The 121,896-nt window shown below is 38.3% G+C and overlaps 1 protein-coding gene, 1 long non-coding RNA gene, 1 other non-coding gene and 2 pseudogenes across 5 annotated transcripts; 3 read left to right on the top strand and 2 right to left on the bottom strand.

Annotated features, from left to right (window-relative positions):
• The first annotated feature begins 3,433 nt into the window (after positions 1–3,433).
• LOC109698754 (plexin-A4 pseudogene) lies at positions 3,434–19,768 on the top strand (annotated as a pseudogene).
• Positions 6,796–27,864, bottom strand: LOC141425908 (uncharacterized). The gene is made up of 7 exons (XM_074084847.1): positions 27,684–27,864; positions 27,136–27,450; positions 25,525–25,689; positions 20,588–20,649; positions 17,787–18,168; positions 13,838–13,947; positions 6,796–7,809 (listed from the first exon to the last, which is right to left on the bottom strand). The coding sequence occupies exons 1-3, from the start codon at positions 27,862–27,864 to the stop codon at positions 25,538–25,540; spliced, it is 648 nt and encodes a 215-aa protein (XP_073940948.1). The 3' UTR covers positions 6,796–7,809; positions 13,838–13,947; positions 17,787–18,168; positions 20,588–20,649; positions 25,525–25,537.
• On the top strand, positions 13,815–13,943 carry LOC141410559 (U8 small nucleolar RNA). The gene has a single exon (XR_012435404.1). It is a non-coding gene; the product is annotated as a U8 small nucleolar RNA (small nucleolar RNA).
• A 110-nt stretch (positions 27,865–27,974) lies between the features above and the next one.
• LOC141425726 (uncharacterized) lies at positions 27,975–67,184 on the top strand. 3 transcript variants are annotated; one of them, XR_012450798.1, is made up of 5 exons: positions 27,975–28,539; positions 28,626–28,768; positions 30,266–34,167; positions 34,545–34,636; positions 60,979–67,184. It is a non-coding gene; the product is annotated as an uncharacterized lncRNA (long non-coding RNA). The 3 variants fall into 3 exon arrangements; XR_012450797.1 differs by having other exon boundaries at positions 30,266–34,636; XR_012450796.1 differs by lacking the exon at positions 60,979–67,184 and having other exon boundaries at positions 30,266–56,030.
• Positions 67,185–94,688: 27,504 nt separating this feature from the next.
• Positions 94,689–95,115, bottom strand: LOC141425492 (ubiquitin-conjugating enzyme E2 H pseudogene; annotated as a pseudogene).
• Between the last annotated feature and the right edge of the window lie 26,781 nt (positions 95,116–121,896).

Here is a 121,896-nt window from a genome sequence, read left to right as displayed (position 1 = left end):
TCTCCCACCTGTCAATACCTACTTCTGCCAGAGGCAGCGACCTGAGAGTGGAGATTTTGTGTGGCTGACAGTGTTCCAGTACCACTTAGTGGGAGCGACCTGAAAAAACACCTAATTGTTAATCCTTCAAGCGTGTGTCCTGTCTCTCGGCTCTGTTCCCCCTCCCTCTCCTAAAATGTCAGGTCGCCCCTTCTGTCCCTGCCAGAAGCAGCAGACATACTTTTACTCACACATTCCCTCTCTGGTCCTGTCAGCTTGTCCTTCATCTCTGTCTGTCTTCCCCTCCCTGTGCTTACTAGGACCCTGGCCTCCCATGGGAAACTCATGCCATAGTACCTTATGACTTTCTTGTGTTACTCCCATGCCCAGTTTATCATGCCCCTTGGTCACACCAGTTTTAAATCGGCTGCTGGGCACCAGTGGAGGAAAAGGCACCTCATGAAACTGTGGCCCTAGGCAGGAGTGAGGATTGACACACAAGCCTCCAAGCCACAAATGTGCCCAACCCCCCCACCCAAACACACCCCCACCACAGCTAAGACAATCTATGCTAGGTCCCAGCTGGCATCCAGAACCGTCACCACCGCTGCTGCCAGCTGTGTGGCAGCAACCTGCGACCAGCAGCCACTCTCCAAAAAGAGCTGAGAAGGGAGATAAAGGTGCATGTGCACAGAAGGAAGAGCACCAGGCCACAGGGGCGGACCCAGTGAGGTTGAGGAGTGAAACCACCCCCAAAGGAGAGGAGGGAAAAGCATGCATGTGCACAGGGACACCAGCCTGTCCTACTGGACTCCCCAGGCATAATGATGACACCCACCATAGCTAAGACAATCCATTAAAAGGGCCCAGCATGCATCCAAAGCCACCAGTCATGCACTGCTGCAACTCCCCCAAAAAAGGGATAGGAGGAAAAATAAATGCTCGCAGGCACATGTACATGGGAGGAGGGCAACAGGCCACAGGGGCAGGCCTTGGCAGGCAGGGTCACTCATCTCAGGTGTGGGGGAGGGCAGGGGCGCCTTGCCCAAGCCCTGTGACAGCCCTACCTCATGCCTGAGACTGACTGACCAGCCCTTGGAGCCAATTCTTATTTCAAAGTTATGGACCCCAAGAAGCACTGATGTAACCTTCCCAGAACAGCCAACCCCCCCCAAAAAAAAACAAAGGGCATTGCTATGGTCTCTAGACTTCTCATTTAAAACTTCTCACATTTGGCCAAGGCATAAAAAAATTTTCCTCCAAATATTGACACTAGTCGTCCCTTTGTGGCACTGTGACTGCCCTGGGACTCCCTCTGAGTTCCCGTCTCTAACTCAACAGGCACTTCTCCAGGTGATGCATTCCTTTGTTAAAGAGGATGCCTGCTTTTGGAAATATAAGGTTAAAAGGCAGGGTCCTAGAGTTTTATCATTGCATCAGTACAGTGGCTCAGCCCAACCAGCCAGTTCATTTCCTTCAATCCTTGCCACAGATGGCAGAAGGAAATCATGAGACAGGGACGTCTGCTCTCATCAGGTTAATTCCCAGTCAGGATGCTGACAAGAGGAGAACTGACCAAGTTTTGTTGTTATTGTTTTTCTACATGGGACCTGCCCTCTCCACTCATCCGGCCTCAGTACCCTAGCAATCTCTGCTGGCCTGCCTACTGAAACGTTGAAAGGACTTTGACCCTATTAATCTTAAGAAAAAAACCCCTCATCTTTCTTTGTTCTGAGGCCTGGCCTCAGTATCCCTTGGGTGACCAAGAGAAGTGGCCTTCAGAGGGCTCTTTAAATTATAATACCATACTCCAATTAGACCTTTTCTGTAAAAGGGAGGACAAGTGGACTGAGGTCCCCTACATACAACTTTTCCTTTATCTCCAGGACCACCCAGAATGGCTCCATAATTGCTATCTAGATACTCAAACACTGGCCATTCCTTTTAAGCCACAGGATAAACATGGGGAAGGAGGACCAGAAAAGGCCCTTATCAGTGACAAGGCCCCTGTCCTACTGCTCCTTCTACTGCTCACCCTCTGCCCCACCTTCTAAGCCACCCCAATATTCAGAACCTCCTAATGAATGTTTTCCCCTTCAATAGGCAGTGATAGGAAGAGGGTAAGTATATCTCCCCTTCCATTTATCAGAACCAAAAGAGATTAAAAAGGATCTGGGTAACTGTACTGATGCCCCAGACCAATATATCCAGGCCTTTATTTCTGTGATCTGAACCTTTGAGTTGGCCTGGAAGGAGTCCTAGATCAGACTCTTTCCTCATTAGAAAAGCAACAGGTCCTAACCCAGGCCACTCAAGTTGGAGACGATTTCCATTGACAACAAGCCCCAATACCTGTGGCACCTGGAAATGAGAGAATAAATATGCCTATGCCCACAGGGGGACAGGCAGTCCCCTTGGCAGATCCACATTGGGATCAAAATGATGAGGGGGATGAATGGCATCAGCACAACTTCATCTATCTTATAGTGGAAGGGCTAAAAAGGGCCAAAGTTAAACGTCTAAACTATTCCCAGGTGACCATAGTACAACAAGGCCCTGATGAAAACCCCCTGACCTTTCTACAGCATCTTAAGGACTCTATCCAAAAGCATACCACAGTGGACCCAGAGTCACAGGTGGGAGAGGTTCTCCTCAAAGATAAATTTCTATCCCAGTCAGCCCCAGATACCCATAGAAAACCCCAAAAGTCTGTGGCTAAAGAGGAAAAGTCATTGGACCAACTAATGCAACTAGCCATGTCTGTATACTATAATTAGGACCTTGCTAAAAATAGAAAAAAGGATTAAAAAAGAGGTTATAAAAATGAAAGTTGAAATATTGGCTGACATCTCACAGGAGGGTCATGTAAACGTACAATGGAGACTCCCACTTCCCACTCCTCCTCCCAGAAAAAGAATAAAACTCCCACAACCTCAGCCACCCATGGATCTATATCCCCAGCTGTACAGATTACTCAAATCTGCCCACTATCTTTTAAACTCTACAAAACCCACTTTGGCTGAGGATTGCTGGATTGTCTCGCTCCAAGCCTCCCACAGGTATTGGCAATTCCTGTGGATTCACTTGAGACCTCACCAGGTAATAAACCCTCCCCTAACAAGACCTAATATTACCAATATAGAAACTAACCCATCCTGCTCTTCAGTCCTCAAAGTTTACAGGGGTCAATTCCACTGGGGGAAATTTCCAAAAACCTTTGCATAAATATCACACAGTCAACAAATGGCACTCAGTGTTTGTTTTCTCCTGGAATTTATTTTGTTTGCAGATCTGCCGCCTACACATGCCTACCTCCCAGCTGGAAGGGAACCTGTAATAAGGTCTCCTAACCCCGCAAATTGATGTTGTTTCTGGTAACCAGTCCCTTCCTATTCCTCTAGTGGCCTACACTTGATCAAAGAGAGCTATCGAAATCATTCCCCCATTGATAGCCATGGGGATCAAGGCTGGAGTAGATACTGGCATTGGGGGCAGCTCCTCGTCAGCCCTTATCTATCAAAGGCTGTCAGCAGAGTTTACTAATTATACAGAACGGGTCTCACGGGCCTTAGAGGCTTTACAAGATGAGGTAGATCACTCATGTCAATAGTGCTTCAAAATAAACGTGCACTGGAGCTATTAGCTGCTGAAAAGGGAGGAATGTGCCTTTTCCTAAACAAGGAATGTTTCTTCTATACTAACAAATTTGGGGTGGTCAGAGACATGGCCCAACAGTTACAAGAGCGCATTACAAAAAGGAGACAAAGAGCTAGTCAATTCGTGGTCCTTCTGGAGCAGCATATGGAGCTGGGCTCCTTGGGCACTACTTCTTGCTGGCCCCCTTTTTATGCTCCTTCTAATACTCCTATTTGAGCCCTGTATAATGCTCTCTGCAGATTCATATCTCAACAGGTCCAACAGATCAAATTCCAGTTCTTAAAGATATTCACCTCTGCCTACGCATGAGCCCTGCATCCAGTTCTATTGGGGGCCTTTGGAGACTACATGGGCCAACCTCTGAGACAAGTGCCACCACCCCTACCCCCTGTTGCCCCATTGCAAGCACAAAGCAGCTAGTCGAGTCATTGCCTTTCTCTCCAACAGCAGTTGGGTACTTGCCTCAGAGAGGGCACTTGTTGGGTCTGGGAACCTAAAGGACAGATGTGTGAGTGTCCCATCCCCCATGGAGAGCACTATAAGCCCTGCACCCTGAGAAGGAGTTATAAATCTGCACCCCTGCACCCTAAGGAGGAGATACAGGGTCTCATAGATCTGCCACAGGGCTGATAAACGGAATGCTCTCAAGGTTGTTTCCCCTCAATAAGGGGCAAACAGACCCGCTCATTGAAGAAAGTGCATGCCTTGTGAGTCCACCATCCATGGAAAGAAACCACCTAACCCTTACCCTAACCCAGAGTTAACGTGTCCATAAAAAGCCCCAGCCTCACCTCAGTGGGGAGCCATGGGTTTCTGGGCTCTGCCGCATGGCTCTAGCTGTAGCCTTTCCTTTCTCTCTAATAAATCCTACTTTGTGTACCCGCCTTGTCTCACAAGCCAATCAGCTACCTCATGAGCCAGTTGTCTGGCCTGTGAAGGCAAGGACCTCGACACCAGTTCACAACACTTCACACCAGCATGTAACACCAGGACACTTTCTGCTTTGAACGAATTGGGCTTGTGTGTGCCAGGGCTTTGGCCCAGCAATAGCAAGTGCTGTTGTAATGGGGAAACAGTAATCTTTTGAGATGATAGCTAACATTTTTAAATGCAATAGAATAAAATAGAGCCTGAGAAGGGTAACTATTCAAAATCATGAAATCCCTGAGGGTCTGGCTTTATTTTACTATTTTCTCAGTTTTTGTATGCTAACTCCTTTTCCCCTGACTTTACACAAGCCCAAACTGCTTTGTCTTTAAAGTGGAAGAAAAAAGCTTAACTACACACACAAACATCTCTCTCTCTGAAAGCATGCCAATTTCCATTTCCTTTCTGACTTTGTTTTACCTGTTACCTTGTTTCATTCCTCACCCTTCTGTCAAAATTATGCTTCTGAGGCCCTTTCTGTTTCCTAATCATTTGTACCTCATTGCTTTGGCTTTTCTGTTGTCCTTCGATACTGCTGACCATCCTTTTCTTGAAATTCTTCTCCCATGACTCCCTGGACCCCAGGCCCCCTGGCATTTTACCCCACTCCCTGCTTCCCATTTTTACTTCTTTTGCTGGTTCTCTTCTTGCTGTTAACTGGTGGCTGGTGTTTCCACATTCTTTAGTCCTTGGGTTTCTGTTGTGTTTTCTTTTCACTGCTTCCCAGCCTTCCACACACACAAGGAGATTGTCCTCAGTCTTCACACTACAGTGATGGACTTCAGTGTTTCAATGGAGGCTTTTGCCTGGACAGCTCACATCATCTCTAACTGAATATGTCTGAGCCAAAATCATTCTGCCTCCTTGTCTCAGCCAGTGGCATTATCACCCCATCACCCATCCTGGAATCTATGGCAAGAATGATTTTTGCCTTCTCTTGTAGTGGGGAGGAGGGGAAGACATGGCAGAAAACTGAAACTTAAGGAAACTGAACCTGAGAAGGTCATGTACCACTGAGGATGGAGTAGCCAATGAAGCTGGAAGTAACCATATATGGGTTAAACTTTGCTTCTTGCTTCTGTAACCTGCTTGCAGGGGTATATAAGCAAGGCTCCTTTGTTCTCAGGGCTCAGCCTTTAGATGGGAATCTGCTGAGCCACTGCCAGCATGCTAATAAACACTGCTTCCCTAAAAGCCTTGGTGTCCTGTTTTCCTGCTTGACTATCCCACATTCTCTCTTCATTTATTTCATTTCAAAGGTAACTAAGGGCTGGGGATGCAGCTCAGTGGTAGAGTACTTGCCTAGTATGCTCAAAGCCCTGGGTTCAGTTCCCAGAATCTCACACACAAAGTAATTAATCCTTCTTTCTGGTGTTCTGGTAATTACCCTTTTCATGACAACTACCATCACCTTGTGTAGATCAAGTGCTTTCTTGACTAGATTTTCGACTGTATCCCACATATGTTCCTAGACTAAGGGCATCAGAATTCTCCAATTGTGTTTTGTTAAATGCCTCATTAATTCCACATTCCTTTGTTGCTATTGTTGCTGAGACAGGCCAGCCTTAAGCTCAAAATCCTCCTGCCTCAGCCTTACGGTGCTGGGATTGAAGGGGTAAGACACTGCACCTGGCCTGATTCTCTCCTTCTGGCAGTCATTCCAAAACTCTATCCATAGACTTCTGGAAGGCCAGCCCCACCCTCTCTCTGCCATATTTCCATTGTAACTTCAAATGTGTCCTTATTGTAGCCAGACCAGCTTTTCACTTTCCTGTGGTATGATACACAACTCCTTACCTTGTTGCCTCTTCCAAGAAGCCTCCCCTGAATAAGCTGGTTTCCTTCAGTCTCCCTTTCTTACAGTCTTTGGACTGAGGCTGCATCACACATTTTTGTGTTTAGTTATATATTCTATATGGATTGTCTTAACTCATTACATCAACTAGGTTATAGGAAACATGAGGGCAGAGGTGTAGCTATTGAGCCCAGCCTGGAATTTTAGATAGTCAATGAATACAAATCAATAAAGAAATTTATCTCCTTTGTATTTTGATGGCAAACCCTATTCTTTTGTACATTGGCAAAGGATTCTTAAAGATGCATTTTTGTAGAATAAAATGCACTGGTTATCTTGACTAGTGAGAGGCTGATATGTCTGTTGTGGGGTACAGGGGGCCCACTCCAGGGGTTCTTGTCTTTGGTGGGCTTAGGAATAAGCTCACGAGACATGGATAGTGCACACACAGGTAGATTTATTAGAAAAAGAAAAGGCTGCAGCTAGAGCAATGTGGCAGAGCCCAGAAACCTGTGGCTCCCTGCTGAAGGCTGGGGCTTTTTATGGATACTTCAACTCAGGTTTAGGGTGAGGGTTAGGTGGGTTCTTTCCATTGGTTTTGGATTTGCTTGTGTAGGCTCTCTTCAATGAGCTGCTCTGTTTGCCCCTTATGGTGGGGGAGCAACCTTGACAGCATCCTGTCTATCAGCCCCGGGGCAGACTTATGAGACGATGTATCTCCTTCTCAGGATGCAGGACTCAGTGCTTTCCATGGGGGATGGGACACTCACTCATCTGTCCTTTAGGTCTCCAGGCCCAACATGTCCACGGTGTGTTTCTTGGTCCTTGACTTCCATCTTTGTAGAATCATTGTATACATTGTCCATAGACCATTAGCCAGCTTTCCTCCATCCCTCCCTCCCTCCCTTCCTTCTTTACCTTTGGGTCTTGCTCTATATCATAGGCTGGCCTAAAACTCAAGATCCTCCAACCTCTGCTTCCTTAGTACTGGGATTACAGATGGCACCCTCAGCCACCACAGTGGAAATGCCTATTTAGCTTTTGTTGAGAGTTCCTGAAATATGGTACTTTAAGTTCTTGTTCATTTGCCCATAATTTATCATCTGGAATGAACTTGTCATTTCTGACTGTGCCAAACTAAAGGGAATTTCCTTTCAGTTTTCTTTCCTGGATGTACAAACCGTCTCTAGACAGAGATCACTGGAAAATAGTGATGTAGAGCCTATCCATGGCCATTACCAGCCAGTTTCTAGACTATATGTCTCTTCTAGAGTATTTCCAGCATCCTTCAAAAGTCTTGAAATGCAGAATCATTACATCTTTTATGTTGTACAGAATGGCACCAGTTCCAGGCTCTAATATGCAGCTCTCCAACGTGGGACAGTGGATATGGAGGCAGTTGACATTGTCATGAATCAGATCATGGAAGAAGACAGCCAGGTTACAGGAAACTGAAAAGGAAACAGACAAAGCACACTTTCAGAGGATCTTGATTTCCACCAGTGTTTGCTTATTTGTTTGAGTCAGTCTTGTTATATGTCCCAGGCTGGCCTCACCATCCTCCTACTTCAGCCTCCAGAGTGTGGGGTGCAAGAGTGGGCCACCATGCCCAGCTCCACTCCCAGTTTGATAAGTTTTGAGTGATTTACATTTCTTTCAGGAACACTGGATTAAAACTATATTGTAGGGCTATATTTAGCCATTTTATAGAACATTATGATATTGTAATGCCTTTTTTTTATAATCACACATCTAATGATTTTCTCTAAGTATTCCTTTATATATTCCTTCCCACAAAAATACCTATAACCATTATATTTTAGTTTCAGCATTTTATGTTCATGAAAAATTCAATTTGCTACAAAATCTTCTGGAGGGTTATACAATAAGTTTGCCTTATTTGTGGGTTTATCACAAGTATTTTCAACGAACTACATTCAAAACATAAAAATTTTAATCAAAATTTCAAAAACATTTTAAGTTCCCATGCACATTCTGCAGTCACCGGATGGGGAGAAGCTCTGTGGATGATAACCATCAGTTGTGTTTAAATCATTGTGGGATCTGCTGATCAATCTGTCCTTGATTTTGTAAAAATACAGTATTGCTTCCCAGGAAGCAAATGCTGCCCAAAAAGCAAGATAAAAGTAAATGTGCTTAATAGAAGTGAAAATCTGGGATTTGCTAAAAGAGTATGGATTTAGCAGAAGTGGGGTGGTTTGATGGGAAAAATGAATCCAGCATCCACAGGACAGCCCTGAACTCTATCCACCCTGAATGTACAAGGGTTTCTTCCACATGGGCTCCTTGGAATCATGTCCCTGTAGATACCAGTTAACAAACTGGTATCAGATCATGGTTTTAAAATGTGTGAAACAAACAAGGGAATTACTTAATTTTTTTGGCAGTACTGGGGTTTTAAACTCAGGGCCTCACACTTGCTAGGCAGGCACTCTACCACTTGATTCACTCCACCAGCCCAGGAATTACTTTAAAGCATTTATTGTTTCTGTTGTTTCTTTCCAAATACCTTTAAAATCACAAGGAAAGTGAAAAGTAAATGGAAGAAATCTGTAGGCAATTGCAACCTGAAATTCTGCAAGAATGAACTGTTTTCCTAATTAAAGGCCTTATCATATTATATAGATAGTGTTTGCACCCAGATTCCATACTGCAGAGAAATAGTCTTTTATGGAAATGTGAGACTATGATTTAATTTTTTTGCTATTTGATATACATATCCCTATGTTTCAAACATGATTCACAGCCTTCCTGGCCAACGCATCCCGTGTTTTGTCAACCCAAGCAAACACAGTTCAAAAAGTAGTATGATACAATACTAATATCAACAAAAAGTACTTTAAAAAAACAAAATACTGCAAACATTTTTGAAATCATCTCTGCCATACCTGGGGTTATAAAAATGTTGTTAGTTAACCCTGGAGGAAATATTTTTGCTTCAACACTTCTTTGAAGAAAATAAGATTCTGGTTTCTGGAGGTCATGTGGCATTCTAAGACATTATTACATTTGTAAATACAGCATGCTAAAGTCAGTCTCAATCTCTCCCCCTCTCCCCTCCCCCTCTCTCTCCTTTATCCCAGTGCATCTTTTCTGGACCTTTTCACCTCTTCCCTTTCCTCCTTACCTAGGCCTTTGGTCTTGGCCGTCCCCCTTACTTTTGCTAAGGTATGTCATTAATACTTGCTGTCCTTCCTAAGACAGCAGCTCCTGCTGCACTTCTGGCCAGTGCTCTCAGAGTAATACTTCAAGAACTGGGCTCCCAGCTTCTGAGATTCCTGCAGCTCAATAAGCAGACCCAGAAATCGGTGGATCCAGCAGTCTCTGTAGAAAATGGCGGGTGAGCAGAGAGGGTCTGACACCCTGCCATGCTTATACATAAGCATTGCTCTGGTATGAAGGCAGACTCAGAGACAGTGTGACTTCCAGACTGATGCTGAAGGTGACCATTAGGGTTTTGGGTTTAGGACAGTCTCAAGATCTTTGGGCTAAGAGTGAGCTTCCTTGGAAGGCTTCTGGAGAGTCAGCCTGAGGAAAAAGGAGACCATTCTTTGCATACTTATTTTTCTTTTGTTTCTTCCCAGAAGAGTCCCTAAAATATTTTTTTTCTTAAATTTTACCACTTTTTATTTATTTTTTTATTGGGTGCTGAGTAGGGTACTTTGTAGCATTTACAGAAGTTCTTACAATATAACAAATATATCACACTGGAGTTCACCCCCTCCATCATTCTTCTTTATTCCCCCATTCCTGGAATAATTTCAACAGGTCTCATTTTTCCATTTGCATGCATGTGTAGACGGTATTTGCACCATATTAACCCTCCACATCCTTTCCCCACTTCCTCCTCACTCCCACTGGTACCAACCCCCCAAAAGGACCTCTTCTGCCCTCCTGTTCTCTGATTTTGTAAAAGAAAAAAAATGACACTTTTACTTGTTTGAGATAGCTGCACAGGAAATTTCCTTGTGGCACATCCATGTATATATGTATTATAGCCTGAATTGGCTCATCTCCTCTATTTTTCTTTCTACCTTAGTCACTTTCTTATGGTGATTTCAACAGGTTTAAAAATTCTATATTCATTCTGTATAGAGAGTACATCAACCATATTCACCTTCTTAACTTCTTTTGCTCTCCCTCTCTTGTATGTGACCTCCCCTTAGTGTGACCTGTTTTTCACAATATTGCTGTATTTGTATTAGGTCTATATTCCACATATGAGAGAAAACATGGCCTTCTGAACTTGGCTAACTTCACTTAAAATGATGTTCTCCACTTCCATACACTTACCTGCAAATGACAAAATTTCATTCTTCTTTGTGCTGGAATAAAATTCCACTCATCAGTAGTGGGGCATCTTGGCTGTTCCCATAGCTTTGCTATTGTGAATAATGCTGTAATAAACATGAGTGTGCAGGTGCCTTTGTTGTAACCTGACTTACATTCCTTTGGGTATAGCCCTAGCAATGGAATTGCTGGATAATATGGTAGTTCTATTTTTAGTATTTTGAGGAGCCTCTATACTGTCTTCCATAATAGTTACTCTAATTTACATTCCCACCAGCAGTGTATGAGGATTCCTTTTTCCCCACATCCTCACCAACATTGGTTGTCATTTGTATTCTCCATTCTAACAGGAGTGAGGTAGAATCTTAATATGGTTTTGACTGCATTTCCTTTATGGCCAGGGATGTTGAACATTTCTTCATGTGTTTTTCTAGCCATTTGGACTTCTTCCTTTGAGAAAGCTATGTTCATTTAATTTCTCCATTTCTCCATTGGGTCATTGACTTATTGGGAATTTAGTTTTTGAACTCCCTGAACATTCTGGTTATTCGTCCTTTGTCAGATGGATAGCTGAGAAAGGTTTTTCCCATTCTGTGGGCTGCCTCTTTAGTTTCGAGACCAAGTCTTTTGCTGTGCAGAAGCTTTTTAATTTCATGTAGTCCCATTTGTCAATCTTTCCTCTGAGTTGCTAAGCCATTTGAGTTCTATTTAGGAAATCATCACTTATGCCTATTAATTCCAATGTATCCCTCCTGTTTCCTATAATAGCTTCAGAGTTTCAGGTCTTATATTAGGGATGTTAATCTACTTTGAGTTGATGCTTGTACAGGGTGAAAGACATGGATCTAGTGTCAGTTTTCTGCAGGTAGATATCCACTTTTCCCAGCAACATTTCTTGAAGAAGCCATCTTTTCTCCTTAATATGTTTATGCCTGTGTCAAAAACCAGATGGGTGTAGTTGTATGGACTCATATCTGGATCTTCTATTCTCTTCCACTGGTCTTCATATCTGTTTTTGTGCCAGTACCATGCTATTTTTATTGCAATGGCTCTGTAGTATAATTTGAAGTCAGGTATTGTAATACCTACAGCATTGCTCTTTTTGTTCAGTATTGCCTTAGCTAGTCTCAGTCTTTTGTGCTTCCAGGTGAACTTTAGGGTTGATTTTTCAATCTCTGTGATGAATGTCACTGGAATTTTAATGGGAATTGCACTTAATATGTAGATTGCCATTAGTAATATAGCCATTTTCACTATGTTGATTCTACCAATCCATGAGCATGGGAGATCTTTCCATTTTCTGTAGTCTTCTTTGATCTCTTTCTTCAATGGTTTATAGTTTTCCTTGTGGAGGTCTTTCACATCCTTTAAGTTTATTCCTAGGTATTTTATTTTTTTGAGGTAATTGCAAATGGACTTATTTTCCTATATTCTTTCTCAGTCTGTTCATTGTTGGTGTATAGAAAGTTTACTGATCTTTGTAAATTGATTTTGTATCCTGCTACTTTGCTGAAGCTGTTTAAGGTTCTAAGAGCTTTGGAGTTGGGTTTTCTGGGTCTTTTAGTTATAAGATCATGTCATCTGCAAATAGGGATAGTTTGACTACTTCCTTTCCAATTTGCATTCTTTTTATTTCTTCTTCCTGTCTTAGTGCTCTGGCTAGGAATTCCAAGACTATGTTGAATAAGTGGAGAGCGTGGACACCCTTGTCTCCTTCCTTAGAGGAAATGGTTTCACTTTTTTCCCATTGGCTCTAGGTTTGTCATATATAGCCTTTATTATGTTGAGGTACAGTCCTTATAGTTCTAGTTTCACCAGCTTTTATCATGAAGGGATGTTGAATTTTATTGAAGGCTTTATCTGCATCTATTGAGATGATCATGTGGTTTTTGTCTTTCCTTTTCTTAATAAGCTGTACTACACTTAATGATTTGCAATATGTTGAACAATCCTGCATCCCTGGGATGAAACCAACTTCATCATGGTGTATGATTTTTTGGTTTGCCAATATTTTACTGAGGATTTTTGCATCAATGTTCATTAAAGAGATTGGTCTGTATTTCTTTTTTTGTTGTGCTCCTGTCCAGTTTTGGGATGAGTCTATTACTGGCTTCATAGAATGAGTTTGGCAGTGTTCTTTCCCTTGCTATTTCATGGAAAAAATTGAAGAATGTTGGTATTAGTTCTTTAAAGGTGTGGTAGAATTCAGTGGTGAATTTGTCAGGTCCTGGACTTTTCATTTTTGGGAGACTCTTTATCGCTACTTCAATTTCATTACATGCTATAGATCTGTTTAAGTGATTAAAATCCTGACATTCTCTTCGATTTAGAACCACTGGCCCCTGGAGGGATGAGAATTCTTCAAGTCAAAACTTTAATGTGACTATCACTATGTCAGACTGCTCTTTCAAAACTCCTGTATAGAGGATGCAAAAGGAAATAAACATTGGCAATATTATTATTTTTACAAAGTTCCCGAGCTTCACAGCCCAGTCTGTGAACCACTGCTATTTCCTCTGGTCTTCTACAGAGTCCATTGTTCACAGTGCAAGTACTCTACATGTGTCAGGAAAAGAGATCATTGTGTAAAAACAGGAGCCAAGAGCCAAAGGAGAATTTGTATGCTCTGGATGCTTCTGTACTGATTAGAAAGAAAGTACTAAGTAAAAGGAAAAGGTCATGCCCCAGACCTTGGCCAAAATATGCAGAGTAAGAAGGCTTCAGTGAAAATTATGACTATAGATAAATGAATGAATTCAGCTGTTATACATATAACAAATACTTATTGCAAATATGTCTGGATTATCTTCAATGACTTTAGATAGCATTACTAGTAATGTATGATTGAGGATAATGGGTAGACAAATGCAGGGATGACATGCTGAAGCAGACCTTTATGTCTTAACTGCTAACAACATTGATTGCCATAATTTTCAAACAACCCATACATGTAGCACATATTTTACGTCATTCACTTTTACTCACTGATAAAATATTAGAGACATAAACAATTAAGTAGATGTAACTTAGTTGAGGTGAATGACAAGAAGAGAGATCAGTATAACACAGGGTGGAAATAAGGCTATGAAAGAGCTTACAGATTGCCGTCAAAACACCAGAAATGACATATAACTCAAAAACTGAATCATCAGGTGGGATAATCCTTACCTGTTCCTCCTTTTGGAGAGAAGATAGAACATGATGATTGGAGTTTGCCTAATATGTGATTAACATCTCTGCATAATCAGGACTTACAACACTGGTTACTTCTGATTCTCCTGGCGAGCAAAGAAAAAAAAAAAAAAAACTGAGGCCAGGAAAGCATGTTAGAGCCAGTAATACTTGGTGATTTATATTTTAGCACTATATGTGTATGTGTATATGTATGTGTGTGTGTTTGTACATCTATGTATATATACACAATTTACTGTTGTTCTTCTCTAATTATATAAAATATATATTGATTAGTATATATAGTACAACCAAGTACTATACTAAATTACAGAATGAGAAAGGAAACCCCACAAATTATAGAATCTGCTTTCGGGTAATTTATAATTTAATTGTAGAACATATGGAGTGGCTGGATGGATACATGGATTTGGTGGATATGTCTATGGCCAGGTAGGCAGGCATAAAAGATACTTTGCAACATAAGCAGATAACATCAAGTGGATTACTTACAAATGAAAACAGGGTTTCCTCAAGGAGTAGTACACACACACAGACACACAGACACACACACACGCTTTATACTTTTCAAGCTTTTCTTGAAGAATGAATTGTAATTAGATAAAAAGAGATGGTAGAATCCAAGAAGAAGAAAATGATTTGAATAAAAGCTCAGAAATGAGAATGAAGCAGTCAAGCAAAGGGGACACTAATACATGGGCTGTCTTGGGAAACATATTTTGCAAAGGAGTTGGGAAATATAAACCTAAAAAAGGCCAGTTCATGTATGTCCTCAAGAGACCTATTTTGCTCTGAGGAAGACATAAAAATATCTGAAGCCAGAGTTATAAATTATTTATTCTTTGGAATAAATTTTCTTTTGTCATATTATTTTTGAAATGGGTGCATTGTGACATTTACAAAAGTTCTCACATCATAGTTGAATTCACCCCCTCCATTATTCTTCTTTATCCTTCCCTACCCCCATTCCTGGAATAGTTTCAGCAGCTCTTATTTTTCCACTTTCATACATAAATACATATTTCCACCATATTCACCCTCCTACATGCTTTAGCTAAGCATTGGAAACAGCCAAGATGCCCTACAACTAACTGGTGAATAAATTAAGAAAATGTGGTATTTACATACAATGGAATTTCATTAAGCCATAAAGAATGAAATTTTGTCATTTGCAGTAAATTGATGGAACTGGAGAACATCATCTTAAGTGAAGTTAGCTAGGTTCTGAAGGGTATGTTTTCTCACATATGTGGACTATAGACCCAATACAAATACAACCAGTATTATGCAAAATGGGTCATGCCAAAGGGAGGTCACTAACAGGAGAGGGAGGGTTAATGAAGAAAGTTAAGAAGGTAGAAAAAAGGACAAAGTTATAGAGTTTAAAGGACAGTTTCAAGATAATGAATTTGTCAGACGTATACATAATGGATGAAAATAGGGCATTCCTGGAAAGAGGCCACTTACTAGAAGATTAAAATAGACAAAACATGGTTAATAATAGTAAGGATAATGACAGTGGTTTCAAATAAAAGGGATGGGAGAGAGAACAGGACAGAGATACTAGTAGGCCTTGGTGACAAGGAAATATAGCCACGAACTACTCAAGGAAGAAGGAAGACTCAGAATTGGACTCAGGGAATTACCTTAGGAAAGTTAATGGAAAGGAAGTAAATAGAAAAAGTCATGAACCTCTATGGCATGATATATTATATTCCCTACAATATGCTTTCTTTTCTGATGCCTTAGAGAGATACATTGAGAAGAAGACTCTGCAGCACAATAGAGGGACCCTTTCATATGACAGCATCACAAAGGAAAAGAGCACACACTTAAAGTCTCCACTAACTTAAGTTGTATGTAAAGGTTAAAGGAGGAGAGTGTCTCGTTTTCACTCTAGGCTGATTCTCTAACAACACTGATAACAATAACTACTTCAATTATATACTATTTTATTCTAGTTTTTGGAGTGCATTTAACCACCACAAACTTTATAAAGAACTATACTATCTCCATTTTACAAATGAGGCAACTAAGGCACAGAGAAGTAACTTAGATACCCACGTGCATATACACACTATGGTGAAGGTAGGATTTGAAGCCAGGCAGGCTCATTCCAGAGCCTGTGCTCCATATTTCAGCAGTAGCCACTGCTGTTAAATCATTTGAACTACCCAAATGAGGATTCAGGTGAACTACCCAAGTGAATGCCCTCTGTTCACCTAGCCGAAGGCTAGGATGTAGAGGGTTAGAAGACAACAATTCCAGATTCAAAAGTTCTTTCCAGCATGAATGACACCATATAAAATCAGTGAGCAGGTCACACTTTGTGTACTCTCCCCAAGGTAGAATGCTTTCATGGAGAATATAAAGTTTAATAGGGACCTACAAAATTGTTATTGATGTAAGTCCTTTTATTTATAAAATATGTAGTCTTTATTTGTTTTGCTTGCAAAAAGGGGGTAATAATCTTTAATCCTGTAATATTTGCACTAGTCACTTGTGACATTTCCCTTTTTTCAGTCACTCAGATGGAAAACCTCTGAGTCACATTTAACTTCTCCCTTCATTGCACTCCTCACATGCAGTCAGCCATTATGTCCTGTCAGGTCTAATTCCAAAGTGTCATTCCCATCTGTCCTACCAGTGACATTCTCTGGTTCCAGGCTTTATTTCTTTTTACATGGAACTGGAAACCTAATTGCCATTTGTCTCCTATTCTTTTGCCAGTATACATCATCTCATCCAGTTTTGGTTGAAGTAGCTACACTCTCTGAGGCCTGCAAGCCTGATAGTCTGTACATAAATTCCAAACCCTGTGCTGTCCAGTGCCTGGCTATCTTATCTCCCATAATGCCTCTACCAGTAATTGATTGTACAAAACCACATTTTTCTGTACTCATTGGTAAAGCCCTCCTCTCCCTTTGTCACCTTGAGGTTTTCCTCCTACTTGTTTCAGTGTCTAATTCTCTTACCAGACTCCGCCTTGTCTACCAGCTTCAATCCTACCTGTGGTTCAAGACTAGGCTCAAGCACAATTTCTTCCAAAACTCACCCAGTCAATATGAAACCACTTGCTCTCTCACACTCACACTTTTTCAAACTTTAGCTCATGTAATATTAAATGTAAATATTCAGGTCTACAAGGGAAGGCCCAACGAATATTGTGTTATAAAAACCAAGGAATTTCTATTGTTAGTGAAATACACTTGAATTTTTTTCTTTTTTTTTCTACATTGACATAGAAATTGTCATCCTTTTGCTTGTGAGAAAATTTCAAATTGTAAAGCTAGTTTAGTAATTTCTTAATGAAAAGTAAATTATTTAATGTATTTACCAGAAGACTGGTGTTGCAGTCTCACAGGTTTTTGCATGCTTTCAGTAATACAGCAAAACCCACAAAATATATTAATTTTACCTTTTGTTTGACTACAAATTGCTATAGTTTATTTCAAAAGCTGTAACCAATATATTGGAGACAAGGAGACTGTGTTTTAAGTTTAATATTGGTTTTCTGTGATATGTTTATAACTTAACTTGGAAACAAGTTAAAAGGGCTTGTGAAATGTGTGACGATTCTGAAATGCTAAATAATTCTTGGATAAAATAGAGAGACACCCAGAATAGGAGATGGGTGGTAAAGGTTGTGTGGAAATATCTAGAGGGAACCAAAGCCAATGTTAAAAAAGATAATCTTTACAGGAATAGGAAAGGAAAAGAAGAAAAACTACTGCTGGACTTATAAAAATAAAAAATACTGGTCTATCTCTATCATGTACAGAAGCAGCAAATATAGAGGTGTTGACTTTTAGGCCTGTAGGCCATTGTCTATTTGCACAAGAATAAGAAAAATGACTCTTGGGAGACCACTATGACTGAAGATTCCAGAATGAGCTTTTGGGTCAAATATGAGCATTTGACCCACCCACTTCCATGAGTCTTAAGCATCATCCTTTCCTATGCAGACTGAATCCCAGCTGGGGATCCATATTTGAGGACACCCAATTGATCATCCTAGGCCCCAACCAGGCAACAGTCTTGTGGTGATGTTTGAGATGCAGCCCTTTCTCTTCCACAGGTGATTTCCATCCTACTCCCTCTGCAACACCACATCCTTAGATGAGGTGCTAGAGATGAAGGCGATAATGCAGGTGGACAGGCACAGGATCTGTCAGGGCCTGGTCTTCCAGTGTGTGGAAGACTCCAGCACAGTGCCATTGAGGCAGAGTGGAGTATTGTCAGTGGGAAAATGCTCTTCTCCATCTGGGTGTTCACCTGGACCTCATGCAGAATCCCCAGATTGTGCCCTGCATGAAAGGAAGGAAAACATCAACATCTGTGAGGGTTTGAATATTACTGTCATGACCTGCTAGGTTCCAGCCCTTGCCTGGTACCCACCCATCAGTCAAACCTCATCAAGAGGCCTGAAGAGTTTGGCTTTATCCTCGACAATGTCCAATCCCTGCTAATCTTCAACAAGACCAACTTTACCTACTATCTCAGCCCTGTGTTTGAGGCTTTCAGTCTCAGGAATCCTGTTGTGAAGCCCAGCACCCCCATTATCCCAATGGGCAAGAATGTGATCTCACCCATGACTGGGGACAATGTGAAGCTGAACTACACTGTGCTCTACACTGTGCTGCTTTGGGAGAACCCATGTACCATGACTGTGTCAAATGTGCAACTGTTCTGTGAGATACCCCCAACGTCACTAGCAGGCACAAAGTGATGGCTCATATTGGTGGCCTAGTGTACTCCCCAGGTGTAGGATCCACTGCCTCAGACAGCTCACTCAGCCTGCCTACCATCATCAATATCATACTGCTGGTAGCCCCATCAACATCTTCGTTGCAGCTGTACTCATGGCCTACATATGCAAGTCCCACAAAAACAACCTCATGCTGAAGCAGCTGCAGGTGCATGGAAGGCAAGGAAGCATTCACCAAGTTGCAGAAGGAAATCCATGAATTGACTGGTGAGGTGGATGGAGCAGAGATTCCCTTCCTGGACTGTAGAATCTGCAACATAGAGGTGCCGTTCCCCAGAACTGGAGACCACTCTGTGTCTGAGTGTTCAAAGTCCTGAGCTACTCATAGGCATGTGTGAAGAAAGGCCTGAAGCTCTTCAACACCAATGTGTTCCTGCTGTCCTTCTCCCAATGCTCAAATACCAGGAGAGTTTCAAACTTCTCCATGTGCAACTATGGCCACATGGCTTCACTCATGACAGTGCTACAGTGCAAGCTGGAGTATACCAATGACGTGCTCAAGCAGTTCCTGGCCAACCTCATCAATAAGAACCACCTCCAGCTGCTGCACAGGCCAGTCAGTGGCTGAGAAGATACTGACCCATTGGTTCACTTTCTTCCTCTACAACTTCCTCAAGGAAGAAGTACCCTTTCTCCCTGTTGTGTCATGAAACAGCAGATGGAAAGGGCACTATCAACACCATCTAATCCCCGAGCAAGGATAAGTTACCTAGCAGCAGATAGAGTACAAGATCTGGCCCTGAGCTGTGTCAGCACAAGACAATGCCAATATCTCTAAGATCCCAGTGAAGATCTGTGACTTCTCCTTCAGTTAAGAGAGAAGATTGTAGATGCTACTTTTAGAATGTGCCCTGGCTCCTACAATCCCAAGGATATAGCCATGCATCTGAAATGATGACTAGGAAGTGGGGCACGGATGACCCTGTAAGATTGAAGACATAACCACTGAGAATGAGAATGACTGGAAGAGACTCAACACCCTGGCCCCTGCCAGGTGCCACATGGCAGTGGAGCAGCTTTTGCATCAAGTAGATAATGGCCTATAACACAGTGAGAAACCACACCATCTGTAGGTCCTCAGAAAGTAAATTTGAAACCTAATTCTGTACACAGGTAGCCTCAACAACTTTCACTTCTAAACACCCATGATCACCTACTGCCTGGGCAGTCAAATCATTGAGTGGATATACTCAAGTAGTGTGAAACAGTTGCTAGTATGAGAATTTATGAGAACCAGCAAAGAAATTAATACATGAAGATACTACAAATATTAAACACAGACACAAAGACAGACAAATACACACAAAGATAAACAGACAGGTAGACACACAGACACACACACAAACACACACATACCCAGGAGCCCTGCCTGTATTCAAGGCATGTCGAATGTTATCGGCAATGGCTGAAATCCTCGCATTACCCTACCGAGTGCACACTTTCAGCACTTGAGAAAGGATCAAACATAGAAAAACACGTGAAGTGACATCAGCTCCACGAATGTCCTTAGAAGGAAGACATACTACCACCATTATACCAAAAGCAACTAAAGCCTAATCCAGAGTCAGAGCCTGAAGTCAACACTTGAAATCACTTCTACCAGGGTAACGATGCACGTACATACATGCATCATGATAGCCTGACATAACCTGGCCATATTCAAGGATCACTGAATCTTTCCTCCTCAGAGAATTGATTACAGTTGACCTAGGGAATAGCAAAGTGGAGAAAACCCCGAAATTACTGCCTTCCAGGAAGCATTCCTGAATGGCATTCAAGGAACAGAGCACCTAAGTGACACTGATCCAGGGAATATTTTAAACCACACATGTGCCCCCACATATAAAAACACCCACAGAGTGGCTGTGATCCATGAATATTAACTATTTTGTTGTAAGTGAAATTCTGGCCTTTATTCTAAGATAAGAACATTTCAGGAGAACCCATATTATGAGTACCTGGAAACACTGGGGAATGAGGTGAATGTCTTCAAACCTTCACTGCCTGTGATTTAATGCACCTGCAGATCAGAGAAGAAATTATGTGAGATCAACAGGTGCTTGTGCTGTGCTTCTATGTAACCATTTCCTCGCTTGCCAGTCCATTAGAATGATACGCTCAGATCACGTGGTCAAGATTGGAAGCAGAAACCAAGGCTGCCTGTACACCAGAGTGACATCCAGGAGGCCTGTTCTGCTTGGTGAGTTCCCTGCACAAATGACACAGAGGCCTCTGTACACTAAAAGCTGTGTACACAGACAGGTAGACACAAACACACACACACACACACACACACACAGGAACCCGGCCTGTATTTCAAAGCGTGTCGAATATTATCTGCAAAGGCTGAAATCCTGGCGGGAACCTACTCAGGGGACACTTTCAGCACTTAAGAATGGACAAAACTTAGAAAAACACGTGAGGTGAGATCGGTTCCACCAGTGTCCTTGGAAGGAAGACATATTACCACCATTTTGCCAACGAACAACTAAACCCAGGCTGCCTGTACACCACAGAGACATCCAGGCAGAATGTTCTGCTTGGTGAGTTCCCTGCCCAAATGACACAGAGGCCTGTGGACACTAAAACCTTGTGGCATGGTAGCTTCCGCTAGCTGGAAGGATGGAATGTCCCGATCCTGATGTGCTCAGTTGAATGTGTGCTCCTGCCATGCGTGCCCTGTATCCCTAGGACCCAATTAAAGGACAAGTCTTCCACACTAGACTGGAGCTCCTACCTCCTGCTTCCTCCTGCATAGCCAGCTGCACTGCCATGGCAACAGGCCATGCAGGAGCTGCCTCAGGACTCTCCAGGATCCTGGGGCTGTGATCCCACTGTGACATCACAGCCAAGTCTTTCCTGATTGGTCAGACCACATAAGCACTGCCTCTACATCCCCTCCCCCTCCAGTCTCCAGCCACTTGTGTGGCAGCTTCCTGGCAAGATCTTCTGATCTGGGGATTGGTTTCCTCCTCCATGTTGCCTCCTCAGATCATTCAAGGTTCAACTGGCATGACATTTCTGTCATGTTCCAAACTACTCCTAATCTGGAACCCACACTTTGGAGGACAGGAAGGCTTTCATGTGGTGAGTACAAAAACACCTCAATCCCTTTGAAGATAAATCAGCCAGGAAAACTCCCTGAACCTTGGATGAGGCAACTTCCTTCTCAGAACTACATCTCCCATCATCTGGGAGGATATTCCCTTACGTAGACCCAAACTATCACACAGTGAGAACCTGGGGCTGTTTTCCAGTCTTCTGTGTTCCTAACTTAAACAGAACATGGAAACGTACACACTGGCTGGCAAGAGCTTCAAGGTGACCACATGAATTCACTTCTTCTCAACACAGAGATTACTTCATTTGGATCTGACAGATACACAGGCACACACACGCTATAGCCAAGGAATGCTTAGGTTTCTCAACTCAGTAAAATTATTACCACCTCTCAGGAGAATGGCAGGTTTCAGGAACACCACAACATATGGAATAAGCATGAAGCTCTCAGGCAGGACCTTCAAGTCTGCAAAGGTTCTCTGAGGGACATCACAGTACACCTTTCATTCATTGAACTGACGACATAAAGTCAGAGACACACAAGGCTGTTCCTCATGTGATGTGGGGAAGGAACCTAATTTCTACAAATCAGTGGTGGTAAACTGAACAACAAATATCCCCCACATAGTCACACACAAAAAATTAGTGATAGACTAATAGTTATCTTGTATGTGAATTTCTTACATTCTATGGAGTTAATTACAACGGTGAGCAAGACCAGAAGTCATGGAACATCACACAGAGTTGTTCATTCCATCTATTTCCACAGTGTTAAAGATTACTATTCAAGGAGACTTCTGCATGCCTTTGCAGCAGATACACTCAACGAGTGTGAAACACTTGCTAGTATGAGAATATATGAGAAACAGCAAAGAAATGAATACATGAAGATACTACAAATATTAAGCACAGACACAAAGATAGACACATACACACAAAGATAAACAGAAAGGTAGAAACACACACACTAGCGACCACTAATTTTCTTCCTCAATATTCAAATATGAAGCCCACACATTCATGCTTCACAATATAATTTTAGAGCTCATAAAATGGTTAAGAACAACCCTCACTAGGACAGTGCTGAGAAGTCATGAAAAAATTAGTTAATAACAGAGGCTGGGCAGAGTGATTCATGCTTGTAGCAATACCAGCTACTTGGTATGCAGAAATAAGGAGGATCATGGTTGTAATCCAGGGAAGGCAAAAAGTTAGTGAAACCTGGGCTGGTGATATGGCTCAAATGGTATACTGCCTGCCCAGCAATTACAAAGCCCTGAGATCAAACCCCAATACTACAAAATAAAATCCCCAAAGTTAGTAAGACCCCATCTCAAACAGTAAGCTGAACATGTTATTGTGTGCCTGTATTCTTATCTGTGTCCCAAGTCCCACCACCCCCAAAATAATCCAATCTGTGTGATGTGGCATAGGGAGGAGGATCAAGGTCTGAGGGCCCACCCTGAGTAAAAACTCAAAAGACCATATCTGAAAAGTAACTAAATGAAAAATGGGCTAGTGGTGTGGCTCAAGTGGTAGAGCACCTACCAAGCAAGTAAGAGACCCTGACTTCAAACACCATTATTATCAAAAATTTTTAAAAAGAACAGAATCTGAGAATGCATTACTTGCCTAGCATAGTCAAGGAACTGGGTTCAATCCCCAGCACTGGAAAAAAACCCAAAAGTTAAATGAATTTCAAACTCATTATTTTGTAAGCCAACTCATTAGGAAACAAAACTGAGGATACTCAAAACAATGATCATGTGCACTAAAGGAAATTCCAAAAGAATTCTAACAATATTTGCAGAAATGAAAATATAACCGCATCAAAGGACACATTCCTCAAATACTACTATTTGATTGACTGGCTTCTAATGTATTCATTAATAATCCAGAGGAACTGTAACAGCACAATTATGTCAATTGAAAGAGATGACTTCAAATTATTGACTTTCCAACAGCGCTGGACCCAGTGACTCAGGCAGATACAGTATGAATTTGTTGATTAAGTAAACATGTGATGACATCAAATTCAGATCAAGCTTTTTGTCTGTCAATTTGCTCAGTATGTCAAAAAGCTGTCAAAAGTAGAATTATAAATACCATTTTGAACAATGCTGTATCACTTGGCCTCAGGAACAGTCACGTTTACCTGCCAATCTTTTTTTATATTTTGCAACAAAGCATAACCCAGGTGAATATAATCTTCAATGTCAGGGCTCTCAGGCATTGTTATGCTTCTGACGCTCATCAGCTGTTCTGCTTTTTGTGATATCTAAGTATTTTTAAAGTGCAGGCTTTTGTTGTGTGAAAAAAGAAAAGAAAATCTGAAAACCAGTGATACAAAAAATTGTATAATCACATTGTTTATTCACATCTAGATTCCACTTGCATACCTGCATCAGACTGCATTCTTTTACTGCTCAAAATGCTTCTCTTCCAGTACCATTCTTCTTGCCAAATTATAGCACTAATCATTCTCACAATTATTTTGATTGATGGCTTTAAAATATTACTTCTTGGGTCAGAGATGTAGCTCAGTTGTAGAACACTTGCCCAGTATGTGCAAAGGTCCTGGGTTTAATCCTCAGCACAGAGGGGAAAAAAGTATGTGAGTGTGTATATATATTCTTTACTATAATTTTTATTCTTTTCCAAGTTTGCTAAAATAAGCACATACTACTCATAGAGAAGAAAAGTATTTCATCTCTTGAAATATCTTTGTCTGAAATCTCCTTTCTAGCTACAGGAGTTTTTTTAAGACCCTGAACTTTTACATCTGGCTAGCCTTACTCTATTTCTTTTTGCAGTGGTAATGAAATTTGAACTCAGGGCCTCATGCATGGCAGTCAGGCACTCTTAACTGCTTGAGCCACTCTGTCTATACTCTCTGTACATTCAGCACCCATCTCTTTCTTTCAAGTAATTAAGGTCTCTAAATTCACTCCATCTCTATAAATAATTCAAAATACCCCTGCAGTGAGCTGCCTCTCCCTCTCCTAAGTTATTTCAGTAGAAAAATCAGAAACCACTTCCAAAAATGATTTCTGCTCAAAGATTGTAATTTTTGTCCAACCAAAGTTCCTAACATCTAGTTATCCAGTTGCAAGGTTAAATTAGCTTCCTCTTATCTGTCAGAGCATCATAGACATTTGGCAATAAAACTTACTCTTTAAGATCAGATATCTTCCTTCTGGAAAAAGCTTCAGTGGCTAAACATTTATTGACTATAGGCAATGATAGTGCATTACAGTGAGACAGCTTTCATGTGAGTGAGCAACAAATTGTAAGATTAATTAAAATCTGGGTTTAATGGTACATACCTATAATGTCAGCAATTGGGCAGCTGAGGTAGGAGGCCAGCCTGGGCTACACAGCAAGCTCATGTCTCAAAAAACCAAAAATAAGCTGGTGGCAGGGTTCAAGTGGTAGAGCACTTGCCTAGCATGCATGAAGCCCTAGATTCAATTCCCAATACTTAAAAGAATAAATAAAGTTGTGGTAAAACACAAAAATCCCATACCACTTACTTGACTAGAAAGGTTCTTAAAGACACTGTGCTGTTAATATTTACCTCAGGCAACTTTTAAGGGTGTTGAAGCTGGAATGTGGCTTCAGAGTTAGAGAGCCTCCCTAGCAGACACAAAGTCTGAATTCGCACCCTCGTGTCACAAAAAAAGTACTGAGCAAATGTGATGTGCAAAAGATGCCTTCGTTTACAAGTACACCATGACAGTGAACTTTCAGAATTCTAAATCAACATTTGACAACCAAGTTCCTGTGCACAATACAGTGAGCTTCAAAACTTCCTCTGGACTGAAACAATGCTCACCCTTTCTGTCCTCTCAGAGCTTGGTAGTCCTTGTCTTCCTGAAGGAATTTCTTGCACTGAAAGCACTCAGCATACTTAGAAACGACAGTTCTGGTTTTAAGTGTCCACTTTGATTTCTCAAGTCTTCAGAAGAATCCATCCCACAGAATATGATCTGCAGATTTTCTGAAATGATTCCATAAAAAAGCAAATATCAGAAACAGTTATTCCAACTACTAACAATTATTTCAGATAATACACAATCTTCCTAAAAATATTCTCATTTTGTTCCTCATAATCTCTCCAAGTTCAACCTCAGAATTTTCTGAAAACCAATGTGACCTATACCATAATTTCTACTTTCAATCAAAACCCCCCCAAATGATAGTACTGCATTTGTAGCCCTGGGAAACACAGTGACAAACCTGGTCTCAAAACAGCATCTACAAGCACCCACAGTAGCCCTGGCCGCAGAGCTGCTCTCCAGGACAGCAGTGCAGCAGGAGCCTTGCCAGGGCACATTAAGCCTCAGACCAGTTCTGGGGGAAGAGGCAGTGGATTCAGGGCAGGAGGAGAAGGTGTGACTTGCTTTCCCCTGTCACCAGCCAAGAGCACCAAGGGCGGGGCAACGCCTTCCAACTGTTCCTGCTCCACAGCACAGAGTTCATAAGCTACAAGTCGGAGCTCTGCGGCTTCGTCTGCACCAAGACCACCAGCTCTCTACGCAGTGCTGCTCCAAGGTTATCCATGGCTGTGCTTCCTCCGGGGTCTGGGGCTGGACCCCAGCGATGCCCACCCCGTGTCCGAGGTACTGCACGCCTGCCCCCCCACTGCCCAACGCACTGCCTGCTGACCCACGCTGCCTGCAAACCAACGCAGGGCACGCTGACCCCAGAACCCCGACACACCACACGCCTGTCCTCCGCTGCCCGCAACTGGATGCACTGCACGCTGACACCCCACAGCCCTATGCACCACACGCCTGACTCCCTCCGCCCGCATCCTGGCGGACCTCCCGCCTGACCCACGCTGTCTGCAGCTGGACCACCTCCGGCCTGACCCCTGCTTGACCTCCGCCGCAGGACGCACTAGCACGCCTGACCCCCGCCACCTGATGCACCGCTCGCCTGACCCCGCTGCCCACAACCTGACCCACCGCACGCCTGACCCCCGCCGCCCCCATCCCGGTGCACCTCCCGCCTAACCCAGGCCACACGCATCCCCACGCACCTCAAGCCTGACACCCGCCACCGGAAGCACTGCACGCCTGACCCCGTCGCGCACCCCTAAGCACCTCCCACCAGACCCCCACCGCGCACATCCTGAAGCACCTCCCGCCTGACCCCTGCCGCCAGAAGCACCTCCCGCCTGACCCCGTCATCCGATGCACCGCTCGCATGACCCCGCCGCCCACAACCCGACACACCGCACGCCTGATCCCCGCCGTCCGCAGCACCTCCCGCCTGACCCCCACCCCCCCCCACGCCTGCAGTCCGACCACCTCCAGCCTGACCCTCGCCGCCCGAAGCACTGCACGCCTGACCCCGCCGCCCGATGCACCGCTCGCCTGACCCCACCGCCCACAACCCGATGCACTGCACGCCCGACCTCGCCGCCCACAACTAGACACACCGCATGCCTGATCCCCGCCGTCTGCAGCACCTCCAGCCTGACCCCTGCCGCCGGAAGCACCGCATGCCTGACCCCGCCTACAACCCGACGCACCGCACGCCTCATCCCAGCCGCCCGCAGCACCTCCCGCCTGACCCACCCCGCCTGCAGTTCGACCACCTCCCGCCTCATCCCAGCCGCCTGAAGCACTGCACGCCTGAACTTCCCCCCCTCCCTCCACCCCCGCCCGATGCACCGCTCGCCTGACCCCGCTGCTCACAACCTGACGCACCGTAAACCTGACCCCCGCCACCCGCAGCCCGACATACCTCCCGCCTGACCCCCGCCGCGTGCAGCCAGACACACTTCCTGCCTAAACCCCGCGGCCTGCAGTCCGAAGCACCTCCCATCTGACCACACTGCCCGCTTACCCCGGCAACCCGACGCACCGCACGCCTAAACCCCGCCGTGCACAGTCCGACGCACCTCCCGCCTGACCCCCCCACCTCCTTCCACTCCCCCACCTCCTTCCACAACCCCCCCACCCCGCTGTCCGCAGCCTGACGCACTTCCCGCCTGACCCCCGCTGCCCGCAGCCAGACCCACTGCCTGACCACCCCCCCCCCATGCCCGCAGCCTGACGCACCTCCCACCTGACCACGCCGCCCGCTGACCCTGGCAACCCGACGCACCGCACGCCTGACCCCCGCTGCCCGCAGCCAGACCCACTGCCTGACCGCCCCTCCCCATGCCAGCAGCCCTACACACCTCCTGCCTGACCCCGCGACCTGACTCAATGTCCTGCCTGACCCCCCCACCTCCCCCCCCCACTTCCCGACCCGTCCCCACCGCACCGGCCAGGAGGACGCTCCTCAGATAGGAAGAGGGACCTACCATTGCCAAGCCCTGCTCCGGAGTGGTCACCCCACGCTGATCACCTTGCCCACTTTCTGAGTCTGTCTGGGCTTGTGGGGCGAGCGCTGCCTGGCTGTGGGGCCAACACAGCAAGCCAAGGCCTGCCAGTGGGCGTGGAGTTCGTGCGGAGGCCCTGCCCTTCTCGAGCTTCCAGCTTAGGCGCTGCTCCAGGGCGCCCCCTTGCCGGCCTTCTGCCAGCAGCCACTTTGCAGTAAACAAAGTTGAGAGTTTACTTATCTCATTCTCTAGTACACTTTATGCCCCTGCCGGGCGCTGGGAATGCTGGCAGCAGCCTAAGACTCCAAGACTGGGGCCCTGCTCGCCTCTGGCGCCTGGTACCACGCATGCAGGAGGAGAGCGTGGACCCTCATCTGGCCCTAGCCCTGCACCATGGCCACATCTCCAGGAACCCAGGGGCTCATCCCTTGAAGACTCCACCTCACTGGTCTGTCTGCAAGTCCTCCAAAGACGTCATCCTTCTCCAAAGCAACTTGATTTCCTGCTTGTACAGTAAGCCACAGTATTTCTTGCTGTCCCCTCCTGAGTAGCTGTGATTACAGGAATGAATAACCAGAGCTGGCTCTTCTACTTTTTAGGTGTCTCTGTGATAAGTCTGTTTCTCCTGTTACTAAATATTTAGAAAACGTGTGTGCTGCAAAAATATTATTTAATATTTTTAAATGAAATGGAAGGGTGGAATACTACAAATTCAACTAGCAAAAGAGAACTTTTTGCACAGGTAAGGTTTGACCTACATAAATTTAATCGGTATTTCTTTATATTGTTATCCATTTTATGTATTCACTTCATTTATTTAAAATTATCAAGTAATGTGCTATTAGCAAATTCACACATTGTAAGTTCAGTTGAATCCCCTCTCAAGTCTGACTCTCTTTAACCCCAGACCTCATAGAAATAGAATTCGGTGCGTTTGCATGTGTGTACTTTAAGCTAGTAAAATATGTTTATTTTCTGTTTGCACAACCATCTATGGTCATGTAGACTTTCCCCTCCTTTGTCATGACTGTTGTAAGATTTTCAAAAATGGCTTTACCACAGTGCAGTTGGTCCTATCCCACTGATGACTGCTTCCAGCTTTTCATGATTGTAGATGATCCTTGAGGATGTCTCTTATAGATGCTCAAGTGTTTCCCCCGGGTTCGTGGCAAAAAGTGAAGTTGCTGAATATTAAAGTTGTATATATTTAAATTTCAATAGATGCTCCTGAGTTGCTTATACTGATTTTAACTGTTAATGCTAGTGTCATTCAAAGACATCAGGGGAAGATATCCATATGAGAGGCATAAGAATAATTATGCATGAGACTTTAGAACAAGACAGTATAAGAATCATTGCAGCTTTTGTCTTGTAATTTTGTTCTTATTTTGTGGTTGGTACTCAGGGCCATGTGCTAATTAGGCAAGCATGCTACCACTTCACTTGAGCCACACCACTGGTCCTTTTGCTTTTACGTTGTTTTTGAGATAGGATCTTGCACTTATTCTCTTTCTCTCTCTCTCTCTCTCTCTCTCTCTCTCTCTCTCTCTCTCTCTCTTTCTCTCTCTCTTTCTCTCTCTCTCTCTCTCTCCCCCACCCCATCTTTGGCCTGGATTGGCCTCAGATGGAGATGATCCCAAATATTTGGGATTACAGGACTGATCCACCATGCCTGACTTGTTTTTAGATATAGAGTCTAACTTTTGCTTGGGCTGACCTCAAAACACAAACCTTCCATCTATTCATCCACAGAAGCTGGGATTACAAGCATGTGCCACTGCATTAGAGCTTTTACGGTTAAAATTCTCAAGTTAATTTTTCAAGGAGAAATGATTACTTTGGAAACTTTAAAAATGGGAAACATTTCAGAGTGTATAGCTCAGTGGTAGAGTGCTTGCCCAGCATGCATGAGGTCCTGCGTGCAATCCAGCACCACACAAAAATGAATATCCCAGTGGGACTTATGGTCCATTTGTGATGAAAGAGCCCTGAGATGGCTGCTGGAGCAGAGTACTTGTGTGGGAGCAAAAATAAGGAGAAAGGCCTCCTGCTTAATTCTGTGCTACTCATTCACCTACAGGGCAGTGGGCGACTATAAATGAATTATGGATCTATGGAATGTGTGGTACAGCAGTCAAGTAATGTTCTAAAAGAATGTAATGATGTGTGGGAAAAAGATACCCAATTATACCCATAGGGTTGTCTAAATTGTGTTTTTTTTTTTTTTTTTTTTTAACAGGACTGGAGTTTGAACTAAGGACCTTGCACTTGCTAGGCAGGCACTCTGTGACTTGAACCACCCCACACAGATTGCATTTTAAAATTTATACGTTTATATACAAAATGAAGCAGAAGTACACAAAGTGTTAAAAATAGAATGTGGAGTAAGGAACATGTTGGGTTTTTTTTGCTGTTTGCATTTCTTTGTTTTCTAGTTATTTTCCAATGAAAATGTCTTGTGCGTTCAGAAAATAGATCACGCTGTTAGCAATATATTTTTGTTTTTAATATAATAGTGCTGATTTAGGGTCACCTGAAGAGAAATGCACAACTAACTACCCTGGGTGATTCTACTTTAAAGATTGGCAGGTAAAGTAAAATAGCATCCATACATTTGGCAAATACGTATCCAAAAAGAACTATAGGAATGTAGTGTTTATTTTTTAAATTGTAAATAATACACCATGTATCATGTCCTCCCCTTAACTTCTTTCCTTGTATGTGTTGTCCTGTTCAGCACTAAGGTTATCCCTAGACTATTGAATAGAGTTGATTTGAATATTAAGTGTAAATCTGACTTTGAGAGCCAAGTGTGAGAAATTGTCCTGAAGTGAGTCCTAGCTACCAGCAACCTGAGAGATTTTTAATCTTTTAAAGACACTTGAGGGTTTGTGCAGATCTTATTGTGGTAGCCTTCTTGGCTAGTCCTTTTGCAGGATACCTTGGCTACCTCAATCCAGTGTTCCACCACCCAGGCTTGATCTGAGTCCTTCATGCTCTGATCTTCCAGGGAGGTGGTGATGACAGAGGAAACCATGGTGTCAAACTTATTGGTGGTGGTGTGGATGCTGGGTGCTAGGTAATTCTTATACTTCATGTCCCACTGAAACCAGATGGAGTCCAGGCAGTAGTAGGGCACCACCATTTTAAGCAGCACTTCTGCTTGAATTACACATGGACAGAGACTGGGATTGACCAGTTACAAACATGTGACACATCTTTGTCACAAGCATGATTGTTACACAAACATGTACAATTAGTCCAGCACTCAGCGGATGACCACAGTCACCACAGGGTTCACTCACTGCTTCCTTTCCCTGAAGGTGCTGGCTCCTCAGAGGATTGGTCTCCAGAAGCAGTTTTCAGTTAGTGTTTCCCTGTCCCTAGAAGCACAGAAGAGACACAGGGGCCTTAAACACATGAGCCCCACTGCAGCCTCATCACCAGTTCCTGCCTTTCCTTGGTGCCTAGGACCAAGACATAGATAACCTCATTTGTTGCCTGTGCCAGGATTTCAAAATCAAGGGTGAGTCATGAGATAGCTGCCCACACTCATTTTATGAGTGGGACAAGGAAGATCCACACCAAGGTATTGTGTAGACAGGTTAGCGATGGGTGTTGGAATTCCAGGAAAGACACTTAAGTGTTTGACTAGCAACTGGGTAGCTCTTTGAGAGGGAAAAGAGAAGTTGTGGTCACCTTAGGGAGACCCTGGGATTAGAATGAATGTGTGTACATGTATTTTTGCCTCAGTGTGCCTTTATGTGTGGGTCTAATCACACGTGCACATGAACTTCTGTGACAGCATTTGTACTTATCTGCATCTGTTTGCAAATGTGTAACGTCTCTGTGTGCACATGAATTTGTGTTCATATAAGCCATTGTGTCTGTATGTATTTGTCTCTGTGTACACACTTTTGATTTTCTCTAGATAAAGCCATGGAAATCAAGTCTCTCAAGTCTATGTTAACTTGGGGTTCTCTGGGTTTTTTTAGAGTCCATGTATGGCTATCTAGCCCAGCCTGGATATGAACTTTAATACTCCCAGCCTCATCCTCCCTAGTTTTGAAATTATAGTTGTGCAACACCTCATCCAATCTATATTCCATTCTTATTGCTTCCCTTCTTCTAAATTTCCCAACACTCACTTAGTGCATTACCTACATGAATCAACTGCCTGAAAGTGTCACAGGAAATACAGGTACTAGACACGATGAAAAACTGGTGACTTTCTGGGCATTGGATGCTAGGATGATCCCCCAGGGAGCAATCAGGAAGACTGGGAAGGTCCTGAGATCCCCAGTGCTCTGCTGAGAGTCACATACCTGGTTTAATTAATGTAGGTGCCATCTCTGACCCCAGCTCTGTGTCCTCAATATTGGAACAGTGATGGTACACAGACCACTGGGGCGGGCTGTGTGAGTCAGACTATGCCAACCTATCCTATGAGCTAGACTGGGGGGTAGGGGTGCAACATCCTACTAGACCTTGGGGAGGGCTTGTCTGAAGAAGAGTTTCAGTTGCGAGGACCACTAGAGAAGCCCTCACTTTCTGGATGATGGACCATAGAATGTTAAATCCTGATGACCAGATGCCCACATTCCAAACAAACTGTAGCCAGATCATTTTTCTGGAGACCATGTAGATAAAAGAACACTCTCTTGCTATCTCCCTGTGTGTGGAGGTTCAGGCTGCAAGAGAGCCCAGAGTGGAGGCATAGACCATATCAAGTGATACTGGGTCAACCCTCAACCAAGATGCTTCTGGAAAATTTATCAAAGGACCTCAAAGGGGACATAGACCAGGCCAGGGCAGGCAATGGTAGGTCACCTCAATCACTCTGATCCCCCACAGATAACACCAGCGTGTGTGTGTGTTTGTGTGTGTAATACTTTTAGTGTCACAGTGTATTAATTTCTTTGCTCTTTCTAATAAATTCTCATACTGCACACTATTTCACACTCATTGAGCATATCCACTCTTTAGGCATGCATAAGACTCCTTGAATCAAAATCTGTCTTTCACACTGTGGGAATGGATGGAATGCACCAGGGTGTTCTGTTGCTCAGTGACTTCTGGTATTGTTCAACGTGGCTATTCAGTAGATAGAAGTTAAGAAATTCATTTACTAGATAACAATTAGGATATCATCACTTTGTGTGTGTGTGTGTGTGTGTGTGTGTGTGTGTGTGTGTGTGTGAGATATCTCTTGTTCAATTTGCCATCACTGATTGGTAGAAGCTAGGTTAGTTCCTGAAGTCACTTTGAGGAACAGCCTTGAGTCACTCTGACTTTATGTGTTCAGTTCCATAAATGAAAGGTGTAGTGTTTGTCTGTGAGAGAATCTTTGTAGAAATGAATGTCCTTCCTGAGTGCTCCATGGTATTCCATAGTTTCTGGTGTTCCTCAAAGCTGGTGTTCACTGGAGAGATGGTTACAATTTCACTGACTAGGGAATATTAAGCATTCCTTGACTACACACTGTGTGTGCCAGTGTATTTCTCGGATCAAAGTGAATTCATTTCTTTGTCAACATGAAGTGCATTCTCGTGGTCACTTTGAAGCTCTTGGCAGCCAGTGTGTGCATTTGTGTGTTTTGATGGAGTTAGGAACACAGAAGCCTGGAAACACAACCCCGTGGTTCCCAGTGTACTCTATTTTTCCTCACATAAGGGAATGACCTCCCACATGATGGGAGATGTAGTTCTGGGAGGGAAATTGCCTCATCCAATGTAGAGGGAGTTTTCCTTGCTGATGGAACTGCAAAGGCCTTGAGGTGTTTTTGTACTTACCACCAGAATCACTTCCTGATCTCCAAAATGCGGGTTCCAGATTGGGAGTTCTTTGGAACAGGACAGAAGTGTCATCCCACTTGAACCTTGAACTAGCTGACTAGGAAACCTGAAGGAGAAAAGCGATCCTCAGATCAGAAGATCTTGCCAGGAAACTGCCACACAAGTGGCTGGAGCTGGGAGGGGGCAGGGCCTAGAGGGACTGCTTATGCAGTTTGACCAATCAGAAAAGTCTTGGTGGTGATGTCACAGTGGGCTCACAGCCCCTGGAACTTGAAGAGTCCTGAGGAAGCTCCTGCGTGGCCTGTTGCTATGGCAGCCCAGCCAGCCAAGCAGGAAGAAGCTGGAGGTAGGTGCCCCTGTCTTGTGTGGAAGACTTCTCAGTTAAGTGGGGCCTAGGGAAATGGGGCAGGGACAGCAGGAGCACATGGGTGACATTAGCACGACAGAATTAGGGCATTCCATTCTTCACCTGCTAGCCTAAGCTACCATACCCCACAGTTTGGAGTGTCCACAGGCTTTTGTGACCTTTTTGGGCCTGGAACACACCAAGCAGAACAGGCCACCCTGGATCTCATTGTGGTACACAGGTGGCATTGATTTTAGGGGCTCACCCTGAACAACCGATCTCACGGTGTGCTGCTAGTGGACTGGCAAGGGAGGAAGGAGGTTACTCAGAGGCTCAGACACCTGTTACTGTGACATCACTTCTTCTCTGGCCTGCAGGATACATTACACCGTGTCAACAAATGTCTGATGGAATTACCCTGGTTCACCAGTGTTTCCTGGTATTCATGAAGTTTTGGTGCTGCTGAAAGGTACTTTACTTAGATGAAAGCCCAGAAATTCACTTACACTAGAATACTTAATATTCATGGGACATAGCCATGCTGTGGGTGTGTTTATGTGTGTGAGGGTGTGCGCGTGGGTGGTTGTAAAATATTTCATGTATCAGTGTCTGTTAGGTACTCTTTTCCACATAATGTAAGTCAGCAATGCTCCCTGGAAGTCACTAACTGCAGGTTTGGCTCAACATTGCTATTGCGAAGATCAACCCTAACATATTGTCTGAGGAGGAAATATTCAGCATTCATTGAATATGCCCAGTGTATATCCGGGTATCCTGATACATGTGTCCATGTGTATCATTGGCTTGCTAGAAATGATTTCAATTCCAGTGATCGCTTCAGGCATAGATTTTGGTGGATTAGGGTTTCCTTCCTCATTGGCATAGAAGTGGTAGTATATCTTCTTTCCAAGAACATTGGTGGAAATGTCACTAAACGTGTTTTTCTATGTTTGATGCTTTTTGAAGTCATGAGTTGAGGACGAGTTTATGAGCCCCGTCTCCCTTAGCATGTATGTATCATTTAAGAATTTTTCATCAACACTCCACCAAATGCACTGTAGCATTTTTTCAGAGGCCATAGATGCTTTCTTCCATGGCAGGTATCAAGATGCCCCTGGGCTCCCAGTGCAAGCTCCTAAGGTTTGTGGAACAGTCTTGGATGCCCCCAGTAGTTAGCAGATGGGCCTGCTGAATCAATGCTACTCTCTGATTGCTTGTCTTGTCTTCTCCTATCATTTGATACTGCCCATCCACTAGTTGTTTTATTTGTTTTCGTCTTCTGTGTGCAGAATTCCTTGGACAATCATTTGTAGTGGTGGCTTGGTAGTCATATATTATTTTAGTTTCTGCTTATTGTGAAAAATTTTTATTGCTCCATCTATTTTGAATGATAGTTTTGCTGGGTAGAGTATACTAGGGTTGAAGGTATTTCCATTCAGTGCCCAGAATACCTCACTCCATGCCCTTCTTGCTTTTAATGTTTCCATGAAATTTGCTTTGATTTTGATGGGTTTATGTTTATATGTTACTTGCTTTTTTCTCTCTCTTACAGCCTTCAGTATTCTTTCTCTATTTTCTGTGCTTGTTGTTTTAATGATAATGTGTTGATGGGAGGTTCTACTGGAAGCTTCCTGTACATGAATGGGCATAACTTTCTCAAGATTTGGGAAATATTCTGTTATTATATTATTGAATGTATTATTAATCCCTTTTACTTGGAACCCTTCTCCTTATGCAATGCCCATGATTCTCAGGTTTAGTCTTTTGATGGAGTCCGTGACTTCTTGCCTATTCCTTTCACAGGTCTTGAGTTGTTTGACTAATAGCTCTTCAGTTTTTTCTTAACTTCTATTTTATCTTTGAGTTCTGAGTTTCTGTCTTCTGCTTTTTCTAGTCTGCTGGAGTGCACTTCCATTGTGTTTTTGTGTTTGTTTCATTCTTTTTTTCTGAGGTTTTCCATATCAGGAGTCTCTTCCTCTTTAATATTTTCTGTTTTCATCATTAATTCATTTATCTCTCTATAGAGTTCTCTGTTTCACTTTGGTGCTTATTTAGACCAACTATGAGTTCATTTATTTATTTCTGTGTCTTCTTGTATTCTTTATTTTTGGGGTCTTGAAATTTCTTTAGTGCATCTTGTACATTTTGGTTGACCATGTCTAGTATCTTCTCCATGAAATTCTCAGTGATTACTTGCAGGATTTCTTCTTTGAGGATGTTTTTAGGCCATTGCTGGGTTCCTTGGTGTTGTTTATCTTTGTTTTGTTGGGGTCAGGAGCTGGGTATCCATTTTGTTCATTTTCCTGTGAATCCAGTATTAAATTAATTTTTTGAGGAACATAGTTTCCATCCCTTTTTGTTCTTCCCATTGCTCCACTTGGTATTGTGCAACTATGTTCTTGACAGGTTAGTTGGTGGTTTTAGTCACCTGTTTTCTTTACACTAATTTAATTTTTGTTTTGTGCCTGTCTTGGTTCTTAGCCAGGTTGGTGTGCTATTTCTGTCCCTGGTCTGGGTGTAATTTAGTAACAACTATTTCACAGGTTCAATACCCAACCAGTAGTTTATATGTTATATAGAAGGCCCCTTGGTGGTAATTATTTGTAAGTAGTGCAAGTTGGGGGGGTTAATGTTTTTTTGGCTAGGTATAGCAATTTGGGGAATTGGATAGGGTGGCACTAAAAGGGGATGTGGGAAGTGGGGTGGGTGAGTGTGGGAAGCAGTGCAGGTCTGCTGTTTTTTTTGTGGTCCTTGTGTGTTTGGGTGTGTTTCTGTTGTAGTGGAAGGTGCTTGTGCCAGGGGTTGCAAGGGTTTAGGGATGTGTAATGTTGGTATAGTAGGTTGAACAGTGGGGTATAAGTGTGTAGGATGGAAGGGTAGTCTGGTGACAGGCTGGGAGAAGGGAAAGTGAAAGCAGGGGCAGAGAGTGGGTGAGAAGGGGCAGAATTAGTTGTTGGGAAGGAAAACAATGGATTTTAGCACAGGAGAAGGAGGGAGAGTGAAGGGGATGAGAGTGGGGATGAGAAGATGATGATGGTACAGTTGATAGTATAAAAAAAGAGACAATAGGAATAGAAATAAAGACAGAGTACCCACAATAACAAAACAAACAAAAAACAAAAAACGTGGCAAAATGAACAACACCAACAAAAACACCAGGTTCGGGAACAATAGAATTTCAGTTTTAGTTTAAGGTTCTGGAGTTATTCCTCCAGCATCCAGTCCTCTTATCGTCATATAAGCAGAAGCTCTGATGTGGTCTCACCAGGTGATTCTCTTGTGGCTAGTGTTTTGTTTTTCTGTATACCAGTTAAATTGAGATTGTGATCATGCAGGGTGGTCAGAACTATTGATTTCCCCAGCTGATAGCTGTTACCCTTTGGCTGCAGCTGTTGCTCAGCTCCTCCCCCAGTAGGGTGGGGCAGTTCAGTTTTGAATGTGGTCTCTGGGTTAGGATATCAGCTCTGCAATCCACTACTTGCCCTGCTTTGGAGGTGGCTTTTCACTGTGTTTGTGTACTGGGATTTTCATGCTGGGGGCTTATTTCTTTGCCCTGCCCCCTTTCTTTGGGGCAGGTTCAGTGTTCCATCAGCCCCCTCTGCTGCTCATGTGCTATGACATTTCACTGTTTGACTTTCAGTTTGTGGGGCAGTTCAATTTTGGGGGCTGCTCACTGGCTCAGGAGATGATTTCTGTGATCCCCTTCCTGCTCTGCTTCGGGAAGTGAGTTCACTCTTTGTTATTCAGTTTTATTAGGTGGGGGTCATTGTGCCCAGGGGCTGTGCTGACTTATGCTCCTGGCAGTGGCTGGGGCAGTTCTGTGTGGTGTGTGGTACTCACCTGTTTTTCTGTCAAATGATGTGCAGGCAGATTTGAAGTTGGTGGTGGTGGCAGCAGTGAGGAATGGCTCCAAATTTTTTCAGTGTAAGGTGGCATGGGGAAGCTTTCCATGGGCTAGGGGTTCAGAGTATTGAAGGTTTGATTCTGGTTGGTGCTTTATTTATGCTTGATGGAGGAAAGAGAAGAAAAGGAAAGAAAAAAAGAAGAGGATAGAAAAAAATCGCCATGGGAAAGGGGGGTTTCCCTGGGGCTGGACCTACCTTTCTGGCTGTGCAGCGGGTTACAGCTGTTAGATGCAATTAAAGGCTGACTTGTGGATCAGTCTTTGAAATTTTTCCTGCAATGAGTAAGATAGCAGTTGTTATTTTGGCTAGAACCAGTCAGAGTAATCCAGGTTTGGAGACACAGAGGTTAGGCTTTCTGCTTCCATAACCTATTCACTATCTTGGATCTCCTTAGGTCCTCTTTCAAAATTTACACTACCATGCATGCCCTGCTATGGGGACTAAGCCTTTCATACATTAAATTTTAGGGGACATTCAACATCCAAATCATAGGAAGTGCTGCACAGTTACAAAAAAAATGCCTGTAATCCTAGCTATTCAGGAGGCAGAGATCAGGAGGATTGTAGTTTGAAGTTAGCCCAGGCAAATAATTCTTGAGACCCTATTTCAGAAGGAAAAAAACACATAAAGTGTCTGCTAGGGTGGATCAAGTGGTAGAGCTCTTGCTGAGCAAATAGTATTCTAGATTGACTGAGTCTGGACAGACCATCCAAGATCTCAGATTATAGGAACACAGGTAAAAATTAATGGGATAATGCCTCATGGTCACTTGATAAAATTTGACCCTATACTTATTCTGGCAACTAGAATAACCAAATCACAAAGTAAATTGCTGAAACAATTTTATCAAAAGCTTTTGAAAACATGTAAGCCCGCAGGTGCTGACAAAATGAAATGACAAATCATTGCGTAGCTTGAATCATGCCACATTAATGTCAAAGAGATTCAGAAAGATAAAAATGGACTTAAGGTGGGCAACCAGAGAAACTGAACATAAGGTCAAAGCTAATAAATAGATAAATTTAAAAATATATATTAATAAATCAAATGCATGTAACACAAGTTTGGTTATTAAACCAAGAAAGAATTGAAAATTGTATACTAATGTAATAAAATCAGGAGCACACCAAACACAAAATTAAAAGTATATAAATTAATGAGTCATCAATTTCAAATATCTGTTTTCCTTACATCCTGAGGATCTATCTCCACCTGACATCTTGGCTGAGAACTTATACTAGGATTAGTTTATCAGATGATGTTTTAAGAACCCCAACAGTGGACACTGATTACAAGTGATGACTGGTTGGAATGAACAACACTTTATGATAGAATGTAAAATCAATAGGTAACTTCAGATACAATTAAGGATGGGCATAGAGAAACAATATGAAGAAATTAGTTTCAGTTATGGTAATTGAGTGGTTTACCCATTGGATTGAAGTGACATTAAAAGTAAACAGTAAATCTAACCCAGTCTTCTATAAAATGCTACAAAGTTCAAATAAAATATATGCCAAACTTATAGACACATTCCCTTTATAAAGTTAGAAACTATTATTTATATGTTGCCTGGAAGAATCATCAAATATAATATCTTATTATTAATAAGATGTCCTTATTAATGATTTATTGAACAAACTGAGAGCTTACTATATTATTCATAAACAAGTTCAAGATCAGTGGAGCAGTTACTTCTCAAGAGTGCACTGAAGAATTTTTTTGTCAACTAACTAGATTCATAGCCACTTGACAGTCTCTGAAAGTCAGCAGGAGGCAAAGGCTACTTGCTAATTGCTGAAGAGAGGTAAGAAAAAAATTTATTCAAGCCCCAATTTATTGACTCATTTTTTGTATCAAAGTGTACTCACAACAATAGTGAACATAAACTTATCAACAAACTCCTGGAGTGGAGGCTCAAGTTCATCTTAGATCCTCAAATTGTTTCCTCCACAAATTGAGCTGTGGTTACACTTTGCTAAATGGAAAAGTTTCTAATTATTTTGAGCACAGAATTTATATGTGATTTCTCTTAATTTGTTTGCTTAGAAAGGTTAGTGACTAGAAGCTTGAGAAAAGATGGAAGTCAGTACAAAAAGACAGGCATATTTACCACAGAAATAAATAACACTGATCCTAAATGTTAGAGCCTTTCAAAATTTCTGATACTAATATTATCTATCATTCTATGCAGAGAGAATCAGGGTGAGTAACTCATTTTATTGATAAACTTTCAGATAAGCAAACTCTTTCTTTTTATTGGCAATATTGTCTAAGGCAGCAATATAGTTTCACTTTTAAAAACTCTGAATAACTATGAACCAGAATTCCCACATTTACCTTCTTTGATCTTCAAAATTGACTGAAGTTGAAAGGTCAATATAGCACATTGAGTACATTAAATAAAAGTATATAATCATTCTTATATTGGCAAGATTGGGGAATTTTTGGCTGAATCAAGTTTCAGCATTTATTATGTACACCATTTGAGTTTGGGTTATGTGCATGTTTTGCTTAGTTAAATGATTTTGTACATTCTTACAGACTTTGCTTGTTTATCTATTCATGTAATGCAAATGTTGTCCAGTTCATGAAAAGAACATTTAGACTTGGCCTAGTTGCCTTGAATAGAAATAAGTTCAGGATGGGAGATGAAACCATTGAGAAATAAAATATATTTCTCATTATGAATTTTAATCCCTTAGCACAATTTATAGGTCAAAATGTTAGTTTACTAGCTCAGAAAATTGATAATTGAGATAACATTGCATGCAAGGTGCATAGGTATTGCTACTTTTTGATTTCTCATTTACCATTTTACTTCCCACATTTTATACCCTCAGTTCGTGAAAGAGGTTGATAACACCAAGGATTATGAAGATAATATCTTGCTCTTCAAATATCCTTTTATTGTTGAAACCTTTATTGCCATTACTTAATTTTACATTATTTATAACAGGGTGATTAGAAAAGATTTTTAACCTTTTGACTTCCATATTCCTGTTTTACAAGACATTAGTACAGTCTCCAAACAAATTTCAGGAGAGTGCTATAAAATAAGTCTTCCAGAAATAATCACAAAATACGTGTAAAACATGTAAACAGAAAATTATAAATTACTCATCAAGTCACATTAAAGGAAACAGTAAATAAGATTTCAATAAACCTTACACATGAGATAATGGCACTGAGATGCCAATTCTGTTGTAGTTAGTTCATAAATTCAGTGTAATATCACACATTTTAGTGGAATACTTGTGAAATAGAGACAGTGTTTAGGTATTCTTCTTTGATAGTTTGGACTGGGAAAAGATTTAATTTTAAGTAGGACTATGAATAAAAATCTTTCATGCTGAGAATATAACTATTTCAGAAAACCCTTGTTTTCAAAAGGGCAAAATAAAAATTTGTTCATTTAGCTGATCAAAAGAAAGTGGAATCTAACAGAATTCAACTAATCAGAATCCCTGTGGCAAAATATAATTTTCAAAGTTCATTAGCTGATTCAAAACTCCTACCTTATCTGTATCAGTTATCCCAGAACTTGTAATACTGTGCACAGACAAATCTGAGATAGCAATTCAGAGTTTTCTGAAGTGGCTCTATACATGCGAGTGAGTCATTAGTTACATATATGTCTACAAAACCTAAGCATACAGACTATGAACCAGAGGGTGCATAAACCTGAGCAATTATATTGAGGAGCCCAGTTGTAATACCAAGGATTAGCTGACAAATTTCCTGCTGCTATCAGTGGTTTTCAGGTTATGCACATGTCCTCCAACATTCTTTCTTCAATGAAACATAAAAAAAGGTATAGAATGTTTAAATAGAAAAGTACATTTAATTGACTGTCTGAATTAAACATATGTCATAGTTATTATATAAATTCCATTTTCTTATGAAACTTTGAACTATAAATCTGGTCAAGATACATCAAAATATAATCACAGATTTGATTTTATTGCTTCTCTTCACATTTTTATTTTTTCTAATGCTTACACATTAGATTATATTCTCTCAGGAATCAACACAATGGCTTCCCTTATGTGAAATCTGACATCAAATACAAGTCTGTCAAAATACAAAGTCGTCATACTGACTGACTCAGAGAAATATATTACTTCAGTGTGAAAATATTCCCAAGGAAAGCAGGGCTGGTGCATGAAGAAGAAAAATTTTGTCTGCAAACATTTTTAGCAATGGCTAATTTAACATAATATGCCAATTACAGATAAAGTGCATAAAAATTCTTACTTGAATTGTACAATAAAAAAATCCTTAAGAATGCGGATCAGTAACTGATGTGAATAACTTCAAAGAAGAATCATCTTGTGATTTGAACAAATTGAATGAAAGGGAAACCATATTTCATTTAGAAAGGACTCTGTAAATCATAAAGGCAAAGTATTTCCCAAATGTATTCTGAAAAGGGATTTCAAGTCATTTAACAAAAATGGAATATCAAGAAGTTCAAGAGGCCAACAGATGTTTGTAAGGTCAATACACACACACACACACACACACACACACACACACACACACACACCCTTGTGGATTAAATTTCCACTTTACTACATGAATAGATTGCTAATAAAGAATAATTAAGAGTGTTTATAAATGCAAATCTGGCCCAAATTTTTATAATAAGTCACCATTGAATGTTCTTTCTTTTTCTGTGATATTGTGGTTATAAATTAGTTTTGTATTTCAAATTCTGGAGATCATAGCCACAATTCACTAATAAGTATTTCTCAAAAGTATCGTCTAGTTTTACAGAGAAGGATTTTCAAGACAAGTACCGTAGATGACACTGAATGAAAAAAAGTCACAAAACAAGAGAGTAGTTTTTCTTAAAATAGCAATTTGCAAGTTTTTCACCAAGTTCCAAGTGTATGAAGCTATACTCAAAAATAATTTTGAAATTAATTAAAACAGAAGTTTCCAGATAATTTCCATTCACTTAATGTGCTTTATTTATTTCATTTATCACTGGTTTCATAAAGCTCTATTCACCATAAAAAGAATGGGGAATTAATACAATTCAAAATGATTGCTTTACTTAACACAACGCAGAATATGGTTGCATAATTAGAAAGGATATGTGGTTTTAAAACAGTCATTTCATCAGTTAAAGAGCACTTTTCTAACCATGTACCTGTAAAGCTTTTGACATGAATCCCTGAATCTTTTTTCAGGAATCACGTCACCAGTGGCTATAAGAAATTAACTGTATTTCATATAAAGTGCCCTTTGGTACAATGTGAGAATCTTTATGTTATGTGCATTGACAATCATAAACATAGAGTAAGATATATATTTACAGAAAAAGATTACTCTTCACTGGATTTATGATAAAATGCCAAGTTCTGATATTTGTAAAGGGTAAGATTTTAATGTGGCAATATCTCCAAATATATTGTGAAGACTAATTCTCTAGTTATACAGTAGATATAGTTTAGCTTCCACACATAATAAAAATAACTGCCTGTGGATGATTAAAAACAAATTTTCTCAAGACAGAATTTGGAAAGGAATACACAAAGCCCAGATCCTGTGGAAATATTCTTCTGTAACAGAGCTGGTAACTTTCCAATTATGCAGAGAATAGATGTTCACTAACTTAACCACCTTAATTCAATAGTGATGAAAGAGCAATGATATTTTACTGAAAGAAACTGCTAAGCCTTTGAAAATCAACCGAAAGATTTTTAATGGCCCACTATTTTCTTCTTTTAATTTCCTATAGATTTTTAACAAGTGAAGTCTCAAAGTAAACTAATGATTTCACAGAATAAAGGAATTCCATCAGTTTTATAGCTATATATTGTATTTATATGTGTATGCAATAAAAACATAATTAATCAGTGAAGTAATATCTCCTAGAAAGTCGTTCCAATTAAATGTGGTAAGCCCTATAGAACAGAGCCATTACAATAGTATCAAAGATGCATTGACCAGGATTTGGGGAAATTGGAGGCCTTGTGTACTGTTAGGAATATGAAATAGTGCAAACACTATGGAAAACAATATAGAGGTTCCTCAAAGACCTAAAAACAGAATTCCCTTATGATCCTGCAATTCAATTTATGTCTACTTATCAAACAATTGAAATCAGGCTCTTTAAGATAGGTCTTCACTCCTATGGGTATTGTATCATTATTCACAATAGTCAAGATATGGGAAACACATACAATTGAATATTATTCAGATGTAAACAAGGAAATCCTGAAATATGTCACCACAGGAGGAAACTCAAGGACATCATTCTAAGAGAAATAAGCCATTCAAATCAGCATAGTGTATGAGTACATTTACATGAGGTATCTAAAATAGTGACATTCATAGGTGCAAAGAGCAGACTGGTAATGGACAAGTACTAGAGGGGAGAAGGAATATTGATTTGCTGTTCAAAGAGTATAAAGATTCATTATGAAGATGAATAGGTTATTCATGGTTGCCATCCAAATTATGCCTATAGTTAACAATATTGAACTGTGTACTTAAAATTTCGAGAGGGCACACCTCAGTTTAATGTTCTTACCACAATTTTATTTACATTTTATTATTGTTGTAGGGGGGTATATTGTGATACTTACAAAAGTTCTTACATTATATCATTGTTGAATTTACCCACTCCACCATTTGTTTTATCCTCCTTCCCCCATTCCTGGAATAGTTTCAACAGCTCCCATTTTTCCACTTACATACCTGTGTATATGGTATTTCCACCCTATTAACCCTCCTACACCCTTTCCTTATCTCACTCCCATTGGTACCAAACCCCAGACAGGACCTGTTCCACCCTCCTATTCTTTGATTTTGTAAAAAAAGAAACAAAATGACTTTTCATTTGTTTGAGATAGCTGTACGGGGTGTTTCATTGTGACATTTACATGTATATGTGTTTTATAACCTGAATTGGTTCATCCCCTCTATTTTTTCTTTCTACTTTAGTCCCATTTTTATGGTGGTTTCAACAGGTTTAAAAATTCTATGTACATTCTTGTGTAGGAAGTACACCCTTCTCTCTCTCTCTCTCTCTCTCCCTCTCTCTCTCTCTTGCTCTCTCTCCCTCATTTGTGACCTTCCCCTTAAAGTGACCTGTTTTTCTATTTTGCTTATATTTTTATTAGGTCTATATTCCACATATGAGAGAAAACATGCAACCTTGGCTTTCTGAATCTGGCTAACTTCACACAAATGAGCCTTTCCATCCCTTTATGTGCAAATGACAAAATTTTATTCTTATTTATGGTTTAATAAAATTCCATTCTATATAAATACCACATTTTCTTTATCCATTCATCAGTGGTAAGGCATCTTGGCTATTTCCATAGCTTAGTTATTGTGAATAATGCTACAATAAACATAGGTGTGTAGGTGATTTTATTGTGACTTGACTTACATTCCTCTAGATATATCCCTAGGAGTGGTTTTGTAAAATCAGGAAGGAGACAAGGGTGTCCACTCTTCCCCCTGCTATTCAACATAGTTTTGGAATTCCTAACCAGAGCAATAAGACAGGAAGAAGAAATAAAAGAAATGCAAATAAGAAAGGAAGAAGTCAAATGATCCTTATTTGCAGGTGATATAATCTTATACCTAAAAGACCAAAGAAATGACACCATAAAATTCCTGGACATCTAAACACATTTAGCAATGTAACAGGATATAAAAATCAATTTAAAAAATCAGTAGCCTTTCTATATACCAAGAATGAACAGACTGAGAAAGAATATAGAAAAACAATTCCATTTACACTAGCCTCAAAAAATATAAAATACTTAGGAATAAACTTAGTAAAGAAAGCAAATGATCTCTACAATGAAAACTACAAACCATAGAGGAAAAAAATTGAATAAGACTATAGAAGATGGAAAGATCTCCCATGCTCATGGATTGGTAGAACCAACATTGTGAAAATGGCTAAACTACCAAAAGCAATCTACATGTTCATTGAAATCTCCATCAAATTTCCAATGACATTCATCACAGAGATTAAAAAAATCAATCCTAAAGTTCATTTAGAAGCACAAAAGAACAGGAATAGCCAAAGCAATACTGTGCAAAAAGGAATGCTGGAGGTATCATAATACCTAATTTCAAGCTATACTCCAGAGCTACAGCAATAGAAACAGCATGGTACTGGCACGAAATCAGACATGAAGACCAATGGAACACAATAGAGGACCCAGATTTGAATCCATGAAACTATGCCCACCTGATTTTTGACAATGGTGCCAAAAACATAGGATGGAGAAAAGATAGCCTCTTCAACAAAAGTGGCTGGGAAAACTGGATATCTGAATGCATAAAAATGAAACTAGATCCATGTCTTTCACCTTGTGTAAGTATAAGCTCAAAGTGGAATAAGGACCTTAATATAAGACCTGAAACTTTGAATCTAGTGCAGGAAAGAGCAGTGAATACACCTAAAGCAATGGCATAGGCAGTGACTTCCTAAATAGAACTCATATGGCTCAAAAACTAAGAGAAAGGACCCACAAATTGAACTTCATGTAATTAAAAAGCTTCTACACAACAAAAGAAAGGGTCTCTAAATTAGGGGCTGACCACAGAATGGGAGACAATTTTGCCAGTCATACATCTGACAAGGGATTAATAACCAGAATATACAAGGACCTCAAAAACTAAAATCACAAAAAATCAATGAGCCAATGAAGAAATAGGCAAATGAACTCAACAAAGCTTTTCCAAGGGAAGAGGTCCAAATGGCCACAAAAAAAACAAAACAAAAACAAAAAAAACCGAAGAAATGCTCACCATCCCTGCCCATAAGGGAAACTCCAATCAAAACCAAATTAAGATTCCACCTCACTCCTGTTCGAATGGCTATCAAGTACACAACACTAAATTTTGGTGAAGATGTGGAGAAAAAGGAATCCTCATAGACTGTTGGTGGGAATGGAAACTAGGACAACTCTGGGAACAATATGGAGGCTCATCAGAAAACTAAAAATAGAATCATAGTTTTTTAAGGAGAGGTCTTTACTTTATCTTCTCTTCTCTCCAGTTTAGGTGGTGTTGGATTTAGAAGCCATAAAAACTGAATGTGTTACTCATCTTTCTATAACTTGAGCAAATGTGTAAGATAACAAATTTACAAAGAGAAAATATGTATTTGGTTCACAGTTTTAGAAGTTCAAGTCCATGACCAATTGGCCCCACTGATTTTGGGCCTATAGCACAATGTTGTGGAGATCATTTGGAAGAGTGAAATTGCTCAACTCATGGCCAGGGTTTGAGAGTGAGAATGTGCCCCTATGGTCTAAAGACTCCATCAGCTGCCAAAAACTTCATTAGCTAGGGACCAAGTGTTTATCACATGGACTTCGAGGGGGACACTTATTCAAACCATAGTGCTACATATTTTAAAAAAATGATTAGTAGGGCCAAGTACTAAGATTACATACTTGTAATCTTAGCTATTTGGGAGATGGAAAGGAGAACATGATTCCAGATAAGCCCAGAGAAAATGGTTAGTAAGAGCCTATCTCATAAACAAGCCAGGCATGATGGCATGTGCCTGATAATTCCAAGTATACAAGAGGCAAAAGTAGGATGTTTTTGGTCCAAGACCAATCCTGTGCAAAAGCAAGACCCTAAATGAAAAATATCTAAAGAAAAATGGGCAGGGGACATGGTTCAAGTGGTAGAGTTCTTGCTTAACAAGTGCAAGGCCCTGAGTTCAAACCCAGTACTTCAAAACATTGTAATACAATTATCCAGATAGTGATTTATTAATAAGCAGTAAAAGATTTCTTATTAATGAATAATGCTGATCCCATATGGGAGAAGTATGAAATTGCCTTAGAAAATTGAAAACATCCATTGGTAGAGTTGTAATTTATGATTAGTAGGAGAATAAAGACAATTTTATATTTGATTTATATCTAAGCTGCAAGTTTTAAAAATCTTACTCATTGGCATTTTTTGAAATCACTGTATCTGAAATTTAATCTTAAAATATTTGTTTCACATTTACATGTTTACTACTTGACATTGTGGATTGAAAGCAAGGGCCTTCCACATGCTGAACAATACTGTACTAAGGAGTTACACTTCAAACTCCTGTCTCACATTTGTTAACTGAACCCTGCTTTAGCAAACTAAGTTGCAATATCCCTTTAAGATAAACAAAGGCATCAACTGAGATTCAGTCAATCTCAGTGAAGTTTTGCACATGCATTCATCTATGAGACAGTCATTTTGGTTTAAGATATAGAATACTGTCATCTCCAAATAATATACTTTATGCCTCTCCCCAGCAAATATCAATAACTTAAATACATTCCTTTTATCCTATCAGTAGGCATTAATTTTGTTTGTTCTCAAGCTGCAAATGAATAAAATTATACAAGATATGCAATTTAAGCCCGACTTTCTTCAAAGTTTAAGTCTTTGTGTTGTTTCCATGTTGTTACATGTAGCAGAATTTTTAACATTTTCATATCAATGTAGTGTTTTTGAAAATGAAGACAATGCAATTTTACTTCTCCTTTCTACTGTTGATGAGGTTTTTATTTTGATGAGGTTTTTAAAACTGATTTTCATTACTGATCTCATGGTATAACAGTTGTTGACCCTAGATACAGGCTGTGTTATAAGATAGAAGCATATTTAGGTGAACCATTGGAATTTTTCAAGTTCATTCTGCCCATTTATGAACACTCCACAAATGTAAGAAATACCAGTTGTTATATTTCCAGAACAACAATTGTCAGTCTTCTTAATAGCTATGCTAGCATATCTGCAGTGTTTAATCATGGTTTTAATCATTAATTTCCTAAGAACTTGTGCTATAGAACACCTTTTTTACTTTTACTCATTACATCTCCCCATGTATGCAGGGTCCTCCATACCTTTCTTACCATTTCATGGAGTTCTGTGAATATTGAGAAAATAGATCATATTGAAATGTACAGTTATAATGTGTGGCTTACATGTTCCTTTCTAATTTCTAACTTAATGAACAGACAATTACATTTAGTAGAGTCAAATCAATCACTTATTCTTTTTGGTACTTTTTCATAATATTGAAGGCTATGAAATAATCTGTATTTTTTATGGTAATATCTCATTTTTCTAGTACCATTAACATAAGGCCATCTTTCTACTTAATTAGATCAAAGATCAGGTGACTGCATGTTTTGTGAGTATTTGGGACTCTGTATCCTGATTAGTAGTTTTTTCTTTTCTTGCACTAGTACATTTTAGGTAAGGCCAAATTTTATTCAGCCACTAAGAACAATGAAATTTTGTCATTTGCAGGTAATGGATGGAGCTGGAGAACATCATATTAAATGAGGTTAGCTAGTTTCAGAAGGCCAAAAGCTGCATGTTCTCTCTCCTCTGTGAAATATAGAACTAATACAAATACAGCAATATTATGAAAAACATGCTAAACTAAGGGGAGGCTACATAGAAGAGGGGGAAGGTAAAAGAAGTTAAAAAGGTGAATATGGTTAATATACTGTCTATCCAATAATAAGTGTAGAATTTTTAAACCTGTTGAAATCACCATAAGAAGGGGACTTAGGTGAAAAATAGAAAAATAGAGGAGATGAACCAATTCAGGCTATAATATGTATACATGGAAATGTCACAAGGAAACTACCTGTGTAGCTATCATAAACAACAAAAATGTCATTTTGCTTTTATTTTACAAAATCATGGAACAGCAGGGTGGAATGGGTCCTGCATGGAGGGTTGGTACCAGTGAGAGCGGAAGGAAATAGAGAAAGGGTCTAGGAGGGTAAATATGGTGCAAATACTATGCACACATGTATGAAAATGTAAAAATTATATCAGTTGAAACTATTCCAGAAATGGGAGAAAAGAGGGATAAAGGAGAGTTGTGGAGGGAGTGAATTCAAGTATTGTCCATCACAATCTAATATCTGCTTCCCATTGATTTGTCTGGTTAGTAATAAGTTCTGAACAATAAGTCAAAGGAGTACAAAAAGTCCATGCAGAAGGGAAGCCCATTACACAATTACAAATATAAGGAAACATTTTACAAAGGTTCATTACTATAAGACCATTTCCTTTTTGTCCAAACTTAGCACAAATGAAGAATTTTTTCCTTTACTATAGGAAACAAGGCACAAATAAATATGTCTGGATTCAGTATGGTCAAATACTTTAAATAATTTAAAGGCACAGAAGTTCACATTATTAGCTAAGTCCAAGTTTCTTACATAACCATTCTTAAGTTAGGTCTCCACCACTTCTTTAAAACACCTGTGTGTTAGTTCAGCTGTTGGACTTATTCTTACTCCCAGCATACATTATCCATTATAAAGCACAGAGGATATGAAACTCTTCCATCATCATGCTGGTATTTATTTCTATACACAGTAAAAAAGGTGGTTGCTCAGGTAGTTCAACTTCAAGTTCATGTGGGAAATGCTCTCATATTCCTTGTCCAGTAACACCAGGCATTTGTCCTTGTCAATTCTCATTAGAACAACAACATTGTTAGTTTCTTTATGCAGACAGAAATTTCTCAGCTTTTCCACTAAATCTTGTCCAAACTGCCAAGGAATTACTTCCTTTCTTTCCAGCTTTCAATAGCCCATATATGTATGTATGTATGTATGTATGTATGTATCAAACACCTACATAAAGAAGGGATATAATAGTTAAAAATCACATAAATAAGCTGATGGCTTTGATTTTAATTTTCTCTAGGAGCATTCCTTATTCTAGGTATGGTCTGAGGAGTTGGCCTGACAAACAACTTAGGGCTGCTTTTCCCTACTAACTATGGGGTTCTCAAGAAGTTTGGGGAGCTAGAGGCAAAACATTCTTTTCCATGTCTACTTAGAAACTCATGTCTCTATATTTTTAAATACAATACATTTTGTATAGAAAAGTAAAATTTAAGATAAAAAATGCTTGGCGCATGAGCCCATGGCTATAATTCCAGCCCCTTAGAGGCTGAGGTAGGAGGATCATGATTTCAAGGCCAGCTTGGGTCATGAAGGGAGACACTGTCTTTGAAAAAAATAGGAAAATATATTAAGATAGAATATATTTGATTTAAGCATTTTCTCCATGCTTAATATTCTTCAATATGCTTTCAACATGTCACAGAGAACAAGTTCCTACTGAACATGATTGCGTTCACTGTCACTCTGTCCTTCTATGACAGTTTTCCTGCCCAGATCTTAGCTCTTGTCCATGATATCCCAGGGCCCTTTCTTTGGTCAACTGTTTTGGATGTTGTTTATTTGCTTAGGAGAAATTGTGACAGATTACATTGATTTCATACTTACAAACATTTGATGAAATCTTCCTACCTATACTGAATAAAAAGCATTTATAATAGTTTACAACTTCAATCATGGAAGCATTTGCAGTACCTCATTTTCAGAATGTGAGTGTACCAAGTTACATTCATATTTCCATTGAATGTTATTGCTGCAAAATGTCTTTTCATGTTTTTGCTCTTCATAATTTTAGGTTTCTGCATTATTTTCTTATTGGCTTCTATTGATAGCTTAGTTTGAATATAGAGATGTTAATTTTTTATATTAAATATTACAAATATAAATTATTTTTGTCTTGTAAAAGTATTTTTATTTGATGTAATGATTCTTGGATTTCATCTAATCAAATCTCTCAATTTTTAAATTTTAACTTATTTTTTGGTAGAACTGGGTTTTGAACTTTAGTTTTCATTTTAATATAATACCAACTTGAATAGGAATAATTGTTTAAATAAAGTTTAGAAAGGAGTAAAATGTTGTATTAAACTATAACCAGAACTAGTAACAATTATTTTGGTTTCTTGTGGTATGTTTGTGTATAAAATATTTTCAGTGAAACTGCTATAATGTGTGTAGTATTTTATAACACATTTCCTATTGATAGTAAAATGCAAATTTATTTTACTATGTTAATGGTGATCTTTACAGAAGAAAATTATTCAGAATTTCTAACAATAAACAATAAAGTTTTAATGGCAAATGGCATCTCTTCAGATTCCCTTGATCACAACAGATATCTATACATCTATATGTATATCTATCTATAGCTATGTCTATATCTATATCTCTATCTGTATCTATATCTGTCTCTATGACATCTATATCTATATCATCTCTCTCCAAAACACAAATTCTAGGGCTATTTTTTAACCAATAAAAATATTTGTGACTAAATGGCATATGTAATGTTTTAAAACAACTAAAAATTTAATAATATGTTGGTGTAATCTTGGAAGCTTTGTATCAAAGTAATATCAAATTGCCAAGGATGCGTGTTCAGAATTTACATAGGCCTAATGACAAAAATTAAAATGATATAGCCTTTTAAATATGATATATCACGTAAATATTTACAAAGCATGATAAGGTAGCCCAATCATATAATTTCAATTAAAGTAAAAAGTCTCAAATCAATATTCCTTGATATTGAAATATCCACTTAGTTTCCATTTAATTTCATTGCTTGTGACATATTATATCTTGCATAGATTGTACCATTTAAAACTGTGAATTTTCCACCTATTCAAGGCTGATTACTAATACACATGCACACAATCAAGGCAAAAGAAGGTTCACCCTTGTGTTAGTTATAGGGAGTATAGGAAGAAGTCCTGGCAGAGCTCTGCTGCCTCTGACATTCACTTCCCACTTCATAACCCTGAAGCTTTCTGCAGACAGTTGCTATGACTTACTTTAAAATGTTTTGTAAAAAAGAACATGTCAAATTCACTGCAATCATAGGTCAGATTTGGGAAGAGTATTTTCCTTTAACTAACTTTTCCATTTTATTTTCCTTGATGTTCCAAAATGTTAATAATTTTTGTAAGCTATATCATAAATTACAAGTATATATGCATGTATAAATAAGACACATACTGTAGTCATTAAAATGTAAGTTGCTTTAAAGTATTACCCCTGAAAATTACATTTGTCACAGATGATATGTAAAGTATTTGTTAAGAAAAATCACATACCTCCAGAATTCATTTTTCTGCCTTCTTTGAGGAGCAAAGTGTTATCTTGTATAAGCCAGTACCTAAAGTACAAGAGCTTCCAGCTGCATGTTTCTGGAAACAGTTCTCCTAGAAGTAAAACCTTTCAAAACCACCAACGAATTTATCTTCTGCACTGTATTTTTCTCAGGATTTTAGCCATGGATGATTATCTACAAAAGCAACATGTTTTAAATAAAAAGCTTAGTTTTAAATGCATGATAAGGGAATCAAAGAATACTGGAATATTATATTGGCGACCTTACATACACCTATGCTTTCTTTTTTCATAGGCTTACTTAAATAGATATTGAGCCCACAAATTCTAAATATGTTGCTTAAAGAAAAACATAGTCATTGGTAAGGTCAGGTATTATTTATCACCAAGACTTTGCAGTCTCTTTGCAGTGTTTCTTAAATTCTTATATCTTCAGTTTTCAACATAGGTATAGATTATACACAAATACACACACACACACACACACACACACACACACACACACACACACACACTTATTCATTGGCTTTACTGAACATTTCCTGTTCCTAAAGTGGCTCATGAAGATGGAAAATAACTTGCTTCATTTCTGTAATGATATAGAACCTTGAGTATTTTAGTCATATGCATTTGAATATTATCCAATGTGGTGTGAATCTAAATTTCTGATGCTTCATTAAACTGATAAGCTATAATAATCACATTGAAAGACCCCTCATATTTCATGCTTACCTCTCAAAAATGTAAATTTCTCTACTCCCTTTACTGTGACTTTTGGTGGGAAAGACTTCTTACTTAAAAGGCTCAAGTGACTACTTTAGATCCAGTTCTGGATCTTATATTTATAATTTTAACTAATCAGTCTTATAATTACCTCATTCTGAAATGAAAATGGAAGAAGCTGTCTTTCAAACTTAACTTATCTAGAATGTATACTTTTAGCTAATGTATTCTATCCTATGTTAAAAATCTCCCTACTAGTATGATAAACACTTCTGAAGACTGCTTTCACTCATATAAGTTAGTTGAAAGGAAAGAAAATTCCATTTTTTACTCCATTCTAACTGAATCACAAGCAATGGAATACTCAAATGTATAGATATCTCTTGGTTGTAACTCTATTACATGGCACCATGTGCATACTAAATAAGTACATGTTCTACAAGTGTCTACCATCATTCTAAGCTAAAAGTTCACACATATAGCTATTTACATGCTTCAAATATGTTTTTATTTCATTGATATGAGAAGTCTTGTTAATTACTGTGATTAATAGATTCCAATTATGAAACAAAAACTAATTTGTTGCAGTATTTAGAAAACCCTACTTAACTCTGAATAACCATATTTTAAAAGTTTTGCAAACCCTGTAGCACGTAACTGCATGCTTACATGTTTAAAGATACAATCCAAAATTGATGATTACTAGTTCTGTGTGGCACCATTTGATCTAAGCATTGATAACTGATCCCAGGTAGACAAGGATTCTCCCCCAACATACCTTTACTCTTCTAGAGTGCATCATTTAAGTAAGTACTTCAGAGATGAGCATAATATTTCTTATAAGCTAATTTAATTTAAATTGAGTTTATTAAATTTTTAATCATTAATACCTAAAGATTTGTGTTTTATAAGTTTTAACTGTTGTATCAAAACATAAAACTTATACATATTAATGGGTACCATGTAATGTTCAAAATACATAAATATTACCTAATATAAGATCAGGTTAAACATTTATCTCCTCAAGCATTTACCATTTATTTGTGACAAAACTTTGAAAATCCTTTCTTAAGCATTTTAAAATATATAGTACATAATTGTTTTGTATGGTTACTATCCTATAAAACAGAAACTCATACCTTGCTCCTGAAAACCTAATGATTAAATAAATTAGTCTAAATCAAGTGATATTTTATTTAAATACTCGTTTTTTCATACCTGAACAAATATTCAGTTATCATAGTTTCATCACTTCTAATGGAAGACTTGATTCTGATTAAAATTGCTGGTGGAGTGGCTCAAGTGGTAGAGTGCCTGACTGATTAAAATCAACTATTGGGGTAGGTAGCTATTTTAGCAAGAGTATTAAACTCAAATTTCCAGCTGATCCAAGCAGATGTGGTATACAATGTAAAGAAAAATGAGTGTAGGAAATAAAATCATATTAATGATTTCTTTAGAATAGCAAAAGCAAGAACACAGACAAAACATTTATCTCCTGCTCTTTCAGTCAGTTATTCACACCAAGGAGGGAAGTATAAATATTTGCTGAATTTTTAAAACACAGTTGTAAAGCTAAGAATATCACTGATGTACAATAAACCCTTGAAAAGATAAAGCAATACATATCCTTGTAGCTTTCTGAGGAGGTTCTGAGAAGTTTAAAGAATGGTCATTCTATCAGAATGAAAAATGCTGTAAGTGTGAGGAGAAATTTAACATTTGTTTCACATAAAATCTTTGTAAGATGGGCATGTTGGCACATGCAATTGAGGTTAGCTTAGGCAAAAGTTACTCAGATTTTCCTCAAAACAAACCAGGCATGGTGGCACGTGTATGTAAGCACAGCTACTCAGGAGGCAGATTTAGGAAGATTGGAGTGCATACAGCCCACCCAGGCAGATGTGTGAGACCCTATCTGAAAAAGAAACTGAACAGCAAAAGGGCTGGCAGTGTGGTTCAAATGATAGAGAACATCCTAGCAAGTGCAAGGCCCTGAGTTCAATCTCCAGGATCACTCACAAAACAAAAAAGAAAAAAGAAAAAAAAGGAAGAACTTTGTGTGAATCTGGTTTAAAGTAGATGTAAATCTAAAAGTATACACCACCATCCATAGTTCCCCTGACTCTCACCCATCATTGTTACTGAACTAATAACAAATGAAGTTCTCTTTTATTTTTTTTTGCAAAGTCTGAGAACAGGAGGGCAGAACAGATAGTATCTGCAGGGTTGGCACATGAGGGAGGGGGAGGAGGTGGGGAAAGTGCGTGGGGGAGTGAATAAGGCGCAAATACTGTGTACATATGTATGTAAATGTAAAAATGAGACCTGTTGAAACTATTCCAGGAATGGAGAGAGGGGGATAAAGGAGAATGACAAAGGGGGTGAATTCAAGTATGATATATTTGATATATTGTAAGAACTTTTGTAAATGCCACAATGTGCCCCAAGCACAACAATAAAAAAGAAGAAACAAAAAGAAGTTACTGAAATCTAGGTCATAAGATAGTATTCACTCATCTTTACCAGAAGCAATCAACTTGATAAAATGATGCAACCTACAGAAGACTCAAGTAAAATACCAGCTTTGGAATATCTCCACACAAGGTTGGATCACTGTTATTTGGACTGGATAATATGCAGTAATGCTGACCAATGTATGGTGCTATGCACCCAGTATCATTCAGGATTTGATACTGAATAAGAGTTCCTAGTCTTCCAGACCCCTCTCCATTTGTGATTCCCATCTGTACCACTTTAGGTTGTACTGAATTATCAATCCCATTTCCCAGGTGATGGGCATTTCTGACAAAAAACACAGTAGTAATGGGATTGCCTGGGAGGTGTAGCTATTTGGTAACTTTGGATTTCAATTATCAATGGAACTTTGATAAGTTTCCATTTTCTTTCATTAGGTGAAAGGAATTATATATTGGCTGAGGTATTCATCCTGGATTGCCATAGGGATCTATGGTTTTAAATGCAAAAGATGGCAGAGGTGATGTGCCCAGAGTTCAGCAGTTTCCTTGGGGTCACCACTAACTATGTTATGCTCACTAATAAATGTCAATAGTAACTGCAGTAACTTCTATTCAGTAAAGACAAGAAAAGGTGAAATTGAAGGTCTAGGTTACCTCACCGACATGTATTCCAAACCAGTCAATCTAGTGTTTGAAGACAAGGGAATACCAGAATAGATGAAGGACAAAGTTGATTACTCTTAACTCCAGTTACCTCCACATTCAGTTAACCTCAGGACTTGGCTCAAATATCTTTCTCTTTTTATTTGCTTCCTAATATTCTCTGCTCATTTTATTTTTCCATTTCTCCTCTTTGTGATTATATCTTACAATAAATAAAACATCAACACAGTTTTGCCTCATGCTCTATGTTCTAGGGAACCCAGGCAAAGACATTCCCTGAGAACAAAACAAAGCTAGTAGAGTGTAGGTAGTTTCATGAGAACAGAAAATAAATCCTACTTAGCATAAATTCAATAGGGAGCAGTCTTGGAAATGACTCACACTGAAATATATCAATCAAGTACCCACATAAATATAAAATAGCTACAACAATTATCCATTATCCTTCTATACATAACCAATTTTTCTTTGAAACTGTTATTTCAATTAAAATATATTTGAAGCTTACATTTTGGTTAAATGTAAAATTTCTAGCAAATAAAGACTGCAGAATAAATAGCACATCTATGTAGCAAGCAAGTCAAAGCGTAATTAATAGGGAACAGACATTAGAATCCTCTTTAAAAGGAAGTCATTTGGGATTTAAGTGTCCTTTTAGCTGATGTTCATTTTATAATAGACTCAATTATGCAAACTCCAAAGATTTTTTGCTAAGGTCAAAGAATTCATATGTGTGCATGCTTTTCTCCTCATTATTAAAAAAGCCATTTAAACTATTTTTCCTCATGATCCCTTGAGATTATATCCTGATTTAAGGGCCCACAAGAACTTCCAAGTCAAATTGTCTATTGTAATACTGTAAGTATCAATTTTTGCCCAGAAAATGTATAAGGTTTCAGGCAATTCTTAAATATTGAATGTTCATACATTCCCAAGAATTGGTAAATGGAGTCAGGAAACAGAAGCCAATAAAATACAGAGGTGCATTAGGTTACCTTATGGATAAACTGAACAGTATTCAAATAGAGTTCAAGCTCCTATATGAAAACATTTGCCCACACTTTGTAACTCTACCATATTCAACAGTATTTTTCCTGTAATGTCATATGTAGCATTTTTCTTTTATCTCTACCTCAGTGTAAATGTTACCATATTCTTCTGTAGTGCTTATGCTTCTGTAGTGCTAAGCCAAAGGCCTGACTCTGGGAGTTTCAACATGTCAAGTCTGCCTACTTATCTGAAAGAAAGTAAACAAATATAATCATGAAAAGGAAAGAAAAAATTTTAATCAAAAATTTTTGAAAATGTTGGGAAAATGGATGTTAGTCATTTCAGCCCATATTTGAGGTACTGACATGAGTTTTAGGTTTACATACAGGCAGAATTGGGGTAGGAAGCAAGAAGTAGGCATAATTAAGCAATCTTAGTCATAGTGTACTCCCATTCATTTTTATCTCAGTTCTGGTTCTACAGGAAGACTCTGCAGAAATCATTATCACTTGAGGGGAAAATCTTGTTCCTCTGAGATTATTATGGGATGATCTCATCTTAGAGTGATCTGTCTGTGACTCTTTGTTTTTCTGGGAGTCCAAGATGAATACAGACTTTCAGGTACTTCTTAAGAGTTCTGGAATAGGGCATTAAAAACACTGATGGAAGAATGTTTAATTTCTCTTACTTTTGTGCCTTCATCCGAGAAGGGGTATGAGGTTGGTTAAGTATCATCAGTTTTTAGACAGACAGGCCTTGAATGATCTACATGCCTAGAGTTAAGCAGGGGTCTGTCCCCAAGTTCTAACAAAAGGAGACAGATGTAAACTGAAGGCAGGATACCATACTTTTTTCTTGCTTACTTTGTGGTACCAGGTGAAGAGTCAGTGTTTTTTTGTTTGTTTTGTTTTTTTAACAAAGGGAGTTTCTAAGAACTTGATAAAATTTTGCTTCCTGTTCATGCTTGCAAACAGTATATGAAAATTTAAGCCTTAGTGTATTATACACTTTGTACTAAATGTTGGATATCAGTGTTTTTGCCTCTGTTTACCATCAAATAAGTAGATAAGCAAGGATTTCTGTTCCTCTGAGAAAACAATAATTCCAAAATAGAGGAGATGGACCTTTTTGGGTTATAGTACAGATATACATAGAAATGTTACAATGAAACCCCCAGTATAGCTATAGTAACAAGCAAAATGTAATTTTCTTTTTAACAAAAGTGGAAAACAGGAAGGCAAAACAGGTCCTACCTAGGGTTGTTAGAACTGTGAATGGGAGGATCCAAGGAAAGGATGCAGGAGGATGAATATGGTGGAAATATTATGTACACATGTATGTAAATGGAACAATGAGAATTGTTGAAACTGGTCCAGGAATGGGGAAGAAGGAATAAAGGAGAATGACTGAGGGGGTGAATTCAACTACAATATATTGTAAGAACTTTTGTAAATGTCGCATTGTACAGCAATAATAACAAAATAAAAAAAAAAACAACCAGTGTAATGTATTGTTACTGTTTGTTTGTACTTTGTGCTTTAAAACAGTATGTGGACAAAGGGATTGGACTATGAGCACATGATAAAAGCAAGAGCACACAAGGGAGGGGTGAGGATAGGTAAGACACCTAAAAAACTAGCTAGCATTTGTTGCCCTTAACGCAGAGAAACTAAAGCAGATACCTTAAAGCAACTGAGGCCAATAGGAAAAGGGGAACAGGTACTAGAGAAAAGGTTAGATCAAAAAGAATTAACCTAGAAGGTAACACCCACTCACAGGAAATCAATGTGAGTCAATGCCCTGTATAGCTATCCTTATCTCAACCAGCAAAACCCCTTGTTCCTTCCTATTATTGCTTATACTCTCTCTACAACAAAATTAGAGATAAGGGCAAAATAGTTTCTGCTGGGTATTGGGGGGGGAAGCAGGAGGGGGCGGAGCGGGTGGTAAGGGAGGGGGTGGGGGCAGGGGGGAGAAATGAACCAAGCCTTGTATGCACATATGAATAATAAAAGAAAAATGAAAAAAAAAACAGTATGTGGTATTAATGCTTCGTAATTTATTCTAAACAATGTACACCATTACTTTATTAAAACATTTCCTTATTGGTAAGCTTTGATGTTTATTCATTTTAACACCACAATCCAGAATTTGCCATACACCTGTAAGTAAATTATATAAAGAACAACACCCTTTAACATAATTGCTTAGGTTTCTTCTTCTGAGGGTTAGATCTTTGTGTCTTTTTCCCCCCAATTTTGCATTTTTTTCTTTTTTAGTTTTTGGTATTGTATTTAACTTTTGTCTCTTGAGGAGTAGAAGCTCTTTTTTACAATAATCATGTTAGTTGTTTATCTGTCAATTGTAAAGCAAATAATTTCCAAGATAATATGTTTTTAAACCTGCTGCCTTTCTCATAATTTTAAAATTATTTTATAAATGGAATATTTCAAGAATGAAAAATTATATAAAACATTAAAACAGACTATAAGAAACACAGTAATGGTATTAAAACTAGATAGATATATTTGCTGAGGAAAAGTTAAATGCCTGTAGAGAGGAAGTATTGTTTAACTGAGAATTAAATGATTTGCTGTGTCTGTTATCATAAGTAGAATATTTGCAAATAAAAACATGTTCAACAGATGATTACCACACTAGATTATAATTGTGTTCAATTTCTGCACTTGTATTACAACTTAAGTTTATTAGTATATTCTGGCACAGTGACCAGTAATATACCATTATTTTTTCATCCTGAAAAACAGAGTAAATTTGTGTGTGTGTGTGTGTGTGTGCGTGTGTGTGTGTGTGTTCAATACCATTTCCCCAAAAAGATGAACAAATCATAGAGCCAAACAAATATACCTCTTCTGTAAAATGTTGAATATCTAGGTGTGTTCCATAAGACTATTACTTACAATGAGTTATTATAGATGTGTAACAGAGAAGACAGAAACTTACTTTTGCCTTCCCTCCCTAAACCTATCCTTAATCATTTTGTGACTCAGAGACCCCTATAATACCTCCTTCTCTCTTTAGGACATATGAATTGAATTTGAGAAATTTAACATGTTTGACTGAAAAGAAAATGCAGCTGCTTACCCTAGGAGGTCAATATCTCGTGCTAAGGAGAGGAAATCCCGTCCAAGAAATGGATTTCCTGCTCATTGTCTCCTGCAGACCCTTTATGTCTCATGAAAGCCCTGCACACCCTGCGGTGCTCATTGTTTTTCAAGATCAGAGCATTATTGTTTGTATTCCAATGTTTATTCTCTCTATATGTTGTCAAAATACAGTTTTAATATTTTTATCTAGATGGTACATTTTAGTTCCTTGCTTTTTTGTTATCTAAACATCCTTATAATAGGGGAGGAAATGCAATTACTTACATTTTAAGATGCTTAGCTCTAAAGTTTAAAGATTCCATTTTAAATAACTTAGATCATTCTAGGATTGTTTCAGTACTTTATCTGACTTTTTGTTAACATTAATTCATGTACTGAGAACACAAAATTAAATTACCATCTTCAAGAGCCAACTGGAATAGCATTGATTAAAGTATTGAATCATTATCCTTTTGAAATTTGGATAAGTAAATCCAGAAGTCTATCTGTTACATCATTTGAAATGATAACAAATTGTTGGATATTTATAAATGACTGAATATTAATGTAAATATATCATAATTTTGAGTCCCAAAATAATATAGATTAAAAGCAGTACTGTTACCAGAAATAAAAGTAGTAGTGTTACCAGAAAATTGGCCTAGAAAATTCACCTTGGTTCTTGTATACATCAGGGGAAGAATTCAAGCAAGATGCAAAGATACAATAAAATTAATAGGAAAAAAGTACTCTTTCGACAGACTGAAAGCAAGTTGTCTCTAGAATGAGAGGAATGGGGTTGTAGGAGAGAGAGACATTTCTTGTTCCCCTACACAGGAATGGGAGCAAAAACTCAAAATCTTTTTATCCCACCTATTCTTATATTGGAGAGCTGGGGGAATACACAGGTCAAAGGTAATGGATTTTGATGACTAAAATGGTTGTTAAAAAAGGGAAGGGTCATTTTGGCCTCTGGGATGATTTTCTGGGTTTGGGTCATTGTCTTATTAAGAAATATATTGAATAATTTACTAGTTCCTGTTCTACTTGATAGATAATTTCTGTTTAAAAATTCCTAACCTTTGCTTTATCTTAGGTCTTGATGTTTAGGGTATGGATTACCCATGGATTGAGAGTGAATTAAGTATTAGGGTAGTGGCTAACTTCAAATCATCCTGTGAGATCCTCTGGGCTCTGGCTACCTGATCTTAAATAGAGATTAGTGGATTTGGGAAGTTGAATTAAAATGATTTTTTTCTACGTCTTCCTCTTGTGGCCACTGCTTATGTCTACCTGCTACCTGTCAATTGTACTGAATATGCATACATATATGTTGCAATTGTACATATTTAAATTATATGTATATATAATAAGGTTTTATTAACATTTTTTTCTATAATTAATTATTTGGTAAGTATTGGATGGCAGTAAGTTTAAGATTGTCCTTCCAATAATAATTTTGAATGAAGTTGTTGTCCCTTGCAGGTATGTGTAAAAGTTATTAAATGTCCAGCTAGAACATACTAAAGTTGCCCTTGTTAGTCATCCTTGTGAAAATGAAGGATCCCAGCAAAAACATATTACTTAGTTAGAGCTTGGGAGGATGTAGTGTGGCAGGAAGGTGGGGAGGGGGAAGAAAGATAATGAGAGGTAATGAGTGCAGCAGTGAAACAAAAAAAGAACAGATTTGAGGAATGTCAAGTAGCATCTGGGGCATGACCAGAGAAGGGTCACCTCCCCCCATAGGTTAAAGTAAATAGTATATGACCATGTATGGTACAAGTTGTATCCCCCATTTCTGTAACCTGCTATAAATGGTATATAAGGAAAGTCCCTTTTGTTTTTGGGGCTCAGCCTTGGGATGCAAATCTGCCTAATGAATACTGGCCTGCTTAATAAACTTGCTTCCCAAAAGCTTTGGTGCCTCATTTCTGTCTGAGACTTCCTGCAACATTTCCAGGGGCTCATGTCCTGGATTCAGAAGTGGTATTTTCACCTCCTCATCACAGGCTCAGCAGCCCCAGGAGGGCTGACCTTGCCAAGCACCACAGGATGGTGGTTGATGTGATGGGAGGGAACCTCTCTCTCAGTGAACTAAGGTGGTGAGATTTGGTCACACAAAGGAACCCAGAAAGGCTCAGGAACCAACTTGGGAGCCCCACTCATCAGACTGGTAAGAACCCAGGTTCAAATTTAGGCCTGCCTTAGGAGGCAGAGATGGAGTCTGATCAACTCCAAGAGACACCTGAGTAACCCCCTTTTGGGGCAAAACCATGTCTCTTAAGTCCAGGCAGTAGGGTGGAAGTACTGTGCTGTGTGAGAATGTGTGAAAGTGCGAGCCTGAGATGTAGCCCAGCTGCAAAGTGAGTGAGAAATCCTAAAGCAGTTCCATGGTGATCCTCATATAGTCTATGGTGTGTGGCCCATTTGGGGCTCCAGTACATGGTTTATATGGTCTCACTATGGCTAAGAGGTGCCTATGTCCTCACAAGGGGAGTGGCCAGAGACAAGGTGAGTGGTGTTGTTTTTGCCTGTGTACCAGAAAGGAGGACCCCTTACCTCCTTTCCTACAACCCTCATACATTCCATTTCTGTCTCTGTCTTGATATCTGGTAACTTGAGGAATAGGAGGAGGTCACAGTAAGAACAACCCCTCTGAGTGCATGCTTAAGAACTTTAAAAAGGGATTTAAGGAAGATTACAGAGTCAAGCTGACTCCTGGCAAGCTTAAGACCTTCTGTGAAATAGACGGGCCTGCTTTTGGTGTAGGATTGCCCTCAGAAGGGTCATTAGATAAGGTCATAGTCAATAGAGTTTTTGAAGTGGTTGTAGGGGAGTCTGGACACTCAGATCAGTTTTCTTATATTGATTGCTGGGCAGGATGTGGTCTGCAGTTGGCCCTTGTGGCTAAAGCCCCATCTAGAGTAAGCATCTAGGGTCATGGTAGCCAGGATGGCAGCAGCTTCCATGTGCAGGGAAAAATGTGAAAAGCCACAGAAACCCATATTAGTGGGGGACCCCAAGGAAATCTTATCCCCTTATGTGCCTCCGTATCCATGTTTGCCACCACTTTCCACCCCTTTGCCGCCACCCTCAGAAGGGGAAGCAGCATCAGACAGGGAAGCCCAGCAGCAAATACGCCTACAAGGCTGGGTCAAGGAGTCCTTGAGCCTACAACAATCACACATTCCTCAGACTCTGAGCCCACCAGTCCTCACTCCACAGCTCCTTGTGAGACCAGCCCCTAGGTCCAACTAGGAACATTTGAACAGTCCCAAAATGGGCCTAGCCTCTCCCTTGGGACCCACTTCCCTGCAGATGCCCCTGTGAGAAGTCCAGATCCCAATATATTATGACCAGCATGGTCAGATACAAGAAGAAAGGCAGACATTCGTCTACCAGCCCTTTATCACAACAGACCTCCTAAATTGGAAGCACCATATCTATCCCCTCCTTCATGGAAAAGCCTCAAGATCTGATTGATCTAAGTAATCCATCATCCAAACTCATAATTATTCCCACCTGAACAGACTGCTGACAGCTTCTTCTGACTCTATTTAATACTGAGGAGCAATGCTGTATAACTTTGGCAGCTCTAAAGTGGCTGGAAGATCATGCACCTGCAGGCACTTTAAGTGCCCAAGCCTATGATCATGGCAAGTTCCCTGAGGAGGACCTCCATTGGGACCCTAATGATGACTGAGATTTGCCAGCAGCTTGAATGGTATCTGGAGGCATTATTAGGAACCATGAAGTAATGTATGTGTTCCTTTACCTTCCTGATTGCCCTATGGCTTTGATGGGCAAAGACTTATTGTGCAAACTAAGGGCCCAGATAACTTTTGACCCAATGGCACAGCAGCCTTAAAGCTGCGAGGGCCTGACACCAAGATTCTAATGCTCATGGTTGCACAGGAGGAGGAATGGCAACTCTACGCCCCTGAGAAAGAGATTCCTGTCATGCCTGAGCTTCCTTCTAAGATTCCAGGGATATGGGCTAAGGACAATCCCCCTAGACCAGCTTGGAGCATACCTCCAATGGTGGTAGAATTAAAGCCAGGAGCCATTCCTGGTAGCCAGAGGTCATACTACATTCCTTACAAGGCCCAAGTTGGGATCTAAAATCATCTTGACAGGCTCCTAAGTATGAGATGCTTCGGACTTGTTAAACTCCCTGGAACACTCCCTTTCTGTGTGATCAAAAACAAGGGACTGAAGATTTTAGGCCAGTTCAGGACCTCTGTGCAGTCAACTCAGCAACTGTTACTTTACACCCTGCAGCCCCAAACCATATATGCTTTGGGGCCTTTTCCCAGCTGAGGCAAAGTTCTTAATCTGCCTGGACCTGAAGGACACATTTTTCTGCATCTGCCTGGCCCCACAGAGCCAACCCATCTTTTCCTTCCAATGGGAAAGTCCTAGTACTGGAGAGAAGGGACAATTGATATGTACTAGGTTGCCATAAGGCTACAAAAACTCTCCACTCTCTTTGGGGATACCTTGGCATCCTACCCAAAGGCCATCTCAGCTGACCAGCATGGCTGCACACTCCTCCAGTACAAAGATGACCTTCAGTTGGCTAGACCAACTCAGGAGGATTGTATGGAAGGAACTCACCTCCTTCTCTCCCTTTTGTGGAAGAGAGGACATAAGGTTGCCCAAAAGAAGGAAGGCTCAGATTTTTCAAATACCTTGGGTTTCACCTGTCACAATGACAATGTAGACTGGGCCCTGAGAGGAAATAGGCCATCTGTTCCATTCTGGTCCCCAAGATCCGTCAACAGATTAGAGAATTTCTAGAAGTACAGGTTTCTGCCTGATCTGGATCCCCAGTTAATCTCTCTTAGCAAAACTCTTTTATGAAGCTAGAAAGGGTGGAAAACAGAAAACCATGGTATGGGGAGAGGAGCAAGAAAAGGCCTTTAAAGAAATTAAGAGGGCACTCACAAATGCCCCTGCTCTGGGCTTGCCAGATGTGATGAAGCCCTTCTTTTTATATGTACATGACAGACTGGGGACAGCTGTAGGGGTATTGACCCAGCTGCTAGTTTTCTGGCACCATCTGGTGGCCTATTTATCAAAGCAACTTGTTGCAGCTTCCTGAGGCTGGCCACCCTGCCTGTGCACCCTGGTGGCTACTGTCATCTTGGTGACTGAAGCAGACAAACTTACTTTGGGACAAAAACACACAATTCCCTACTCTGTTTTGACTCTTATGGAATATAAAGAAAATTATTGGCTGACAATCTCCCAAATGGTCAGATATCAAAGCATGTTATGTGAAAACCCATGTATCCAATTAGAGGTTGTTAAGACCCTAAACCCAGCCACCCATTGCCGATTGATTCAGGCCCCCTAAGCATGACTGTTAAGAGGTTATGGATGAAATGTTCTCCACCTGGTGGGACTTGACTGATCAGTCTATCAGTCATCCAGACATTGAGTATTTCACAGATGGCAGCAGCTTTGTATGGTACAGCACATGTTTTGCCAGATATGCATTAGTGACTCTGGATACTGTCACTGAAGCATGTCTACTGTCAGTCGGGACCTCTGTACAAAAGGCTGAGCTTATTACTCTCACATGGGTGCTCCTGCTCACTGCAGGAATGCAGGTAAACATCTACATGGACTCAAAATATGCCTTGCTTGGGGGATTAGGTCAAGCCCCACCAAGTGGACAGGTCTCTCCCCTTTTGAAATTCTTTTTGGGTGCTTACCCTCTTTAGTCAAGGGCCTGTGAGGGGACCTTAAGGCAATAGGTGACCTCACTCCAAGACAGCAGTTGCAGGTCCTTGGGTTCACACTCAAAACTCAATGACTTGATTAGAGACAGACTCCCCATTAGACTCACAACTCCCACATAGCCTTATAAATCATGGGATGCTGTTTGGGTAAAGGAATGGGATGGCCAACTGCTAAAGCCCCACTGGAGGGGCCCTTTTGTTACTGTTTTATCCACTTCCATCGCAGTTTAGGTAGCAGAGATCATTCCCTGGATCCCCCACAACCAAGTGAAGCCAGCTTCCCTCAAATGGGATTACCTAGTCCCATCATGCAAGATCACCCTCCAGAACACCTGTGCCCTTCCTTGGCAAGACTCTGCTTCCCAGGAGACAAGAGACCACAAACAATGAGGCATCAGCCCTAATTATGATTTCAAAGAAATATTGAGGAGTTTATTCTTCAAAATATATAACAAAAATTGTTATAACAAAATCTATAACAATATTATCATATCAAAAGGCTAAAAAGCCCTAAGCAATTCAATTTATTCCTAATGATTTGATTTCATTGGGTTTTACACTTGAATACTTAAGCCCTAACCATGTGTATATTTCTTTTCAGAATATTTCTTTGACAACTGAATTTGAAATATGTTTGAGAGGAAATGTTATACTTTTAGGAGATTTGTTAAACTAATAATGACTAATATTCAAGGTAAGAGAGTATGACATATAAAAACTGAGTTATTATTTGATTTAAACTAAACTGGACTATGTAATTATAATTTTGAAAACAATTGGAAGAGTGGCGCTTACAATCTTTAGAAACTCTTGAAAGGATGTGAGAAACATTCTCCAGGCCACTAATTGTATTGTGTGTTTTAATGTGGAGTACTGTGTAGAGGGTACAGAAGTACCCTTATTTAAAAGGAGTTCTGGAATTCACCAAGTAAAGGTAATTGATATTCATAATATTAAAATATCAATGCATTGATGACCAATTTTTGTCTATAAGAAAGTATTTTTTACATGAGATGGCAAGAATCAAGATTGTCAAGGAACAGAACTTATAAAGTGAGCTTTGAACATAAACAATTATTAACATATGAAAGAAGTCTTTTCTTAAGTAAGAGTTGCTAATATAATTTGACTCCTACATTAATATTACTTTACCTGACTTTTAGTATTTCCAGTCTAATCCTAAATGTACATTACCTCTTAAATACCATTATCAAGTCCATATCTGTAATGACGGTGTTAGGACTTGAAGAAAGCAGAAGAAAGTTAACACAAATATCTAGATCCTCCTTGGCAAGTGAGAGCACATTCTTAGAAAGGTTCTTAACTAAAAAAGGAAGTGTTGACATAAAATGATATCAAAGGATTTAATTACACAGTGTTCAAGGTGTCAGCCCATATGTTAGATTAACTGCTGGTTTGTGGTCTATTGTAAAGAACATGCCATGTTGCAAAAAGTAATCTACAGATTCATTGCAAAATTCATCAAATTCCATTTTCATTCTTCACAGAAATGGAAGAAAAGTCCCAACATTCATGCTTCTTTATGGAAGCATAGAAGACTCCTAATAACTAGGGCAATCCTGAGAAAAGGTGCTGGAAGTTATCCCAAGACTTGACTTCAAACTATACTACCAAACCACCACAACAAACACAGCATGGTACTTGCACAGAAATAGACATGTAGACAATGGAACAAAATAGAGAACCCCCAAATAAGTCCACATAGCTACAGTCACCTGATTCTTGACAAATGAACAAAACCATGCATCAAACCAACAAAAAAGCACATGCTCTTTCACAGGGTATTGCCAGGAAAACTGAATATTCACATGTAGAAGATTGAAACTAGATCCTTACTTCTCACCCTGTATAAAAATCAACTCAAAATGGACTTTCTTTAATGAAAGACATAAAACTTTGAAACTAGAGGAAAACATAAAAGATACACATCATGGCATAGCACAAGAAAAAACAAGGATTGACAAATGGAATTACATCAAATTAAAAAGCTTCTGGACAGTGACAGAAAAAATTATTAGAGTAAAGATCTTTGTTTATCTAGCAGAAGATTAATATTCAGAATATATAAAGAAGTAAAAAAAATTAAACTCAAAATAAGTAAATATTCCAATCAATAAATGAGCAAATGAACTTAATAGGTTATTTTTTTTTCTGTTTTGAGAAAGGATCTCATTTTGTTGCCCAGGATGATATTAAATTTGAGATCCTTTTGCTTCCACTTCCTAAGTGCTGGGATTACAGGAATGAAATGAATATACTCTTTTCAAATCAAGCAAAAATGGCCAATAAATACATGGAAAACATTCAGCATTCTTATTCTTCAGAGAAATGCAAATCCAAACTTCCTTGAGCATCAATGTCCCCTGAGTCAGAATGATTATCATCATGAAAACAAAACCCAGCAAAGAGTGCTGAAGATGTAGTGGAGCAAAGAATGCATTATACCCTGTTGGTGAGAATATAATTTAGTGCAGCCACCATGGAAATCAATGTGGAAGTTTCTCAAAAAATGCAAAATACAACTACAATATGATTTGGCTATACCAGTCCCAGACATGTATTCCAAAGAATGAAAACAAACTTGAATAGAGATACCTTCACATCCATTGCAGTACCATTTGCAATTGCCTAATTATGGAGTTCGTCAAGGTGTCAATCAACGGATGAATGGATAAAGAAAATGTATATATATCTTTCAGGAAAGATGAGATTGCTGACAGGCACCATTTCCCTGTGTCTCTACGAATCTGAAATAATCCCTCCTGAATAATCAACAACCCTTTGCACATAAACTGAACAGACAATTTTCAAAGGAGGAAGTTCAAGTATGTGAAGAAATACTCCACATCTCTGGTCCTAAAGGAAATGCAAATCAAAACTACATTGAGATTTCACCTCACCCCTGTCAGAATGACTATCAATAATACAAACAACAAAAATGTTGATGCAAATGTGAGGAAAAAGAAACCCATAAATATTGTTGATAAGAAGGTAAATTAGTGCAATCATTATAGAAAACACTATGGACATTCTCAAAAAAATATTAATAAGAGCTACCATATGTGTCAGCCATACCATTCCTGGGCATAAATCTGAAAGAATGTAAGCCAGGAAACAATAAAGACACTTTTCACATCCATGTTTATTTCAGCACCATTCACAATACCTAAGCTATGGAAATAGCACAGATGTCTTCCAATGATAACTGGATTAAGAAAGCATGGTATATATACACAATAGAGTATTATTCAGCCATAAAGTAGAATCAAATTGTGACGTTTGCAGGAAAATGGATGGAACTGGAGTTTGCCATGTTAAGTGAAATAAACCAGATTCAGAAAGACGAAGTTCTCATGTTTTCTCTATAATATTGAAGACAGATCCAAAAGATAAACATATACACAGTGCAAACACGATTATAAATGACATTATTATATTTTAATGTGATTTTTTATTATGTATTTTTATAGATGAACTTTAACTATATGTAATATACATATATTACTATAGAACATTATTATATATGTATATATCATATTATTAATATATGTATGTAGATAATATGTACTGTTATTTAGATTGTATATTATGTTACATATTATATATTATATAGTTTATATATTATACATATATATGTTTGAGGAGACAAGGGGCAGGAGGGAGAAGAAAAGAGAATGATAGAGAGTGAATGATATTGAAAAACTTTGAATACATTGTGTTGGAAGATGGCATACAGAAACTCACTGAAAGCTGTTGAATAATAGGAGTAGTAGAAAGGGGTAAGGGAGAGAAATAGAGGGGATTAGTCTGATTAAATACAGTATATTTTTGGGTGAAACACCATAGCAGAACCCCTTTGAACAATAAATATACTCTTAAAAAATGCAGGACAAAAATGTAAAGCAGGTCCTGATAGGGGTGGGTATTAATGGGAGCCTGTGGGTGAATGTAGAAGGTGAAGGACGGTGATTGTGAACCATTTAGTTTATTTTATGAAAATAAAACAATGTAACCTGTTGAAATAATTTTCAGTAGGGGGAGTAGGATGAGCTAGAATGTTGGTGGGGATCCTAACCAAGGTACATTGTAGGTATATATTGAAATATCATAGTGAAGCCCCCTGTATAACTAATATATGGTAATACAAATATTGAAAAATTAAAAAAGAAAATGTGGATGTGTTTAAAGAATGAAATTTTGTCATTTGCAGGAAAATGGATGAAACTTGATGTCAAAATATTAAGTGAAATAAGCCAGACCCAGAGTGTTTTTCCTTATATGTAGAATTTTGGGGAAAAAACATGAAATTAAAATGAGGACTATTAGGGATGTAGAAGGGGTTAAGGAATGGGAGATAATAAAGTGTAATAGACAGAAATATGATCAAAATACATTATTTGCTGTATGAAATGTCACAATTAAACCTGCTACTTTGTACAATTACCATAAGCTGAATGAGAGTTTGTCAAGTTCTCCCCACCTCTACCTACTCTCAAAGGAAGAACTGATACTGTATGCATCGAGGACCTAATTCTAAAGCCTTCAAGGGCACTTCTCTGTGTTTTCAGAGTGTCAAAGAATGACATTTATGTGCTTTTTTCTCCAGTGTTTACTCATGAATTATAGTGATGTTTCCTTGACAGCAGGCAAGAAAAAATCACAAGAGAGCAGAATAAGAAAATCAGCTTCAACCCTTGCGAATGATCAGAAAGAGCTATTCTGGCTACATAACCAAAGCAGAGCCAAGTCGTCACTGCTGATGATTGGCTACAACACTCAGTATCTGCCACTACCCATGCTTTGAGGGCAGTCTGCAATCATACTACTTGAAATACTGCTATTCCAAGCAATGTCAGGTAGATGAGATTCTGGCCTAGATGTAGCAGTGAACAATATAGATAAATGTGGCTTTCAAAGGAATTACAGGAAATACAAACAAACAATAGCTACATAATATATAATGTACATGAAGAGGTTGTGATAGTGCCTATTATTGCTTATACTCTCTCTACAACAAAATTAGAAATAAGGGCAAAATAGTTTCTGCTGGGTATTGAGTGGGGGGAGAGGGAGGGGGCGGAGTGGGTGGTAAGGGAGGGGGTGGGGGCAGGGGGGAGAAATGAACCAAGCCTTGTATGCACATATGAATAATTAAAGAAAAATGGAAAAAAAAGGCAGAAAACAAAACAAAACAAAACAAAAGAAATCTATGACAGTGAGACAAAAAAAACACTTTTGAAAATGATGTAGTATAAGTAAATATCAAAATGCATGGGTCAAGGCAAGGGAACTATAATAACTGTAGTTACTATTTTGGCTTCTCTAGGGAAACTGAAAATCCTTTCCTATAATAAATCCCTACTAAATCCATCTACACTATTCCAGACTGGTAATTCTAACACATTATCAGTTCTTATTTGAAGTATCCTTTAATCTTGGTCCTTTGCTCTCACATTGCATGAGAATGATCTTCACAGAAAGACAAATACAACATAATGTCACTAATTTGTGAAATCTATAAAAGCTAATCTGACTGAAGTAGAAAATAGAATAGCTGTTATTCTGGACATAATCATAGAGTATCCAAGGAGAGCAGAGGGGGAAGAATGGTCAGTAGGTACTAAATAACAGGTAGGTAGGATACTAACTTCTGCTATTCTATTACACAGTAGGTTAGCAATATATATTTTACTATATGTTTCAATATAACCAGAGAGGAAAATTTTATATGTTCTCACAATAAAGAAATGATAAATTTTTGAAGCAATGGGTATGCTCACTCCTATTTTGATCATTACACAAAACAAAATAAAAGAATAAATATTAAGTGGTGATTTTGCAAGTATCAATTAATGTGTTTTTGCTGAAAGTACCTGGAGTACTTTTTGTTTTCTTTATAAGACTATATACAAAATGAGATATAGTTCCAAAAATGTCTTCAAGAACTAGATAATCAAAAATGGTAATGGACAATAAAAATCTTTCCAGGTGTTTTTGATAAATGGTGGAGTCTCCTTGACAGTGGACAAGGGATACTGATTTTCTGTGGCATGTAGTTCCAAACGACTATTTAAATCATCATGTACACTCCAATAAACTGCCTTTTGAAGTAAGGATTAGGTAGTCACTCAAGACTTTCATGATACTTGGCTACTTTTGTCAATTGACCCCACTTAGAGAAATAAAATAACATGTTTATGACTTTAAATTCTTAGTCCATGCACTAACAGAAGTATTCAACCTTAAGTGATATTTTATGTTTTGTATTTGCAGAACATAGATGTCTGAAAGCAAAAGGTGATTAATTCTATAGGTTCCAAAATTAAGAGGTGATTGAATGTATGGAATAACTAAATTGCTTACCTAAAATTTAGGGCATTGGTTAGGTAAGAGTTACACTCTAAAACTTAAAGTAGATACATAGTGAAGGGCTTAGGTCACTGTGAACATGGAGACTATCTGCTGAATATTTTGGTTTTTGCTGGCTATTGTAATGATCAGAATGACAGATTTTCCTACATGTTTGTAAACAGAAGATTTCCAGGGATAACTTCCTTCCTTGTCCAGTTATCCAAGATGACCAAATTCAATGCTGTCATAAAGGTCAACGAGACTACTCCACCAAATAAAGAGAATTACTTAAAATGACAATTAAGGGAAAAGAAGACATGAACCAAGTAGTGGAAGAAGAAAATTAAATGCACCAACATCTCATGACTAATTGAAGGCATTTGATGTAAAACTAGACATGTTCTTTTATTAGTTTTTGTTGGCATATACTAACCATTGTTTTCATTTATCCTAGGTATGAGTTAGGTATGAGTCAAGTTGCTGATTTACCTTATAGCTGTATCTTTGATTATCATAAAAGAACTTACCATCTCAGAACACATTCACTTGTATGAGTGGTCTGTGTTGCATGAGACCAAAGTATGCTATTGCTGATTTTGCCATTGCTCACAAGTTCAAATATACTGTAGGCAGAACTGTGGGAGAGAATGATTGTTTGGCAATGAGCACCAAATCCTAAATCCTTTGTGCTCTGTCTATTGGTGTAAGGACTGTGAGCTGAGGACTGTATATCTCGATTCCCTTTCGTCCTGTTTTCTGGGTGAAAATTAATTTCCACTTTTGAGGTCCAGAGGGTACAAGGGAAGTAAATGTCATATTAATGTTCATCAGTGGTGGTAAATTGATTGCTTTTATTTATTGTTGTTAGTTTTTTTGTTATCAAACTTATGCATCCTCTGTTCTGCATTCCTCCATGCTGCATGCAGAAGTAATAACTGGTGATGGTATCTTGCATTGGGAGCAGAAGAGGAACAGAAGCTCCCTGATTCCCTCTACAAAATTTGATGAGTAAAATCTGGAAGCTTTGACATCTCGCATTGCCTTTCACTTTATTAGTCACTAAGCAATTTTGTAAGTGCCTGATTCCATGTATTAAATACCATTTTTTCTTAAAAACAAACTTTAATATTTCTCTTTTCCAGAATAAGTATTAATTGGTTTGAATAATCAGTTAACCATTAACTCAAGTCAAAATTTTTTCACTAGAAAGTGATATAAAGTTCTGAAATTGTGGATGTGCAGCAATAATATTTCTAAAACCTCTTATTAGTATCATTCATATGTTACTGAACTGTACATGACAATACCACATATTTATAACTAACTGTTAAGTATTGCCAACTATTTATGCTTCCTAGGTTTTGGAAGATGTATGGGGAGCACATTAAAATGATCCTCAGAATGCCAAATACAAGAAATTATTTCCATACCCTACAATCCTTCTAAAAGCAACAAATAGTCACGTGTGCATTGGGACTGTTGAAGCCTTTGCCCGGCAAATCCCTGAGTGACTTGTAGCAGAAAACCTGAAATGTCCTAAAATCCATTGCTGGGAAAATTTTAATCTATTAAAAGGATGCACTCAAAATTACCCATTACAGGACTATAAATCTTCAACCTAAATTTTGGATGATATTTTTATTTCAAATTTTGGTAAAGGATATTTTGAGGGTTTATTTCCATTGCTTCAATTATTTAAAATAAAATAAGTAGTTCATATGAATATGCTTTATAGGCATTTAAATATGAATGGATAAGTTGGGTTGTATGAATTGCCTGTATTTTATTAGTAATTATGAATAAGAAATGTCATTAAATATACAAGAATATTTTGTGTAAACAACAATAAAAAGTAAGTAATAGAAATTTCTAAAACTTGTCTACTACATTAAAGAAACATTGAGTTGAAACTAATGTAAAATAAATCTTCTATTAGCTTCATATATAAATGTTTTAATAATTTATAAAATGCATTGAGCAATAATGAATATATTCAGAATCGGAACATTTTTGTAAACTACCACCTAAATGGGCCTTTACTGCTTTCCCCATGTAATGTTATAATAGTGTTTGCAACAAAAAGAAAAAAAATCACCATCAAATAATTCATCATTTTATATCTGCTTAATTATTTCTGTAGGTTAAATTTAAAATCAGAAAATACTGGGCTGGGATATAGCTCAATGGTACAGCACTTGCCTAGCATGCGTGAGGCACTGGGTTCAATCCCAGCACCAAAAAAGAAAAGACAAAAAAAAAAAAAAGAAAATGCTAAAAGATTTTAGTATTTAGTGAAACAGTTAAAGGCACATGGCTATTTTTCATTTAGATTGCATTTTCTTTTCAGTATTTATTTCTTATTTTAAGAAGCAAATACCTTCCCCTCACATCTTTGCTCAGAAAGCAGAACTTATTGCTCATATGTGGGCCTTACAAAACAAATAAGATATTACACATCTACATAGATTCCAAGGATATGTTTCTAGTATTTCATGCTTTTTAGGGAAGGAGAGGGGAATGTTAATGACTACAAATTTCCTAGTAAAATTTAAGATACAATCTTAGGACTCCTTAAAGCTATACAATTTCCTAAACACGTGGCAGTTTTTCACTGCAAGTGACATCAAAGGGATAGATCCTTAGTAAGCCAAGGCAATAATACAGCAGATAAGATTGCAAGATCTATAACTAAAACCCAAGCACCATGGAGGATTCCACAGAACTGCATAAACATATGGCTTTAGTGCCAGATTTTCTAGACTTAGTCAAAAGGCCCAAATACTCCTCCTCAAAATTACAAAAATGGAATAAATGAGAAGACTGTAGCTGGCCCATTCTTTGTTTGACCTGGAAGTTAAAGGAACCCATGACAGAATCTCTTGCCAGGTTTTCTCCACACAGCCCTTATTTTAGCTGCACCCATTATCACCTACAATTGTTCCTCACTACCCAGTGTCTTAAGGGATTTGAATTTTACTCAGAATCAGTCAATATATCCTCCCCAGGGCTATAGATAGATAAATGGATAAGCTGATGGGTTTCTCTCAAATACTCAGTCAAAACTTCAAATTGTGTCTTTTGAGTTTTGGGTGCATTCATTACCAACATTTTGTAAGAAACTGCATTTTGGCATAACTAGTCCCTGCACAAAGCATAATCTATAATAAGAATCATTACATGTGTCACACACTAAGGGGAGACCACACATGGGAGGGATAGAGAAAGGAAGAAAACCAAAAACTTGAATGTGGTTGATGTGCTCACTGTAGAGGAGCTAATATAGTAACCTCAAATTGTCAGAGGCCACTATTTGAAGAGGACTAGGAAGTAGTAAAGAGGTCTGGTAGAGATGAACCATTTTGGGTTGTATTACACAAGTGCATGGAAGCAATGCTAGGAATCTCCTTATATAGTTATCTTTATCTCAAACTAGCAAAAACCCCATGTTTTTCTTTTATTTTTTTTCTTCAACAAAATCAGAGAACAAGAGAGTGGAATAGGTTCTCCCTGGAGACTGGGGGTGTGGGCCGGGAGATGGCCCAAATAATGCATACACATGTAAGTAAATGTAAAAATGATAAAATAAGATTAAAATGAAAAACAGGGGCCCTAGAACACAATGGTATAAATGTGCTATAGGGCCAATTCTTTCAGGAGCTATGGGAGGAGTTGCATTTCCTGTTCCCTGGAAGAGCTTCCCTTACCATGAATTCACACTGAAAACCCTACCACAAGCCACTGAAAAAAATAGGAAAAAAAGTATGACAAATGTGCTGTCTGGCCTCAATTTCTCACTAAATTCCTTAGACAATACTATAATTGAAAATAGAAGAGTAGGAGGTGTGGTTCAAATAGTAGAATACCTGCTTTGCAAGCTTTATGTCCCAAGTTCAAACCCCAGTCCAATTAAAAAAAAATAATAGGAGAGTAGGACTGGAGGTGTAAAAAAATAAAATAGGACAGCAGTGCTTTGAAGGTAGAGGGAGGAAGATTACAGTTTGAGGCTAACCCTAACAAAAGTTAGTATAACCCTATTTCAAAAATAAGCTGGGTATGGTGGTAACACCTGTAATCCCAGCTAGCAGGAGGTGAAGGTAGGAGAATCATTTTTGGTGGCAGCCTGGGCTACATAGCAAAACCTTATCCAAAAAACAAATGAAAAGCAAAACTATTGCAAACATGGTTCAAGTGGAAGAGCACTTAGCTGAGTTTCACCTCCAGTACTACAAAAAAAGGAAAGAAAATAAGGGGTCCTTAGGTTTTTTATTGGCAGAACAAGGAAGAGTCTGTGCAGTCCTAAGCTTCTGGTATTCTCAGATAAAAACCTGAGTACAAGTAGAGGCCAATATTAAAGGAATATGCAGGGAAGCTGAATGGCTGTACAAATATAGCCAGAAGGGACCTCTTTAGCCAAATGCTGCCTAATTTTGCCCATCTTCTACCACGTTTTGAACATTACTGACCATAATTCTACTCTTGATTTTTCACCCATGTTTGTTTAGTTTGCTGATATAGCTGGTGTCTTCCAGATTCTAGGTTATTTTGTTTGTTTGTTTTGTGGTACTGGAGTTTTGAACTCAGGGACTTGTGTTTGGTAAGCAGGTGCTCTATCACTTTAGCCACACCCCAGCCTTTTTTGTTTTACTTTATTTGTCAGATAGGGTCTCATGCTTTTGCCTGGGCTGGCCTTGGAATGTAATCCTCCTACCTTCTCCTCCTAAGGGACTGGAACCATAGGCATGTGCCACCACCTCCAGTCCTCTGCAAGTTCTAAGTCAAGTTGATATTCACCAGTGGTTTTTAACCCATCCTAGGTAGGGAGCCTATGTCACTAATCTAGTCATCCTTAGATCAGTTGTTTGTGGATTCTATTCCTCCTCTAGGAAGGGTCAAAAGTCTAACATCAGCTTTGAAGTCATTCCAGAATATGGTCTTCCACGCTTCAGCATCCTCTTAAGATTAAAGAGGAAGAAATCCTTAAGGGGAAAACAAAATAGAAATAAGAACCCCCATGGAGACAAGAAATGATAGGTTCTCAATTCCTTATTCCATAGCCTGTTATCTACCAACCTGTCTCTCATCCCCTTATCACATGAAAAAAGAAAACACCTGGTGCAGGGCGGTGCCATAATGTGCCAGGGAAGAGCTCATTACTGATCTGCACCTTCCATAGGGAAATTTTAAGCTATGAGAAGAGATTCCTTTAAAAAACGCCATCCACATGATTAAAATGACCAGACCTCAGACTACTCCAACAACCAGACAAAGTGCTTGTACTTTTCTGTGTTGTGGAAGCCTGAATCTCTCACATTCAGTGCTGTCACCCTTTCCTTGACAGTCTCTTTCTTTCCAATTAAAATATTTGCCTGAGAATCTGTGTTCACATCTCAGATTTTATTTCTACAATCTTGAATGAAATTTCACTCATATCTGTTATCACTGGGATTCTCTTTTATGAAAATTAATGAAAGAAAAAAGTCTTCTTCACAAAATCCATAACAGCCCTTAGCTCATAGTATTTATGGTTAGCAGGTATAATTAGAATCTTCACAAGTGATTTTCTCCAGCTTAGAGTTATTTCAGTATTTTCAAATAATTTATCCAAATTATTCAAAAAGCTTACCAAATTTTAAAGATAGTTATTGAATTAAATATAAGAAAAATTTTTGACCACCCACATGTTCTTTAGTTGAAGAAAATACTGTTTTGCAAATTGGATCTTCATTCAAACAAGAGTTAATTCCTCACCATTGAAATTAATGATAAGGCATATGTATTTTACTTGCACATTAATTTAGTAGTTTCTTTTAGCTAACATTTACTGAGTAGGTCCTTCCTTTTCTTAGAGAACACCTACAAGTTCATTACCAGGTCAATGGACACAGCATTAATTTGATTTGTTCAAATAAATGAGTCAATGGTATGCCATCATTATTGCTTCCAAAATATCCAAGATTTCTTGGATATATAAATCAGGTGTTTTATAAGCCACTCAGATAATTTTATTAATGTATCAGGCTATTTCTGATTCATGTGCTCTTTCTTAGAAAGAAGTTGTATCACAATACTAAGAAGTTCATTACTCCTCCTAGAATACCACTTCAGATACAGTCATGACTATTAATAGAAAGTCTTCCTTGAAACACCTAGAGTTTTCTTCCTATTAATAAAACTGCTTTAAAGGCAGTACTTAATCTTTTTATATAAATAATGGCAATTACATCTTTCTTATTCTACTTTATTATAACCAGAACTAACAAAAATATTTAAATTTTGCTTATTTGACAATCAAATGAAAATTTTGCATGTTATAAAGAAGTAACTAATTAGATAAAAGGACAATCACAGTCTGGAAATTATATATATATATATAATATGTTAAATTATACTATTTTTTATGAGAAGAAACAAAGCTGAATTAACAGGACACTATGTAAAAGAGTAAAAATGGCTGTTAAATATGTCCCTTTTAGGTAAAAGAAAATAAAATTCTAATAAATATTAGCTTTCTCCAAAGCGTTAACAGTTATTCAAAGTAGCTGTGCTTCATAAGAGATTATTTATGTTCAGGGATTCTGTTCTACACTAACTTTGACAACACGATTTACTTTTGTTTAATTTGGAGATTACATCTGTTGTCTTTTCCTTGGGTTGATGACTGAATAAATATGTGCTTTAGTAACTTACCAATATGTTTGACTTCAATAATATTATGCATTTTCATTATTAGTAACTCTTCCAAAGTGAACAGTTTTCATGAGTCACTCAGCACACTGAAGCTTTATTCCACTAACTATATGGCTGTTTTCAAATACAGATAGAGATTTACCCCTACAAATACCTGAAAGACAATTGTGGAGTATCTCCGATAGTGTGAATAGAAGTGAAGAATAAATGCTTTATATCTGGGCTTCTTTAACCCTGTTTTAGATTAGGCAGAAATTCTAATAAAATGCACATGGCTTTATTGTCCACCATTATATATACTTTGACTAGATCATTAGGATAATTCACATTTATTAATTTATATCCACTCATATGGAAGAAGGGAGTATTGTTCTGCTTTGTTTGTCTTTGACAAAATTGTTAACGGTCACCTGCAATTAACTCCAAGAATGCTGAAAGAAGAGATGACGAAGGGAGAAGAAAGAATGAAAAGGAGGCAAAGAATGCAAACAGAAAGCAGAAGGAAACTAGGAAAAAGAAAAAGGGTTTAATAAAGCCATACTCGAAGTCACTAGTGTGGTAAAACTTTACAAATCTCTTCCTATCATCATTTGTACTATTCAATAAACATTTACCATGAAATCATATTAATGACCCCAAGAGGCCTTTCCTTTCTTGTATTAATCAAAAGTTCTGTTATGTCTTCAAGTCACCTATATTGTTCCCATAGGCCATACAAGTTGTCTCACACTAACTTGCCAGCCTCACTTCCATCACAGTTCTGTACTTACTGTAGATGTTTCTGTACTCAGATACCAAACCTAAACTTTAAAGAAATGCTGTGTATTCAAGATCCTTTACTTGCAAGAGTTGAACATTTTGATTGGCAACATCTTTATCCTCCTCATGCATCTGGAATTCTTGGTGACCCTTCAAGAACCTGCCTGTGTCTCAAAATTGTCCACACTGTCCTCTACATTGTCATCCAAGCTCACAAGGTAATTTAAACAGGACTTTAAAATTAAAATTTAATTAAAATTAAAATACATGAGATTCTTTCTGTTTTGGAGGTGTTAGGGTTTGAACTTAGGACCTTTTGCTTTCTAGGCAGGGACTCTATTGTTTGAGGAATGCCTCTGGCCCTTCTTGCTCAAGGTTGTTTTTTGACATAAAGTCTCAATATTTACCCAGGCTGACAAGGACCTTGATCCTCTTTCTTAGGCTGTCCATCATAGTTTGGATGACAGAAGAACACTACTGGCCTAAACTGGCCTGAAACCATGATCTTCTGGATCTCAGCCTCCTAACTAGCTAAGATTATAGATACGAGCCATTGGTGCTGGTTATCATGGATTCTGATGTCAGATTGTGGGACTGAACTTAATCTTTTTGCCCTCTATCAAATTTATTTTCTCCATTTCCATTTACAAGAATATAATAGGTATGATAAACAAAACCTACTTCATCAACACAGTGTGATGACTAAGGTAGTGATCACAGCAGTCTTTGGTTACTGAAAGAAACACAAGGAGATCCCACTGACAACTCTACACTTCAACTGTTTATTTAATTTTCATAAGTTTGTTAATTTTCTTGTCTTGTATATCTAAGATTTTGTGAGATCATAGAAGTGAACTATTAAGATTTGCTTATGCCTCATTGGGGACAGGTCGGTCCTCATGTAGCCTAAACTTAAGGTAATGCCTAGTGTCAAAATTGTGTTTACTAATCTTTAAATGAATTGAATCCTAACCAACCACATGGCTAGATTGAAGATTTCAATAATGCATGTTAATTGCTTTGCAAAATATGCAATTGCTATATAAATAAAAGTTGCTATACTTAAATGACTATAACCAGAATTTACCATTTATTTTTCACTCCAGTCTTTTAAAAATGCTAATTTTTTTCTTCCTTAGGAAAATTGGATGAGTAAATTCTGTCAAATTTAAGACAAATTTTGAAAAACTTGAGAATGAGCTCCCTGGAGAAAATATGCAAAGACACCATATGTTCTCCTGGTTTTACTTTTCATGATTTATGAGTCCAAGAGATATGTTGCTGCAGACATAAACTCCATAGGAAACTAGACAAATTATGTACCCCCAGTAAGAAACATACCTAATGCCTCACATTTGCAGATTTAAGATGCTGAGGAAATGTTTTTTGAGCTCTAAACTTACTGAATATTTTACACTCACCTGTGACATTGCAAGAAAAAATTTTAACCATAAAATAATGTAAGTAGCCATACATATTACATGATTACAAAAGTATTCTAAAGATAAACATATTCAAAAACTTCAAACAGAATCAAAGTATTTACAGGTTTACCATTTATAAGACATTTTTATAACTTTTATGTACCTAGAAAATATATCAATAGGTATTTTAGTGAATCTATTTAACTTGCACCAGGACTTTGCAGCTGCCTACCATACAGAAAATATATTGTAACAAATTCTGTAATATGGTATGGAACAACTGCTAAAAAAGGGGCAGAAATCATAAGCAGGTGGTATTTCTCTGTTTTATTGTATAATTCTCTATTTTCTTGCTTTTGGCTACCCTCACCTACCAGATGTGCTTTTTATTTTTTCTTTTAATTAAAAAAAGTTTTCAATCTGATCTATTTCTTTACCTAGTTTCATACTCCAGACAGAAATGATATCAGTTTACATACTGTTTAATCACTTGATAAAAACTACTATAAGCTTTAAAGAGGAGTAGAATGAAGACATATGTACAAATGGCTCTCTAATAATATTACAATCTTTTCTTCTTACAGTCTTTTCTTTCTTTTTGATGGTACTGATGTTTGGATTCGGGGTCTTTTGTGTGCTTTGTAAGCAGGTGCTGTACCACTTGAGCCATATTTCTGTCACTTTTTAAAAAATGTAGTTTTAAAAATAAGTTAAAGTTTCAATGTGTAAGACATTTAAAAGTTGTGCATTTACAATAGTGAATAAAATATAATTGTGCTACTGATATACAGTATATCTGTATGCTGTATATCAACCTTATAATTGCGGATTGAACACATCATCATTAGAATTTTTGCTATTGCACATAATTGACTTGAAGAAATGGAGGCAGCATGCTAATTTGTATTACATAAGGCAATTCATTTTTCTCTTACATCTGGAAGATGAAGGAGGAATGAAAGAAAGCTGTCACATCCTTTAATTGAGTTTAACTTTATGTTAAATTAGAATTGGTTGATCATTTTAATTACACTTTCATACATTTGTAAAATCAATAAAAACAAATCGAAAAATAGGTAGCGATTATAACAGATGTTAAGTGTACAGTTCCCATCCATGTACAGGAAAAAATTCTAAGTCCACAGGGGAATCAAATTTTATAAGGGATTTGAGCAAAGGATTGAAGGGATATATATAATTTTAACTTACAAATAAAGATAAGTGTATATACTTGATTACTAAATCACATTTTTGGTTTGATATTCCTAATGAAGTTCTTTATTTTCTCAGTTAAATATGTGATTTTACAAATTAGACTTTGGTGGAGGGAAGTACTGGGGTTGAACTCAGGGCTTCTTGCCTGTGAGGCAGGTACTCTACCCACACAATGCACACCCACTGCCCATAAAGTAAGATTATTTTTATAACTGTTTTTAAATTGTTTTCCTTTTTATTTTCAGGTTGCTTTTGTTCTAACTGTTATACCCTCACTGTTAATAAGCAGATCTGTTGTGTGAAATTGTAGATGGAAAAGCAATTATAGGCAAAGCCTTTTACTTATGTCAGTGTTGGGTTGTGTATACAACTGGAGGGTGAATTTAAAAGATGTCTCCTCTGTCTAAACTCAGCCAAACACCATTGCTAATGACTTCTGGGTTTTACTACCTACAGGTAATTCCATTAATACAGACTGGAGGCATATTTAATTGATGGTGATTTTGAAGGAAAAGAAGGATTTTGAGTACTCAGGACAGCTGGCTCTTCCACTCCAATCTGATACTAACCTAAGGATACACACACCAGCTGTCACTGCCATTTTGGAAGAGGAAGAAGAAAGTGATGATTGGCTCCTGGCAGCTCATAGAAACAAGAGGCCAGTGTTAGCACTCTGTAATTCTCTATGCATCTCATATTCAGTTAAATATCCATTTTAATGTTGATGTGTATTTAATTTGCTTCCATCTTTTTGTCTGAAAGTTGCCTTATGAACATTCCTGTACTTATCTCTTTCAAAAACAGCAATTCTAAAGTATGTATTCTGAGAATGTAAATTTTGGGACAAAAAATTGGGCTTCTTCAACCTTTCCAGATACTATCTGAGTACCATTGAAAAGTGTTATCACATACTTATATGTGAGCGGTGTATAAAAGTTTACTTCTTACAATTTCAGCAGAATTATTATTATACCCTCACTGTTAATAATTTTTAATTTTTTTCTCAAATTGTTTATTTATTTATTTATTTTCTTTCTTTTTTTAAATTGTTTTGTTATTCATATGTGCATACAAGGCTTGGGTCATTTCTCCCCCCCTGTCCCCACCCCCTCCCTTACCACCCACTCCACCCCCTCTTTCTCCCCCCAACCCCCTCAATACCCAGCAGAAACTATTTTGCCCTTATCTCTAATTTTGTTGAAGGGAGAGTATAAGCAATAATAGGAAGGAACAAGTGTTTTTGCTGGTTGAGATAAGGATAGCTATACAGGGAGTTACATATTTATTGTAAGTATTATAGGTCTGTAATGATATTACCTAAGGCTTTTAATTTGAATTTTCCAGTTTATCAATGAGATTGTTTATCATTTTACTACTTTTCCATTTTGGGGGTTATATCTTCTGTGGACGTTCTGTCTGGCCAATATTTTATCAATTGGGTTATTGATGTCTACATGTTTAATGTAAATACTTGGGACTAGTAGTTAATAGTTATATACATTGAATTATTTTCATAGATTTTCCATACCTGTGTGTATTTTCTAGAATTTCTTTTTGTGACAATTTGAAATTGCAATCTATCTATATACATTGTCTAATTATCCTTTATCTATTTTTAACTATTTAGTAAATTCTTCCCTACATATAGATTCTAACTATATGATCTTGTATCAGATAGAAGTTGAATATGTAGTTGGGTTGTTTGTTCATTAGGGATCTAATTTTTCCAAGTACTGTTACTAAATGTCTTTCATGACTGTATTGATTAATAAATATTCTCCATTATAAATTATGTTTCCTTGTTGCATTTATTGCTTTCTGTCCTTTTCAGTTGTCTTCAATGTTCTCTTTATAATTCCCTATGTCATTACTACAATCCCTTCCTTAAAATATAATTAAAATAAGTCTTTATAATTTGTAGGACAAATGATCTCCTTGTATTACTTTTTATTCTCCCTTTTGCTTGAAATTATGTTTATTATAAAGATTATTTAAAGAAAATTGGCAACTACATAATATTACATCATCCCACTTATACCCATCATTTTTGCTTGAAAGCATTTTTTCTCTCATTAGTATTGTTTTTATTAGTATTTTAGTGTTTAATATGTTTTCATTTCCATATTCTGTTCTTCCAGTTTTTTAATTCAGGGGCCATGAGAAACAAAACATATGTTCCTTTAATGAGCTTTATTTTCGATTAATAACTGTAAAACAAGTGGTAAATAAAATATATCTGTGGTGTTTTTTAGTATATTATTAACTTGAATTCAATGTGTAATGTAAATGAATCATGAATGGTTAATGAAAGAAAGTTAACACCTGTGAGATTATCATTGCTTTTAAGTAGTACAAAATTACTTCCTCTATAGCACTGAGGTATGTGCTCTGACAGTTTATAGTCTCACTTCACTTTTCACGAAGGTCACTCCTCATCACTGTTTGTGCACTCTAACCTTGACATCTTAAACTGCTTTGTCTTGTATCAAATATTTTATTAGCAGTTAAGTATCATCCTTTTCATGAACTCACTTTCCCTTTTCCGTTCTGTTAGGAAAATGCTGCACACCACACACAAATTAGCCTCATGAGAGTTATCTCATGTCCAAAAGTTTAATAAGGAGGGAGGCTGGCTGAGAGAAAATGGCTCAGTGGCTTCTCTGGGCTGGTCTGGTCTTAAGTAGCATTTGGGAGAAAGCAAGGGCAAGGGATGGTCTTTGATCTGCAAAGGAAGAGACCAGCTGCAGAAGCAAGGTCTAGGAGCTAGCAAAGGGAGGTGGCAAGAGATAAGGGACAGAGGGCTTTGATCAGCAAAGGATGAGATCAGCTGCTGAAGCAAGGTCTAGCGGTGGGCAAAGGAAGGGAGTGGGAGATAAGGAAGGGAGGACTTTGTTCTGCAAGGAGTGAAACCAGCTGTGGCCTATGCTGCAGAAGGGGCAGTTCTTATCACTTCCCCATTTTTTGTTTAATAATGATGAGGGTAGGGGCTGAGAATCAGGAATTGGGGTGAAGCATCGGTCTCTTTAGCTGCTGGCAGGGGCATTGTATGGGGCAGGATCCTCAGGCTCCTGTGGCATCTTGGATGGGGACTTTATGTAGTTTTTCCAGGTGGTTTTGGAAAGGTTGATATCCCTGGAGGTACAACTGGTTAAATTTTTGATTAGCAGTAGCAGACATGTAGTATGATACAAGGGAGGAAGCTTAAGAATAGGAGAGCAAGAAATATAGGCATTAGGATGGGCATTAGCCAGGAGAACCATGGCAAAATGTTGTTCCCTAGAGGATTCTAAGTGTCCATTCCTTAAGAGAGTGCCACTGGGGGATCCTACTGAGCCTGACAGCAGTGGGTGTTGTGAGAATGACCAGATGAGGGCTGGTCCACCAAAGTTCCAATGGAGAGAGTAGAAGATCCTTTAAGAGAACAAGATCCTTTGGTTTAATAGAAATTGTTATAGGGAGGGGCAGGATCTGGTCTGTATGTTTTTTGAGAAGTTCATTGAGAAGGTTAAGATAAGGTAGTAGTCAGCCAGAGGAGCAGAGTCTGTTGGAGGCAAGTTTTCTAAGAGAAATGGGTGGCCAGACATTATTTAAGATCCAAGTAGGAATATTAGGAGGAGCATAAAAGGTGTCTGCTAAGGGACTGCATACCTAGGGATCTAAATTCTGTAAAATCCTATAACTCCCAAGCTTGCTGTAAGCTGTCTTATGGTATGGGGAAGGGAAACGGAAGATTGGGTTGATTTACTCATGACTCAGGGAGTGAGTCTGTTCCTTTAAGAACACACCTAGGTAGGTGACCTGAGGGAGACATAATTGAGCCTTAACCTTAGAGACTTTGTATTTCCAGAGGCCAGAAAGTATTAAAAGGGACTCAGCTGCATTGCAGATAAGGGACTTTGTGGCTCTGCATTGAAGAAGGGTGGCCTCTGGGTAGTGCCAATCTTAGAAGTCTCTGGTTAAGGCGTGTCTACAAAGATGAGGGCTGTCTTTAAATTCTTGTGGCAAGACTGACCAGGTTAGTTGTTATGAAGCGTTTGTGGGACCTTTAAAGGCAAATAGAGGCTGACCGTCAGAATGTAAGTTAAATGTAACACTTTTGGATAAAAGAGAGAGTTAGCTCATCATTTTACATAAATTGACACTTTTAACTCTGTAAATGTTTGTACCATATTTAGGTAAAGTCTAGATATTGAACACAGTTATACGGTGGTCATTTAAGAGACCGTTGCATGAGCAAATATATAAATAAACTCTGATTTAGTAGTACTTAAAGTTTGACAAGTTCAACAGAAAACACAAATAATTTCTTGATAAAGTCTTTTCTGTAGTGGTTTTTTGTAGATGTTACTCAGAGCAGAACAATATTAAGATAAATGTTATTTTATAAACATAAAGAATTTGATTTTAGTTTGACATGACCCTAAAAATCTTTTAGGCAACTCTTAGGTTATATTTAACTTTAACTTTATTACATATTGAAGGTTATTATTATACATTTTAAAAACTTACTTAGACCTTTATATATTATATTAAACCCTTTGAAATCTTGTCTTTATCCCTACTATTTGAAACAATATTTAGGACAAACCCTTCTTTATAAAATCCTTTTTTATCTAAAAACATTTTTTTAACTTCTTAAAAAATACATTTATTATGTGTCTATATCATTTTTGTTGTTTATTTGTAACTTGTATTTTAAAATTAACTTTTATAAGAATTTTAAATTTATTATAGAGGCTGGAGTAACTAATTAGTAGTCCTTGTTTTTTAAGGAATTTATGATAGGCATCAGGCCTCATCATCCCTCAGGCTTGAGGGAATATTGTTTTGGGTGTGGAAACTGTGAGGGATTTTTGAGTTTTATTTGAATAGGGAGGGCTGCTAAGTCTTGCTCTACACTTATTTCATCAGCTTACATTGTAGGATCTATTTGTTTCTGAAGGAAAGGGCAGCAGAGATAGCTGCTTGGGGGAGGAGAATTTGAGTTTTAGTTGTGATAGTAAATCTTGTCCCAGCAGGGACATTGGAGTTTTAGGTACTACAAGGAAAGAGTGACAGAAGAGGAGGTCTCCCAAAGGGCAGGCCAGAGGCCAGGTAAACTAGCGCTCTAGGGGCTGACCAGATTTTCCCCAAATGATAACCTTTGTCATTGAACTGGGGACCAGGAGAGAAAGGTAAGACAGAGAAATGGGCTCCACTGTCTAGGAGGGAAATGACCTTTCACTTTTTTACCATTATGACTATCCCAAGGCTCCAAGAAGTAGCGCATGGACAGGAGGCTGGGGCCCATCAATTCATAGGAGGTAGCACTTTGCCTTCCATCTGGAGATGGGGGCACTTAGATTTCCAGTGATTACTTTTGCAGAGAGGGTAGGGTCCTGGTTGGGGGTGGGGCTGTCTCCCGGGCTGTTCCCCCTTAACCATTCTTTGTAGACGTGCCCCTCCTGTCCACCATGGTAGCAAACTCGAGACGCAGGCCCCAGTGGGGTGGGGGCAGCAATGAGGTCATGTCTCTTATCTTTCTCTCTGCTAGTAATGTCCCAGTTATAATATACAGACATGGCTAGTTGTATTAGATCAATTAAAAGTCATTGATCCAATGACTTTTCTCCTTCAGCCATAGACTGAGTTTTTTACAAATATCAGGGGCTGACTGTTAGAAATTTATCTTTGAGGAGAACCTCTCTCAGCTGTGACTCTGGGTCAATTGTGATATGTTTTTTGATAGCCTCCTTAAGATGTTGTAGAAAGGTAAGGGGATTTTCTTTAGGGCATTGCTGTAAAGCAAAGCTGTTATCTTACATTGGTACCTGGCACTCTGGAGAGCAGGTCTCTGAACTGTTTTGGGCCTCAGTTTCCTCATTTTTAGGTGTCACTATGTATTGGGGCTTATTGTAAATAGTTATCATTTTTAACCTGAGTGGCTTGGGCCAGAACCCATTGTATTTTTGATGAGATAAGAGTCTGGTCTAGTAGAAGCATATGTCAATTGAAAAGTTTGGATCACAGAGGTAAAGGCTTGATTGTATTTGCTTGGGCATCAGTATAGCTGTTTAGATGTTTTTAAGATTTTTTAGATCTGATAGCTGGAAGGGGACATAGACTTGCCCTCTTCCTATGATTACCTGTTGAAGGGGGAAGCACCCATTAGGATGTTTTGGATATTGGGGTGGCTTAGAATGTAGGGCAGAGGGTGGAGCAGTAGGGGTGGGCCTTGTCATTGATAAGGGGCTTTTCTGATCCTCCTTTCCATGTTTATCATGTGGCTTACAAAGAATGGCCAGCATTTGAGTATCTAAATAGTAATTGCGGAGCCACTCTGAGATGAAAGAAAATTTGTATGGGGATCTTGGTTTACTTTTATATAAAAGATCTAATTGGAGTATGGCATTGCAATTTAATGAGCCCTGTGAAGGCCACTTCTCTTGGTCACCCAAGGCATATTGAGGCCAGGCCTCAGTACAAAGCTTTTAACCTCTACAAGCCAGAAGACTGGAAGTGTAGATCTCATCTAGAAAGAACAAAACACTAGGATCCTGTCTTTTAGCTAACAGCAGGCAGCCTCTTTAATAAAGGCTACTTTTAATAAAGGAATAAATCATGTGTAAAGTTAGAGAATGGCATTCAGAGGGCATTTTGGGCCAATAACAGTACCATATGGGACAGATAGTGTTAATATTTGAAGGGAAAAAAATTTATGTTGAGGCCAAAAGTATAGAAAATTTTAAATGAGAAGTTCAGAGACCACAGTAATGTGTTATTTGGGGGACTACAACCTTGAGTTAACAACTGGCTTACAAGGGCTGGGTCTGGTGCCAGGTGTGAGGTGGGGCTAGGAGAAGGGTTTGTGCAAGGTACCACTCCCTCCATACATACCCAGGACAAGCGAGCCTGTCCACCTAGGACTAATCCTGTGGCCTGTCACCCCTTCCTGTGTACTCTGTGCATGTTTATTTTAGGGGAAGTGGCAGCAGGCCACAGCCATCACCATGTGTGGCTGGTGGCCCAGGATGTGCTGGGTCCTCTCTATGGATTTTCTTAGCTATGCAGGCATTTTTGCTGTGTCCAGGAGCCAGCATCCCTGAGCACAAGCGTGCCTGTTTGCTTTCCATCCTCCCCTTGTGGGGGCGAAGTTACCATGTGAGTGTGGCAGCTGCAGTTTTGTAAGTGCTTTTGTAAAGCTGCTGATTTAAAGTTACTTAAGACTGAGAAGTCTGGTAAACTAGTTGGAATAACTTAAGTCATAAGGTACCATGTTTGAAGGTTTTCATGGGAGACAAGGTCCCAGTAAGCCCAGGGAGAAAAAGGCAGATAGAGACAAAGGACACGTGTTGAGACTCTGGAGGAAGCAGAAAAGGTGTCCTGACATCTTAGGTGAGGGAAGGGAAGGCAGAGCCTGGAGGCATGACACACTTGAGGGATTAGCCATCACCTGTGTCTCTAGGTGGCTCACATTGACTGGTACTGGAACACTTTCAGCAACATGAAACCTCCATTCTCTGGTCACTGTCTCAGGAAAAAAAGGGACACTAGACAGGAGGAGGGGAAGAGAAGCAGTCGTCAGATGCCATAATGAAACAGGATTTTGCCAATGTAGCATGAGGCATACTGAGTAAACTTGGGGCTTGGTCTCAGCACACAGGGAGAGAGCATGAGCTCCCCAGAGCTGGAATTGCAGTGAGGCCAGAGTTGGCAAGGAGTGCCTTGTTTAACTCCATGATGGAAAAGTTTCTCAGGAAGATAGGAAGAGACAAGCAGCGTGAGCAGCACAAGAAGTCTGCTTACGTGGGGAAGGAGGAAGTTAGGGAGAGGATTTGGTTTGTTGGCATGATCGAAGGAAGGGAAGGTTTTAGAGTCAGTGATGTTAATTGGGGTTTCTGTGGCCAGAAGGACTTGGGCAGGGGAGCAAGAGGTGCAGAGAGAAGGCTTAGAGTGGGGATAAGGGAAGGTTTGGACATAGGGAATTTCCTTTAGTTTTCCAGTGTGTTCACAGAAGTTACATCCCTGAGAATGTTAGAGTAAAGTGTGCCATCTAGTGGCCATTTAGACTCATTGTCCAATTGGTATTGTGGCCAAGCCTGATTGGAAAGAAAAATGAGGGTTTTTGTCTTCAGATCAGGTGAGAGCCATAGGGGCTTGAGGTTGACCAGAAGACAGCCCAGAGGGTGTCTGAGGGAATTTTGGAAAGTCCAGTGCCCATGGTAAGACCCGGTCTGAGGAAGAATATGGTGGGCACCCCCTAGATATTGCTTTCCTGGACAGTACAGAGAAGTGGAGGGACCTCAAGGGAACATTTTCTCCAAGAGGATCGCCCATGCCTCAAGAACCAATTACTGAGCTAAGTGAGTCAGGACCTAGTACTAGGGTTTTTGACCAACCCAGAGAAAGAAAGAACCATGACTCAAGGCGTGGTAACACAAGGGAACTCACCAAGGGAGGACTGAGTAAATCAGCCAGTGGTGGGCGAGTTACAGGAAGTGCACTGACCTTGAGGAAGTTCCCTGTGAGCAATAGTGGTGATGATGGCACTAGTCTAGGAACAGGGGTCCTGGCAAAGCAGCTCAGATCCCAGTAAGTTTATCCAGGCTTAAGGAAGGCAGATCCCACCTACAAGGACGTGAATTTACTGACTGGGAGAGCAATGTCAATGCCGGAAGCTCACCTGTTCCTGGCCAACGCACCAGGAATACGCCGCACACCACACACAAAGGAGGCTCACCAGAATTATTTCATGTCCAAAAGTTAAATAAGCAGGGTGGCTGGCCAAGAGAAAATGGCGCAGCAGCTTCTCTTGGCTGGTCTGGTCTTAAGTAGCATTTGGGAGAAAGCAAGGGCAAGGGATGGTCTTTGATCTGCAAAGGAAGAGACCAGCTGCAGGGGGAAGGTCTCAGGCAAAGGGAGGTGGCAGGAGATAGGGGACAGTGGGCTTTGATCAGCGAGGGATGAGACCAGCTGCTGAATCAAGGTCTAGGGGAGGGCAAAGGAAGGGAGTGGGAGATAAGGAATGGTGGGCTTTGTTCTGCAAGGAGTGAAACCAGCTGTAGCTTAGGCTGCAGAAGGAGCAGTTCTTATCAAGTTCTGTGCTCATTTTCCTGCATGACTGTTTGTTTAGGTCCCAAGTTTTTAAGTGAAACTATTTGAACCTATATAAATGTCCAATTTCATCTAATTTTGTCCCATAAATTATTTCTCTTTGAAATAAGAGAAATTACTTTCTATTTGAAATATTTTGCAGGAAAATTAGACTTTCATTTATAATTATGAATATGTCCCTTATAAATATTTCAAGTATGTAAAATTATTCTTCAAACATTAATGCTTATCAGGAATAACCTAAAATTTCAGATGTTAACTTTTTGATAATTTTAGCATGAAATATAAAAAAAGATTTTATTGAGAATTCACTGTCATTGGGAGATTTTTCTCCTCCTCCCCCCTCTTTAGCATTGTAAAATCATATACCTCATGAGGAACTATTGTTTAAGAAGGGTTTTGCAGCGTTATTTACACAATATTGAAAAAATACAGTTTTTTATTGTTTGAACTCAAATCACCCCTCCTCCCGCACTTTCAAGCCTACCCTAGTAGCACTTACAGTGAAGGTTACAGCAGGGAAGCAGGTGGACAGTGCTGGCAGAGACCATCCCTCCCCAAAGCAGTTAGAAGACAGTGATAGGTAAAGAGCACCATTCCATGTTAAATAGTTAATCCCTCCCTTCCAACAAGCCATGCGTGCTAGAGATAAGGCAGTGCACTTAACTGCAGCTCTACAGAACTGCACTTATTCAAAAGAAAACCTTTTGTTTCATGCCCATAATTAACATAAAATAAGCAAATTCTTTATCATTTTATTTAGGAAAATAATCATGTTAAAAGCAAGTTGTACTTTATGTAGATTTTCAAAGAAAAGAATGATTGTGCTTTTTGAATTAAAAAAAAAGACAGGGTATCTTCCAACCTCATTGACTTACACCTTGTGGAATATAGTACTTCTAAACTAAAAAACACACATCAAAAAGAAAAGTTACCCCAGTGGGACATTCAAAAGTTGTTCTGCTAGTGTCCTGCTGGTTGCCACAAAAAGCACATAGAGCTGCTAATATTGCTTCCTAATTCCTTCCAGATTCAGCAGGCAACAATAAGCTCTGAAAGAAGCTCTGGGCAACCTGGAAGTGAGTTGGTTGAGCAACACTGGATCAGCAGCAGGCATTTCAAAGTGTCTGACTCTCTTAAGGCATGGAGAAAGTGTCCTCTCTTCGCAACCCATCTCACAGCATCCTTTTCAGAATCCCTTCTTCCTAGTCCATCACACTCTCTGAAGAAAGCTGTGTTTTTCACAGGTTGAGCCATTTTGGGTACAATAACCTCTATTTGTTTCAATTATTATTCACTTTAAGTTTTGAATGTGTTTTGGGTCTGAAATACCCATTTCCCACTCCCACAGGCAGATGATGACCAGGCTGCCCCCACTGTAGGAGCGTGCCCAGGGCCTCGAGGCTTCAGTGGGTCTTCTTCCCATGACTACTAGTCCACTGTGGGCTTGTCCAGGGAGAAGACCATCTTTTGCCAGGAGTAGATTAAATTTGTAGCCTAAGCACAATTCACACAAAACAGAAAACCAAAAAGAAACACCAATCAAATGAAAACTCTTCCAGTTTAAAGCTCTCAGTCCAGGGAAGTGGTCTCAAACTAGCCCAATACAGGATGTGACTGTGCACGGGTCTTGGATGAAGAATCATCTTCCTGTCATTGTTCCCCTCCTTTCCTGTCCTTTCAAAAACAGGTCTGATGACAAGTTATACCCCAAGAAAAAAGAATCAGGTTCAGAGAACACTTCCCAGTGGTTCTCCAAAGCAAAACACTGTGGCTGCAAGTCTAGTAGCAAGAATGGCAGGAAGCTACATATAAAAATGTGCTTAAAATCCAAGTCAAAAAATCATTAAATTCCACTTCTCCAGTTAGCTCCCTGTTTTCCACTGCTGCTCCACTCCACAGAAATGGGGTACCCAGGCCTCCCAGGGAGGAGCAGCTGATTGGTACATGGCTGGTTCTAAGTGCTCCCAAAGCAGGCCTCTTCCTCCCCACTGTTTTTCTCTTCACTCTGAAAAAGCACTTATTCTATCTTCATTCAACAGCTGGTAGGTTTGATTTGTTTCTTTGGAACCATCAATAAAAACAGTAACTTTTTCCTGTAAACTTTACTTGTGTCTGTCTATCAGAGGGCTATTTCTTTTGACAGTTCAGTAGCACATGGGCTGACTTGGCCAAATGGACTTATGAATGCATGCATTCAGACCACATACTGCTACCGAAATGGAATGTAGGGTATGCTACACACCTCAGGTTGAGAAATGACCAAGGAATCAAGATCTAAAGGGTGATATATAATACATATATATCAGTGCTATTATTCATTAAAAACCTTGTTTAGTAATAAAAAAGTTGCTTTGTTTAAATATGAATATTATAGTCTGCTTCTCATGGTTAGGAAGTAATAGTCTTTCTGAAAAGCAGGTGCTTTTTCTACTACAACTCCATGTCATGGGCTTTGTCTTCTGAAAAGTCAGACATAGAACTCTCCAAAAAACTGTCACAGTGCCCTCTTCCTGCTACTTCAGGGCCTCCTCCCTTGTGTATTTCTGGATGTACTCTTTAATTTTCTGCTTATATTCTTCTTGTCAGTGGAGGTACATGGCTACAGCATCACCATTGAGAGGATCTATGTGGTTTGGACATGCCAACAACTGGGGCAGGAAGGACTCAAATATTTTGGTAAGATCATAGAGAGCTCTCCAAGTTTGATTAATTACATCTAGACACACAGTTCCTGAGGCTTCATCAATGTTGGGATGGAAAATTTTATTCATGAATCCTCAAAAACTTTCTCATTTTGTTTGCTGGCAGAACTGGAATTACCAGCTTCAAGCATTGTGCTAGAGTCAGGTCCCCTTTATCAAACAGAATGAAAACTCATGTGGTAGCAATTTTCCTATATTAGACATTTAATCTTATGTATGAGCCCATTCTGCTTTATTTAGATTTCTTCATGTACATAGTTATCCTGAATTTAGAAAAAAAGAGTGATATCTAAGCTTGAAATAACAGCTTATTGACTCATTTGTGTGGATTGGATTTTCACACTGTGTAAAAGTAAGAAATAGTATGTACTTTTATCTAATATGTATACAAACTTTTCCCTTATCTTGAATTCTTTCTATGACATGTATTTCATTGTTTTACTTTTATTAAGAAAATTTATAGCAAATCATACAGAAAGACATTTTCTAATATACAATACCTTACAGGAGTCACACAAGTAGTGACCTTTCACTCTGGTCTATAAGGACATTATTAGAAACTCAAATGCTATGAAAACAAGAAACTTAAGGAAGTTAAGTACCTTAGGAAAGAAACCTAAGTTTTCACTGCTGTCACTAATGTTCATCTGATAATTATATTCAGTTACTCATGAATTCATATGTATTTGTTTAGTATTAAGCACTATCCAATCCAAATACCTTAAAATGAGGAAAACAAGTAGCAGATTTGTACTGTTTGTTTATAAGACTTCATAGCAAATCCAATTTCATTATTGAATCTAAGTAAATTAAAATTTTATACAAAAATTTTTACAAAATATATTACATCAAAATTGTGAATAACCTGTAAAACTCCTAGAGTACCATTAAATTTTTTACTCAATTTTAATTGTATTTGCTACAATAGTTTTTAGTTTGGTTATTTCTCACATAACACTGTGTCCTGTAATTGGATTATTCCCATCAGATCCCTCAATTGTGAGAAAGCACAGTTCAATAAAGATTATTGCATAAAAAAGCTTCTTCTTTGTACTGTTTTCTAGGGCATTTAAATGTCTCTGGTAAGAATATCCACTTTGTCAAAATGATGCCTTGATGGTGCACAAATCCTATCATTCTTTGGCTGCAATGTCAGTTATGATGACTTTGCTATTAACATAACTCTTCATTACTTTCAATAGTACTTGGTCTGTAAAACAAACTATGTATTCTGCTATCTCACCATCATAAACTAATGTCAACCATGAAGACTCCTGAATTGCAACTTTTAACTCATTAGAAAAATTAGATGGGGTAGAGATTTTTAGTCAACTTATTGAGCAGTAAATATTAATCAGTTTCTAATTAAGGGTTAAGTCTGAACTTTACATAAATATTAGAATAGAGAATATAATTAGGACCTCTGCTTAAAGGCAGTAGATAAAATACATTCCCTTACACTCATTGGTCATTATTTAATGACCATAATTTAAAAATGAATAATTACATAAGGACAGCAGCAAGCATGTTAAAAAAATTAATTTAGCAATAATAAAAATGATCCCAGATGATGAGCTGAATTTATGACAATTATTAGTACATTATACGCCTTATAAATTGGACAGAATATTGTTTCACATTTTACAACATGAAAAAGAGATTTCTTATCTTTGCAAAAATCTCTATTACTTAATTTTCTTAGTTTTTTTGCTTTTTTTTTTATCCTACAGCCTTTTAATTAAATAGTGTATAGACATTTATTAAGTTACACAGCCACACCAATTTATAAGCAACCAATAAATTGTGAAATGTCAGGAATAAAGTTACACTTTAAATAGTTTACCTTGTCCTTTTCCTTGTAGTATTTTTATATTCATGCACCCCACTTATTTTTTCACTAGACTCTATTGGATTCTAGAGTTAAGTATGGCTAAGCAGAAAACAAAATAGAGATGGGTGTCAACACAGTTGTTGAGCTTTATCAGTGTCTAAGACAGTGTAGCTATTCTCTGAAAGACAAGTTATGTAGCTCAAGGCAAAATGGAGAAAGTTGGATTTGAATCTTGGATTCTTCATAGTTCTACCTGTCAGATCCATGGGAACATCACAGGCCCAAGTTTGCACGCCACAGGGTTACAGTGTCACTGGAATGTCCACTGGCTGAAGAAGGACCCTGGAGTGTTCAGGCTTTTGGAGTGGTACACAGAAGATAAAATGGCATTACACCACTTAGGTAATAATCTCTAAGGAACTGCCCATTTAAATTGTATTGGCTATCTCTACGTGAAGAACTTAGGCTAACAGTTCTACAATCTCAATCAAAAGATAACTATTTAACCACTTTTCTGCAGTGAATCAATAGACTAATGTCCTATAGCGGGAAGATTACATAAGTTCTACCTTGAGACTCTCATGCAGGGCCATTACCTGACACATTCAGGTAAGGAAGCAGTCAGTGATACACAGGTGAGAGCAAGGTCAAGCCTTGCAGCATCTCACTGTTAGTAACACCAGTGTTGAATTACTTCATTACTTTTACTCCAGTCCCTGCTTTTGGCCCTGCCACTTCGTTCACATATGGAGTCTGAGGTATGTTGTCACTGCTGTCATGTAGCTATTTTTCCACATTATGGTTCTATTTCTGCTAAGTCATTCCTACAGTCTTATCAACTTTTTAAGTTTTTAAAAAACTGTCTTTTTAGAGCTCTGGAACAATACAAAAAATTAAATTTAAAAATTTTCAAATACAGTAAAATTCTGACATATTGGATGCTAGATAAGTTATTATCAGATGGTCTCCATTTACCTAATGTCAATGTTGTAAGAGGTTCAACCAGACTGGTATTTAGTGAGGTGAGTTTCAGCTATTCTGAAAATGGTAAATTAACCTCTTATTTGTATGTGAATCTAAAGTGTGCCCCTTCTAAGGTTATTTGTAAATCAAAATAAAAAAAATAGGCAGATAATTATTAAATATGTTAACAGGTACAATGAGCAAAAAACTGAAACTTTTCCACTGAACTGACATCTGCTTACTTTTTATTTAGTTAAATACAAAGGCCCAGTTAATCAACTCACTAGACTGGTCAAGGCAAGACACCTGAACTGCACAACAGGATTTAGAGCAGGTGGTTTGTAGCAGTCCTCTGACGCACGCACACACACAGACACAGACAGACAGACACACACACGGTGGGAGTACTCGAGATACTGAATTTCCCCATAATTTTGAATAACACACTGTTCATAACCTGCAGAATTTTGAAACTGTATCATTTGGACATGGCCAAATTAGAGATGTCTAATAACCTTATAAACTATTTGGAACTTCAGCTATATACCCAAATGGCTGACTTTGGGTACAACAACAAGGAGCATCCACTTAAACAATGAAAGACAGGAATATGAAACAGGTCATGTTAAGGGAGGAGATTAGTGGAAGGGTAATGGAGGATGTTTAAGTGGATGCTCCTTGTTGAGTGGGGAGATGTCTTTTCTTAAACAAAGAGTAAGGATTGTTTACATAATTCTCAACTTCTAATTTATTAATCCACATTATTGACTTCAGGGCAATTTTTTCTTCCCTTCTCTGTCTGGACTGGTGTGAAACATTGACCTGGACCTACAACACTAGGTTGTCTTTTATATAGTCTGCATAGGTACAGAGGTTCTGGATTGGAATACTAAGATATAAAGACAGCCTTCTGTTTTATTCTTTTACATGGTGACATCTTTGTCTTACTTCAGTCAGATGAGAACCTGAGTAATCAACAGAAATGTTATTTATTCAGTCTCATCAATTATATTACTTTCTATCATAAATATGGATTTAATTGTATTTTAGAGATTGTATATTTTATGCACTTAAACCTTTATCTTGAATTGTTTTCTACATGTTTTTCTCTCTTGTATGTAGGAATAACTATAATAATAACCACTTTAGAACTTATTGGATGTAACAACTGTTTTAAACACTATATGTGGAGATTCCAAGATGGCGGCTAGAGGTAGGAAGCAGAAAGCGACCCTCCTATAGTGAAATCTTGGAGAGACGCTGGAGACACACTTTGCAGGCATAATCACCGAGAAAAGGCATAACTTTGACTCCTCCACATCTCCAGCCGGTGCAGAGAATCTCCACTTCACGTTAAACGGAGAACCGAGGAGGCCCCCCGGGGCCGCCAGTGGCCGGCGCCCATACGGCTTGGGAAGACGCGGACCAGGTGAGCTTCGCGGTACCGCGGTTCCCCCACAGACAAGCCTGGGCCAGAGCAGCATAGCCCCCTGGACAGACTGACCTCCACCCGGGAAAAAAAGAGAAACTGAGTACTAAGCAATAAGAACAGTTAAGACACGCTGGAAAGAGGGTGGGGCACCCTGAGCGCTGAAGATTGGGGGAAGGGACTCCTTCCCGGGACTGTAAAGAAACGAGCCGGGCGGGCCGGAGAGGCTCTGGCGGGAGCGGGGCGCGCCAGCAACCAGGAGCGGGGACGCTTGTGAGAGGAGGGAAGACCCACTTCCCACGTGAACTGTAAATAAACACGCAGGCCTGACAACGCGGGGCAGTGTCACCTTTCCCAGTGCTTGGAAAGGGAAAAGCCTGTAGCAGAGGCCCCCCTCCCCCGCACAGGAGAACTCTGAGCAAACAAAGCCTGTGGGACCAGGTGAGTGCTAAGCTCACCCCAGAGATCTGCATAAATAACGCCGCCAGCTACAGGCTGAGAGCAGCAGGCAGGCAAGCCACAGTTGCAGATACCACTCTCAGAACTGCCTCCAGACGCTTTTTTTTCTTTTTCTCCCTACCTTTGATGAGAGAACAACCGAATTACACCTGCAAGCCGAAAAACTTACTGAAACTATTGCATTTGAACTGGGGACACTTGGTGGGGCTTTTTTTTTTTATTTTTTCTTCTTTGTGTGTGTGAGTGTAGTTTTGTTCTACTTTATGCATCCCCTTTGATGAGACAACTACAGAACAACATCTGAGGCACCAACTCCAGGACTGGAGATTAAGACGGACATCCAAATTATTAAGACTGAAATTGCATTGCATATAAACTTGGAAGTTTTTTGGTTTTTTTTTTTTTTTAATTTCCTATTTTCCATTTTATTTTAATTCATTTTTATAAATAGATATTACTTTCATATACTTATTTTTTATTTTTTTTATCTTTGATTTTCAATCCTCTCTCTGTCTCTCTATTGTCTGTTCAGCTTACTGTCGATTAGTACACTAACACTCCCTGTTTATACCTTTGAAACTCTCTTGTCTGATACCTTGTTCTGCTTTCTCCCTCTTGTCTGTATATTTGTTTTCCCCTTTTCTTTAACTTCTTGCTTTCCATCTCAGCTCACTCTTCCGTTCTCAATATTACCATTGTTATTATTACAAGCTAGAAAATACTTAATTACACACAGTACAGGGACAGTAACAACACCAAGGACAATGACAGGAAGACAGAAAAAACAAGGAAACCAGTTTCCCCACAGCAAAAAATTAGTACAGGAACCAGAGGGGAATGAAGAGAACAGAAACTCAGAGCCAGACTCCAACAAAATGAAGATAAACTATGCCAAAGGACCCAATGAAGCCTACAAGAATAATTTAAAAGAAGACATACTACAAGTACTCAATGAGAATTTTATAGAGATGATACTGGATAGGGTCAACCAAAATGTACAGGAGACACTCAAGAAATTCCAAGACAATAAAAATAGAGAATTTGAAAAAGCAAAAGAAGAAATAAAGGAAACCATAGAAGCACTGTATAAACACCAAAGTGAAAGAGAGAACACAATGAATAAATGGATAAATGAACTCAGGACAAAAATAGACAACAATAAAGAAGAAAACAGCCAGGATATGGAAAACCTCAGAAAAAAGAACGAAACAGAACTGCAAAACAAAACGGAAAGCCAATCCAGCAGAATAGAACAAACAGAAGACAGAATCTCAGAACTTGAAGATGAAATGGTAATTAAAGGAAAAACCGAAGAACTATTAATTAAACAACTCAAGACCTGTGAAAAGAAAATGCAAGAACTCACTGACTCCATCAAAAGACCAAACTTGAGAATCATGGGCATCGAAGAAGGAGAAGAGGTGCAAGCGAAGGGAATGCGTAATATATTCAACAAAATAATAACGGAAAATTTCCCAAATCTAGAGAAAGATATTCCCATACAAATGCAAGAGGCCTCCAGGACACCAAACAGACCAGATCAAAATAGAACTACTCCACGACATATCATCATTAAAACAACAAGTTCAGAAACTAAGGAAAGAATATTGAAGGCTGCAAGAGAGAAAAAACAAGTAACATACAAAGGTAAACCCATCAAAATCACAGCAGACTTCTCAACAGAAACATTAAAAGCAAGAAGAGCATGGGGTGAGATCTTCCGGGCACTGAATGAAAATAACTTCAACCCCAGGATACTCTACCCAGCAAAGCTATCATTCAAAATAGATGGAGCAATAAAAGTCTTCCATGATAAGCAGAAACTAAAACAATATGTGACCACAAAGCCACCATTACAAAAGATTCTGCAAGGGATCCTGCACACAGAAAGTGACACCCAACTTAACCATGAAAAGGCAGGCAGCACCAAACCACAGGATAAGAAAAAGCAAGACAGTAGAGAGTAACATCAAGTTAGGTACACACAATCAAACCTTCAAACAACTAAGATAACTAAATGGCAGGAATCACCACATACCTATCAGTACTAACACTTAATGTCAATGGACTTAATTCACCCATCAAAAGACACCGTTTGACAAAATGGATTAAAAAAGAAGATCCAACAATTTGTTGCTTACAGGAGACTCATCTCACCGACAGAAATAAGCATATGCTTAGGATGAAAGGCTGGAAGAAGATTTACCAAGCTAATGGCCCCCGAAAACAAGCAGGAGTAGCAATACTTATCTCTGACAAAGTAGACTTCAAACCTACATTGATCAAACGAGACAAAGAAGGACATTCCATACTAATAAAAGGGGAAATAGACCAAAAGGAAATAATAATCATCAATCTGTACGCACCCAATGTCAACGCACCCAATTTCATCAAACATACCCTAAAAGACCTAAAAGCATATATAAACGCCAACACAGTGGTTGTGGGAGACTTTAACACTCCATTATCATCAATAGATAGGTCATCCAAACAAAAACTCAATAAAGAAATCCAAGATCTAAAATATGCAATAGATCAAGTGGACCTAGTAGATGTCTATAGAACATTTCATCCAACTTCTACACAATATACATTCTTCTCAGCAGCCCATGGAACCTTCTCCAAAATAGATCATATCCTAGGGCACAAAGCAAGCCTCAGCAAATATAAGAAAATAGAAATAATACCGTGCATACTATCTGACCACAATGCAGTAAAAGTAGAACTCAACAACAAAAGTAAAGACAAAAAACATGCAAACAGCTGGAAACTAAATAACTCATTACTTAATGAAGAATGGATCATCGATGCAATAAAAGAGGAAATTAAAAAGTTCCTAGAAGTCAATGAAAATGAAAACACAACCTACCGGAACCTATGGGACACAGCTAAGGCAGTCTTGAGAGGAAAGTTTATAGCCATGAGTGCATATATTAAAAAGATTGAAAGATCCCAAATCAATGACCTAATGATACATCTCAAACTCCTAGAAAAACAAGAACAAGCAAATCCCAAAACAAATAGAAGGAGAGAAATAATAAAAATAAGAGCTGAAATCAACGAAATAGAAACCAAAAAAACCATACAAAGAATTAATGAAACAAAAAGTTGGTTCTTTGAAAAAATAAACAAGATCGATAGACCCCTGGCAAACCTGACTAAAATGAGGAGAGAAAAAACCCAAATTAGTAGAATCAGGAATGCAAAAGGGGAGATAACAACAAACACCATGGAAATCCAGGAAATCATCAGAGACTACTTTGAGAACCTATATTCAAATAAATTTGAAAATCTAAAAGAAATGGACAGATTTCTAGATACATATGATCATCCAAAACTGAACCAAGAGGAAATTAATCACCTGAATAGACCTATAACACAAAATGAAATTGAAGCAGCAATCAAGAGTCTCCCCAAAAAGAAAAGTCCAGGACCTGATGGATTCTCTGCTGAATTCTATCAGACCTTTAAAGAAGAACTGATACCAACCCTCCTTAAACTGTTCCATGAAATAGAAAGGGAAGGAAAACTGCCAAACACATTTTATGAAGCCACTATTACACTTATCCCAAAACCAGGCAAAGACACCTCCAAAAAGGAGAACTATAGGCCAATCTCCTTAATGAACATTGATGCAAAAATCCTCAACAAAATAATGGCAAACCGAATTCAGCAACACATCAAAAGATTATCCACCAAGACCAGGTAGGCTTCATCCCAGGGATGCAGGGGTGGTTCAACATACGAAAATCAATAAACGTAATAAACCACATTAACAGAAGCAAAGACAAAAACCACTTGATCATCTCAATAGATGCAGAAAAAGCCTTTGATAAGATCCAACATCATTTCATGATAAAAGCTCTAAGAAAACTAGGAATAGAAGGAAAGTTCCTCAACATTATAAAAGCTATATATGACAAACCTACAGCCAGCATTATACTTAACGGAGAAAAATTAAAACCGTTCCCTCTAAAATCAGGAACCAGACAAGGATGCCCACTATCTCCACTCCTATTCAACATAGTACTGGAATTCCTAGCCAGAGCAATTAGGCAAGAAGAAGGAATAAAAGGAATACAAATAGGTAAAGAAACTGTCAAAATATCCCTATTTGCAGACGACATGATCCTATACCTTAAAGACCCAAAAAACTCTACTCAGAAGCTTCTAGACATCATCAATAGCTATAGCAAAGTAGCAGGATATAAAATCAACATAGAAAAATCATTAGCATTTCTATACACTAACAATGAGCAAACGGAAAAAGATTGTATGAAAACAATTCCATTTACAATAGCCTCAAAAAAAATCAAATACCTAGGTGTAAACCTAACAAAAGATGTGAAAGACCTCTACAAGGAAAACTATACACTTCTGAAGAAAGAGATTGAGGAAGACTATAGAAAGTGGAGAGATCTCCCATGCTCATGGATTGGTAGAATCAACATAGTAAAAATGTCGATACTCCCCAAAGTAATCTACATGTTTAATGCAATTCCCATCAAAATTCCAATGACATTCATTAAAGAGATTGAAAAATCTACTGTGAAATTTATATGGAAACACAAGAGGCCACGAATAGCCAAGGCAATACTCAGTCAAAAGAACAATGCAGGAGGTATCACAATACCTGACTTCAAACTATATTACAAAGCAATAACAATAAAAACAGCATGGTACTGGCACAAAAACAGACATGAAGACCAGTGGAACAGAATAGAGGATCCAGATATGAAGCCACACAACTATGAGCAACTTATCTTTGACAAAGGAGCTAAAAATATACGATGGAGAAATAGCAGCCTCTTCAACAAAAACTGCTGGGAAAACTGGTTAGCAGTCTGCAAAAAACTGAAACTAGATCCATGTATATCACCCTATACCAAGATTAACTCAAAATGGATCAAGGATCTTAATATCAGACCCCAAACTCTTAAGTTGATACAAGAAAGAGTAGGAAATACTCTGGAGTTAGTAGGTATAGGTAAAAACTTTCTCAATGAAACCCCAGCAGCACAGCAACTAAGAGATAGCATAGATAAATGGGACCTCATAAAACTAAAAAGCTTCTGTTCATCAAAAGAAATGGTCTCTAAACTGAAGAGAACACCCACAGAGTGGGAGAAAATATTTGCCAATTATACATCAGACAAAGGACTGATAACCAGAATATACAGGGAACTTAAAAAACTAAATTCTCCCAAAACTAATGAACCAATAAAGAAATGGGCATGTGAACTAAACAGAACTTTCTCAAAAGAAGAAATTCAAATGGCCAGAAAACACATGAAAAAATGCTCACCATCTCTAGCAATAAAGGAAATGCAAATTAAAACCACACTAAGATTCCACCTCACCCCTGTTAGAATAGCCATCATCAGCAACACCACCAACAACAGGTGTTGGCGAGGATGCGGGGAAAAAGGAACCCTTTTACACTGTTGGTGGGAATGTAGACTAGTACAACCACTCTGGAAAAAAATTTGGAGGCTACTTAAAAAGATGGACATCGATCTACCATTTGATCCAGCAATACCACTCTTGGGGATATACCCAAAAGACTGTTACTCCAGAGGCACCTGCACATCCATGTTTATTGCGGCACTATTCACAATAGCCAAGTTATGGAAACAGCCAAGATGTCCCAGCACTGACGAATGGATTAAGAAAATGTGGTATCTATACACAATGGAATTTTATGCAGCCATGAAGAAGAACGAAATGTTATCATTCGCTGGTAAATGGATGGAATTGGAGAACATCATTCTGAGTGAGGTTAGCCTGGCTCAAAAGACCAAAAATCGTATGTTCTCCCTCATATGTGGACATTAGATCAAGGGCAAACACAACAAGGGGATTGGACTATGAGCACATGATAAAAGCGAGAGCACACAAGGGAGGGGTGAGGATAGGTAAGACACCTAAAAAACTAGCTAGCATTTGTTGCCCTTAACGCAGAGAAACTAAAGCAGATACCTTAAAGCAACTGAGGCCAATAGGAAAAGGGGACCAGGAACTAGAGAAAAGGTTAGATCAAAAAGAATTAACCTAGAAGGTAACACCCACACACAGGAAATCAATGTGAGTCAATGCCCTGTATAGCTATCCTTATCTCAACCAGCAAAACCCCTTGTTCCTTCCTATTATTGCTTCTACTCTCTCTACAACAAAATTAGAGATAAGGGCAAAATAGTTTCTGCTGGGTATTGGGGGGGGAGCGGGAGGGGGCGGAGTGGGTGGTAAGGGAGGGGGTGGGGGCAGGGGGGAGAAATGAACCAAGCCTTGTATGCACACATGAATAATAAAAGAAAAATGAAAAAAAAAAAAAAAAAAAAAGAGTAGGTAAACACTATATGTACATATGTATATGCATATATACACATATTATAATTTTTCTCCAAAACAATTCTATGAAACAGATAATACTATTAACTCCATTTGCTGACAACATGCAAAAAGTATAATCTTTGCTGGGTCATAGTAAAGGGAAATGTCAGTATTCAAACTCAAGCAGTCTGATTTCAGAGTTCAAGCTGTTGAGAATTTGATTTATACAGGGATTTTAGTAGAATTCTTCATTAAAATTACATATGATAATAATAAACTGAAAGTTCTGCTTTTGAAATGAATCTATATTCTAAAACAAATAAGATCGTTTTTCCAATTACTAATGTACTTACTCCTCATTAAAATTTAAGAGTAAAAATTAAATTATTCCCTGCAATATCAATGAAGTACAGAAAAAGACATTGAATAACAAAAGATTCATATAAAGCTCTTGCCTTGTATTTTATTAGTGAATTTTTATGAATACACAGCATCTGTTTTCATACAAATACTTATAGAAAAATAAAACACATTTATTTAAACTCTGTGAGTAAGTTCTATTATTAACAAAAATGTTCACTGAACTGATATATTTCCCATTAAAAGGAAAAGTGAAATAATTGTTTTCTGCAATGATTTAATAACAAAAGGTTTCTACACTGGGGTTTTTGTTCTGCCACAATGGGATGAAACACTTAGACTTACTCCTACTATAAACAGAGATGATATCTGGAGGAAAGAAACACAAATGAAAACAAGTAAATGAAAATTAGATAATGGATAACTAATAGCACAGAAATATCCTAAAAAGTAATAAAATCAGCAATGATGTGAAAAATAAAATTTCCAGGGGACACATTGTAGACCCCAGTGCAAAGTCAGAGATCCCACGTTGAGCACAATACTGTCACAGCTCTAAGAATCTGCTGATGAAAGTTCAGAAAGGGAGGTAAGCCAGGAGGCTGAGGCAGGAGGATCCTGAGTTTAAGTCTAGTCTGAGCTCCACAGCAAGATTCTGTCTAAAATAAAAAATTCAGAAAGGTTGAGATAGTTTAGTTGCAAGATATAGTTCAACACAGGAAGAATCTATAAAGGAAAAAGCACTGAAATTCTGCAGCACATTCATACCAAGTTTTTCCAGAAAAATTTGACTTGCTTATGAGAATGATGAAGATTTTTGAGATCAGGCAAAAAATGACAGGGACATAGTATAAACTGGATAACTGCCAGAGTTTGCATGGGATATGGGGGTGATCCCAGCTCCAAGTAGCATTCATGGAGAAGTCTACTCAAGAAGTTGGGCATGCAACTTAGATTTCAGAAAGTTTACATTTAACTAGCAAGCCCAAATTCCTCCCAGGTAAATCATTCATAGTTACATTCACAACCCTTAAAAATAAGTCCTTAGAAAAATCAAGTGGAAATGCAAGTAATTTAATTACATTTAAAATAAGACCAAGCCCTCTTTTAGGGACAAAAATGATTCTAGATATTCAACAATGTAAGAGGTGTAATGTTAAACATTCTATCAAAATTGCTAGATATTCTAGAAATTAGCAAATCATCAATGGAAGGGAAAGTAAAGCTAATAAAGATGAAAGAATATAAATATTAATTATCCTAAAATCAGAAACATTAATAAAAAGGAGCATGTGCAATTTGAATTAATAAATACAAGTTTGCTTAAATGTAACTGGAGTTCAAGAGAAAGAGAGAGGAGTAGGATATTAGAAAGAAAATTGGCCACATGTCTGACAATAGGATGACACTGATACCCCAAACATAAAACATTCTGTGCACCTTAAGAATATTACACTATGGTAAGTATCTAAAAATTGTCCAGGTAAAAAAATAATTTAGTTTATCTAGTTGGAAAATAAAAAAAATCACACAAGATTTATTATCTTAGGTTATGTAAGCTAGAATACCATGAAATGACTTCATTAAAGTGCTGGGGTTAAAAAAAAAAGACATTTAATGTAGATGTTTATATTTAGTAAAAATGTCCTTCCAAAATAAAGTTTCCTGAAACCTTTTCAAAGACAGGGTTTCCTTTGCCAAAACCTGACTATATAGAAAATTCTATCATTTGAGGGAATGGATAGATTCCTGATGGTGACTTTTATCTAGACAAATAAATCAAAATGCTCTAAACAAAGAGGGTGAGGCAATGTTGTAAACTTCCTGGCTAAGTGCTGAAGTGTCCCAACACAGAAAATTTTGAAAAGAATGTGGGATATTTATTTTTGGGTACTCCAGGCAAGTAAGGAAGTCTCTGAGAAGCACTAAATGACCAACAAGCTTGTAAATACTTTAGTGGTCATACAAGTCAAAGAATAAAACTTTTCCTTTAATAGTTTTTGAACAGTCACCAAAAATGAAAATGCAAAAAAATTGTCAGTAAACCCTGTGTAAGAGATAAATGTGATTTCTAGAATTGCCAATTTATAACATTCAAGCTGTCCAATTTGTAACCAGGATTCTAAGGCATTCAAATAATCAAGAAACAATATTCAGTATCCAAGGAATAGAACAACCAAAACCAAGCATCTTTGACCCATCATACTCTTTGTATGATCCAGATAAAGGCACTATGTTAGTGCTATTGAACATGTACAACAAATAAGAGAAACTGTAGTCAGAAAATGTGATAAAACCCTTATCAAATGGAGACTTTCAATAAAGAAATTAAAAAAAAATTAAATTAAACAAATTTTGGACTTGAAAATTACAACAAGTGAAAAAATTACTGTAGGATTTCAGCACATTTGAGGAGGTATAAAAAAGGATCACTGTAATTAATGATAAAAATTGGGATGCTAAACTGAGATAGGTGAAAAATAAAAGAATAAAGGAAAATGAGACAGAAATCTGTGAAACATCAAAGTAAAAAATATATAGATAATGTGAGTACCAGAAAAAGAGATGAGGAAGAAGGCAAACATAGGAAACAATAGAATCACTGAAATAAAATTCATTTCTTGAAAATATTGATGACATTAAGAAACTTTTGGCAGAGACTAAAATTTTGTGAAAGGCATGAATCCAGGCATTTAATTAGAACAGTATGCTCACAGGTGGACTAACCCAGAGAAACCAATGATAGGATATATTAAAATCAGACAGCTGAAACTCAAAGAAAAGAGAAAAAATAATGATGGCTGTTATCAATGGTATATCTTCTGTAACAGAAATTCTAGACAGTCTTTCAGGCTGAAACAGAAAAACTCAAATGCATATGAAGATGACAAGCATTCTGCCAAACCTAACTATATAGATAAAACAATTTTTACATTTTTATAAAATATGAAAATGCCTTTTTTCTGTATAACTTAATAGACAAGAAATCTGTTAATGGATATACAATGTAAAAAATATAATTAGTAACAATAAAACCAATCTGTAGGGAACCAGAGCTGTATTAGGACATAATTTTGATTTAATTCTAAAGCTGTCAGTTGTAATTCAAACAAGGTGGTTATAAATAAATTTAAGAGGTCAATTAAAATATCCCATTAATCACTAAGAAAGTAAAAAGGGAAAAAAACCTAAAATATATACATAGAAAAGAAAGTGATGAAAGCCAAAACTGTATACCAGAGAAAAGAAATTTGATACAAAATAAAGCTGTAGTAGATAAGTTGAGGAATAAAAACATAAAAGCATAGAAAAAATAGGAAAATGCAGAAATAAGCCCATCATTATTAAATTCTTTGAACATATTTAACACTCTAATTAGAAGGCAGACATTGGGGAATGAAAAACAAGAAGACAAAAATCCAACTACTTATGATCTCTAAGATAATTTGATTCAACAGAGATAATTCTTTGAATTTTGGTCTTTTCTATGCTACCAGTCGCTCAGCAGAGTCTAAATACTGCAGTGAGCCACTGCTGATTAGGGTGGTAAACAACTAGTTTTCTCCAGTGTACAGTTGTCAGCATTTTCTGAATATTATCTTTTCTGTTTTTACATTCCATGATTCTTCAATATACCCATCTGTGTCTCATATACCCACACAACTCTTCTGTTTTTCAGTTTCAAACAGCATAGAATAAATTGCATGAGCTCTTCAGCATTTTCTTATTAAGTAAGATTTGTGTTATATGATTTTGCCCAACTATAGGCTAACTTAAAAAGTGTTCCAGGCATGTTGAAGTTAAGACAGGTATCATGTTGTGAAGCAAACTGGGTGTTCCTATAGTGCAAAGTATGTATGATGGTGAGGATATTAGGTTTAATAGATGAATTTTTATGCTATTTTAAATTTATGATGAGTCTATCTAGATGTATCTCATTGTGAGTTGAGAAGACAACTGAAGTGAAATACTACTATAGAATTAAATTAGTGCACTTTCTTCTGATTAAAATTTACCATACGATAATCCATCAACATCTTCTGAAACTAAATTCAAGGAGTTTTGGTAAGTTGTCATGGGAGTGTATCTTAAGAGTGGGTGCAAGTTTTATTTGGCTTAAAGTAACATGGCAGAGAACAAAAATCTGGATGACAACATGGTGCATGAGCTCTTCCTGTTATAATTACAAGGGTTCACTTTAACAACTTAACTCGTTTATTGCTTGAGCTAAGCACTGGGCATCATTGCATTTAGCATAGTAAAAGAGCTTAACTTTGTGTGGAGATTTCCATAGAACTTATTGAACTCTTAAAACTTTAATTACACAAATGTAAATGCAGTATAAATAGATTGTTCTGAGGAATATAAACAACAAAAGAAGTTGTACATTTATATTAACAACATTATTATTATTTGATTTAAAGCATTCTTTTTACCAAGGTCTAAAAATAATTTTGAAACAAACTTAGTTGTCATGAAACCTCTAAATGGAATCAGGGAAAAATTAAGATTTTAGGAAAGTCAACATGTGTTGTGCATTATATATGGAATTTCTTTGTTAGAGAACTAAAATGATTGCTCAACTGCCTTTTATACAGTACTTTGAGGTTCTTCATTGTTACCCATAACAATACAGAGATTGTCTCAAATTTTTCTAATGGTTCTAATCCATGTGCAAATAAATGAAAAATTCTAAACACCACAGTATGTGTTCTTTAGCTGACCTTAATATAGAATGTGATATATTAGGTTGCTAATGTATTAAAAAGGATCAAGTATCCTTGAAGGAAAAATACTCATTAAGGCAAATTGATTATTGAAAATTGATAAGCTAACTTTTAGCCTTTTGTCTAAGTCAAAAGCTTGGATGTTAATCAATCCAACTATAAAAGATGCATGAAGATCAGTCAGAGAATTTATTAGACTTCCATTCTGTTCAAAGGCTAGTTAGACCAATCTATGAATGTATCAATCCCATAATTACTCAGACTAATTATATTAATCATCTAAAATATGTTCATGAGAAACTGCTAATGTTTAACCTTGTGGTTTTGACATGACCTTAGCTCAATTAGGACATGGATTTATGTATGACTTACTGAGTATAGTTTATGATAATTAGACAGAATAAGAAAATTAAAGCCAAGGTACAGCTAAATAACAAACGTACAGGTAAAATTGGGTTAATAACATGATTTCACAAATCAGTTACCTTCCTTTGTACTCTAGGAGCATGCTTTATGACAATAATACAAAATCTAATAACATACAGAAATCTTTAGATATTTTGTTTAGACTCAAATAGAAAAGGCAATACGTTAATATTAATATGCTAATATGGAGGGAACCTTTATCTCTGGGCTGCAGCTTATCATCTCTTTTTTTTTTCATATTTCTTTTATTATTCATATGTGCATACAAGGCTTGGTTCATTTCTCCCCCCTGCCCCCACCCCCTCCCTTACCACCCACTCCACCCCCTCCTGCCCCCCCGTCAATATCCAGCAGAAACTATTTTGCCCTTATCTCTAATTTTGTTGTAGAGAGAGTATAAGCAATAATAGGAAGGAACAAGGGGTTTTGCTGGTTGAGATAAGGATAGCTATACAGGGCATTGACTCACATTGATTCCTGTGCGTGGGTGTTACCTTCTAGGTTAATTCTTTTTGATCTAACCTTTTCTCTAGTACCTGTTCCCCTTTTCCTATTGGCCTCAGTTGCTTTAAGTTATCTGCTTTAGTTTCTCTGCATTAAGGGCAACAAATGCTAGCTAGTTTTTTAGGTGTCTTACCTATCCTCACCCCTCCCTTGTGTGCTCTCGCTTTTATCATGTGCTCATAGTCCAATCCCCTTGTTGTGTTTGCCCTTGATCTAATGTCCACATATGAGGGAGAACATACGATTTTTGGTCTTTTGGGCCAGGCTAACCTCACTCAGAATGATGTTCTCCAGTTCCATCCATTTACCAGCGAATGATAACATTTCGTTCTTCATGGCTGCATAGAATTCCATTGTGTATAGATACCACATTTTCTTAATCCATTCGTCTGTGCTGGGGCATCTTGGCTGTTTCCATAACTTGGCTATTGTGAATAGTGCCGCAATAAACATGGATGTGCAGGTGCCTCTGGAGTAACAGTCTTTTGGGTATATCCCCAAGAGTGGTATTGCTGGATCAAATGGTAGATCGATGTCCAGCTTTTTAAGTAGCCTCCAAATTTTTTTCCAGAGTGGTTGTACCAGTCTACATTCCCACCAACAGTGTAAGAGGGTTCCTTTTTCCCCGCATCCTCACCAACACCTGTTGGTGGTGGTGTTGCTGATGATGGCTATTCTAACAGGGGTGAGGTGGAATCTTAGTGTGGTTTTAATTTGCATTTCCTTTATTGCTTAAGATGGTGAGCATTTTTTCATGTGTTTTCTGGCCATTTGAATTTCTTCTTTTGAGAAAGTTCTGTTTAGTTCACATGCCCATTTCTTTATTGGTTCATTAGTTTTGGGAGAATTTAGTTTTTTAAGTTCCCTGTATATTCTGGTTATCAGTCCTTTGTCTGATGTATAATTGGCAAATATTTTCTCCCACTCTGTGGGTGTTCTCTTCAGTTTAGAGACCATTTCTTTTGATGAACAGAAGCTTTTTAGTTTTATGAGGTCCCATTTATCTATGCTATCTCTTAGTTGCTGTGCTGCTGGGGTTTCATTGAGAAAGTTCTTACCTATACCTACTAACTCCAGAGTATTTCCTACTCTTTCTTGTATCAACTTAAGAGTTTGGGGTCTGATATTAAGATCCTTGATCCATTTTGAGTTAATCTTGGTATAGGGTGATATACATGGATCTAGTTTCAGTTTTTTGCAGACTGCTAACCAGTTTTCCCAGCAGTTTTTGTTGAAGAGGCTGCTATTTCTCCATCGTATATTTTTAGCTCCTTTGTCAAAGATAAGTTGGTTATAGTTGTGTGGCTTCATATCTGGATCCTCTATTCTGTTCCACTGGTCTTCATGTCTGTTTTTGTGCCAGTACCATGCTGTTTTTATTGTTATTGCTTTGTAATATAGTTTGAAGTCAGGTATTGTGATACCTCCTGCATTGTTCTTTTGACTGAGTATTGCCTTGGCTATTCGTGGCCTCTTGTGTTTCCATATAAATTTAACAGTAGATTTTTCAATCTCTCTAATGAATGTCATTGGGATTTTGATGGGAATTGCATTAAACATGTAGATTACTTTGGGGAGTATCGACATTTTTACTATGTTGATTCTACCAATCCATGAGCATGGGAGATCTCTCCACTTTCTATAGTCTTCCTCAATCTCTTTCATCAGAAGTGTATAGTTTTCCTTGTAGAGGTCTTTCACATCTTTTGTTAGGTTTACACCTAGGTATTTGATTTTTTTTGAGGCTATTGTAAATGGAATCGTTTTCATACATTCTTTTTCTGTTTGCTCATTGTTAGTGTATAGAAATGCTAATGATTTTTCTATGTTGATTTTATATCCTGCTACCTTGCTATAGCTATTGATGATGTCTAGAAGCTTCTGAGTAGAGTTTTTTGGGTCTTTAAGGTATAGGATCATGTCGTCTGCAAATAGGGATATTGTGACAGTTTCTTTACCTATTTGTATTCCTTTTATTCCTTCTTCTTGCCTAATTGCTCTGGCTAGGAATTCCAGTACTATGTTGAATAGGAGTGGAGATAGTGGGCATCCTTGTCTGGTTCCTGATTTTAGAGGGAATGGTTTTAATTTTTCTCCGTTAAGTATAATGCTGGCTGTAGGTTTGTCATATATAGCTTTTATAATGTTGAGGAACTTTCCTTCTATTCCTAGTTTTCTTAGAGCTTTTATCATGAAATGATGTTGGATCTTATCAAAGGCTTTTTCTGCATCTATTGAGATGATCGAGTGGTTTTTGTCTTTGCTTCTGTTAATGTGGTTTATTACGTTTATTGATTTTCGTATGTTGAACCACCCCTGCATCCCTGGGATGAAGCCTACTTGGTCTTGGTGAATAATCTTTTTGATGTGTTGCTGAATTCGATTTGCCATTATTTTGTTGAGGATTTTTGCATCAATGTTCATTAAGGAGATTGGCCTATAGTTCTCCTTTTTGGAGGTGTCTTTGCCTGGTTTTGGGATAAGTGTAATACTGGCTTCATAAAATGTGTTTGGCAGTTTTCTTTCCCTTTCTATTTCATGGAACAGTTTAAGGAGGGTTGGTATCAGTTCGTCTTTAAAGGTCTGATAGGATTCCCTTCCCCCAATCTTCAGCGCTCAGGGCGCCCCACCCTCTTTCCAGCGTGTCTTGATTGTTCTTATTGCTTATTACTCAGTTTCTCTTTTTTTCCCTGGGTGGAGGTCAGTCTGTCCAGGGGGCTATGCTGCTCTGGCCCAGGCTTGTCTGTGGGGGAACCGCGGTACCGCGAAGCTCACCTGGTCCGCGTCTTCCCAAGCCATATGGGCGCCAGCCACTGGCGGCCCCGGGGGCCCTCCTCGGTTCTCCATTTAACGTGAAGTGGAGATTCTCTGCGCCAGCTGGAGATGTGGAGGAGTCAAAGTTATGCCTTTTCTCAGTGATTATGCCTGCAAAGTGTGTCTCCAGCGTCTCTCCAAGATTTCACTATAGGAGGGTCGCTTTCTGCTTCCTACCTCTAGCCGCCATCTTGGAATTCTCCGCTTATCATCTCTAAGCAGACTGTCAGAAAAGGAAGACCACCACAAGCTGGAACCCTGTGGCTTCAAGGGCTGAAGTTGTTTGTTCCATGCCTTGATTGACACAAGCCAACTAATCAAAATGCTACTTAGCAGAGACATTGCAGCCACTCTCCCATTCCTGATAGGTGCACTGCATCTCAGATTCTGGGAGTCTTTTTTCCTTCATGGAACTGAGGTTTGAACTTAGGGTTTCATGTTTGCATAGCAGGTGCTCTATCACTTGATCCCCAATGCCAGTCCATTTTGCTGTTGTTATTTTGGAGAAAGGGTATTGAGAACTATTTCCCTAGGCTGGCCTCGAACCATGATCCTCTCAATTGATCTCAGGCTGCCAAGTAGCTAGGATTTCAGGTGTGAGCCAGCAGTGTCAGGCATGATTCTGAGACAGCCCAATCAGCACATGTGGATAAGTAGTCTCCCTGTGAGAAACAGCTTTGGTTTGCTGCTAGAAAGTAGGGACTTAATGCTTAATCATGGGCTGTGAAGTTATTGAATCCGAAGTGCCCAAAGCAAGGCAAAACAAAACAAAAGCAGCCCAGTGTTCTTTTTCACTATAAATCATTTTCTCTCTCTCAACTTGAACATATGGCTTCCATGGCAAGTTACTGAGGAAGAAAAATCTTGAGCTCATTTTATAAACAGTCCTACAAAGTATGTGGGTACCTACCCCAATGCTGACAACTGTAACACTGTGGCCCTTTGCTGGGACACCTGTGAAGGACACCCTCCCAGTGAGAAGAGCTTTACTCAGTGCAATTGTTTATTTTTGTCTGGAAGGAGAGCTGGCCAAAAGATCAAGTTTATATAAATTCATGGATTAAGGCTGACAGTTTTGCTAAATGGTTAGAACTTGGAAAGCACACAACTTCAATGTTGGTTTAAAAAAGAAAGGTCTTGGGAAAGATATGTAGAGAAGCCCCTTTCAATGGATATATGATATAAAGATATTTGTATACCATATGAATTATCATAAAACTCCTTTAAACACAGAGGAGGTGTTAATAATGAAGTTTATAAAATGATTCATTCTGTAAATACCAGTCTGCATCTTCCAACCATTCTTCTATTGCTCAATAGCTCATAAACAAAATGCCAATGTTATCAAGGATGAATTTTGACATAGGATTAGCAAAATTGTCCACCACTTGCCAAGGCTGACTGGATAATAGCCACTGTTGATTTTCTCAAATCCCAATAAAGGAAACTGACACTAAGTTCTGATATAGTACCATTCCCTGAGGTGATAAGCCAGCTATCTGGTGACAGGTTGATCATTATTGCACTTTCATTATAAGATGGGCAAGTGATTTGTTTGTATTGGAACACCAACTTACTCCAAAATTGGTTTTACCCTCCTTGCTCACCATTCTGCTCAAACAACCATGACTGTCATATCCAAGGCTATGATATTCCACACAGCACCACTTCTGACCAAGGAACTCACCACAAATAAAGGTGAAAAAGGCCATACTTACAAAATTCATTAGTTGTGTCTTGCACCTCCATCTTAAAACAGAATGGACTTTCAAGTTCTCAGTTACAATATGTGCATGTGGCAAAACTTTGTATGTCTGGGACAGTGTCCTCCAATATGCAGTGAGTTCTCTGAATGAGTGTCCAATATAAGATGTTGCTTCCTAGCAAGTGTTCCCAGGTTCCAGGCAACAAGGGTTGAGAATAAGAGTGGATCCTTTCACTGTTACTTTTAGTATTCCAATAGCAAAGTTTTGCTTCCTGGGCATATGACTTTAGGCTCTACTGGTTTTAGAAATTATTTCAAATCATGATTCTATTAAGCTGAAAACTGTGGCTATATTTAGTCCTTTTCATCTCCTCATATCTCTAAATAGAAAAAGAATGGGTTTACTGTACTGAATAGGCTTACTTATGTTTATTACCTGGGGGAAGTGAGTTTGATGATTCATTAGAGATATGTAAGAGTATGTCTGAGATGAAGAACTCTCCTAAAGTATTTGTTATTACTATCTAAAATATGTCTGTCCTATAACTGAGTCTATAGAAAATATTCAGGTGAAGACTGGTCATAGTCCATATCCTTCAGAAATGAAAATTTAGGTCATCTCACCAGCACAGACCCATGGCCACCTAAGATGTTTTCTAAGGACAAAGGAATTATGGAGTGAGTAATGAAATATGGACTGATTAATGGCAACATAAGGAAAGAAGATAATTGTAATTATCATCAATGACTGTGTAAGCCATTGCACAGTAAGGACTATAATAGTCAAAGCTATTTATTTCTTATTTTGATATAAATATTTGTGTCTCCAGATATATAATGTTATACATATGTAAATTATGTTTGAATGTTTATATCTAACCATATATACCTAAACATGTAATTATATAGTTTCCTTCCCTCTCAAATCCTCTTATTAGTTAACATAAGGTCCATTATTAATGGCTAACTTCACATCTCAGTACTTGAATTACAGCGTACTAAGAGAAAAGACATTGTATCTTTTCATGAGGTAAATGTTAGGATGTTTTAGGATGGTTATGTCATACTTGCCAGAAGTAAGTTTTTATTACCTTTACTTACATATTAATTATGGTTTAAATAGATGCATTTGACTGCTAAATCACTGAAGTTTGGAATACGAAGCCTTTGTGATGCACAAAGTATGTCTAAACCAAACTAAATCTCCAGTGTCTTCCTTGTAGTATTTTCTCACTTCAGGTGGTCAACAAGAGATGGGGTATACTCTTGTTAAAATTCAGTGGGCCTCACATATCCATACACACACATCAGTGATTCAGTCACACTAATCTTGGTACTATGCAATTATATTAAAATCTCTAATCAGTTAACTTTAAGGTCATGAAACGGTGCATCATTGGCTTGCCTGATGTAATTGATAAGAAGGGGATCAGATTCTCTATGCTTCAGCCCATGCACATACATTTCCAGCCTAATCATGACTGCCCCTTCCTCATAAGCATAGTAGTTATTTATAAAAGTATAATAGAAATTGTATTTTACTGTATTTTTCTTATTTCTTTTCCCTTATTATTTTAGTTACATTTTATATTTGTGTATGTAATAACTTACAAATATATAGAAAATTATATAATAGTTACAAGTGCTAACTTAATATCCAAATTATATAATATAACTTCATCAATTTAAAAAATATTGACAACTTAACAATTGTTTTTGTTCATAAAGAATGATGATACATCAGTGGTAAAATATTTGTTGGTTTTGATGATTAGAAGCTCAAACTTTGAAGACAATTAAAAACTCTATAGGAATCCTGGCTCTGCCACTAGCTAGGTATATATCCTTTTAAATTATTTCTTTTAAAATACAATGCCTTCATCAATGAAGACAATAATTTCAGTAGACTATAAAATAGCTGTAATATGTGGTATCGCCTGGTGTCAGGAAACAGATTTTTTTCTCACTATTTAAATCTGAACAGCTCTGTGACTTGCTCTGATCAATGGGAGAGTTTGGAAGTATGTTGTGTGCAGAAGCAAGACAAGGATTTCTACTTTGGGTTAATCTGTTGCTCTTGGAAACTGTCACTGACACTACATGAAAAAAACCCAAGGAGCCAAGAATGGAGACATATTTTGCTTTTACTCCTGTCACTGCAGTAAGAATCAACTGAAATACAAAACAGAGTTTTGTATTTGTTGACCAGCAGCTGACAAATGCATGAGCTTAATATGAAATATCAGAAGACATCTCATATAATCCCAGTTTAACTTTTGGTCCTACAGGATTATTTAAACAAGCAGCTGTATTGTGACACTAAGCTTTTGCGTCATTTGTTATGAGAGGCTAAGGATAACTGATACAATAACTGAACATCTTCTGAAAGTTGTTATGTAGACTAATTAATCAGGTAGTATATTTATCATGTTTAGAACATAGTCAATAGTGTTGCCCATTGGATTTTTAAAAATAGACAAAATGATCAGTCAGCTGTGGTTCTGGTCTTCTTTTACCTTTACCAAGGACCTTTTTCTTTTTCTTTTTTTTTCTTTTATTATTCATATGTTCATACAACCTTTTTCTTTTTCTTTTTTTTCTTTTATTATTCATATGTTCATACAAGGCTTGGGTCATTTCTCCCCCCTGCCCCCACCCCCTCCCTTACCACCCACTCCACTACCTCTCTCTCCCCCCTACCCGCTCAATACCCAGCAGGAACTATTTTGCACTTATTTCTAATTTTGTTGTAGAGAGAGTATAAGCCATAGTAGGAAGGAACAAGGGTTTTTGCTGGTTGAGATAAGGATAGCTATACAGGGCATTGACTCACATTGATTTCCTGTGCGTGGGTGTTACCTTCTAGGTTAATTCTTTTTGATCTAACCTTTTCTCTAGTTCCTGTTCCCCTTTTCCTATTGGCCTCAGTTGCTTTTAAGGTATCTGCTTTAGTTTCTCTACGTTAAGGGCAAAAAATGCTAGCTAATTTTTTAGGTGTCTTACCTATTCTCACCCCTCCCTTGTGTGCTCTCACTTCTATCATGTGCTCAAAGTCCAATACCGTTGTTGTGTTTGCCCTTGATCTAATGTCCACATATGAGGGAGAACATACGATTTTTGGTCTTTTGGGCCAGGCTAACCTCACTAGAATGATGTTCTCCAATTCCATCCATTTACCAGTGAATGATAACATTTGGTTCTTCTTCATGGCTGCATAAAATTCCATTGTGTATAGATACCACATAATCTTCATCCATTTGTCGGTGGTGGGGCATCTTGGCTGTTTCCATAACTTGACTATTGTGAATAGTGCTGCAATAAACATGGGTGTGCAGGTGCCTCTGGAGTAACCTGTGTCACAGTCTTTTGGGTATATCCCCAAGAGTGGTATTGCTGGATCAAATGGTAGATCAATGTCTAGCTTTTTAAGTAGCCTCCAAATTTCTTTCCAGAGTGGTTATACTAGTTTACATTCCCACCAACAGTGTATGAGGGTTCCTTTTTCCCTGCATCCTCGCCAACACCTGTTGTTGGTGTTGTTGCTAATGATGGCTATTCTAACAGGGGTGAGGTGGATTCTTAGCGTGGTTTTAATTTGCATTTACTTTATTGCTAGTGATGGTGAGCATTTTTTCATGTGTTTTTTGGCCATTTGAATTTCTTCTTTTGAGAAAGTTCTGTTTAGTTCACTTGCCCATTTCTTTATTGGTTCATTAGTTTTAGGAGAATTTAGTTTTTTAAGTTCCCTATATATTCTGGTTATCAGTCCTTTGTTGGATGTATAGCTGGCAAATATTTCCTCCCACTCTGTGGGTGTTCTTTTCAGTTTAGAGACCATTTCTTTTGATGAACAGAAGCTTTTTAGTTTTATGAGGTCCCATTTATCTATGCTGTCTCTTAGTTGCTGTGCTGCTGGGGTTTTGTTGAGAAAGTTCTTACCTATACCTACTAACTCCAGAGTATTTCCTACTCTTTCCTGTATCAACTTTAGAGTTTATGGTCTGATATTAAGATACTTGATCCATTTTGAGTTAATCTTGGTATAGGGTGATATACATGGATCTAGTTTCAGTTTTTTGCAGACTGCTAACCAGTTTTCCCAGCAGTTTTTGTTGAAGAGGCTGCTATTTCTCCATTGTATATTTTTAGCTCCTTTGTCAAAGACAAGTTGGTTATAGTTGTTTGGCTTCATATCTGGGTCCTCTATTCTGTTCCACTGGTCTTCATGTCTGTTTTTGTGCCAGTACCATGCTGTTTTTATTGTTATTGCTTTGTAATATAGTTTGAAGTCAGGTATTGTGATACCTCCAGCATTGTTCTTTTGACTGAGTATTGTCTTGGCTATTCATGGCTTCTTGTGTTTCCATATAAATTTCACAGATTTTTCAATCTCTTTAATGAATGTCATTGGAATTTTGATGGGAATTGCATTCAACATGTAGATTATTTTTGGGAGTATCAACATTTTTACTATGTTGATTCTACCAATCCATGAGCATGGGAGATCTCTCCACTTTCTATAGTCTTCCTCAATCTCTTTCTTCAGAAGTGTATAGTTTTCCTTGTAGAGGTCTTTCACATCTTTTGTTAGGTTTACACCTAGGTATTTGATTTTTTTGAGGCTATTGTAAATGGAATTGTTTTCATACATTCTTTTTCCGTTTGCTCATTGTTAGTGTATAGAAATGCTAATGATTTTTCTATGTTGATTTTATATCCTGCTACCTTGCTATAGCTATTGATGGTGTCTAGAAGCTTCTGAGTAGAGTTTTTTGGGTCTTAAAGGTATAGGATCATGTTGTCGGCAAATAGGGATATTGTGACAGTTTCTTTACCTATTTGTATTCCTTTTATTCCTTCTTCTTGCCTAATTGCTCTGGTTAGGAATTCCAGTACTATGTTGAATAGGAGTGGAGATAGTGGGCATCCTTGTCTGGTTCCTGATTTTAGAGGGAATGGTTTCAGTTTTTCTCTGTTAAGTATAATGCTGGCTGTAGGTTTGTCATATATAGCTTTTATAATATTGAGGAACTTTCCTTCTATTCCCAGTTTTCTTAGAGCTTTTATCATGAAATGATGTTGGATCTTATCAAAGGCTTTTTCTGCATCTATTGAGATGATCAAGTGGCTTTTGTCTTTGCTTCTGTTAATGTGGTTTATTATGTTTATTGATTTTCATATGTTGAACCACCCCTGCATCCCTGGGATGAAGCCCACTTGGTCGTGTTGAATAATCTTTTTGATGTGTTGTTGAATTCGGTTTGCCATTATTTTGTTGAGGATTTTTGCGTCAATGTTCATTA

This window comes from Castor canadensis, chromosome 8, assembly GCF_047511655.1.
Source record: "Castor canadensis chromosome 8, mCasCan1.hap1v2, whole genome shotgun sequence".
Taxonomy (NCBI): Eukaryota; Metazoa; Chordata; class Mammalia; order Rodentia; family Castoridae; genus Castor; species Castor canadensis.
This window is presented reverse-complemented; position numbering and strand designations above follow the sequence as displayed.

Excerpts from the sequence above, each read along its gene's own strand:
- LOC141425908 (XM_074084847.1), bottom strand. The coding sequence starts at position 27,864 with ATGGGGAGGGGCGGTCAGGCAGTGGGTCTGGCTGCGGGCAGCGGGGGT. Across the intron at positions 27,451-27,683 it reads CAGCGGGGGTCAGGCGGGAA|GCGGGAGGTATGTCGGGCTG; the intron begins GTGCGTCAGGCT and ends GGCGGGGGTCAG. Across the intron at positions 25,690-27,135 it reads CGGCGGGGATCAGGCATGCG|AAAATCTGCAGATCATATTC; the intron begins GTGTGTCTAGTT and ends GAATCATTTCAG.